The 117,025-nt window shown below is 40.6% G+C and overlaps 1 protein-coding gene across 1 annotated transcript; it reads left to right on the top strand.

Annotated features, from left to right (window-relative positions):
* Positions 1–15,748: 15,748 nt before the first annotated feature.
* SNX9 (sorting nexin 9) lies at positions 15,749–114,610 on the top strand. Its single transcript, XM_068551051.1, has 18 exons — positions 15,749–15,900; positions 53,448–53,534; positions 56,070–56,144; positions 57,718–57,843; positions 73,632–73,797; positions 76,072–76,222; positions 86,487–86,571; positions 88,595–88,720; positions 88,837–88,954; positions 95,831–95,961; positions 99,483–99,586; positions 100,808–100,911; positions 103,346–103,423; positions 106,130–106,206; positions 107,329–107,418; positions 109,277–109,391; positions 111,254–111,345; positions 112,986–114,610. The coding sequence occupies exons 1-18, from the start codon at positions 15,889–15,891 to the stop codon at positions 113,031–113,033; spliced, it is 1,785 nt and encodes a 594-aa protein (XP_068407152.1). The 5' UTR covers positions 15,749–15,888; the 3' UTR covers positions 113,034–114,610.
* The last annotated feature ends 2,415 nt before the right edge of the window (positions 114,611–117,025 follow it).

Raw genomic sequence — 117,025 nt, 5'->3', positions numbered from 1 at the left:
GGCTATTCAAGATGGCTGTTTTCTTGCGCTCTGTCTGTCCTGCCTGAAGCAGTGCCTACTTCACCTACACCTACTCACATGACTGACCTTCTCACATATTTGCCCCAGGCTGCAGCTAATGACTGTTCTAGCTTTAGATCAGAACATCTCCACTATGATAGCTTATCAAAGGGGTGGTGAGGGGCATGCCCCTCTGCTGGTTTCCCTGGTAACTAATGAGCCAACTTGACATCAATTCCCCTTATAACTGATAACTTTCCACCCCCCACCCCCTACCAACTTTCCAGAATCCTTCTCACTGGAATTTACAATACCTCCATTGTGTGGGAATTTCCACGCTAAATTTTTAGTATGAAAATTAGTCTCAGACTGGTTAAATCTCCAGTTGCCTAGAAGAAGAAATACAAACTACTCTCCAGGGATATTTTCTTAGTCAAAAATGCAAGTGACATCCTTAGAAACAAAATCTTAAAGAAATGAACTCACAAACAAAAATTATAAACCACAGGAGGAAATGACTCACCACAGACATGGATATCCTCATGACATAGCAGCTGGAATCCAAAAGAGAGAGAGAGAGCTATAGAGCATCCAAGATGGAAGCCACAGACTTTTTATAATCTAACTGTCGTGGTGGCATCCATCCCTTTGGTCCTCTTCTGTTCAGTAAAAGCAAATCAATAAATTCAGCCCACATTCAAGGGGAGGAGATTACACAGGGGAATGAACACTAGGAGAAGGGGATCACTGGGGGCTATTTTAGAGGTCTAGTGGATTCTCCATGAATATGTGTTCAATGAATGAACAAGGTAGGAAATAGAGAAAGGGGAGTAAAATTGGGAGAAATTTTTGTAAGATGGGTTATGTATTCAGTTTTGGCATATACTATTTTGGTCCCAGTGTGTGATTATGACAGAGGCTATGAGTTTACCAAACCCATTTCCTTTTTCCTTGGGCACACAGCTAGACTGCATTTCCAGCCTTGCTTGCAATTACATGAGGCCAAGTGCTTGAATTTGGCCAATATAAAGTGGGTGTAAATGTTTTCCCTCCTCCCCCTACATGCCAGGCAGATGCAGAGGACCCAGTGGGTATGGTAAAACCAATCAGTTGAAGAGCCTGAGTCCCTGACAGACTATGAAGAGGAGATGCGCCCCAAACTCCCAACTAACCCATATCTTGGTGAGTGGGGAAAGTAAAGTGTGTTAATCCACTGAAATTTGGGGGTTATTTGCCACAATAGATGAGATGATATTGTAAAAATAGAGTAGCTAAGACAATGTGGCATTGAAATAGAGGTAGAAAGTACACCAAGAGAATGGAATAGAGAAGCCAGAAACACACCCATGCATGTAGTGTGATGGAGCTGGCACTGCAGATCAGAGAGGAAATGATCTCCTAGTGTCAATGAATGGTGATTAACCATATTTGAGAAATTGAAAATGAATTCCTGCCACCATGCACAAAAGCAATCCCACAATGACCTAAATGTTAGCACAGCTATTGTTTGTTAGGGATCACAATGATCTGTGTGCTCATCTACTCTTCGAAGTCTTCCTTGCAATTAGATAGACCATATAATTATTTCTGGCCAATGGAACATGAGCAGAAGTAATATGTCACTCCTAACAAGATGGTTGAGTATTTGGTGGGCATCCCCAACAATTGTTCTCCCCATCAATTAGATGGATGATAGTGACCTCAAAGCGACAAGATGGAGAAACCCCAATATGAGAGCAGCCTGGGTCCCTGAGTCACACTTTGAGCAGATATGCCTTGGAGAGCTATCCAATCAGGAACTTTCACACTGGGCTTTGGGTGAGCAATACATAAACTTTTATTGTGGTAAATGCCTAAAATATTGGGGCTTATTTGTTATTACAGTGGAGCATAGGCTACCCTGACAAACACAAATATGAGAGGCAAAACTTTAAAGCTTTTAGGAGAAAGTACAAATTATGACCTCAGAGTAAGGAAGAATTTCTCAAACAAGACACAAAAATCATAAACTGTAAATGAAAAAGCCAGATAATTGGAGCACATTAAAATTAAGAAATTTTATTCAAACACGGGTATAGAGTGAGAAACAAGCCCACCTTGGAACGAGATCTGTAACACATGTGACTAAGAAATGATTCCCAGAATAGAAAGATCTAGTATGAATCAATAAGAAAAAAGCAAATATCCCAGCAGAAAAATGGGCCAAAGATATAAACAGGAATTTCACAGAAGAGAAAATATGAATGGCCCATAAACAAATAAAAAACATGGTTATCCTGATTTGTATGAGGGAAAAATTAAAAACACAGCTATAATACTGTATTATACCTATCACATTGACAAAAATCAAGTAACTGGACAATACTAAGTGTCAGAGGCAATAAGAACTCATACAATCCTTTTCAGAAAAAAAATTGTTATTTCCTGGTAAAACTGAAAATATGCATATTCTGGAACCCAACAGTACCAGGCCTAAGTATATACATGTACAAGAAAGTTCAAAATAGTACTGTTTATTACAGCAAAAACTAGAGACAACCCGTGTCCATTCACAGTAAAGTTAATAAATACATTGCAGTATATTCAATGGAACAGCATATAGTAGTGAAAATGAATAAGATATAGCTATGAATGAATTTTAAAAACATGTTAAAAAAATAAAGTCACATTAGAAAACATATATTTCATTTATTTAAAGTACGAAAACCAAGCAAAACTAAACAATATATTGTTTAGAGATACCTACATAGAGTGAGACTATAAAAAGCACACATATGTTTACAAAATTGAGGAGAGTGGTCACCCCAGAGAGGGAAAGCAGAGGATGTACTTGGGATGAAGCACATAGCTTCAGAGTGCTGGGAACGCTCTGTTCTTAAGCTGCATGGTGTTAGCTTTTAAGCATTTTTTAATTTCCTTTTTTTTATTGTGGCAAAATACACATAACATAGAATTAGCTGTCTTAATCATTTTTAATTGTACAGTTCAGTGCTATTAAACACATTCACATTGTTGTGCAACCACCACTGCCATTCATTTCCATAACTCTTTAGGTTTTTAAAATATTTTAAATTAAAATGCACATACATATTATACTCACTCTTTTGCATACTGACATGGTTCTCATTTTTAAAAGGCAAAAAAATAATCATTGTAGAACTATATTTATTGTTCTGAAACTACATCCATTGTATATTCTAAAGATAAAATGGAATGATGTGGTGGTATATACATACAATAAAATGTTATCCAGCCATAAAAAAGAATGAAATTCTGATACGCACTATAACTTGGGCAGACCTTAAAAATATTACGCTGAGTGAAATAAACCAGACACAAAAGGACAAATATTGTATAATAACTACACTTATATAAAATATCTAGAATAAGCAAATGTATAGAGACAGAAAGTAGATAAGCATTTACAAGGGTCTGAGGGGGAGAAGAAAATGTGGAGAGATTGCTTAATGGGTACAGTTTCTCTTTAAGGTTAGGAAAGGGTTTTGTAAACAGATAGTGGTGATGGTTGCACAGCATTGTGAATGTAATTGATAACACTGAATCAAACAAGTAAAAATAGTTAAAATGGAAATATTATACTATACAGTATTGCTGCTGGGTATTGAATTCTGTTTTAACAGGAGATTTCTTTGCCACTTTAAAAATGGCGCTCCACTGATAGCTGTCTTATTCATGTTGAGACCTTAGGTATGAGCTTTTTTCTTGTTTATTTACCCTCTATAGTCTCTAAAGTCCTTCTTGTTATCTTCGATTTTTAGACCATAGTTTGTGTAGCTCATTACTGTTTCCTGTGTATTTACTTTGCTTAGGGGATGCTGAGTTACTTGAATCTGTGGATTGATGTCTTTCATCAGTTTGGACCATGCTTGTGATTTTCACTTCTAATATCAAATGCTCTCTACATTCTCTCTACTGCCTTTTTAATCACATTCCACTTTTCTTTTAAATCTGTCCTGAATTTTCTGATGTTGTTCACCCTGTGCTTTTGTTGAGATATTTGCTCTTTTTTTTTTAGCTTTATTTTTAAATTAAAATTTTTTTTCCAGCTTTATTGAGGTGTAATTGACAAATAGAAATTATTTACATTTAGGATGTACAACATAATGATTTAATATATGTATACATTGTGAATTAGTGCTGCAATCAAGTTAATTAACACATTCATCACCCCACACAGTTACCATTTGTGTGTGTGTGTTGAGAACACTTAAGATCTACTCTATTTGCAAATTTCAAGTATACAATACAGTATCATTAACTGTAGTCACCATGCTGTACATTAGATCACAACAGAACACATTCATCTTATAACTAAAACATCTCCTCATTCTCCATCCCAACCCCTCCCCAGCCCCTGGCAACCACCATTTTACTCTGTGGTTCTATGAGCTCAACTTTGTTAGATTCCACATGTAAGTGAGATCATACAGTATTTTTTTTCTGTGTCTGGCTTATTTTACATAGTATAATGTCCTCCAAGTTCATCCATGTTGTTGCACATGTCAGGGTTTCCTTCTTTTTTATGGCTGAATAATATTCCTTCATATCACATTTCACATGTCAAAGAACATTTGGGTTATTTTCATATCTTGGTTATTTAGAATAATGCTACAATGAACATGGAAGTGCAGATATCTCTTTGGGATCGTGATTTCATTTCCTCTGAATATATATTCAGAAGTGGGATTGCTGGATCACATGGTAGTTCTAATTTTAATTTTTTGAGGTGCTTCCATACCGTTTCACATAATGGCTGAACCAATTTACAGTCTCATCAATAGTGCACAAGGGTTCCCTTTTCTTTACACCTTCACCAGCAGTTGTTATTTCTTATCTTTTTGATAATAGCCACCCTAAACAGTGTGAGGTGATATCTCATTGCAGTTTTGATTTAAATTTACCCAATGATTAGCAATGCTGAACACCTTTGCATATACCTGTTGGCCACTTGTATGTCTTCTTTGGAAAAATGTCTATTTAGATCCTTTGTCCATGTCCATTTAAAATCAGGTTATTTGGTTTTTTGCTATTGAGTTGCATGAATTCCTTATATATTTTGAATATTAACCCCTTATCAGATATGTACAGTTTGCAAATATTTTCTCCCATTTCATAGGTTGCCTTTTTCATTTTGTTGGTAGATTCCTTGGCTGTACAGAGCTTTTCAGTTTGATATAGTCCCTGTTCTTTACTTTATTTTATTTTATTTTTTTGGCCATGCCGCAAAGCTTGTGGGATTTTAGTTCCCCAACCAGGGACTGAACCCACGCCCCCTGCATTGGAAGTGTGGAGTCTTAACCTCTGGACCGCCAGGGAAGTCCCTCTTTTGAAATTCATAATCATTTTTGAACATTTTCCTTTTGATATTGGACCTGCAAATTATGTAGCCAGGCCTGAGAACAGTGCCCACTGAGAAAGAATTTGGATCCCTGTTTCAGGTGACCCGGTCCTGCTCAGAGCACAGACACCTGATTTCTAGCAGAGTTACTAACCATGTTACAAAATCATTCACTTCCCCTTCATTTAAATGAATTCTATCCACTGAATATTTATCAGGTTGGTTTTACCCAAGTTACCAATAGTTCCTTAATCCTCCCCCAAAACAATTATATTTTCAAAACAACGTGCTAAATTAGTCTCTCATTGTCCCAGTGGGAGACATTTGAGACAGGGGATGATTGCAAAGCACACCAGCCCTGGAGTGAGAGTATTAGGGTTTGAGGTCGGAGCAGTGTGGTTTGACTGACTCCCCTAAATTGTTCTGCTTTTCACAACTTTTCCCCTCTTTTTACTTCTGAAACCACAGCTTCTCTAAAACACAGGCATTTCTCCCAGTGGTTCTCATGGCAATAACATGAGAGTTTTGTTTCTAGGAAGGAGCAGAGGACATATGTCCAGTAAGAGAGAATAGAGAGCCGGGACTATGTTAGGGCCTCAAGAGTGTGGTAGCACTTGTGATATTTCTTGTGGTGTATCCTTGTGGTATTTCAAATTCTAGGGGAGCACAAAATGCATTTTCCATAACTTTGAGTTTATCTACCTCAGCTCTTTGCACATAGCTCTCAATAAATATTTTGTGAATGAAATAAAAAGCAGCTAATAGACCAAACTAGCTCTAAAAAGAGCCACTGCTTCTTGAACACCTAGCGTGTGCCATGCACTGGGCCGGGCCTCTTGTGTGCATTACTCCAGTCAACGACCTGACAATCGCCCCCTGAAAGCCACACCGTTACTTTACAGATGTTGGCATGGACAGGTGGCCGGTAGATAGCGACTATTTATGAGAACCACATGTGTTTCCGAACAATTCTTTATTTAATACTTAAAAAAATTAAGCTTGGAATGTCTCCATTCCTACAAAGTATAACATAAAACTGGTTACTTATTTTGAAACTAATGCAGAGCTTATAAGAATTGTTTTTCTGTGCACTTATTTACTTAAAAGAATATTTTGCATTTTGACATTTCCTGGCTTAACCAGAGATTAATGATCTTAAGAAGCAGAAAATTGCTGAGGTGCCTGTAAAAATTCTGAGAAACTAGGGTAGAGATGCTAGACACAGTAGGGAAGAGATTAAATGTATGCCATGACTAAGTGAAACACAGTGAGGATGAAGAAAGAGGATGCTGAAGAAAGAGAAGAATGACGGGGAAGGCAAAGGACACAGAAGTGCCATAGGAGTAGACAAAGACAGGTACTGGATGTGACTGATAAAACAGCCGTAATCATTGTGGGTCAGCATATTAGAATATTTGTTATAGATCTGAGAACCACAGTAAGAAATTGACACCCAGGAGTGAAGCCCACCAAATGCATAGGTATTGATAACTATTTCACGGAATCTGCTAAGTAAGCCGCAGGGCAGTAACAGTATAAATGAGAAAATTCAGGATCAAGATGAAATAACCTGCTCAAAGTCACACAGCTAGTGAGCAGCAGAAATGAGCTTCAAGCCAAGGACTGTCCAAGTCCAGGGCCATGGGCTCACCATTCAGCACTCAGCAGCGGTGGCCTTTCTGGTCAAAGGCCAGGAGGAGAACAGGACTCCGAGGGACAGAGGCTGTAATTCACAGTACCCGACTCTAAATAAGGGTAGTAGTGGCAAATGTCCTGCACTCGTGTCTCACAACCACTGTCACTAGAGTTGCCTTTCACAAAGAAGGAATATAAGAGTGTGTGTTTGTGTGTGCTAGTGTGTTAGGTGGGACTTTAGCTTTAAAGTAACTAAAGTAACTCTGCATAGCCCGTGATTTGAACAATGACACATGAGCTAGCAAAATGTCCTTTGCCACCCAGCTATTCCTACTCCCACTATTGTCCACTTTGTGCCCAGTCACTGAGCGTAAGTGTGTTTCTGAGGACTCACGCAAGAGTCTGTCCGTAACAGGTCAGAAAATCAAAGCGACATCCTAGGGTAAGGTTTTAGGGAACACCATTGATCCTGGAGGCTAGGAGCTCATTTGGGAAGCCAACTGGTTCGCCAATCTTGCCATTACTACCCTGATTTCATTCTTCTGTCCCAACCTTCCTTCTGGGAATCAGAGCTACCCAAACTGAGCAAACAGTCTTTTATAGATCCCAGAGCAAACAGTCCCTGCTGCGGCCCAACCCTGGCTGCCCGTGCCACCCCTGCCATCTGTGCAGCCTCACCGACCTCCAGCCTCTTCCCGCCATTACCTCCCGCCCTTTCCTGCCTGCTCAGATCTTAGCAATCCGATTCCCACTAAATCTTCAGTTCTGGACACTATGTCCCATTATTATAGCATGGATTGAGTCTTCCGAACAGTGAAGAGAGAGAAGTGACATAGTCAAAATGAAACAAAAATTAAAACCAGCCAATCAGCCAACCAGCCAAAACAAAAACCCCAACATTTTTATTCATACCTTGGGCTACCCTAACACCAAAGGAAAGCCTTCTATCAATGTAGAATAACCTCTCCCACTTCTCTTTATACCCTTGCCTGGCTTGATGTTTCTTCAAAGGACTTGCTAAAGCACCTGACATGTTGTATACTTATTTGTAGTTTATTGTTTTCCCCGACCCTCTGCAGAGTGTAAGTTCTAAGGGAGCAGGGACTTTTATCTCTAACACCTGTAGCAGTGCCCAATGCTGGGTACAAGGTGAAGGCTTAAAACATTTATTGTGATTGGAAAAGCACCTGTTGCACCCCTTTCTGCTGTTTATTTTCAAGGCCACCCCTGAGGTTCACTTGAACCTCATTTAACTCATAAAGTGGGAGAAGATATACCCGTGTGCCGGACCCAGGCTGACTCTGCGGTCCGTACTATTCTCCACTCTTCCCACTCTTCCTCCAACATGCATAGTAGGTCACCATCCTGTTCACATTACTTTTCACAGTTTCATATTCCCACATTAGTTTCACATGATTTGACTGTCGGCTGAAGAAAATTGCACAACCAGAAAGTTGTGAGTTAAGTTTTATTTGGGACCTTACTGAGGACAATAGCCTGGAAGAGAGCCTCTCAGATAGAGCTGAGGAACTGCTCCGAAGAGGTAAGAGAGGCGCTGGGACGGAACCGAGCAGAACCCTGTGCCCCTCCCCCCACGAGTACAAAGGCCCTCCGTGTCCCCTGCCTCTTGTCTGTAGAAAAGCTGAAGCCTCCCAGGCCTCCCTGAGTCACAAAGGAGCAGGCTCAAGCAGCTAATGATTAGGACAATAGAGTCACAGACTCAGGGTCTGATGCACACTCCTGAGCTGTTTTATAGATACTGTAACTGCCACCACAGGAAAAAAACTAACTGCATGATGACCAGACTGCAGCCATGACATAAGCTGTTCCATCTTGAGCAGTACTGAGTCTATGGGTAGCACAATTCCAAGAACTGGCCTTAAGAGGATGGGATTGGGCTTCCCTGGTGGCGCAGTGGTTAAGAATGCGCCTGCCAATGCAGGGGACACGGGTTCAACCCCTGGTCCGGGAAGATCACACATGCCGCAGAGCAACTAAGCGTGTGCACCACAACTACTGAGTCCGTGAGCCACAACTATTGAGCCCACGTGCCACAACTGCTGAAGCCCACATGCCTAGAGCCCGTGCTCTGCAACAAGAGAAGCCACCTCAGTGAGAAGCCCGCGCACCGCAACGAAGAGTAGCCCCCGCTCGCCACAACTAGAGAAAGCCCGCACGCAGCAACGAAGACCCAACTCAGCCAAAAATTAATTAATTAATTAATTATTTTAAAAAAGAGTATGGGATTAACACTATTGCTCATAATAATCTCTTTGTGAGCATCAAAATAATTGTAGCTTGTTCTGCCTGTATTTGTAAGCAAGCAGGCAACTAAAACTGTCAGCAAAGAGATGCTTCAACTCCATTTCTATATCTCACTCTGAGACCTCCACACTCTTTCTCAGCATGAAGCAGTTACAGAAGAGGGACTTTCATCCCTAATCCCAGAGAAATGGAATGATATCTGATGGGGGGGATTTGTAAGCAGCTCTTTGCAGGAAACCGCTCTCAGAAGGAAGCCCCTTTTCTTGTCACTTCAGCAAAGCTATATTGTAACTAGCCTCAAACCAGGCGCCCCCGTGCTCTGCTCATCTCTGGCCCAAGCACACTTTTCAAATCTTATGATCACACAGTACCTTGCCTAACCTGTTGGTCCTTTCCGTAGATCAAAGAAGTAGAAATGAAGAATAAGTAATTAACAGGTGACCAGATCTCTTCCCTAGCTTCCCCTTCAGTAATATCAGGAACAGACTGTGTGAACAAGATAACCTCTAAAGAAACATCCTGAGGAGTCGACAAGCCCGCACGCAGTGGGAGATGGCTAGGAGTTTAATCCCCTGTCTCACTGATTAACTGAGATTACTTCCCCTTTCCCATTTAAAAACTTTCATGGCTCAGCAGAATCTTCAGAGTTGGTTTTTGGGGGACATGAGTCTGCCTTCTCCTCAGATTGTTGGCTTTCTGATTAAAAGCAACTTTCCTTTCTGCCAACATTTGTCCCTCATGTATTGATTTTTGAGTGGCGAGCGGCTGGACCTGAGTTCGGTTACAAGGATATATAGGAGTTTTTGCTGGGAAAAAAAATGTAGTCAAACATCAAAAGATAACTGCCAAAAAGAAAAAAAATTACTGCTAATCACAAATAACAGATGTTAATGATTAACATCTGTTAATCAAGTTAATGATTTTAGTGCTTTTCTATGTATGGGAAGATGCAAGAGTCTGGATTCATTGAAATTATTCCTTAGATATGTGTCTTATCTAGGGCCAGTATCCAGGGCATAGAATGCTTCCTGTTGTTCTCCACCCTGAATTCCCACCAGGGCGCACCGTGGAGGGGTGAGGGCAGCTGCAGTGGCTGAAGGCTTGATGGCGGTAACATTCCTTGTTTAGTGGAAGGGCAGGCAACATTCTTTGTTTACTGGAATGGCAGGCAACATTCCCTTTCCACATGACCTAGCACTTAATTGGGCTCTGAGTTATTGGAACATAAGGACAATCTAATTATGACTTAAGAAAGAAACAAGAAGAATTATAACTAACATTTCTTGAGAGCTTATCCTGCTAAGTCCTATGAGCTCATCAGCTAGTTTAACCCACACAACAAAGCCATGCAGTAGGTACTACTATTACCCCCATTTTACAGTTCAGGAAACTGAGGATGAGAGAAGTTAAGTAATGTACCTAAGGTCACACGGTGTGCAAGTAACAGAATCTAGATCTATTGACACCAAAGTCTGGTGTCCTAAGGAAAAAAGAGAGAAGGGAAGTGGGATGGGGACTGTACTTGTGGTTTGCTGAATCATCATAGTTGTGTCTAAGAAACTTCAAGTTCTTGAAAGATGAATTTTAAAAACGATCCTTTCAATGTGAAAAACAATGAGTTTGGGGCTAGAGAGTTTCTGAGCCTCAACAAGGAAATTAATATTAATTTCTGCAGTTAAAACAAAGTGCTTTAACTTCCTAAGTGTATAGTCATAACATACAACTGTTACTGAACAAACCCATCGCCACCAGCTGTGTCACTAGCACAGGCTTCCTAGGAATACTTATCACTCCCTTTTCCTGGGCATAATAAAAAGAGTGCAAAGCCCAAACAGAGCGGCTCTGTTACTCTGGCTACAGCTCTTTTTTCTTTTGATAGTGCAATCTAGTTATAACTGAAAGCGTCCGCAGATGCAAATCAAATTTCTTAACTAATCAATTGTGTTCTCATCCATAGGAGTAGAGGAAATAACTGAACTTGGCTATAAAGGAAATAACTGAACTTGGCCTGTGCCAGGCTCAACGCCAGGGTTCTGGGATCTGAGGGCCAGGATGTAAGGCACCACCTCTGAGGAAGCTTGTCTAGGGAGGAGGAAGGGAGAGAAGAAAGAAGTATGAATGGGTGATCAAGGTAAGCAGAAGAGGAAACCACCTACATCCCAACTTGGCCCAGGGCTCTTCATGATGATCCTGAGTGAAGTCAGCTTTCTAGTTTGGGAGAAGCCCCTGTTCCACTGGGTGGCTGGGCTCCACGAGATGAGAGGAAAGGATGCCACACCTCCTCTGTCCTTCTAGTGTGGGTGGGTGGCTCCTACCACAGCTCAGGACAGGAGTCCTTGTCCTGTTTTTAGCAGGACTGACTGACTGTCTTGACTGTCACAAAACGCCCTTCAAACCTCTTACCTAAAATATTTTTAATTTGAAAATGACATGTTTTGGAGACCTGTGATAAGAGAATTGGGCTCTTGTCTCCGCTCTGGCTTAATTTGTGGCCATGGGTAAGTCATTTAACCACGATGGTCTCATTTTTACACCCATAAGTGAGAGGATTGCCATTTTATCATTTCATGTACGTGGTAATTACATCCAAGACAAAGCCAAGCAATAACTAGAAAGTACACAGGAGATGTGCACCTCAATGATGTCACACTAAAGAGTATCTAAAGAGTATTATCTTGAATACAATTTAATCTTTATTTATTGCATTTTAAATAATGAATTGGGTACTCAATCTCCAGTAAATACTACTAAATTTAGCATTTTCATTTTCAGTTATAGCAATCAAAATCAACATTACCTCATAAAACATTGTCGTAGAGGAATAACACTTCTGAAGAGTATTTTTCCTTTTTCTTTTTTTTAATGAATTTATTTATTTTATTTATTTTTATTTTTGGCTATGTTGGCTCTTCATTGCTGCACACGGGCTTTCTCTAGTTGTGGCGAGCGGGGGCTGCTCTTCGTTGCGGTGTGCGGGCTTCTCATTGCAGTGGCTTCTCTTGTTGCGGAGCATGGGCTCTAGGTGTGTAGGCTTCAGTAGTTGTAGCGCATGGGCTCAGTAGTTGTGGCATGCGGGCTCTAGAGCGCAGGCTCAGTAGTTGTGGCGCATGGGCTTAGCTGCTCCGCGGCATGTGGGATCTTCCCGGACCAGGGCTCGAACCCGTGTCCCCTGCATTGGCAGGTGGATTCTTAACCACTGTGCCACCAGGGAAGCCCTATTTTTTCAAAAAACACGATATCGAGTAATAAAACTTTCAGAAAACTTGTATCGTGTAATGTTTCACATTAACTTAGGTAATGATAGAGACGGTGGTTTTCAAACATGTTTCGCAGAATTCTGAGTTGCTTGAAAGTAAATGCAGGCAAATGGTATACTGCTTAATTTGTGATTTGCAACCCCTCTCATCCATTCATTTATTCATTCATTTCACAAAGTATTAGTGGGGGCTTACTCTGAGCTTGCTGTGATGCTAGAGGCAGGTGCAAGACAGGGGCACAGGGCCTCCTCTCCTTAACTTACAGTCTGATGGGGGAGGCAGGCAAATGGTCGCTCTAATGAATTACAGACTGAGATGTTTCCAAAGGCAAGGAAACCAGTACCATGAAAACTTATATCAGAAAACTTATATCAACAGAACTTAACTTAGACTTGGGACAGGGAAGATGTCCCTGACAAATTTTAACTGCTGTGACAGTTCTGGGGAGCTCTGAAGGATGAGTGGAAGGCTAGCAAGGCGTGTGGGTGTGGGGGAGGGGGAGTGGATGGTGGGTGGGTGGCAGGTATTTCAGACAAAGAAACAACATCAGCAACATAATCTGAGAGTCCCAGTGCAAAATGAAAATGTGAAGCCCCTTGTTCAAAACTATTAAGAATTTAAAGATGGCACAGGCAGAGCATTAAAGCAAGGACGGGGCCCTGCGAGACGGCACAGGTCACACGCCCCAAAGCCAGTCCTGGTCCTCTCCATGGAAGGGAGTGTGAAGATCAGGAGTCAGGAGGAAGTGAGAGGCCAGTGCGTTGGAGCAGAGCCCCAGGAGGGTGGTATGAGATGGAGCTGGAGATCAGGTTCACTTGAGGATTACGTCAGTGACTACACCTCAGTAACACAGGTAGTGATCTCACCTTTATTTAAATACTTACATTAATTTGCATTGGTCATTCTGAGTTTGATGTCAACCTGGTTACTTCTAAAAATGAAGCCGGGGTTACAGAAATTGTTCAAGTAGGGAAAGCTTGGACTCTGCTCCTGCTTTCTTTCTTTCTTTTTCTTTTCTTTTTTTTCTTTTTTTTTTGCCGCACCACGTGCAGCATGTGGGATCGTAGTTCCCAGCCAGGGATCAAACCCTGGCCCCCTGCATTGGAAGCTCGGAGATTTAACCACTGGACCGCCAGGGATGTCCCTGGTCCTGCTTTCTTGGTGCTGGGTGCCTAGGCTGATTGGTTGTCTAGAACTTGCATGCAGAAAGGCATAGGTTCACAGGAGTGAACCTGACTTTGCACCTTCCTATCAAAATATGCATTGTTGAACTGCTGCAGGGAGCTGTAGCCAGCTTTCAAATTTAAAAGAATAAGGAAAATTCATTACTTACACTATTACCCAAGTTCAAATCCTGGCTTTCCCACATACCACTGTGTACTCTTAGTCAAGATATCTATTTAGTTGTTAAAATATAAACTTGTTTTTTAAGATAAAGTAACACATATACATATTCAAAAATTCTGACATTAGCCTCTGGTGAATCTTTTCAGCAATTTCCTAGGCATATACAATGTATTTTCATATTTTTTACACAAATGGATTGTACTATACCTAATGTTCTTTTTACTTTTATTAATACCTCTTAAAATATTAGCATTTTTATGGACTTCCTAGTATTTCACTTGTATGGATATACCATATTTATTGAAACAGTCAGATTAACAAACATATAGGTTACTTTCTGCTTGGGGTTATTACAGAACAATGCTTTACTGAAAGCACCTTTGCTTACTTAGACAAGTGTGCTGGCAGAATAAATTCCTAGAAGTAGAGCTGCTAGTTCCAAGGTTATGGTCATTTCTAATTTTGTTAAGTATTACCAAATCAGCCAAGTTATTTAAGTGAGCCTTGATTTCTTCATGTCTGTAAATAGTGGCCAACAACGACTTTCTCAAAGGTTTCCTATAAGGATCAAGTGAGATTAAGGCATGTTAAAAGCCTACTACATAGCAAGTAGGTTGTCAATGAGTGTCAGTCTGCAACTTTACTTTTACTTAGAAAGACAACTATTTATGAATATTAGGATGATTATAGCTGTGGCCCTCAGCTCAGCAAACAAAAATTCACAGAAAACACTGTAGTATCATATCCATTTTAAACCCCATTGTTGAACATAACCAGTGAAATCTCTGGAAGTCAGAGTATTTTCGAGAGGACACAATTTGACATTAAATACTGCTTTCCTGGCCTGAAGTTGAATTTTGATAGTTGCCTATTTAAAAATATATATATATATATATTCCTGATGATAAAAACAAGATGTACTGTGCTAATGTATCCATCAAGATATGTCTTCCAGTCATGGCTTTTGTACTTGAGTGAAAATCTTGCTGCTCAATTTAAGTCATTCATTTATTAATAAAGCCCATACATCCAACTCTGAAGAAAAACCTTTTGATAAGAAAATGGAAAATTTTAGACCTCTCGTTTCCATTTCGAGAAACCTGTTGTGTCTCCCCCAAACCTCTGGGGCCCGGAGACGTTTTTAAATTTATCAAGAGCCCAGAAGGAGGTGAATGGGGCGCCTCAGAACGATATCCCCAAGCGTCCGGGCCCAGCAGCCCCAGCCGGGACCACAGCCCGCGGTCAACTCCAGGCTGGAGGCAGATCCTCCTCGGAGGGCCAGTCGGACCAGGAAGCCATTGCTCCGCTCCGTGCCGGCTGTTTATTGAACACTCCACTTAGCCCAGAGCTCGACCGGCCCCACGGCCATCCCGACGCGGGACAAAGATCCCGTCGGTGACTCGTGCCCGCCGGGGGACGCAGAGCTCTGGTCGCACCCCCGTGCATCTCGCACCGAAACTTCAGCCGCGGCGGACGGCTGGAGGCGGTCGGGACTCGGCTCCCCGGGCAGGCGTCCCCTCAAAGCGTGTCCCCAGTCCCCTTCACCGTCCCCACGGGCGGCCAGGCGGGGAGCGGCCGGGGGCCGTGACCCGGCCGCCGACCCTGGCCCCGGCCGCCACTCGCGGACGCGGCCCGGAGCGCTGCAACAAAGGGCGCCCGGAGGCGCGGCCCGGGGCGGAGGCTCCGGGCGGGGGCGGAAAGTGGGAGAGGAGGCCGGGCCGGCCGAGGGCACCGGGCGCGCTTCCGCCGGCCGCGCCGCGCACGCCGCGGTAAATGGGAGGCTCGGCCGGCGGGGGCGGGGGCCGCGCAGCCGGGGAGTTTCAGGAACTGGAGGAGCGGGCGGCGGCTGGAGTCGCCCAGAGCCGAGACTCGGGGCCCAGGCGGAGCCGCCGCCGCCGCCGCCGCCGCCGCCGCGCCGGGGCCCAGCCGTAGCCGCCGCCGCCTTCGCCCTCGTCCGGCCGACTCGGGCCGACAGACGCGGCGCGGGAGAGGAGCCGGCCGTCCCGGGCCAGGGATCCGCCCGCCATGGCCACCAAGGTGAGGGGCGCGCGGCCCAGGCCCGGCCGGCCGCTCGGCCCAGCAGCGGCGCGGGGAGGGTCGGGCCCGGGGGCGCGGGCGGCGGCGCCGCCGGGGAGGCCGAGGGGTCGCGCCGGGGCCCACCCGGCCCCCGCAGGGCTCGGGTTACGCGGAGCGGGCGGGTGGCCGGGGCTCGGGCGCCCGGGGGCTCGGCTGGCGGCGCGGGAGGGTCTCGGGGCGGGACCCCGGCCGCTCGCGGCTCCGTCTGCAAAGTTTGCGCCTGAGCGTGGGCCGCGGCCGCCGGGAGAGAGAGGAGAAGTGCCCGCAGCCCCGGCGCCCGCTCCGAGGAGCCGCCTGACCGCCGGGAGCCCCGACTCTTTCCCGAGTGGAGTCCACTCCTCACCTCCCCGCGCGTCCGGCCGCTGCGGGAGCAGCGTCCCCTCCTTCCGCAGAGGGTGGGACCCCGGCGCCACGGGCCGCTTTCGGGGGCCCGACCCCCGCCGGGGAGGACTGAGAATTTAAAATCCAGGCCTGTGAACGAGGGTTCCCGGGGAGGGAAAACGCCAGTGGAACGCCCCGCTCCTCCACTTCCCTCAGTTTTCCTGTTTTTTTCTTTTGTTTTGCTACCTTTTTGGTTTGAATGTTATTTCCAGCATGAATAAAATGCAAAGAGGGAAATGACTCTGCTTTCTATTACGTGTTTGCTTAAAAGAAGGTCCAGGCCCGAATTACGTGGTGGAACTTTGACTCGCGCTTGGTAATTGGCCAGGAGTGGTGATTTGCTTATTTTACGGTATTGTCGGTGGAATTAGCGGTCACCCTTTGCTACCTGAGTCTGCAGGAGCCTCCATCTCCCGCTCCCTGGGGTGGGGCGTTTTCTTTAGTTCTAGATGTCACCTAGTAATGGGAAAGCCACGCTCCCCTCCACGAGCCAGGGATGGGGTTTGAGTTGACTTTTTTATTTGATTGATTTTTGCAAATAGTTTTAGTAGTGTCCCCTTTATAAACATCAGCACCCTCTACCATATTTACTTTTGAAACCTCGAAGCTTCTCTTGGGTTGGTGAAAACCTTAGATTGTTGTTGTTGGGTTTTTGTTTTTGGTAGAAAGAGAACTTTGAAAACTGAGAAATTTCAAATCCCTTTGAAAGATCAGATTGATATTTCAGTCCGTGAAATTTTGTGTTCTGTATCTGCCTAGGTGTAGTGTTTATTTTTTTAAAAAGTGGAGATTCTTCAGGGAACCTGTTGCCTGCTGTTACTGAAATAATTACCTTCTTGTTAATATATTATTGGCTGCGCTCTTCCTTGGTTTTATTAGGTGTGATAGAACTTTGCTACCTTTTTAGCATATATCATTTTGTGTTGATCTTTTTAAAAACAAAACTTAAGCCAGGCATTTCTAAGGAAATTTGATTTTGAGGTTTGTTGCCAAACATTCCAGAAATTACCAGTTACACGTCCTATTTTATACTCATCTTGCAACCTTAAAAGCTGTTGTGGTCGATACCTATTCAGAGGTGGTCAGCGTTTTGGTATTTTGCACCGTGATCTACCGATGCATGTTAGATATACTGTCTTTTAAGTGGGACCAAGCTTAGCAACTAGTGCTGGTATATTTAATGAAAATTTTATCTGATACTTAAACCTGAACTTAGTTTTTCTATAAAATTAGAAAGGAGAATAGTTCTTGTACTAAATTTGAATTGCGTCTGTCCTCACTAAGCACAAGCCTTAAAGCGTGTGTAAGCACTTCCTACTTTATTGTCTACCCCTCCGAAGGCAAATTCCAGTAATTCTGAGTCTTGGTTTCTTTCACCTTTCCAATGACTATTCCACACAGTACTCCTTTCCATGTTTACATTGTGACAGACCACTTCTGTTTTAAAAAAAAAGGAAGAGCAGAGAAGCACTTATATAGGAACCTTCCTCAGTTCTCTGGTTTTCCTACTTCCTGATGATTCTTACATCAAACCAAAGTCTCATTGTTTAAATTGTTCCCAGAGAGTAAATTTGTCCTTGTTTTGTTACACACCCACCCCCGACTTCCCACCCATGCCCTTACCAACATCTGAGTAGTTTGGGGTTTTTTCTTTCCTTTAATTTAATCGGGTAGGTACTTTTTAGTAAGAGAGGATATACATATAGTAAGTAATAACGTCTAACTTTTTTTAAAATTGAAGACTCATGGCACTCAGGCTCCTGCTACAAGCATTAAGTGATAAGAAATAAATACAGTATCTGGATATTTTATGTAGTGTTGGGTTTCCCTTTGAATTGACCAGAAAATACCTTCAGTTCTCTTCAGATATAATTTTCTTATGTATTGCTCTTACATATTTTCTTAAGATGCAGTTATCTTTGAACTATCATCCTTTTTAAAAAACTGCACTGGTATATTCACAATAGAAAGAAATGACCTTTTAGAAGAAAAATGAATTAGGTAGTTCTTCACTGCCAAAGAAAGTTAATCAGTAACTGCACATTTTAAAGAAATTATCTGTTCTTTGTTTCTAATCATTACTCAGGAGAATGCTGAATTCGCTTTGAGTCCCAGTCTTGTCTCATTTAGTAAATACAACAAAAGCCTAATATGAGTGGGTAGCCTTGACTTCTAATAGGAACTCCAGGTTATATTTTTACACAGTCATATGGTGGACTTAGAAATAAATTATTTATTTATTTATTAAGTCTTGGGAAAGGAATTCTTTTTTTTTTGGCCTGGGTATAGCAAAAGGGACATGAAGAAACTAGTTAACAAAGTTAATCCATAGCTATATAATTTAGGTGTAATTTCCATGTCACAGTTAACCTTTGGTAACTAATTTAAATCCTTTTGTGCTTATGTAGTCACTTTTAGGAGTAATCATTAGAACCAGATCCTAGGAGTCCCTGATGCTTTTTTTTTTTTTTTTAACTTTTCTTTCCATCTCCGATGTCTAAAGTTGTATATTTGTGTTATAGTGCTTGTCTGGTTGAATGAAGTGAGTGTGGAATGTTGAAATTAGCAGTAGGGAAATGAGTGAATTGCTCAGGACTGTTCCATGATATACATTAGCGAGAAGAGTTTAGAAAGCATACTTTGTAGTCTCTCCTGAGCAAAAACCTGTTTTGAAGAGGTTTATTGAAGAAAAGAGTAGAAATATCTTTCTAAAGCATCTTAAAGATTAAGTTGTTTTTGATAGTTTTTTTTTAACAGTATGGAAAATGGTAACCATTCAGTTTTGCTTAACAGTAATATTTTTTTAAAGTGTCTTCATAAATAGAATATCTAGACAGTATTTCTGTAGTCACAGAAAAATTCTATGACAGTAGGAACGTCAACCGATTTCTTATTAAAGAAGGAATAGATGAGAAAGCATATAAAATTTTGCGAAGTTTTCTACTATACCCTGCTTCTGTATTGACCATCTGAAAATGTAATTAGTTTTTTTTATTAACTTTTTTTAAAAAATTAATTAATTTATTTATTTTTGGCTGTGTTGGGTCTTCGTTTCTGTGCGAGGGCTTTCTCTAGTTGCGGCGAGCGGGGCCACTCTTCATCGCGGTGCGTGGGCCTCTCACTGTCGCGGCCTCTCTTATCGCAGAACACAGGCTCCAGACGCGCAGGCTCAGTAGTTGTGGCTCACGGGCTTAGTTGCTCCGCGGCGTGTGGGATCTTCCCAGACCAGGGCTCGAGCCCATGTCCCCTGCATTGGCAGGCAGATTCTCAACCACTGCGCCACCAGGGAAGCCCTGTAATTAGTTTTTTACTCTGATTGCCCACCAAAAACTTTGTAACTTTGCATATGCTGTTCCTCTTTTCTGGAATTCTGTTCTCTGGCCTTTTCCCCTACGTACCTTCTTTTACACATTATGTCTCAGCTCAGAGCATTACTTCCTACAGAAAGCTTTCTGATCTCCCCGACCCCTGTTACAGGGTCACATCGTACGTGCAGACTGCCGTTTTACATGTGTTTCTCTGCCCAGTGGCTGTCTCCTTTAGGGTGCTGTCAGCCCCAGGAGGATGGCCTGTGTGTTTGCTCCTCTGTGTATCTTCTGTGACAGGCACAGACCAGGCTCTTGATAAACTGTTATTCCATGAATGAATGTTGAATTTTCTTGTCTCGATTCCTCCCTCTACAGTTTGAAAGAGCAAAAAGATTTTCCATTGAGATAGGTGGCTGTTAAAACTATTTAGCTCCACCTGTAAGCTTGTTTCTTTTAATTGTGCATTTTAGTAAAAATTTTTTAGAAGTGTGCATGCACAATGGAAAATAGACATCTACAGCTCAGTTATTGGCAATGTTTTTTAAATAAATCAGCTTTACTAATTATTACATGAGAAATTGGTTATGTTTTAAGGTAATTGGAACAAACTTCATACTTCTGAGATTTTAAAAAGAGTTATCTTTAACCCATGAATTGTTAGAAATGTGTTTAATTTCCAAAAGTATAGGGTTTTTCTATTTATCTTTTTGTTAATGATTTCAAACTTAATTTCATCATGATCAGGGAGTCTGATTGTTACTAATAACCGTACCTGAATATTTGTTGAGGCTAACTTTGTACACAGTATATAGTCAGTTTTTATAAATATTCCACCTGTGCATAAAAAGAATATATGTATTCCCTAATCAATGTATGTATATTTTCTGTATATGTCCATACAAACTTATTAACTATGCTGTTCCCATCTGTATCCTTACTAATTCTATTTGATCTGTTGTATCTTAATGTCTTTTGGTCTACTTGACAGAGGTGTTAAAATGGTGGATTTAAAAAATTTCTCTAGGGTTAGGATTAGTATTATCTTCCAGGTGAACTGAACTTTTTATCATGAAATTACCCTCTTTATAGTACATTTTTTCTTAAAGACAGTTTTGTCTAAAAGTTAATGTGGTTTCACTAGCTTTCTTTTGGTAAATATTTTCCTGGTATATAAAAGCCTGTAACTGAATTTTACCTTTTCATCTTGTTTGGCAATCTTTGTGGCTAGAGGGTTTTGTTTGCTTTATTTGTGCTTATTGATGTGTTTGGATTTCTGGCTACCATCTTATAGATTCACTGAGGATTCCCCTCCCCGCTGCCCCTCAACTTTTTAGAAGGTTATTCCTTACAGGCATACCTCGGAGATGTTGTGGGTTGGTTCCAGACTACTGCAGTAAAGCAAGTCGCACGGACTTTTTGCCCCCCAGTGCGTTTGAAAGTGATGTTTACACTATATGGTAGTCTGTTAAGTGTGCAATAGCAGTATGTCTATAAAACAATGTATATACCTTGATTAAATAGTACTTTATTGATAAAAATGTTAAGAGTCACAGTAGTAACACCAAAGTTTGCTGGTCACCATAACACATATAATAATAATGAAAAAGTTTGTAGTATTGGGAGAATTACCAAAAGGTGACAGAGACATGAAGTGAGCAGGTACTGTGGGAAAAATGGTGTGTCAATGGACTTGCTCTGCTCAGGGTTGCCACAGACCTGCAATTTGTAAACATTGCAGTATCTGCAAAGTGCAATAATGCAAAGCAAATAAAAGGAGGTATGCCTGTATGTCACTTTTTTCAACTGGTTGTCGTAAGCGTATATGTTACTATTTGTACGTTAAAGTCCAGAAGTCCTCAGTATCATTACCCTCCTCCTAGATTACAGGGACCTTAAGAAGCTCAGCTCCAGTCATCTCTCCCAACACAGTTACTGCCCAGGATTTTCATTCTGTCTTTTCTACCACAAATTAGACATTATTTTTGTTTTTTATACAGTTAATGTTTACTTAGATTTAATCAACTTTTACCATATCTTTGCTTACTATTCTTTTTTACATTTCAGTTCTTTCTGGGATAATTTTTCTTTTGCCTTAAATGAATTCTTTGGAATTTCCATTAAGGAGAGTTTTTTGTTGGTAAATCTCTTATATATGAAAATGTGTTTTGCCCTGTGCTTGAAAGATAGTTTTCTAGGTATGGAGTTCTGTTATTTCCCCTGTTTCCTACCGTCTTTCAGAGTTACTGCTCACAAGTCAGCCATCTAATATTGTTCCTGAATAGTCTGATTCTTCCCTCTGCCTGTTTTTAAGACCTTCCCTGCGTCTTTAGTATTTTGCAGTTTCACCTTAGTGTGTTCATGTGTGGATTTTATTTATATAGCCTGGGATTTATGGGCAGCTTGGATCTTAGGATGGATGTTTCAGTACTTCTGCACCAGTGCAGTTCCGTAAACTTCCTGTGATAATGGAAATATCCTACATCTGTGCAGTCCCGTGTGGTAGCCACCTGCCATGCATGGCTAAGGAGAACTTGCAGTGTGGTTAGTGTGACTGAGGAACTGTGTTTTTAATTTTAGTTTAAATAGTCACACGTGGCTACTGGCTATCATAGTGGGGAGTGCAGTTGTAGAAAATTCCCAGTGATTGTATTTCATGAATATTGCCTCTTTCCTGTTCTCTCTTTCTGGAACCCTAATTAGCATGAAAAGGTCCAACAGACATCTAACTTTCTAACTTTCAATCTGCCGTGTTTTCTTTGTGCTGCATTCTAGATAATTTCTTTGACTCCTACCTTCAGTTTACTATTCTTTCTTTAGTTGGGCCTAATCTGTTCTTTTATCCATTTAATTTTCAATTGTACTCTATTTTTAGAAATTATGTTATTTGGTTTTGTTTCAAATCTGCTTGATCATTCTTTATATTCTCTAATTGCTCATATTTTTAAGCTTCTCTTAAGCATATTAAACATTGATTGTGTCTGTTAGTTCTAATATCTGAGGTCTAATTCAGCAGTCGTTTCCGCTCATTCTCACTCATGGTGCCTTGTTTTCTTGTGTGTTTTGTGATTTTATTTTCTTCTGTGAGTTGCTCATTTTCCTTGGAACTTCATCTAAGGGTTTTGATCCCTAAATTGAGTTATATTCGTCCACAGAGAATTTGTCTTTGCTTATGCCAGTCTCTTGGGGACACTACATCCTTGGGATCACTGTAACTTTAATTCCTGGCTTAATGTTTTTCCAGCCATACTCTGTAGCATAAATATGGACCTCAGATCTCAAGGGAAATCTCCCTTATTCTACTACTCTGGGTCAAAGATGAGACAGGTTTCCTTGCTGTTCCCTTCTGTACAGTGGGTTCTTTTTTCCTTATGTTGAGGTCCTTTTGGGGTCCAGCTTTGAGCTTAATACAGGAGTGTTCATCTGTCACCTCCTGCCTCCCCCAGGACAGCCTGCAGAGCAGGACCCAAACTCAGGCTCTCCAGGGCATAGAGGAGACTCCTGGGGTGGAATCCTGTCTCAACATTTTCCTCCCAGGGTTTCTGCTCTCATGTCCTCTGACCTCTCTAGATCCTTTCCTTTTGTGCTGACTCAGCAGTGTGTGTTAAAAGGTGTTTGTGTGCTTGGGTGTGTCCTTGCTTTTAATATTTTATTCAGCACTTCAGTGTTTCAGTCTGGTGGTGGTTCATGGTATCAGCCTGCCACGCATGCCGGAACAAAATCCAAGTCAGAGCATCTTTATAACAGACTGTAAAGTGAAGGAATGGAATATCTGCACACAAAGTGTTAATCTGTTTTTTGGAGGGAAAAAGGTGGAGAAGCAAAGTTGTTATGCATTTTAGTTGAAACCAGACCTTAAGCCATCAAAATAACAGGCTGGGCATTTCAGTTTCCAATTGGTATTTTTCTTTTTTCTCCCCCTTTGATTATCAAAAACACGTGATAGATTTAGCCCATCTTATTCATCTTTAGGTGTTGTAAATACAGTGCTTGAGGATGTTATTCAGTATGACTCAATTTTTCTAAGCTATTTTTAGTATCTGAAAACTGAGTCATAGAGTAAGTAGTATTACCTGCAGAGGCAGGATTCAGAAGTCACCTCTTTGTGTCACGGGGGACATATAAGTCAAAGGGACATGGGACTTTAGACATTCGTTAACTAGGCAAAAAATGCACTTTGTTCTGGGAACCGTTACCCATCATCGTTCACCGACCGCTTCATTTGAGCGTCGCATGAGCTCAGTGCCGGGTCTTCTCCTCCACGTTGGGGTGTCAGTCTGAAAGGCCTGTCCTTACCCTGAAGCTCTGTTGTTCTAGCGGAGGGTAGGCCTGCTGCAGGGCGCAGGGGGCTCCTGCTGCAGCTTCTCAAGCCAGCAAGGCTTTCCAAGGAGCTGAGTCTTGAAATGTATATTTTTCTCTTTAATTCATTGAGTGAATTTTAACCCTTATTTGATCACGTCAGTCATTTAAAAAATACTTGCATAGTACATCTTGACAGTCTGCAAGTCCAGACTTTGTCTTGTAGGATCCCAGATAATCAGTTCGGCAGACAGTTTTAGCGGTTCCTGCGTGCTTCTCTTACGCTGGAAGTAAGGCTAAGATTTGGATCCTTGCCTAAGAGAGCAGACATTCAGAAATTAATGAGCTATTTAAAATGTACCAGTTAAATGCCAGTTTTAATGTATTTCTAATGCAAATTCACAGAAGAGGACTTAAAAATGTAAATTTGTGTGTTAACAGTAGTTGTCTATCTCACACTTAGGAACTTCTTTTTCATCTTTAAGCCTGTTTTGTATTCTCAAGATTCTGAGTAAAGAATGTTTACTGCTTTTGTAATAAGGAAGAAAACAAGTTAATTTTTTTAAACTTAAAAACTTATGGTCATTAGCCAGGCCTCTAAAGCAGACTCCCAAATTTATCCATCTTCTGTTAATTTGTTTTGAATTATGCTAAGATGAAAAAAAAGGTTTTAATTAATGCTTATACATAGTAAATGGCACTTTAATAGAAAAATGCTAATACATTCAGTATTACAAATAGAAACTTAAAATTTATTTTTCTTCCCTCAGCACCATATTTTCTTCTTCCAAAGGAGAAAAAGTATGTTTCTTAAACTTTTAAAAATACCTAAAAACTTACTGAATAATAACCAGGACTGAACCTGGAGTTCTTGAAAATTGCTCTTTTTAAACACATTTATGTTTTACCTGCCTCTCTGCGCGCGTTCCCCCAGGAGCTCAGGGGACTCCTTCGTGAGTCAGCAGCAGTTTCATCACTCTTGTACTTTCCCCACCTTCATAAGATTTTAAAGTCAGGAGTTGAATTTAAGATTTTACAGCCTTTTTGTTGATGTGTCAGACTTACTTTGTCTCGTGATTGTCATTACCAATAAGTATATTCAATTTCTTACAACCAAAAAAACCTAGGAAATCGATAGGCTTTAGACTGCTGAGATCTGTAGTTACGTCAGATTGATCCATCTTAATCATTTAAAGCCATGATGATACCGAAAAATATGGAGATTGTTTTTTAAAATTCTAATATTTAAAGCTACTTCTGGTTCTGGTCTTTACTACTATATTTATAGTTTTTTAAAACCCATTCCCCTTTTTGATAAGTAAAAACATCCCATGCTTTTCCTGTAGTTTTTATTTAACAAGTGATAGATGGTTGTTCTCTAAAATTTGAGTACTAAATATTTTCCCCCAAACTCCCCTCTTCTCTGACTCGTTAGGAATCTCTGCTATAAAGAAGATGATGGCAATGGTAATAAGCTTCCATCTAAGAGAGAAATTGGACTCTTACTAAAGTGCATAACTATTTTATGAGTGGTGATCACGTTTCCCGAGTTTAGGCATTGATGGTAGAGCTGAGGTACCCCAGCTGCACCACAGTCCCCCACCTGGAAAGCTCGTTAAATCACAATTGCTGTGCAGTTCCTGAGTCTCTAGTTCAGGAGGTGGGGCCGGAACATGCATTTCTGCCAGTTTCAAGGTGATGCTGAGACTGCTAGTCTAGGGACCGCACTTCGAGAACCAGTGTTGCAGAAGATTGAAAAAGAGAGTAAGAACCTGGGTTCTGTCCTAGGTTCATCTCTGGAATCTGTGGACTGTAAAATGGGTGGGCTCTAACACACCGTGTGCAGTGAATGCTTCAGTCTTGCTTAAAGTATTCTAATCTAACTGAGTTCAAGTGATGAGGAAAAAATTTTTTTTTTTTTAACTTTTTGGGTTTATTTATTTATTTATTTATTTATGGCTGTGTTGGGTCTTCGTTTCTGCGCGAGGGCTTTCTCTAGTTGCGGCAAGCGGGGGCCACTCTTCATCGCGGTGCGCGGGCCTCTCATTATCGCGGCCTCTCTTGTAGCGGAGCACAGGCTCCAGATGCGCAGGCTCAGTAGTTGTGGCTCACAGGCCTAGTTGCTCCGCGGCATGTGGGATCTTCCCAGACCGGGGCTCGAACCCGTGTCCCCTGCATTGGCAGGCAGATTCTCAACCACTGCGCCACCAGGGAAGCTCGATGCGGAAAATTTTTAAAGTTGGTATTCTCAAAAACTGTTAAGCTTCTCATCAACTTGTGGTTTTCAGTGTTGTATTGATTGGTTATTTGTGTTATGTGCAAAATGGCTTAATCTAGTAGAGTCTGATTATTACGGTGGTGAGGTGACTGTGACTCGTTATTACTTTTCCTGTTGCTTTTTGGTTAGCCAGAAAACATGCCGTACAATTTTGAATATCATTATAGTTCACAGTAATCAGTCCAGACTTATGTGCTTTGTATCACATGTTCCTAAAGTGGTTGTATAATGAGAACAATTTTAATTCACTAGGGGGGATTACTATGTAAAAGAATCCTGTTTTTTAATTATTTTGTAATTGAGATAATCTATGATATTTGTGTAAATCCAGTTTTTTATCTTACTTGTGTGGTATGCACCTATACTTAATTGCAATGAATTTAAATTTCACCAGATTAAACTTTCCTGTTTGCCCACTTAGATGCCTCAAAGAAGTTAAAATGACAAGATGTTTTTAAAGCCAGAGAAAACAATGAATATAGTCCCTAAACTAGAAGAACCTACCTTTGAATAATTAAGTTGATCTAGGACTCATATGTATGAAGGCAAGGGTGTGCTTTAGAAAATAGCCTGTATTCATGTAACTTGCCTATGCACTATCAATAAGAATTAATGTATGTCTATATATGAACAGTGCAGAAAAATATTTTGAAATCCTTGTTGGCATTTATACCATTCAGAGTCTTTTTGTTGGTCTATAAATGGCATACACTATTAAGTTATGGAAGGAATACATTTCATTTTCACATTCTGTGGTTAACATCAGAATATTATTATACATAAATATCAAGGGTTATTTATGGGAAATGTTAAGTATGCTACCAAAAATCAAAAGCATGTTTTTTCATTCAACAGTCTCTCTCCAGAACTTATAAATACTGTAAGTGAACAGTGCATGCATTTTTCTACTCTGAAAGAATTTATAGTCTAATGGGGAAACAGGCACTTTCATCTCTTCAGTTCAGAGTTCTCGTTGCCATGGTAGAAGTACATGCTATGTCCAGTGATGGCACAGAATCTAGGGTTGGAAATGAGACCCTTTCGTCTATTTTGCTGCATTTACTGTCATTGGAAACTTAAGAGTAAAACTGAGTTTATGTCAGTAAAGAGGCCACAGTTTGAAAAACTTATGTAAAAATAAGAACTAGTTAATTACTCTGGCAGACATCAGTCATAGTGTAGAAGATCATTTCTCTGCTTGAGATGAGGGAGTAGTGTTACCTAAGTGAGGGCACATTTAGTTTGAGGTCTTTTAAACAGTTGCTTATCGAAGTGACTGCCCTTGCAGGACAGAAAGTACATTTCAAAGAGGCATACATTTCCAGTATGCCTAGTTGTGATCTAAAATTTTATCTGGGACTAGACACTAAGCCACTTTTGGGAACCAGTGAACAACACGTGCCATGCAGATAATGTTTCTATGACGTGGCTCCTTCTAAATCCCTGTGGCCTTGGACACAGCGTCTGGGAATGGTTAAAACGGATCTGCTCCTTTTGATTTCCCCGTTAGCAGTTCAGTTAAAGTATTTGGAGTGTTTCATGTGCCTGACTTGCAACACCTAGAGTTTATTCTAGATTAGAGATTCCCAGCTGGTGAATTTTCAGGGGATCTTTAAATCTAAATGAGCAAACATTGTTACAGACTGTTTGTCTTCCTCACATTTGCAATACTGTTTTTAAAATATATGTAGATTTTGTTAGTAATAAAATACAGATACATTTCAAAATGCTAATGACTTCATAGTACCTCTTTGGCATTAAGTATTTCTCAATACATTGTACTTTTATATGTTTACTGTTGTTTGTGGGGTGACATATGTATGTATGTAATGAATTGATCTTGAGGTTGTTGGCATTCTTCTATGATTGAAGTTAGCTATTACATAAAAGCTATTACATTTCCGTTATTGCTGTTTGATTTGCCTTGAATTTTACATTTGGAAAAGAAATTTTGTCATGTCTTCTATTAGAGATGCAATGAATGAAAAAATTAGGTCTATGTGATTATGAAATTTATGTATTTCAGTGCAATAGTGGTGGAATAGCAGAGAGATTGGGAGTCTGGGTTCAAATCCCAATCAAATCCAACTGTTATCACTTTGGAAAGTTACTTAATGCTTCGTTTTCCTCATCTGTAAAATACAAGTAATAATAGGAACTCAGGTGTGAGTTCCATTGCAGAATCCAGGTAGGGCAAAAAAACAGAATTTCATTTTTCTGTAACAATTTACAACGAATTATGTCCTTATCCTACTGGGAAAGTCAGCTATAACCTGCAGCTCACCGCCTCCTCCTCGTGCCCAGGGTTAGGTATAACTTGAAGGTGGGGATCCTTGCATAATGCCTTGGGCGGAGGGTCGTGTCTTGCCCTCCAGCCACCTCTCCTGCAGTCTGCACCCTCAGGTGGGGAGTTCTGTCCCACTCCCTCGCTGTGCCTGAGGGAACCGGAGCCGTTTTGCTGTTGTCCTGCTCTAGTGGGACACAAAGCTGCAAAACCCAGACACTTTCCATCCTAATGCAGTACAAGCTCTGTCCCCTCCTGTCCATTTGTTGTTTCACTGGGGTTCTGGCACCGGGCTGAGGGCTCTCTCCAGGTCTCGCCATTGCCTCTGGCCTCCGCTCTGCACTTCCCCACTGTCTTTTCCCCCAGCTCAGGTCCTCTGGTCCAGGCTTTGAGAGTGGAGGTGGGGGTGGGAGAAACAGCGGCTGCGCTGTGTCTCCCCATTGCAGTATTTCTCACCAGTGCTTTCTGTCTGGAGCCCAGAGTTCTCTCCATTCTCAGGGCCTTTGGAACTCACAGCCAGGAACCCTTTACAGTGTTCTCTCATGTCATAGCCTCTCCTGGGACAGTGGACACAGTGGGCACTGCTAGTTCGCGTGGGGGAGGTGGGAGAAAAGATAAGGGGGGAAAAACCCCTAAAGATGAAAAAATAGCATTTCAAAAATATTATCTCTACCAGATTATCTCAAGGAGTAAGTAAAAATTTATGTAAAGGGCTTACCAATGTGTCTGACTTTACAACAGGGGATAGTAGCTATGGTTGGATGGTGTTATTCGTATTATTATAAAAATAAACTATAAACTGGGACCTGTTAGACCCCAAGATCTAAGGTCTACCTTAACTGTGTTCAGGGAGTTGTAACAAGTTTCTCTAATTTCAAGTTACTCTTGCGGAGGTGATGAACTTTCTATCTGCTTCTTACTTATCCCAAACTTTGTTAACCTACTTTTCCAAATCTGGGTGTCCGGCAATTTGAGTTTGATTCTTTCTGCCACTGCCTCAGTGTGCCTTGTTTTTTCTGGTAAATTACCTTTCATACATGAAAACAAGATAAAAACAAGGCAGAATGTTAGAGGCGTAGAGGACAAAAGAATGAGATTAAAAAGCACCTTGGCATTGCTGGAAAGTCTATGTTATAAAACCACTACATGTGTTTAGCAGATCTGTTTACTGAGGTCACAGATAGTACATCTCATTGGATCCTCATGTGGTAGATCATTGTGTTATTTTGTTACCTTCAGTAAATTGTTGAGCCCCTGTCATGGGCCAGAAACTGTTGGACCATTAGGAATACGGCATTAAAGAAAATAATTTTAAATCCCTGCACTCAGACAAAAATCCCTGCTCTCATGGGCCTTGCATTCTAGTGGAGGAGATGGCAGTAAACAAGGTCAATAAGGAGAAAAATAAAATAAGGAGAAAAATACAGCTGGGAGAAGAGACCTTGCTGAGGGGTGTGTGCATGTGTGTGCATGTATGTGTGTGCACGTGCATGTGTGTGTGTGCGTGCATGTGTGTGTGTGCATGTGTGTGTGTGTGTGTGTGCGCATGTGCTCGCACACACAGTGTTAGATGGGGTGGCCAAGGAGGCCTGTGAGAAGGTGACCCTCGAGTCCAGACCTGAGGGAAGGTTTGTAAGTTGCATCTCTGAGGAAAGAGCATTGCCCTCAGGGAGAGTGTGCCTGGAGGTAAGTGAGGTCATCGAGGCCAGCTGAGCTGTGGGAGTGGCGAGGACCCTCAGGTCCACACTCACTGAGTGTGCCTGATGAGGAGGGCTTTGACATTTATTCCGAGATGCGAGACCACTGGAGGGTTTCCAACACATCAAGAACGACTGACTTTTTTTCTTTCCTTTCTCTCTCTCTTCCTTCCTTCCTTCCTTTCTTTTCTTTTCTTTTCTTTTTTTTCTTTTTTTTTTTTGAGTTGAGCTTACCTTTATTAAGCCAAAGCTAGCTGCAGGGAGTTAATGCTCTATTCACTTTCATATCAGACTTAAGTCTTATTTGATCCCTTCTTGAAACTTAATTGATTTTATCTAATTAAAATCATGCTAGGAAAATCCTGTGCTCCACTTAAGCCAATCAGTGCACAAAAGGATCAGTAGATTATCCTTTTATATATGTATGTGGAATATCCCAATCCAGTCGTTTGAAAATAATTTTTAAGTAAAATTTAAAGCATCTCTAACATACTGAATTTTCAATTCTATCTTGTCTCCTGGTTATACTGAAAGTAAATACATATACCTATCAGACCATTTGCCCCTTTGAGCTATAAAGCAGTTGGTTTGGCTTTCACCATCCTATTGACTTGACCGGTGTTCACCCAGAGACTAAGTAAAATAGTTCCAGACTGGCAGATTTTAAGCAGGTATAAAAATATTCATAACCAATTACAGCCAACTTCATTCCTTTTCTAACTGGAATCACTGCTTGCTAAAGCAGTTTCTTATGTAAACTTTATGAAGCCTCAGCAATTTTGGGAACAGTAGTGTAAGAAAGCAACTGGTACACTGAGAATTGGGTCAGAATGTTCTCACGGGCTTAGAAGAAACGGCATCGCCCTGGCCTAGGATTTCGAGATTCAGTGAATCTTTATTCTTTTCCTGGTTCCGTTAAGTGCTTCTGTTTTTTGTGATTTTTTTTTTTGGTATGAAATATGAAATTTCATATTATTTGGGCTTAAAAACTCCGTGTCTGGGAGGTTTAAAGATAGTATCTAGATAGCTTGGCATAATTCAATATTTTTTATTTTAACTTTTATTTATAAAAATTCCAAACATAGACAAAAGAAGAATAGTACAGTAAACCCCCTATGTACCCATCACCAGCCTCAGCAATTACCAGCTCCTGGCCAATTTTGTTTCCTCTAACCTTCCTCCCCCATTTTCCCCTTCCAGACATACTGTTTCATGATAAATATTTCAGTATATATCTCCAAAAACAAGATTTTAAAAACATCAATACATAACAATTCCTGTTATCCTACTTAAAAATTCAGAATAAATCTTTAATATCTTGAAATATCCAGTCTGGTGGTATGCAGTGTAAACATTTTCATCAATTAATAGTTTGCTGTATTTATGTGGCTTGGTATGCATTAAGGTAAAGACAGTGCCATCTAGTTTAGTTAGATGCTTAGTTGATGATATTTAAAACTGTTAACAACTGGCGTTTGTATGAATCTGCCAGTGTTGACTTAAAACGAATTTCGCCATAGGTAGTATGACTACAGCTAACGTATCTAAAGGTTTTAGGGTATGTGTGTGTTGCTTTCCTCTTGCCAACTACACGCTTAACCAGAATCCTCAGCAGACAAGGCCCTTCTGAAGCCTGTCTGTACAGTGTGGTTGGTGTGGGCAATAGGAGGATACTTAGAACCAGAGCTGAGAAGAATGGGGTCACATATGCATTTATCAGAGGTGAGAAGGACGTGCCTGGCCTTTAGCCTCCAGATGGTGCCTGTAGTTGGTTAAAAAGTTGATGAAAATCAAGATTGAAAAGGAAATACTAACTGTCTTATTTTAACTTAAAATATGTAAATATACATTTATTTATCAATCCTTTGATAGGAAGCCAAGGTCTTTTTTTTTGAGTATGTACCTCTGACTGTAGTTCAGAGTGATCCATGTTGTATACTATAATGCACTGTCTGTGGTTTCCATTTCTTTTAAAGAGCTTAAACAATTTAAAAACAATTTCAAAGTACTGTGAATACAAAATCTTAGATTCAAAAAAATTGTTGCTTCCCGTTTGTCTCAACTGTTGTCTCAGCTGCGCCTACTTTGACAGTAAGCTTTTGAGCAACTTATTTTTTTATCAAGGCTCCTCAAAACATTCAATTTAGTTTTCTTAGAAATAATTAGTCTTTTTTCACACTCTTGTTTCATTGGCTTATGTAATAATTCAGTTGCTTAGCTACAACAGTTAAGTACAGCTGCAACTAGTGGGATCTGAACTGCCCCTGTATATTAGGGAGTAGCTTGCTCAGTGCAAGAGCTCATTCAGCATGCCACATGTTTTATCCGGAGCACAGAGTGTGTCAGTAAACCTGGCAAATGGGTTGTGTGGAATACAGGCTGCATGATACTCTCCTGTTAATAAGTCAGATTGTTGGTATTTGTGGCTGGTTACCTGGGATTGCTTAGGTTAGAGTATGGTTCTCATGGACCCATCTGGCTTTGAGGAGAATTGATGGTGGGTGATGAATTCAGTATTTGTTCCTTACCATTTTAACTTGGTCAGCTGCCTTTAGTAAATCAGTATCCTAGTGCCATATCATGATTTAAACAATTATCAGAAGTACTTTTGTAACATTTTCAGTGAATATGGATATTAGACAATGATCTAAAAGATAACAAAATGTAGTTTACTGAAGTAATGTACCATTTTCTACTTTACAAAAGAAAATGGTATCATAACTCTTTAAATTTAGAGGATCTTACAAGAATGGGGAACTTAAAAGTTTCTTTGTTAATCTTTCCTTCTACCCTAGAAGTAGGGAAGATGTAATCCTTCGAAACCAATATATTCTGCTGGTGGTGATGGGACATGATCTTTCTCTGCATTTCAATTTAGCCGATGTTCAGTGCTTATTATAATTTGCAACTAAAGTAACTAGGTTTACCATAGAGCATGTAAAAGAAGTAAAGACAAACGTAGCTTCTGTTCTTGAGGCCCTCGTGGTTTTAGTATTTTAAAAAACAACTGTACATACTCAATGGGAAAATAAAAGATATTGGCCAAATCATTTAAGGCTCAGAATACTCTCTCCCTGGCTTTCTCGGATTTGTGCCTCCCTGCCGACACCTCCTTCCCTGTCCACAGGTGAGTTCTCTGCCCGCTGTGCTTCTGTCCTGCTTGTGCGTCCTCTTTATCACACTGCGTGCTGTTGTAACTGTGGCTCTTTCTCACTCGCCTTTGAGGGCAGTGGCTCTTCCTTGCTTGTTTTCATATCCTCCCGGAGTGATCGGTAGTGGATATTCAGTAGATGATTTTTTGAGCAAGAGCTGGGAGCCTGCAGCGTGTACTGGAAAGGACAGTCCTGGGCTGCAGTCCCAGCTCTGCTATTTTCTGGCTCTGTGACCGTAAGCAAATCAACCATTCTGGGCTATGGTTCCTCATCTGTAATTATGCCAGAGCCTGTCTTATCCCTTGCAGGGGTATTAAACTTTTTATGACTTGCAGGATAGTCCCAATGTGAAGAATTGTCCTCCCCTTGCCCCACTGCTAACTGCACCACTGTTGAGAAACACTGGCTTCGGCTCATCAGGCCTAGATCGGTCCCTACAGCTAGACATAGGGTTACCTTACCTGACTCACAAGAGGGAGAGATGAAAACCTGATCAAAATGGGGGTTTTTAACCCCCCAGTGAAGAGGGAAGAGGAAGGCGTGAATGTTGTGAGCACTCCACAGTGCTGATTCCAGCGATGTCTTACTGGGTGAGAGGAGAGAGTTGACTGGCACGGGTTTGGTGTTGCAGAGTGGGAGACAGGGGTAGCTTTTTAGGGTGGAGTTAGATTATGGAGGATGGTGAACGCCAGGGAAATGGATCTGAACTTGATCCTGGGGAACAGGAAATCATTGGGACTTCCTGATATGTGATGTGACGCCAGTTTTATCGAGAGAGCCTCCGGCAGCGTGAGCAGGATTGACTGGCTGAGAGGAAAGATCGGGCCAGGAAGATCAGTTAAGGGGCGGATCCGACCTGCCGCAGGGTGACTGACATCACAGAAGGTGCAGGGCAGAGTGCTGGGTTAAAACTCCAGTTCTTCCATTTGTCGGGCATTCTGCCTCAAGACAGGTTACTTGATGTATATAATTGGTGTGAGCTGCCGTTTCTCCTGCAAAACTGAGTGATGCCACCATGGAGGGTTGCTTTGAAAATTAAGGAAGGACGTCTGTGAAGTGCCTCCTGCCTCGAAACAGTTAGTCCCACTTCACCTTTCTCATCTGCCCGGTTTTCTCTTTTTGTAGTGTTTTTTTTTTTTTTTAAAGGAATTCCTTTATTTTTATTTTTTAAAATTTGTCTATTTATTTATTTTTGGCTGTGTTGGGTCTTCGTTGCTGCGTGCGGGCTTTCTCTAGTTGCGGCGAGCGGGGGCCACTCTTCATCACGGTGCGCGGGCCTCTCACTATCGCGGCCTCTCTTGTTGCGGAGCACAGGCTCCAGACGCGCAGGCTCAGTAGTTGTGGCTCACGGGCCTTGTTGCTCCGCAGCATGTGGGATCCTCCCAGACCAGGGCTCGAACCCGTGTCCCCTGCATTGGCAGGCAGATTCTCAACCACTGCGCCACCAGGGAAGCCCTGTGGTGTTTTTGAGGTTGCAGGAAGGACCACCTAGAAAGAGAAAAGAGGATGCTAGCAAAAACCTGGTTGGAGGTACATTTCCTGTGTCCTAGAAGGTGTCTGGGTAGAAGGTTTCTGGCTTCTCCATTTTCGCATGTGATGACTCCCTCGTTGTGCATTTTTCCCATCTCTTGGTCGCTGCTTAGTCTAAATCTCTTCATTTGACTAAGTGTGATTCATTCCTCCGTTTTTCGGTGTGATAAACACTGTCAGCTCTTCAAATACATTGTATCTCCCTAACTTAATTCTCCTTGGCAGTCTTGCTTTGCTGTATCTTTAGCTTTACACTTGTGATCCGATGAAAACCAGCTGTAGTTCTGTGGTGAGTTGTGTATTAGCTGTATGAATTTAGAAGAGAAATTGCCCTGAAGAGGAACCACTGATGAAAATAAATCATAGTTAAGAGTACTGGCCTTGGGGCTTCCCTGGTGGCGCAGTGGTTGAGAATCTGCCTGCCCATGCAGGGGACACGGGTTCGAGCCCTGGTCTGGGAAGATCCCACATGCCGCGGAGCAACTAGGCCCGTGAGCCACAACTACTGAGCCTGCGCGTCTGGAGCCTGTGTTCCGCAACAAGAGAGGCCGCGATAGTGAGAGGCCCGCGCACCGCGATGAAGAGTGGCCCCTGCTTGCCGCAACTGGAGAAAGCCCTTGCACAGAAACGAAGACCCAACACAGCCAAAAATAAAAAAATAAATAATAATAAAAAAAAAAAAGAGTACTGGCCTTCATCCAAGTGTCAGTTAAAAGCAGACACCCATGTTCCTCCTGTAACCCAGTTGTATGTGTATTTATGTAGATGACTTTAAGGGGAAACATCATTTTGAGGAGTTTAATTTTAAAGATATGTACATTTCACTTAAGTATAGTAGTGTCCTTTAAATAGATTAATGTAAGATACTTAATTTAAATTCTTTAAATAGGCCCAAAGGGACTTGCAGGTTATCCTGTCATTTTTCATGTGTGAAAGGTGAGACCTAGAACTAGAAAATAAGTATCCGGTGTCTTCTGTCTTATCCAATAATACATGGTTAGGATGGAGACTCTGAGTCATTAAGAAAAGACTTTTCTTAATGAATTATACTTTCAGGGTAATCTTTGAAACCAGGAAAATGTATCATACTTATAAAAGAAGGACCATGAGGCATACATTCTTCAGTAGTTTTCTAACTTAAAAAATTTTTTTTTAAATTTTATCCATTTTGGTTATTGAACTTTTAGGACAGAGATGGCAAGCAGAAGCTGCTAGGAGGGCATTGCTGAGAGGGACTGAGGCCCTGTACAGACTGTGCTGATAGATTAGTCATTTGTACCAAGGGCCCAGGGAGAAGGAGGGAAGCCTACATAATATACTACACGGCTTCTGCTCTGGTTTTAGTAGTGCTTAATTCCTGTAACTCTTTTTCAGTATATTTTATTCATAGGTTATATAAATTATGTACTCTTTTTTTTTTTTCTCCTGAATGCTAGTTTATTTACGTAGACACAGCAGAGAAGCCCTGCTAAAAACAAAGCGTTAAGTTTTAAAACTTTTTGTAAATGTACCCTTGTATTATTTGACCTCTGATTTGTATTTTTACCTTTGGCTTTGCACGGTGCTTCCTTGGGGCCTTTGCTCTTGCTGCTCCTCCCGCCGTACCTGGCCTTGCGTCCTCCCGCGGTCCCTGTTCTTCACCAGCTGGCACCCTCATTCATAGGTCTCAGGTCACATGATGCCTCCTCAAGGTGACCTCCCCCAGCAACCTCATTTAAAGTAACCTCCACCAGCCCGTTACTCTATCACATCACCTGACTAAGCTCTTTACCAGCACCTGCCACCACCTGCAAGTACCTTGTGTGTTGAGTGGCTGTCTCCTCCTCCTAAAACAAACACTTCTGAGGGAAGGTAGGTGCCTTTAGGCTTTTCACCACTGTGTCCACCTAGGACGGAGCCCGGTGGTAGTAACTGCCTGTTACATATCTGTTGACAAAATGAATGCGTACCTGCCCCCTAGCTTCGGTCTGGTATCCGGCCGTCAGCTTTAGGGACCACAGAGCATCCCAGGAGAGTGCAGACTCTAAACATGGCCTCTGATGGCTTTAAGCAGAAAAACCTAGGATGCTAGAGGGAAATTCTTCCCCAAAGTCATGGTAGAGATTTAGGAAAAGTATAATTAAGAAATGTTCAGGATAAGCATTGGCATTTTGCAAAACAGCGTTTAGTTTATAAACTTAAGAGATGTATGATTGCCTGTTAAATGGTTTTTGGTTCTTTAGCTGGGGCAGTAAACCTAGACTAAATGAAGTTTTTCATCCCAAGAAAACTATGATTTCTATAATTTCAAAACTGAAATAGTGAGATGAAATTTATTTGGAAATGGCAATGAATTCATTACCTTGAACATCAGACACCTAGTAGGTAGTAGACACCATACTCTGTGGTAAATGGATTAATAATTCATTCATTTAACAAATATGCATTTGAGTGATTGCTGTGTCAGGCACTGCACTGAACACGATAGAGAAGGAACTTACAGTTTAGTAGAGAATGCACCACAGGTAAACAAGCAAAAATAACACCGTGTAAATACAGTGATGGGGAAGTACGACGTAGGCCCAAAGGCAGGCTGTAGGAGAGATCCACGGCAGACGTCGGAGGTCACAGAATGTTTCCCACATGTGAAATCTAAGTGAATAAAGGGGCATGAAACATGAATAGGATTTATCAGGTGAAGAAAGAGGGAAGGTATGTACAGGTCTGGGATTCATCAGTGTGAAGATGGCAAGTGGAAGTTGTCAGGGTGAATATCATGCAGGAAGAGTGTGTCCAGTAAGAAGAGCACAGGATCCTGGGGAACATAAACTTTTATAGGGTGGCCTGTCTCCAAAAAGAAGCCTGAGAAAGGAGAGAAGGCAGAAAACCAGAAGAGGTCACGTGTGGCGAAACAAAGGGAAGAGTGTTTCGAGAAGAAGTGGATGGCGGTGTCCTTTGCAGCCAGGAGGTGGAGTGAGCTGAGGGCCGTGTAGGTCCACTGGGTTGGCCCCCACAGGAGGGTTGCTAGTGGCCTCGGCAGAGCCATTCCAGCAGGGTAACGCGGGCGAAGCTCAGCTACTGTGGGGTGAAGAGTGAGTAGCGGATGAGGTCGACACAGTGAATGCGGACAGCACTTCTTAACATTTAAATTTCTTTTGAATGGATAAAGAAGATGTGGTACATACATACAATGGAATACTACTCAGCCATGAAAAAGAAAGAAAGAATGCCAATTATAGCAACATGGATGGTTGGGATAGAGATGATCATACTAAGTGAAGTCAGTCAAAAAGAGAAAGACAAAGACCATATGCTATCACTTATATGTGGAATCTAAAATAAGACACAAATGAACTTATCTACAAAACAGAAACAGACTCACAGACAGAGAGAACAGACTTGCGGTTGCCAAGGGGGTGGAGGGGTAGGAGGGATGGATTGGGAGTTTGGGGTTAGCAGATGCAAACTATTACATACAGGATGGATAAACAACAAGGTCCTACTGTATAGCACAGGGAACTATATCCAGTATCCTGTGATAAGCCATAATGGAAAAGAATATTAAAATATTATATATATGTATAACTAAATCATGTATAACTGAATTTTGCTGTACAGCAGAAATTAACATTGTAAATCAACTATACTTCAATAAAAAATAAAATAAATTGAAGTAATAAAAAAATTCAAATTTCTTAGAGATGTTAAGAGAAGGCATTGGTCAAAGGAATATTTGGGGTTGAGGTAGGAATTTTTTCTTTTTAAAGATGTGATGGACATGAGTGGTTTAAATGCTAATGGGAAGGAAAGAGCAGAGAAGTTTAAAATCATGGAGTAGTTAGAAAGTATGTGGCTGAGAGCCTCCCAGTATACAGTGTAGGGTATGGTTATCTTTGTAGTTTGCTGAGGGAGTTTTCTCCTGGCCTCTCCTTTCTTTCTCTTTTTTTTGTTTTGTTTTTGTTTTGGCCACACTGCAGCTTGTGGGATCTTAGTTCCCGGACCAGGGATTGGACCCACGCCCTCAGCAGTGAGAGCTTGGAGTCCTAACCACTGGACCGCTAGGGAAGTTTCTATTTTATTTTTTGAAGTTAGAGCCAAGGTCATGTGCTTACATGTAACTCCCAAAAGCGCCCTAAAGCAAAAAATTTAAAGTGGTTTTACAATGTGAAGCTCATCACGTCTGCTCTGTGTGCTTGGTGTCTATATTTAAAGTATTTTACTTTGTTTAAGGCTTCTGGCAGACCACTTTTGAGATCATATATTTGTTTCTTTGACTTTTCAACCCGTGTTACGCTAGCTATTGGTGGCTGTGAATGTGTTTGAGTGTACCATCAGCCACAGAAGGCTAATTCCGTAGAAGGAAGCCGGTGCAGTTAGCGTACCATTATTATCATTTTTTCCACAATTGTACTATTTATTTGTATGGACTTTTAAAAATTATGGTAAAATATATATAACATAAACTTACTATTTTACAGGCAATCATAAATCTCTTGAATTTATAAACTAAACTCTATTTTGCAAAATGCTAATGTTATCCCAAATATTTCTTAATTATACTCTTGGAGATTGTCCTACCTGCTCCTTCTGGCGGTTCTTCCTTGGGCAGTTTATTTGCTGCATGTGCTGATCAGTTCTCAGTTGGAGACTCTGAGGGAGGGTCCCTCTGCAGACCCCCAGAACAGTCTCTCTGCAGCTCTTTCCTCTCCCACACTCTTATCTTGTGAGCGCTCACCTCTCGGGCCTCCCCTCACTCCCATCTTTGCGTCCTCAGTGCCGAGGTTGACAGCCTTTGCCTGCGTTTCCCTCCCCTGAGCTTTCGGGAGGCTGTGGCAGTTCTTGGGCTCGCCTGGTTCCCCCATCTCTCAGGGATCTCTGTCCTGTGCTGCCTCTTGTCCGTTGCCTGAAAACTGTTGTTTCATAGATTTTGGTCAGTGTTTGAGGTATTTGAAGTTGGAGAGGATATCCAATACCTGGTGTACCATTTTTTTCTGGCATTGAAGTTTTGCCCACTATTTATTATGAAATTTTTGTCTACTTCCTGAAGTATATATATTTTGTTAACTGGTTCCAGAAAAAGGCCAATTTATCTTCAGAAAAAAAGGGCCCCAGTATCCTTCTTTCGTCTTCACTGCTCACCCTTTCCTGTCTCTCGTGTGGGGTAGTTTCGTAGTGACATCTACCTGCCTGCTTCTTCCACGCACATCCAGAGTCAACTGTGCAGGCGTTCAGACATCCTGAATCTTGGTTCTACTATTAGGCCTGTATTTGATGCAGTCACCCTGCCAGCTGGTGGTTCAGGCCTGGTGGAAAGTCTGCGTCCACTTCCTTCTGCTGCCCCGTCCTGTATCCTAATGTGAGCTAGAGCCCCAGCAATAGTACTGCCATCTGTTCTCACCTTTCATTCCTTTACTTTTAAGTCTTCTATCTCCTTATACTTAAAGTGCGTTTCTCATAGATAACATATAAGCAGGGTCTTGTTTTATACCAAGTTGACAATCTCTCTTTTAATTGGAGTGTTTAGACTGCATTTAATATAATTGTTGATTTGATTTCATGCAAGTGTACCCTCTTGCTGTTTGTTTTTTATTTATTTGCCCCATCTATTCTTTGTTCCTTTTTTTTTCTTTTCCTGCCTTCTTTTAGATTATTTAATAGTATTCCTTTTTGTCGTCACCATTGGCTTACACATACATGTTTATTTCTTTCCTCCCTCCCTCCCTTCCTTCCTTCCTATGAGTGCCCTGAGGTTCATCGAATAAACTGGTATCTTAACACATTCTGACTTCAAATAACATTACAGCACTTTGCATATAAGAACTCTGTAACAGTATATTTCTATGTCTCTTTCCTGTCCTTTGTGCTGTTTTTCTGTTGAACATTTTATTTCTCAATATTATAAACCCCACAATACACTGTTGTTATTCTTGTTTCAAAAGTCAGTTATCCTTTTAAAGTCAGTTATCTTTTAGGGAAATTAAACGAGAATTTTTTTTTATATGGCCCACGTACTTTCATTTCTGATGCTCTTCTTTCTTTTGTGTAGATTCAGGTTTTTATCTAGTATAATTTTCCTTCTGGTTAAAGAGCTTCCTTTAACATTTCTTGTAGTGTCCGTTTGCTGGTGACAAATTCTCTCAGCTTCTGTTTGTCTGAAAATGTCTTTATATCACCTTTAGTTTTGAAGGATGTTTTTGATGGATGTAGAATTCTAGGTTGATATTTTTGCTGTTTTTCACCACTTTAAAGGTGGATTTTGACTGTATTGTTTCTGATGAGAAGTCTGCAGTCATTCTTTGTTCATGTAGCCAGCTCCCGCCCCCCACCTTTGGATGCTTTTAACATATTTCTCTTTATCGCTGATGTTCTGCAATTTCATTAGATCTCTTTGCGTCGTTTTTTTGTTGTGTTTTGTGGGATTCAGCTTCTTGGATCTGTGGGTTGTGTTCTCATGAAATGGAAAACATTCTGCCATTTTACTTCTTTCTTCTGTTCTGCCTGCCCACCCCTCTGGCATTGCAGTTGCATGTATGTTAGACTGCTTGCTGTTGTCTCACAGGTCACTGCCCAGGTTTTTATCCTCTTTTCTTTCTGCTAATAGTTTCAACTGCTATATCTTCAAGTTCACTGGTCATTTCTTATGGAGTATCTAATCATCTGTTAAGCCCATCCAGTAAATTTCTTTCATTTGAGAAATTATAGTTTACAATTCTGGTCATTCCATTTGGTTCTTTTTTATAACATGCATTTTTCTCCTTACTATGATCATGTGTTCCTTTAAGTCCCTGAATATATTTATCATAGTTATTCTAAAGTGTCTGCTGATTTTCTGATGTCTGTCATTTCTTGGTTTGTTTCTATTGACTGATATTTTTGTCCTGCATTACATTTTTCTGTTTATTGGCTTGTCTATTAATTTTTTGTTGATACTAGACATTGTGTTGGCATGTTGCTGAGTGTCTGGATTTTGCTGTCTCCCTTTAAAGGGTGTTAAAGTGTGTTTTGGTAGGCAATTAAGTTACTTATGAATCAGGTCGATTCTTTCAAGGCTTACTTTTAAGTTTTGTTAGGGTGGGTCCAGAGTAGCCTTATCCTGAGGTACATTTTGCCCTACCCCAGCCTGAATGGGGTCTCTACCTTGAATGCTTTGGGTGTATTCAGTGGAATTTCCCCACTCTGGCTAGTCAGAGCTCTAGTGTCTTGCAGTTCTGCCTGACCTCTGAGAATTTTTTCAGCCTGCAGCTCCCCTGGAGTTGTTCTTTGCTCAGCCTTAAAGCAGTTTGTCCAACTGTGTGCAGTTCAATATTTATCAGCAGACTCAAGGAGACCTTTGTGCAGGTTTCTAGAGCTTTTTCTCTGAGTAGCTCCTTTCTGGTAGTTTGTCCTCAGGTTTCAGCTGCCTTAGCCTCCTGGAATTCTGGTCTCTGTCTCTTCAACTTAGCAGGACCTATGCTTTCTGCTTGGAGCTCCCTGCTTCTCCCAGCATTTGTGTCAGAAAGTGCCACCAAGCAGAAAGCTGGAGCCATCATGGGGCTCATCTCATGTTTCCCTTCTCTCAGCATTCCCTCTCCTGTGCGGCCCTTTTGCCCAGTATCTGGAGCCTGTTATTTTGTGTATTTTTCCCAGTTTCCTAGAGGTTTTTGTCTGTATGTGGTAACGGAGCAAGTCTAATACCAGTTACTCCATTGTGGCTTTTGCTCTTTGATTTTAATTAGTTGTTTTCTTTGTTGTTTTGGCTGTGCTGTGAGGCTTGTGGGATCTTAGCTCCCTGACCAGGGCTCGAGCCTGGGCCCTTGGCAGTGAAAGCACGGAGTCCTAACCACTGGACTGCCAGGGAGTTCCCTTGATTAGTTGTTTTCACTACTAGATTTTGATGTATCACTTATTCATTTTATGTTCTAGTTTTTCTCTTCTCTTTTTATTTTAGTTGGTCTGTACTATAGCCTTTTTAACCCCTCCTTTTAATAGTTTTATCCTAAAAGGCCCTCGGTTGGTTCAGGTTACACGGGGAAAATGATGAAGTTCTAGGGCACAAGTTTATTTTTTTGCCATTTTGCGTATGTTCAGTGTTTCACAGTTTACCCACAGGGTCTCCAAATAGCAATAAAGACTGCGCTATAGCTTGGATCCCCCTTCCTGTGCTTTCCCCAGCACACGAGTGAGCTTTCTGAGACTCTGTATTGTTTGAAAAATATGGATTTAGGGGAAATTTCAGTCCATGTAAGGAATTTGAAGCACTGAGTATAATAGAATATTTTGATAGATTCCTTTGTGAGGACTTATTTCTCTTTTATGAGATAATGTATTTTTTTCTAAATGGAATTGTTGGAATGTTCAGTACAAAGTAATCAGTGTAGTAAAGGGCTAAGTAGTACTTGCTGGTGATCACTAGCATAAGAAAAAGGAGACTAATAGCTAAAGCAGGAATTTGTTTTATGGGACAGTTTAATCTTCCAACCTAATGAGGAAAATAAGTAAGGTACTTTGTGCCATTTTGGAAACTATGCTGAGTTTGTATTAAAGGGCTGGATGAAAATGTTAAAAATCTTTAACATATGGTCTCTGGCTATTGATTTTTGTTTGTGGCCTTAAAGTGCTAAAAATGAAGTTTTGTCATTCTTTGTTTTTCAAGTCATGGTGTGTTTCAGGTACCCTTTTTTAAGTGAGCAGAGTACATTTGGGACAAGTTCATTCACAATTTCTCAGAAAAAAAATCCCCTTGGGATTTTAGATGAAACAGCATTATATTTATAGACAGACATCTTTATGGTGTTTCACCTTTGTTCTCAGGAACACGGTGTGATTTATTGATAAGATTGTCTTTACTAAGGTTCTTCATGCTTTTGGTTATCGCTTCTGCTTTGTATTTTTTTGTTGTGGTTGCTCTTGGGAATAACCCCCAATTATTTATATATTTTTATATATATGTTTTTTAAAATCAAGTTATTATTTATAGAGAAACTATTGATTTTTGCCACTTTATTTTAATATTGGTCTCCTGATTAAATTTCATTATTCTAATATTTTTTCAAATGCTCGGGGTTGAGGGGTTCCCTGTGGACCACCATCGGCATTGCTGGATCGCCCCTACCTTCATACACGTATTACACACGAGGTGGAGGGTATGTGTTTCTGGTTGACCCCCCTCAGGTGGGTCTGGTTCTCATATAATCTGGTGCAGTAACAGACTCTAGAACCACCTTTTGTGGGAAAAAGTAACCCGACACTCAGCTCTTTCCTTTGAGCTTTCAGGCCAGTTTCAGAATCCTTGGTGGGCTGGAAAGAAGACACAGTTAGGCAACAATTTTTAGCACATGCAGAATGTATATATGATGTTCAAAAAAGCCAAAGGTCATGATAGCTAACATTAATTGAGCCCTTTGTGTCACAAGGCACATGCTGTTGGCCTTATCATATATTCTTGAGGAATCTGAGACAGAGACTTTAAGGAATTGAGCCAAGTTTACAAGGCTGGTGAAACGGTACAGTGGGGAGTTGAACCTGCGTGGTCTGGCTCCAGAGCCAGCTCATAATCACTGTGTTGCCAATAATTACATTTCATCCCCCTTTTGGGGGAGAAATGAAAAACATTGTCAACACACAGTGTTGGGGGGCAGGGGTGGCAGGGACAGACACAGTTCCTGGGAATGTTTATGTTTCCTACCTGTTGTCTCTGAGGTTTGGGATTTGGGGTACTGTTTGCTGTTAAACTTTTATCTTTTTTTTTACAATGCACATGTCATTTTATAATCAGGAAAAACAGTAAAGCTATTTTAATTTGGAGTGGGGGTGAGGTTATTTTCTTAACCAGCTAAGTAGGTTTTCCTGTGCTTTGCCCTGGAGGTTGAGTAGTAGATTAGTAACCTTGCAGCTGTGATAAAGAACAAGGTAGGGGACTTATGCACTGCCCTGGTGGCGCAGTGGTTAAGAATCCGCCTGCCAATGCAGGGGACACGGGTTCAAGCCCTGGTCTGGGAAGATCCCACATGCCGCGGAGCAACTAAGCCCATGCGCCACAACTACTGAGCCTGTGCTCTACAGCCCGTAAGCCACAACTACTGAGCCCTCGTGCCACGACTACTGAAGCCCACGTGCCTGGATCCCGTGCTCCACAACAAGAGAAGTCACCACAATGAGAAGCCCACGCACCGCAACAGAGAGTAGCCCCCGCTCACTGCAACTAGAGAAAGCCCGTGTGCAGCAACGAAGGCCCAACGCAGCCAAAAATAAATTAAAAAAAAAAAAAAAGAACAAGGTAGATGTGCTGATATGAAGAATACTAAGATTGAATAAAACATGAAATGTAGAGACGTACGTGTACTATGGTTCTGAGGGGTTCTGTGTGTATGTGTGTGTGTGCAAATGCACGTGTCAAATGCAGAACATTTTGAAGGATACTTTCAAATCTATTAGCAGTTGTGCCCTTTGGGGAGAAGAGGAACATTTTCTAACTTTTCCTTTTTTAACTTCATTATATTTTTTTGTTGTTGTAAAAGTGCCTGTGTGTGTGTGTGTGTGTGTGTGTGTGTATCTATATATATAGTGAAATAACAGTACTCAGAATGAGAACTCCAGAAATGTGTAGATTTTATTACAGATTCGGATTGCCTTTTTTTGAGTTAAACTCTGGAGCATTTTGTGTTCTGTTGTAACTGGGGAAACATTCTCAAATAGACTGTGGTATTTTCAACAAGATTCTGAGCTTCCTGGGTAAAGATACAAGACAGTGCTTTTAATTTTTAATTTTTTTTGGCTAAACAATAAGTTCATGTTAAGAAAACACACACTTAAAAAGGTATTGATACGAAAGGGATAACGCTGAAAATTCCTCTCCTGTTCCTCCCTTACCTCAGCCAGCTGTCTTCTCAGAGGCAGTGTTATCAATTTCTTCTATATCCTTACAGAGATATCCTATACATACACAAGCAGGTGCATTTTCTTCCTTTTTTTTTTTTTAACACAATGGTTATACCTTGCTTTATTTTCTCACTTAATATATATACATTAGAGAGGATTCCACATGTGAAAAATAAGCAAACCCTTCTTCTTTTTTGTTGGAGTACATGGTATTCCATTCCATAGAGGTGCCCTACTTGACTGACCAGTCCCTACCTTTCAGGCTGGGCCTGGTCCTTTGCTCTTGTAAACAGTGCTGCAGTGAATAACCTTTTGCAAATGGGTGAGTATTTCTAGAGGAAGAATTCCTGGAGGTGGAGTCTCTGAGTGAGAGAGTTTGCATGTTTGTGATTTGATAGGCGTTACCAGGCTGCCTCTCACTGCCATGAGCACTACGTAAGAATTCCTGTTTCTCTGCACCTGCACCCTCACGCCCACAGTGTTGTGATCAGAGTTTTGTTTTTGTTTTTTTGCCAATCGATAGATGGAAAATATTTGTTTTATAAGTGAGGTTTTACATTTTTAAGAGCCTTTTATTTCTTACTGATTTGTAGTTACCCTTCATAGAGTAGGAGAACCAACCTTTAGTCTGTGATAAAAACTGTAAATATTTTTCCTGGTTTGTCATTTGTTTCTTATCTTTCTTTGTTTCTTATCTTTCATAATGGCTTTTGCCAGGCAAGGCAGGTATGTGTTATTTTGGGAGAAGAGAAGTTTCTCCATCTCTCTCTTTTAAGGACTTCAGGATTTTGTTCTGTACTTAAAGTCCTCCTCCACTGCAAGATTATTTTAAAAACTCACTTAAGATTTCCTTTGGTTCTTTTTATAGTTTTCTTAAAAGCCTTTTTATTATGGAGAAAGTCAAACATACTCAAAAGTAGGGTAGTATAAATGAAGCCTCTGTACCCATCACCCAGCTTTGGCAACTGTTGACTCGCCTTGTTTTGTCTAGACCCCATCAGCTTCCTTTGCTCTTGCATTACGTTTGAAGAAATGCCAGATACTTTATATCACTTCATCTGTAAATATTTTAATGGGTATCTCTAAAGATGGGAAGTCCTTTAAAGATATAACCACAATACTATTTTGATACTTGAAAATTGACTACTTTAAAATATCTCAGAGCCCTTAAGTGTTCAAATTTTCAACTGTCTCAAATATTATCATCTTTTTTGCATTTTGTTGGACTTAGAATCCAAATAAGATGGGGAGGGACAAACTAGGAATTTAGGATTAACAGATACACAACACCATATATAAAATAAACAACAGGACCCACTGTATAACATAAGGAACTATATTTAATATCTTGTAAGAACCTATAATGGAAAATAATATGAAAAAGAATCTATATATATATATATATATATATAACTGAATCACTTTGCTGTACACCTGAAACATTGTAAATCAACGGTATTTCAATTTTAAAAAAATGAAAAAACAAGTACGACGAAGAGAAATAGATTTAAAAAAAAAAAGAATCCAAATGAAGTATATATAGCAGTCATAATCAATTTTCTAAGCCTCTCAGTTTATAAGTTCCCTCACTTCCCTCCTCCTTGCCCCCATACCTGGGCTTGTTTTTGTCTTTGAGATTTGTTTGTTAGAGAAAATGGGTTCTGTGATTTCCTACGTCTGGATTTTCTTACTGCATCCTCATTGCAGAGTGTAATATATTCCTTTGTATGTCTTGTAAATTGGTACTAGGATCTAGAGGGTCAATAAGATTCAAATTCTTTTTTCAAGTATGTGACTGGCATCGTATTCCATCAGAAGGCAAGTAATGTCTGGTTGTCTTTTGGATGCACTGTGCTTAGATGCATTAAATTATTAAGGATTGAAAAACGATGTTCTAATTCTATTATTCCTTTTTCATTTATTTCATTTATTAACTATCCTTCAGCATCATCCTTGCTTTTGCATATTGCACTAAATAATAACCTTGTACACACGTGCACAGGTGCAGCTAGAGAATGGATTCGCAAAATGCGACTTCTGGATCTAAGGATAAATGTATCGTGAAAACTGTATTGAAGTAGAATTTCTCACTTATAAGATGAGCAGAAATGCAAAAGTTGGGTAATTGATTCTGTTTGTGAAACTGCGGAGAACCATTACATTCATGTATATTGCCGGCAGAGGTTTAAATGGTACAATCCCCAGTGGAGGGAAATCTGGCTACATCTACCAAATTAATTTGTCTTCCTTTATGTGTGGAATTGAGCATTTTTTTCACACATAAATGGTGTAAGGGCCATTTATATTTTTCTATGAACTGTGTATTCCTCTGCCCATTTTTTCTGATGGGTTGCTGATCTTTTTCTTGAGTTCTAGATGCTTTTTAAGATTAAAACGTTGTGATACGAATTGCAAAGATTCTTTTGTAGTTCATGTTTTATATATTAGTGATTTTTGGTAATAGTGATGTTATGTGTGATACGCCAGTTTGATGCCACCACATCAAATAACTAATGCTTTCTTCTGATTGTTCTTATATAAAACACATAAAGAAGCTTTGATCTGGGTGAGTTTGGGTAGAAGGTTTCTTAAAATCAGCCCAACCTCCAGCTGTTTGGTTACAACATGGCCTCAGTTCAGAGGATTCCCTTGGTCCAAGTATTCCCAGAATCGTTGTGCATGAGTGGAATAGAGGCTGGGAGGAGTAACATGGAAGTGGATGGTACAATTTGATTGGTTTATTGTAAGTATTCAGGATTTCTTCCCCCTTGCGATTGTATAATTGCCCTTTGTTACACACAGATTTAAGATTATTCTAAATGTTTCTTGGAAACATATTCCTACACTCAATGAATTTCTATTTACATTTCTCTTTGCCTTGGAAGTTTCTCAAGCTACTTGTCTGGTTGACCAGTTAGAACATTCCTCTAAGTGCATCATATTTCAGGATGACAGATATAAACCCATTTTAGGAAAAACATTTTTAAAAGAACATATCAATTTTACTGGTAGTTTATTCTTGAAATTTTTACATAAGAAAATTAATTTTCAGCCATTCTCGATGGGTGCTACCAGTTCTTTTTAGAAAATTCTTCTACTGGGAAAAGATCTTTTACTAGAACAACTGTTAAAATAAAACCTTCGCAGAACTCAATCATCTTCACTCTAATCCTGAATAGATTATCAAGCACATTTCTTGTAAACATTTAAGGAAACAAACCAAGTTTATTTCCTCACGTGGAAATTTTAAGAGCAACATGCCCAAAACATAATTAATTGATCCATGTCTCCTTGGAAAGAGTTGTTTTATCATGTGCAGCTGTCTTGGACCTCAGCCATGCCATATTTTAACAATTTTACTGATGGCACAGGTGAAACTATGGAAAGCATGTTTATCAGGCTTTCTAATGACTCAGCAGAAAAGGATAAGGGACAATTGGATGATGGTTCAGGAATTCAGAAAACTCTTAATAGGTTGGAGCAATGGGCTGAATCTAACAAGATGAAATTTTACGGGGATAATTTAAGATTCTTTATTTGATTCAAAATAACAAGTGAACAAGCACAGGCCAGGATTTAGCAACAGCTGTTGAAATCACAGATTGATAGAAACTGAAAAGCATTTATGCCTTAACCACTTACAAAAAAGACAAATACATCTACGTATATCAGTGGTATAATAATGCTCTCAGGGTCTGTTAGAGTGAGTTCTGTTTCTTCTGATGATCTTGTGGATTAGGTAGAGACAAGATATAGGAAGTCATTAAATATGTAAATTTTATAAAAAGTCAAGAGTGTGTTTAAGTAAAACAAGCTTGCCATTTAAAAAGATTAATTTTATAGAAATATCACCTACATGCAAAACTTCAGTTCTCAAGGGTGTCAGATTAATAAGATCCTTCAGTCCCTGAATTTCTGAATGTTTACATATTTTACTCATTTTTTTGAGTATCTCTTTTTTGTTTTTTTTTTTAAATTAATTAATTTATTTATTTATTTTTGGCTGTGTTGGGTCTTCGTTTCTGTGCGAGGGCTTTCTCTAATTGTGGCAAGTGGGGGCCACTCTTCATCGTGGTGCACGGGCCTCTCACTATCGCGGCCTCTCTTGTCGCGGAGCACAGGCTCCAGACGCGCAGGCTCAGTAGTTGTGGCTCACGGGCCCAGTTGCTCCGCAGTATGTGGGATCTTCCCAGACCAGGGCTCAAACCCGTGTCCCCTGCATTGGCAGGCAGATTCTCAACCACTGCGCCACCAGGGAAGCCCTTGTCTCTGTTTTAAAGATGGGAGAGCTGCATCGCTGAAGGTTTACTGTTTTTTCCCAAGATTTAATTGTGATTTATGTGAAAGAAGCAGATGTGTAAGAATGGGAGCTTGTCTTCTGTGTTCTAATCCCCATATGAAATTTTTTTGCTGCCAGTCTTTTTGTTATTTGGAACTGTTTAATTCTCTATTATTGTACATTTTAGGTTTTGTTTTGCAAAATAGGAAATACAGCAATGAACTTATGTACAGTGTTTTTTTATTTAGGATGTTTTCTTAAAAAATTCTTTGGTTTGGGATTATTGGTTTGTGTCAACTTGGACTCTCTAGATTGCAAGTGACAGTCTGAACTCATAAGCACAAAAGGAGATGCACTCGTTCCTGTGAGTGAACCGTCCACAAGGGGAGAAATGGCTTTGGGCTTGTCCTTCAGGTGCTCTCATCAAGGACACTGTTTCTCTTCCTCATTCCACTCTGCATTCCCCCCACTTCATTCTTCAGACTTGTAGCCGCTGGCGACATTTTCAGAGAAAAAGACCCACTCTCCCAGCATCCCTGTTGCATTGTGATTTTCCCTGTTTGGGTTATATGGTCACCAGTCATTTGGAGCCAGGCAGGAAGCTTCCAAAAGGAAGGGATGTGGAGCAGACAAAGTAACAGATATTTACAGCATGGGTCAGAAAGAATGAGGTATGTTCAGGATGATGGGTTCTGCACACATCAGACAGGTGTGTGTGGCACACTTAGAATTCTGGAACGCTTAGCGCCTGGAACACTTAGTTTGAAGCTGTGAATCCACTAATGTTTATCTTACTATATCTAGATAAAAGAACTTATATATAGGATTGCTATCTGCCAGCCATTCGCTTCCTCTATAATACTTGTTGAAATTGCTGCTGAAGAGATGAATTGTGGTTGACAGTACGTATTCAGTATACAGTATGAAGTTACCTACTGTGTGGAAATTTAGCTCTTGAATATACTTAGAGTCATTTTTTAATGTACAGCTAACATTGGAAAAGGCGGTGTAGAAAAATGACTTTTTCTTTCAAAGACCACATCAAAAAATAGTTGGGCAGATTGGCAGTTGAGGTCGAGGTCAGCATCTTTATCTGTGTGGGTCCTGTAGTGGCGGTGAAGGCGGGAAGGTGAGGAGACCTGGAAGCCAAGGAGGGACAGGGGAGAGAAGGAGTGGATAATAGGAGGGGGCCGGAGGTTTCCAGTCTGGCCTCCACTTTGTAAGGAGAGTTACTCTTCTGGGCTGAATGGCCTTTTTTTTCCCTTCCTGTTGACATTTATGCTCATTTGGGGACGTGCTTTTTAAATCTTTTTGTTTTCCAAAGTTAGTCTCAGTTATAATTCTTAAGAAGCATCTCTAGGTTAAAAAAAAAAAAGTCCTAAACCAATGTATTAAATAAACCTATAGTGTTTATAGACATTTTCCACTGGTAAATGTTCAGTAATGCTTAAATGTGTAAGGGAGTTTCCATTTTTTTATTTTTGGCTTGTTTCACATTCTGTTTCACCAAGTTGTAACTTTAGTAAACAGGAGGCTTTGGTTTTCTCTATCTGCGGGTTAGTTGGATTTAACCGGATCAAAAAAGTTGTTAACCAGGATTCCTAAGGAACAGGAACAAAAAGCAGGTTCCTCATCTGGCTCTCGTCAGCTTGCCAGGTCCCGCCCCTCTCCGGGAAGCTCCCCGTCCTGGGGGGTGAGTCCTGGCCTGGGGACCCCCCTCTCCCCCCTCAGGCGTTTATCTCCTGTCTGCCCTCATTGCACGAGGGATTGAGGTTGGTGTGGCATGTTTTTAAAAAATAGTCCCCAACGTGGCAAGCAGAATTCTGTCTACTTTTGCAGCTGTGTGAAGCACATACCTCGGCTCGGTGCCGTTGTCCTTTGTAGTGACCTAAGGAAAACTGGAATGCTTCCAGATTTCTCACTGTCCCTGAGCCTGGCTTTCAGTCCCCCTTCCCAGCCTCCCAGCCTATAGCAGTAAAGGATCTAATGCTATTTCTTGACTGACAGACTGTACACTACCATTTGTTTCTTTCCAACATTTTATTATGAAAAATTTCAAGCATGTAGAAAAGTTGAACTCATTTTCCATTGAGCACCGTAAATCCACTATCTATTGTAGATTCTATAAATAACATTTTACTTACTGTACCTGCTTTATCACATATTCCTCCATCAGTTCATCTTATTATTTTTGATGTATTTCAAAATAAATTAGTATTGGGGATTTTTTTCCCCCTAATCTTTTATCACCGGAGGTGAATCCTTGATTCCTGTTATAAGGATTTCAGGCTCATTAAGCAGGTGTGGAGAAAGAGCCCTGGCCAGCAAAAGGGCCAGCACAGTTCTTGCCATATGGTCAGTGTGCAGCAAGTATTTGTTAAAGGAATGCAGTTCCATTAGGCTAATTTGTCTAGCCCTGTAGGCAGACTTCATTTTGCCTCATAGGACAATTAACTTTTAAAACAAACCGTGTTAACTAGGTTCATGTGGCCTCCAATTTATAAGGTGGACTTGCTTCTATAAGATAGTCCATGAAAGGCAATTATTTAGAATTTGAAATGGATTAAATATATGTAATATATTTATTATATATTATAAAAGTATATATAAAGTATTTGTATTTTTGCAACAGTGGTTGTCTCTCTTGGAATACGTGCATGGCAGTTATTCCAAGGAACCCACATCTCTGGGTTGGTGCCTCAAGGATCCGCTTGAGGAAGACCCTGAAAGAGCAGCCCCACCTCACATCAACCAGAACAGCTTCCCTTTAGTCTGTTTTCTATGAAATTCAGATTCCATTGCAAGGAGAAGTTTGAAAATCACAGCTGCTCAGGTTACCTGACCGCTATACCAGAGCCCTAGGTAAGTCGTCGTATAGTAGGAAGTATTCTAGTAGAAGAGTATGAATATATCTTGCTGCCCACATCTTAAATTTCTGCGTTTAGTTGGCTAGGGATGCTGCACTATCAAAATTTATCCTAGATAAAGAACATTGAGAGTTTTCATAGCAAGGGATTAATCTGAAGATTATGAATCTGACGTGGGTACATATTTGTGTGTCTGTGGAGATCCCTCAGGCCCTGAGATTGAGTGTTCCCAGAAGGAACAGTATCTGTATTTCTACTTCTTACCTCCTAAAAGGAAGGCCATGCTCTTTTCCCCTTGATGAAATGGGTTTATTTTCAGTACTCTGGGGGCCGATGTCTAAATGCAGGGTGGGCAGCTACCAGAAACCTTCCCTGTTTCCAAAGCACAGCAGGGCTCTCACCGTTGGTTTCTTTCTTCCTCACAAATAGGGCTGATGAATCATTCTGGTACTATGTCTTCCTTTCTTGCAAAACAACTGCAGTCACGTCATGATGTGTTGTTCACACCAGCACACTTACAAAGTGAACGGTATAGGCGGTTCTTTTCTGACTGTTACGTTAACATTTGTAACTTCCTCTTTTCTTCTCTACTTCCAATAGGCTCGGGTTATGTATGATTTTGCTGCTGAACCTGGAAATAATGAACTGACAGTTAATGAAGGAGAAATCATCACAATTACAAATCCGGTAAGAGAACTGTTAGGTTTAAATCGGTCCCTTAAGGGCTTATTTTTAAGATTTTATTTTTTTAACAGGTCGATCATTCAGACCCACATGAATTTCTTTCCTGTTGCTTGTGAAGTATTGATATTGAAGTAATAATCTATTATATAAACACTGAGAACAATTAAGACCCCCTAAAAATAGCTGGATGGGGCTCCATCAGGCAGAACTGGAGTGACATCCGGGACAGATCCCAGCTGGACACAGGTATAGAGATCAGAAAGTGACCAGTGTTGTTCAGCAGCCTCAGCTACCATTTATTCATGGCCTGTGAGCCAAGTGTTTGGCTAAGTACTATGCATATATTTTTTGATGTATTTTCTCTGTGAACTGTGTGAGGTAGGTATTTTTAATCTCTTTTTCCAAATGAGGGTAATGAGCCTTAGAGAGGTTAAGTAACTTGCCCAAGACACTTCTGCTTGTAAGTGGCAAAACCGGGATTCAAAACCACATCCGCTGGCCTCCAAGCCCTGCTTTTTCTTCTCTGCTGGGGACACTGCAAGTAAACAAGTGTCCCAGGAGCACAGGTATATATACGCCAGTAGGAGACTGGCTGAGAAAACAGGCTCTGAGAGCCAAACCAGACAGGACCTGAAGCCAGGCTACAGCCTTGGATTTCATTTGGGAAGCAGTGGATTCATTTAAGGGTTTCGCTTGGTTTTATTGTTGATATTGTTGTAGGGAGGTGACATGATGAGACCTGCACTTCAAGGAAACTAATCTAGCAGAGGTGTATTGAATGAATTGGTGTGGCTGGAGCCTAGGATCATGACCTTGGGTAGTAGCAATAGGAGTAGAAAGAAGATGGATGCAGGAGGCTCTGGAGAGTCAGACCAGGAGGACTTGGTGCCTGATTAGATACTATTGGTGAGAAATAGTCAAGGATCCCTGAGGTTTTTGGCCTTCACACCTAAGAGAATGGTGCAAATGGATTTATTAAAGTACGTAAGTCAGGAAGAAGAGCTTATTTTTTAAATGTTGAGTTTAAAGACTAATAAATAATCAACCCTGCCCTATAGCTTTGCATCAGTTTAGAAATAGAATTGCAGAGCTAGAGCTGAGGGCTGGAGATTGGCCGGCTCCCTGGACATCTTTGAGGAAGCATGTGAAGGAAGGTACCAGGAAGGCCAAGGAGACTCTGGAAGAGGAAGGAAGGGATGCACCTGTTCCACCAGGTGGGAGGGAGTGGGGACTACGGCAGCACAGAGACCAAGGAAGGAGAACAAGGAATGACTAGGAGGATTGCAGTTTCTTAATGTTGATAGTGTTTTTTTAGACCTATTTTGTATGTTTTAGATTAAAAAAAAAAAAATTACTGGTTAGAAAAAGTATATGTAGTTTTATATAATATGCCAGGTGTATATAAGTAAATAGGTTCTATTTTTAATCATAGAAGAGATTAAAGATTCTTTTATCTACTATTGATTTTTTTTTTTTTTTAATGAAGAAGCATTCTTCATTTCTTGGTAAAATAGTATTTAAGTTGCTGTTGTGGTCAAGAAGGGGATGAAGTTGTGGCTTAAAGTGACTTTTAAAAAGAATATGTTATCTAGATTCAGGTAGGTATTAACTAATTAGGGTATGATTTATGAATTTAAGATAACCCTTACTATTTTAAGGGGAAAAAGTAGGACTTTGCTGAGGTAACGTTGAAAAATGGGAATCCTGTTATAGAGTATGTTATTATTGATATTTAGTTTATTAATGTTACTTATCCAGGAGAGCTAAGGGAGTATGGACCAGTTAGTTTTCCTAAACAACAGGCAATCCCAAAGCTTAGTGGCTTAAACAAATAATCGATTGTTGTTGCTCAGGAATCCACAAGTCAGCTGGGTGGTTCTCCTTACCTGGGCTCGCCCGTGGGTCTGCAGTCACCCAGTGCAGGGCTGGGGCAGAACACTCCAACATGGCCTCATCTGTCTGGCATTTCTCCTGCTGGGGGTTAGCTGGCTTTGGGTGGGGCAATGGGGAGATTGGGCCTTGTCTCTGTCATCATCTGGCAACTCAGATTTATCCTCATAGTAGCTCTTTTGGAAAAAAAGAGCTAGCTGAAGTGTACAGAGCTTCTAGAGGCCAGCTCTGAACTCACCCCATATTATCTCCACCTCATTCTGTTGGCCAAAGAGGTCACAAAGGACAGGCCAGATTCTAGAAGTAGCGGGTGTGCATTCTACCTCTTGACAGTCAGAGCTGCAAACCATTTTTGTGACCTACCACAGACCAGTAAATAGAAAGGAATTACAAACTGATGGTATTCTATTAATAGACTGTTTTTCAATCTTTGATCGGTTGTTCAAGTTTGATTTTTCTTTTTAGATTATATCATTTTCTGATGTAAAGAGAAGGCTTAAGAATTAAAAAATTTGAACAACGTTAGCTCTGTAGGAATGAAAAGGTTAATGTTAATTACTTTTTTATGTATAACAATTCCCAGAGCAAAATATCTGCAGGAAATTCCAACTATAATCTTTTTTTTTTTTTTTTTTTAACCTTTTTGAGGACGTTGGCGGAGGATGGCTGGAAGGAAGAAACAGCAAAGGAGAACGAGGGCTTGTTCCCACAGACTACGTTGAGGTAAGAACTTACTGTCATTTATTAATTAAACCTGGTCGTTGCCATATCATTTTATGAATTATCAACTTAAAGGACAGGACTGGAAGATAATGAAAAAATTCCATTGTAAAATTAATACATGCTGATTATATAAAATGTAGAAAATACATTGAAGTAGAACCAAGAAGAAATATTACCTATAGACTTAACGCTCCAAAGAGTGACTCCAAATATTTAGATTAAGTTCCTTCCAAGGATAGCAACTTTTAATTATTCTGAATAAAAGTCTCTATTTTTCCCTTTGCTAATATTGTGTAGTAGCTGCTACCTACAATACTGTTTACTGTAGAATTGATTCACGAAGTTTAAATAGCAGACTGTTTGAAGTAGCTTTCTTCCCCCTGTGCTAATTTAGGACATCTCTCTCAGTTCCTTCTCCCATTCCCAAGGACGGAGGGTCTTGGATGGGCTGCTGTGAGCTATTGCCCGGTTTAAGCTCTGTTGTGATAGATGCCAAGGGTAGTGCACAGCCCCTGAATGAGCCCTCCCTGCCTGGGACACACCCACTCAGCTGACAAACCCTCTCTGAGTCAGCCTCCTGGCACCCCCTGCTGGTTGTCCATAGGTCACTGAGCTGAGTCCTGGGTACCTGGTGAGCTTGCCTCTCATCCTGGGTGATAGAAAGAAACTAAGGTTGTCTGGTGCCCTGTGAGTAAAGTTGGAGTGAGATCAAGAACAAAGTTGCCTTGGGTTCCCCTCCAGTAGAGAGAAATAGTGCCCTGGGAGGCTGTATGCTGGGCACCGCCTGCAGAATGGGAAGGCTGTCTGTTGCTCCTGACTGAGAGTTGGCGGGGGGGGGAGTTTTGAACACTCTGGAGAATCTGATGAAATCTCAGAAATATGCACATGCAGACACCCCACCTTTTCCAGACCGTTTCAGAGGGTTCCCAGGCCCCTGAACCCAGTCCGCGTGTCTCATGTTTATGTCGTGTTTGACCTCTGTGCACTGTGCATTCAGGATCCTAAAAATGAACAGGAATGAGGGAAATGGGAGAATTTAAGTTGATACTGGCATTAGTTGCATTTCTAGAATTCTGCATACTGACAGAAAGGAATTGTTATGACATCTTCTTGGGCTTGCTTACCCTTTTTTTTTTTTTTAAACATGCAAGCACTTCAACATGAAATTTCTTTTTATTTTATTTTATTTATTTATTTATGGCTGTGTTGGGTCCTCGCCTCTGTGCGAGGGCCCTCTCCAGTTGCGGCAAGTGGGGGCCACCCTTCATCGTGGGGCGCGGGCCTCCCACCATCGCGGCCTCTCTTGTTGCGGAGCATAGGCTCCGGACGCGCAGGCCCAGCAATTGTGGCCCATGGGCCTAGCTGCTCCGCGGCACGCGGGATCCTCCCAGACCAGGGCCTGCACTGGCAGGCAGACTCTCAACCACTGCGCCACCAGGGAAGCCCTTGCTTACCCTTTAAGAATGGAAATCCCTTTTCCATATTAGATGACAGTTCTTGCTTGCCCTCAGGGGCTCTAACTCTGAAGTAACTCTAATCTATGAAGATAACTGTGGTTCTTCCTAATGTTCAGATTTTGCCCAGTGATGGAAAAGATCAGTTTTCTTGTGGAAATTCAGTGGCTGACCAAGCCTTCCTCGATTCCCTCTCAGCAAGTACAGCTCAAGCCAATTCATCAGCTGCCAGCAGTAACAACCAGGTAAATCTTTATTCCATCATCCTGCTGGATGCGACTGGCTTTACTGAGAGCAAAGCACGTTTGTGAAAGCTTGTGCTGCGTTATAGCTGTTGCCATTCCCTGAAAGCGTAAACAAAATAGCTGTTAGATATTTGTGTGGCATTTCTTGCTGGGTTTTAACAAAGACTGTTTTTAGAGTTGATGATTAACTAGAAGGCGGGGTGTTCATTGAGAGTTGCTTGTAAAAGTCTGGCATGGTATGAATACAGACCCCATAAATTGCGAATATCCTCTCACTTGAGGGCGGGGAAGGAAAAGGGTCCTCTGCTGAGGCGCAGCGGTCAGGGTCAAAGCTCTGGCTGGAACAGGATGTGATTTCTGTGACCTTGGCACATTACTTGTGCTCTCAGCTCGAGCCCCCTCCTCTTGCAGATGCAGTGCATGTAAAAGTGGCTGTAGATCCAGCAGTTGGTACCGTTATGGTACTGCTTCTAGAAAACTTAGAAGAGTGGGATAATTTCAGAAAACTATGCTGCAAGTTCACAGTAATTTTAAGGAATTTGACCAGTTTAGGTGACTCTGCCTGGTTCAGTTATTGCTAAATGATTATCCAGAGCCAGTGTCAGTAAGAAAATTGAGAAGATGGATATGGAAATGTTATTGCTTCCTGCATCTTTAGAAATGAATGGACTTTAGGCTTTGTTACTTCTTGACATTTTTAACTACATAAAAGGCTTTAAATTAGGTAAAGCCTAATAATCACATCACTTATAATTATTTGCTTACATTATATTTATATCTTAACCTTTTAAGAGAGTTTTTCAAAGTACTGTTACCATATGTTAACTGCAGATTTTATGCATTTTTAAATAGCTTTTGTGGACATCCTAAGTTACACATTGTCTGGCTCAGATATTTAAAATTCAGAGGTGAGGTTATCACCAGAGTTGAGCATTCTCCTCTATTTTGTTAATCTGTAATACCTAAGAATATTGGCCAGTTAAAGTTTACTCAAGATAAAGTGTGAAGAAATAGCAGTTAACCCTTACTTGACGTTTCACCAGGGATTCTTAGCCTGGGAGCTGTTAACGTTTGGGGCCTGATGCTTCCTCACTGTGGTGACTAGCAGCGTCTCCGGCCTGCCCTCACCGCTCTCCCCGCCTCCCCCTCACCCCCGCCGCAACCCCGGTTCCAGTCACCAAAATTGTCTCCAATTGTTGCCAAATGGGCAAAGTTAACCCAGCTGAGAGTCACTGAGTTTTACAAACACATCAGTGAAAGGGTTTGCATTAAGTAAAAATGACATTTCAATAAAGGGGAATTATAATGAGGTGATCATAGAATAAGTGAAGAAAACAAAAGATGGGAATATTCATCTTATTTTAATTTGGGGACCTGTTTCACATATCTCAAGATAGACTGAAATACTTTAGCTCATAAACACAAATTCAAAATCAGGCTCAAATTTTATGTTATGAGGAAGACTCCTCAGTATTTAAATGTAACAATATAAACTGATCAGCATAAGTCTAATTTTTTTCTTCCAGGTTATTTTGAAGAAAATATAACCGACTTTTTTTAAAAGTTAGGTTTTACTAATCCAATCTGACATTAAACCTAATCAGATCCTTTGAAAGCAAAGAAAAAAATGAACCGAAACAAGGAGTAACGGAAGTACAGAAAGCATGACCATAATGAATGAATTTAAGCATTTGAATAAAAATATTTCCAACAGCCGTCTATGCTCTCAGTTATCCGGGATGTGAGAACAACTTAAATGGGCCAAAACTGTGGTACGTTTCATAAATACCATTATTAATTGGCAGCTTTTAAAAATGTGGCCGTCAGGTTTGCCCGTTATTTCATTTTCTGAATGTCAGTAAGAAAATACTATTTTTGTTCCAGGTATATGCCTCTTGGGCCTTTCTAGTTAGTCTGGCATTGTGTTAGTTCCCGGAGGACAGTTTTATTTGGAGATAAGTGTGTCAGAGGAGCCAGGCCTCTCCCCTCTGCCGTCAGGCAGGCAGGGCCCCCCTTCAGCTCGGTACGCTGTGCACACTCTCTAATCAGCATCCCTTGAGTCTCCTCAGCACCACTTGTTTTCAGTTTGGCCTTCTTCCTGCACAGGCAGGTTAAAGCCTCGCATCCAGCTACTGGTTATCCAACTTTCTGACTGTTGTATCTTTTAAATCATATCGTTTTAGAGAGATCTCTCTAAAAGGTTACATCCGTCTGCAGATGTTCTTGAATAACTTATTTTGAGCCTGTTATTTTTTAATTTGTCTGAGTCTTCCTTGACTTTGTATTTTTAAGCTATACTGCATTTCAGAGTAATTAGTTCATATATTTATAACTTAATATGTAAAATAGCACTTCCTTTTGTTTTTCTTAAAACTCCTAATTTCAGGTTGCTTGGGGTACCTTCTGGTTCTAGCTTCTTACTGAGCAATCACAGAGGTAAGTGCAGTGACTGGTGTAGAGGTAGATAATGTTGATGCATCTTCCCAACCCCCATTATGATCTTTTCCTTTCCTTTCTAGTATGTAAGGGAACCCTTTACCTGTAAAACACAGTCCAGCCACTTGGCTGAGGTATAGACTAGGACTGTAAATGTCAAAGGAATATAATGCATTATTCTTTAAATGTGTTGGAACAATTTAATTTGAAAAATGATAGAGCTGTTTGTTTTTTTAAGTACTTGGAAAAAATATAGGTAACATTTTTTTTTCATTAGCTTTGGAATATAGAAGGTCTTTCTAAGCACAGCACAATTTCTAGCAGCCATTAAGGAAAGAATTGATATATTTAAGTCAAAAAGTAAGGGGCTTCCCTGGTGGCGCAGTGGTTACGAATCCGCCTGCCAGTGCAGGGGACACGGATTCGGGCCCTGGTCTGGGAAGATCCCACATGCCGCAGAGCAGCTAAGCCTGTGCGCCACAACTACTGAGCCTCTGCTCTAGAGCCCGCGAGCCACAACCACTGAGCCCGTGAGCCACAACTACACTGAAGCCCGTGTGCCCTAGAGCCCGTGCTCCACAACGAGACAAGCCACCGCAATGAGAAGCCTGCGCACCGCAACGAAGAGTAGCCCCCGCTTGCCGCAACTAGAGAAAGCCCGTGCGCAGCAACGAAGACCCAACGCAGCCAAAAATAAAAAAATAAAAATTTTTAACAAAAGTAATATTCAACTAGGAAAAAAATTTCTAACATGCCAGAGATATCAGCTAATTCTGTTAATATACAAAGAACTCTTGTAAATCTGTAGGAAAAAGGTGAACAACTCAGAAGAAATGGGCAAAGGATATGAACAGATTCTTCATTGGAAAAGAAATACGAAGAGCCAATAAACATAGGAAAATGCTCATTTTGAAATTCTTCTATCAAATTAGCAGAGAACTAAAATGTTTTAACTCCTAGTGTGAGGAAAGGTGTGTTCAAATAGGCATTCTGGTATGAAGCTGGTAAAGGATGAATTGATGAAGCTTTTTGGAGGACAGTTTGATAATATATATTAATATTTGAGGTGCATCTACTCTTTGACCCAGCACTTCTGAGTTGATCTTACAGCTCTACTCTCAGAACACAGCCATCTGGGCAGGAGAAGAGGTTTCCTGCAGCACTGTTGTAACAGCAGAGCCTAGAATGTGTGTGTCATCAGTAGGGGCTGGTCAGATAGAGTACAGGACAGCCTCACCATGGGAAGCAGGGCTGTTTTTAGAAGAATGAGGGTAGCTTCAGATATACAGATATGGATGAATGGGCTTTTAAAAAGGCATATCACTATGTGTAATGTTATCTTTACTGTGTTTAAATATATACACACCACAGATGCAAATTGTGTAGAAAAATTATTGAAGGATATCCAAGAAATGAATCAGGTTCTTGTTTTCTTTTTCTATTACAGATTTTAAGTTGGATGAGGACAGCTATTGCAATACCTTTAGAAAAGAAGAATGGTTTTTAGTGGTTAATACTGGTTTCATTATTAGTCATTTATCTGATATTTTACAGTTTCAGGAGCATTTCCTGTTAGTAGCTGTGCCACTAGAATGAATTAATAACCCACTGGTGGAAACGAATCTCAGACATTATTACCAAACATGTGTTAATAGTTGTCCTCATTTGGGTTTTCTACCAGCTATTAGTGTTTAAATTATATCATTGATTATAAAAAAGGTTCTCAGTATAGATCTTTTTAAAAACTCTTAGATTACTGCCTCTTTGCAGAACTTACTTTTGAGAAATTAATGGGAAGTTTTTGTTTGTACCTTTAAAAGAACAATGGGGCTTAAACATTAATTGAAAGTTGTATAAACCTAGATGTTTTATCTGAAGGTTTTTGACTTGAGGGATTTATTTTTCTATCTTTTTTAAACTAGAAAGGTGTACATACTTGGAATAAACTGCTTTTCCTTTTGTTAAAATTCTTGTTGCTTTTTATCACACTGTATCCCAGTTGCCCTTGGATGTATCTCTGTTCCTCTGTTTCGCGGTTTCTCATCCCGTCCTTCCCCCTCTCCACGTGGGTTGGTGCGGTGGGAAGCCTGGTGTAACGTTTGGTGTTAGAGCTGGGTTGACGGTCTGGCGCTCCACTTCGTAAGAGTCGTGGCTGCTTCCTGAACTATCGGAGGACCAGGCCACTGGTATAATTGGTGTCAGACTCACGGAAGACATTTAAATAGAAATATTTTCCTTCTTTTTTCACCTCTCCAAGGGACAGTCTCAATCCACTTACCCTTTTTTGTTCCAACCTGTCTCCTTCTTCTGCCCTCTCTAACCGTGCAGGAGATTCCCTTAGCAATCTCTCTCCAGTGTTGAATTTTCTCTTCAGTTCGCTCAGTGTCCAGCTTCTTGTTCAGCATCGCTATCTGCCTGTCTCCTCTGTATCTCAGACTCTGCATGAACAGAATCGCTCATTATTTCCCCACAAGTCTAGGTTCTCTTCCTGACTTTCCCATTTCTGTTTCTCTGAAATGTTGCTTTTTTTCTATGCTCTCTTTTTCATTCCACTTTAAAACCCTGAGTGCCTTTGTGAGCCATAGTTATTGATAGGGGTGTCCTGCATCCTTTAGATGTGTAAGGGCGGGAAAACGCTCGGTTTTAATCCCAGACCTTGCCTAGATTTTATTCCCAGGTCTCATACTTGCTGTGTGACTCACGGTGAGTTTCTTAGCTTCCGTGTGCCTCAGTTTCCTCATCGGTAAGTCCTCACAGAATTGTTGGAAAGAGCAAATGGAAAAAAGTTCTAAAGTGTTTAGAACAATACGTGGTACTTAGTAGGGGTTTAATTATTTTTAACAGTTTGGATATTAAACAAATGCTCAAAGTTAAGTGGGTATTTAGGGACATAACATCTTTTTTATTATGTAGAGATTTTCAGTGTGATGGTATTTGTTATGAAGGAACTTTTATTAAGGAATGAGGAAGGAAATAGTAATTTTATGTTGGAACTACATTTTGCTTTTGCATTTCTCAAAAAAAAGTCCATTTTTAGGCCACTTTGTAGTCCATTTAAAAATAAATCAGCAAAAGAAACCTTCACAAAGGCTTATTATTTCATTATCTCAAATAAGGTCTGTAATGCTGTGGACTTCTCATAATTGCTTACTGAGACTTTCTCTTTACAAAACCCCTGTTGCAAAGGTTCTCTCCATTTCCCCACCCCCTCTCCCAGCCACACAGGAATCCCTTTTACTCAGTTACAGGGCTTTGTAAGGAGGGTCGTGCACATCTGTTTGCAGGATTTCTTCAAAACTGCATTAGGCTGGCGATGTTAACCTTCCATGCTTTCCTGATCCCAGACCCTTGCCTTACATAAGACAGCTTTGTGCATCTGGGACCCATTCAAAAATACACACTGGCGAAATTTATTTTTTAGGATGTTTTGTTGCTGTTTTGCTTTATCTAACAGGAAACAAATGACAAAAGCAAAGGGTTTGTTTTGTTTTGTTTTTACCTTATAACTGCCCTGGTGAAGGGCCAGTCAGCATTGTTATACGCCCAACCCGTCATCAGAGGAATGTCTATAAAAGCCCATTTCGCGTGGACCTTTATTAGACAGATCTACCAAATTGTCTTCTGCTCCTTATAGCATCATCCTGTTTGGCACATAAAGCTACCTACTTTAAAACTTTGTGCCAAAAAAATAAGTAAATTCTCTAAGCTAGTACAAGTATTTTCCATTTTTTAAGGCAAATCTTATTCTTTTAATTTTCTCTGTTTAAAAAATAAATACCTGGAATTGACATCTGTGGGTTCAGAATGTGAGTTAATAAAGGATCTGTTAAGTCATTTAAGCTTTTTGGGGAGTAATTTCCAGTCAGTAGTATTGATGTGACTGGCTACAAATGGATTTAATCTGTTTTTGTGATCTAGGCTTATTTTTAAAAGAATGTACAAGTTTTATACTTCTGTAAGTGGTTTTTTGAAATCAGTAGAGGCTCATCTGTAGAATTAGATGATGTGCTTTTAGCAAAAGATCTATAAAGAACAAAATAGGAAATTTTACAAATTCTATCTGTATTTTGAGCTGAAATAATTAGGATAAGACAATTTTATACCTTCTGTAGGCCTTTTTGAGAACGAGAAACCTTTGTCAGGAACTGATTGCAATGTTCTTGGTTTATAGAGGAATCATATTATTTGCTTTTTAGTCCCACTTCCTAACACAATTGACACATGGTTATTAAACATTTGATGAATGAGAAATGTCAGATAAAGACATTTATGCCTCAGTCATGCAGGTAAGTTGCAAAAAACAAACAAAAACATAATAACCTCAGCTTTCACAAAACCAGTAACTTTCCATTCATTTTTGTCGTATACCCCTGGCCAGAGTCTTACTCTGGAAGTTCCTTCCCTCCTTCTTTCCTTCCAAGCGTATATATTAGGGTGTGGCAGTGTAATCAGCCATAGCAACATAACCGATAGGGTGTAGATGTATGTGACTGAGGATTTCCTTGTGTGGTAATAAGGTGGGCCCTCGAATGCTTCCAGAGCCTTTCCCCCGAGATGATAATACACACGGTAGTGAGCCCATGATAAGCGACTCTTCTTACCTGGTAGACTTGTCAAACCGAATGGTCCGTGTTGACCTGTATTGAACTTTGGGCATCCTCTGTAAGGAACCAGGTGGGCAGTGGGAGCTTTGCCTACTCATCAGTACCTTTTGAACATTTATATATTCTTTGTACTCTTGTTTGCTGGTTTGGTAGAACGCCAAACAGAAAGCTACCTTGATGAAATATAAGTTATCTTTTTCATTAATTCTCAGACCTAGATCACCCTTGAAGTCTGAACTAGTTCAAGTGGGCACAGAGAGAAATAAAGGCATCTGTTGCCCATCTCTCCATCTGCCCCCAGCCTCTCCCAGTGTTGTCTCATGATGTGTGCAGTGAAAGTTCTTCTTAGACCATGTCTTGAAGAACTGGGAAACCAGAAGAACTTATTTCCCCTGAAACCAGCAGAACATACTGGGAAACCAGTGAATCAAGTCGATCTAACTGTTGTTTCCAAACAGGCCCTTGCCCAGGTCTTACTGCATTGTCTTTGATGCTGATTGTCAGAAGAGTTTGATTCTTACTCATTCTGGTGGCCCAAGGATGTCATATAAGAAGCAAAGTAACAACAAAGTAGCAAAATATAACAAAACCAGACCTATTATTTTTGTGGTCAGCAGTTGCAGACTAGTGTTTTGTTTTGTTTTTCTTTAAAAGAAAGTTACTTAGAAACAGTTTAATTCTTTCAGTTTAAGCTTTTTAGAGTGGGACCAGAGCAATGCTCAGTCTAGGGATTTTTTTTTTTTTTTTAGTCTAGGGACATTTTTGCCTCTCTGTTGAGGCAAAAGCCTTTTCAGTGCTGTACCTGCTGTCACCCCCATGAATCATGAGGTTTTCCATTCTGGCTGGTGAGAACCACCCTACTAAGGGGTTGATACTTAACCTTTCATATGGCAGCTCCCTCACGTGCATACGCTGATCAGTACTCAGCCTAAGGCCTGGGGTCCCGTCCCGCCCCCCACTCATCTCCGGAGGTCTCTGTGCAGCTTTTTCCTTCTCAGTACTCTGCCCCAGACTCCCAGCTCTGTCTTCTTAATTCACAGAGACCAGTGGTCTTTGCATGGGTTCCCCGTCCCTGATCCATGGCCTGGAAAGTCTCTCTAGGCAGAGGTCAGGTCCTTTATTGCCTGATGTCTAATGATTTGAAGACAGTTTCATATATTTTGTCTTTTTTAGTTTTAAGTGGAAGCGTAAACTGGATCCCAGTTACTCCGTCTTGATTGTCTTCTTTGTGTATTACTAGTTGATTTCCAAAACCAAGTTTATTTACATCTACAAATGGTACAACTTTCTTCACAAGAAAGTTGTACATGAAAAGTGCATTCTCATAACACTATATAAATGTTAATAGTAATGACTTCCCTACTAGATAGTTGTGGAGCTGGGATTCGAAGCCTGGACATTGGGCTCCAAGGTTGTCCTCCTAATAGCGATGCTGATTTGGCCATTGCCTGGCTCCACAGGGTGTATCAGTTATCTGTTCTCATGTTGACACACACCAAGCCAGTCAGCTCAGGAGCACACAGAGTTCACGGCCTCGCGGGCTGTTTTGTGCTCTTAGCCGGTCTTGGTAGGTTCTCCGTGCCTCTGTGGTTCCAGGAAGCTTTGCTCATCTCACATGTCTGGTGGCTTTGAAAGCCCTCGTTCAACATTCTAACATTTTTTAAAGTTTGGCTATGTTTTTCCTCTGGAGTTTTTTTTCATTGGCTGTATGACTTGCATGATATTTGTTCCATTCCTTCTGTGCTGCTTATAATTATTTTTAGTGCTTCAGTGATACTGTGTTATGACAGCAAGAGTCTTTAGAATATATACTAATGCATTGAAGACAAACCACTACTATACAGTAGGGGCTTTGCTTTTTGCATGTAATCTTGGTGCATGAGTGGCATGCTGGAATTTTCTGGTGAACTTAGCCCTGCTATGCATTTGCTGTTGTTAGCTTTGGTATACTCTTCTTTTCCCCTTTGTTTACCGAGCACCTTTTTTTATTTAAAGGTGGATATTTTGGCTCAGATTGGTTGTATTGAAAGTCTCAGCCAATCACCACCTTCTTCATCTTCTCCTTCTCCTTCTTCTTCCATAAATAAGGTAAAATTCAAACTTGAATGAAAGAGGAAATAAACATTTAAAAACCCTAGAAGTAATCCTTTTTTTCCCAAGTGAGGTGATTGTTTCAGCTAAAGTATCTTACTGAAGCTCTTCTTGGGGGCATGGCAACATAGAATGTGGGACATATAGGAGTTGGAAGGGCAATTGGGATTTATACTTTGGAGACCTTTTAGCTGAGACTTTTGATGAGACTCGATTAATGGATTTATTCCATGGACAGCAAGGTCTAATGAAGGATTTTTAATCACGGAGTTGACAGAGTCTGGATGGCTTTGGTACCGTAAAGGGTGGGGAAAGAAGAGAATGATGACATTGCTCAGTAGAAAGAGAGGAGGGAGGGCTGGGAGAAAAGGATAGGAGAGGTCCCTCAGAGTTTGAAACCTTAGCGGAGGAACATAGTGCATTATCGTGCGACCAAATGTCTGCAGGTGAGGGACAAAAGGGGTTCTTGGAATTGACGGCAAAGAAGTCAGAGGCCAAAGGATCATTAAGCCAAATCATTGTGTAGCTCAGTTTGTTGCAGTAGGTGTTAGGCTTTGAAGAAAAGCAAGATCTCAGCATTTAGCACACAGAAAATGTGCCAAGACCCCCAAGAATTATGAGTTGCTTTGGAACTTTATGGCAAAACAGTTCTGTCTTCTTCCTCTTTCTCTTATGTATCTGAAGGAAACAGATCTTTGGCTAAAATAGAAAGTATCCTAAGTGCCTATAATCACTTATTTAATTCAAAGTTTCTCTATTAATGTGATCTGGCATTGAAGCCATTTGGAAATATAACTGATCTTTTCCTCTAAAGCATAAACTAATGGGGATTTACTCAAAGATTACCAGTCTTCATTCTTTTCTTTATACTCTAGATGAGCCCCCATGTAGTAAGATAACCACTACCGAATGCGTACCATGTGCCAGATATTGTGTTAGGTGCTTTATATGCATTATATCATTGAATCCCTACAGAAATATTATGAGGAAGTTTATGATGTTATATCCATTCTATAAGAGTGGAAACTAAGAGAGATGAAGAACATTGCCCAAGTTCATACAGCTAGTAAGTGGTAAAGCTGGGATTCAAACCCAGATAGACAGCCTCTAGAGCTTTAGCTCTTAACTGCTGCACCCATGAGAAATTTACATCAGTCAAATTTCTACAGTTTCATAAGGGATTTAAAATTCAACCAGTGGGCCAGTGGTCTTATCCTTGCCCCCTTTTACCCCATATTATGTATTTGCAAGATGCACAGCTTTGCTAACGATTATCTCAGGAATACCCTTCGCTCCCCACCCCACCGTGGCCACTCAGACTCCATTCTCTGTCTTTCTGCTCTACAGGCTCCGTTCAGCAGATACATTTAGATTGTCTCATGATGTAAAGACAATGTAAATGTATTTCTTTGTTTTGTCTTATGAGGCTAGGATAGCTTTTAAATTTAGAGTGCCAGATGTAGAGAATGGACTTGAGGACACGGTGGGGGGAGGGTAAGCTGGGACGAAGTGAGAGAGTAGCATTGACATATATACGCTACCAAATGTAAAATGGATGGCTAGTGGGAAGCAGCCGCATAGCGCAGGGAGATCAGCTTGGTGCTTTGTGACCACCTAGAGGGTTGGGATAGGGAAAGTGGGAGGGAAACGCAAGAGGGAGGGGATCTGGGGACATGGGTATGCATACGGCTGATTCGCTTTGTTATACAGCACAAACTTAACGCAACGTTGTAAAGCAATTACACTCCAATAAAGATGTAAAAAAAAAAATTTAGAGTGCTAAATCAGCAAATGTGTTGACTACATTGCTTCTGGCATCAGGGAGCATTTAATTTAGTTAGAGTGGGAGTTAGGGGGCGAGTCAGACATAATCAGCCAGTTCCAGTGCAAGACAGGTGAAAATACATTCATAATAGAGATCCAGACAAACATGTGAGTGTTTGTGAGTGTTTTAATTTAGCAAGTAATTTACTAAACACTTAATACGTGTAGGCCCCATGTTCATAGGCAACAAGAAATCACTGGTGACCCTGATGGGCACAGACCTTCTCTTGTCCCTTGCGTGCATCCTCATGGAGTTCAGAAGACAATGTTTGTATGTGCAAGTTTTGTTTGTTGGATTTTCCAACCTTTGCTAGAACTTAAAGCATAGGAAAGTTAAGTGAACTTCATAGCGAATAATCATATACTCGCCTTCTAGATTTTACCATTAACATTTTACTGTTCTTTATCACACATATGTCCATCCCTCTGTCCATCTGTACCTGTCAGTATCTTCCAGCTTTTCTACAGTGTACTGATACGCTTTTATAACTGGGAAGGCATTGTTATTTTAAGAGCATGGTAGTGCTGAAAATCACTTATTCTGTGGTCGTCCACAGCCAGTTATTTTCCTAGAAGAGACTCAAGTCGGTATACATGAGGAAAATCTGATTTCCCTCTTTGTGAAATAATACTAATGTTATGAAGGTTAGATGAATATCTAGAGAATAATAGATATAATAATCTATTATTATTAGAATAATATCTACTTCATACAAATGACCAAGAAGATCACAGTTAGCCACTTTAAGTAAAATAAAAAATTTGAGTGTTTGCCACTTTATGTAAGGCACTTTGAGAATCTTTTAGGGGAGGTGTTTGCCCGTGACTTGCTAGTGGGAATGACTAACTGATATGCCAATGACTCTAACGGAAGACTAACTTTGGGAGAAAGTGGAAGGATGTGACTGAATGTCAGCCAGCAGGCGGAGGCCAGCGCCCTCCGTGGGGTGGGACTGGGCCAGAATCTAGGAAGGTGAGGTAGAAGGCTTTGCATGCAGATGGAGAGCAGGGCCTGAGCAAAGGCAAGGACACAGGAAAGTCTGGGAAACTGCGGGCTGAAGCACAGAGTGAGGGTTAGTGGCAAGTAGTGAGGACAAGGAATGTCATGGAAGGAAAAGTTAGGATCTTAATTGATGGACTAAGGAGTTTGGAATCTATTCTGTGGTCAGTGAGGTCTAATGAACGGTTTTTAATTAAAGTGTTTGATAGAATCGGGAGGGGTTTGGTGCCCTGAAAGGAGGGGAAAGAAGAGGATGAAAACATTGAAGGAAAGCTGGAAGAAAGTAGAGAAGAGGTATGGACTATTGTGTGACCAGATGCCTGCAGTTAAGGGACAGAAGGGTTATTGGGAGTTGAAAGCAAAGGAGCCAGAGACCGAAGTACAGGAAGGGTGGGTTCAGAGAGAAGCAGACCATGAAGGCTTTGTGAGCTGGTTGTTAGTTATTGATATTAAGGAGGGACCCCGGAGGTCACCTGAGAGAGAGAGAGTGAGTAAAAAGTCAATGATAGAAGCTGGAGAGATTGCCAGTTGGTCAGGTTTTGAAAGATTTATCAGTAGGAGTCAAGTTGAAACAAGATAGAAGGAATGTTCCAGGAAAAAAAACAGAGAAAAGCAAAGTTATTAGATTTGCCAACAAGGATTTCATAACCCAGGTAGAGAGCCCTGGTGGCGCAGTGGTTGAGAATCTGCCTGCCAATGCAGGGGACACGGGTTCGAGCCCTGGTCTGGGAAGATCCCACATGCCGCGGAGCGACTAGGCCCGTGAGCCACAATTGCTGAGCCTGTGCGTCTGGAGCCTGTGCTCCGCAACAAGAGAGGCCGCGATAGTGAGAGACCCACGCACCGCGATGAAGAGTGGCCCCCGCTTGCCGCAACTAGAGAAAGCCCTCGCACAGAAACGAAGACCCAACACAGCCATCCATAAATAAATAAATAAATAAATAAATATTTAAAATAAATAAATAAAGCAGATAATTTTAAAAAAAGATTGTACACGTAACCAAATAAGATAGCAATTATTGTAAAGAATAATATATATATTATTAACAATAATATTATTGTAAGCAATAATATATATATTAATAGTAATATATATATTATATGTTTGTATAAACAAAGTAGTTTTTAAAAGAACTATCATGTTATGTGTTTCTGTCGTAATAAGTTTTAATTTTTTAAGGATACTTGGCGATGAGTTTCATATCCCATTTCTTCCTCAGTATTGATGAAAACCTTCGACAGTTTGCTAACACGATCTTACTGTCATGGCAGTGCTGAACTTTCACTCATCCTGTTGTTCTAGTTATAACCCTTCTGTTCCTTTTCCTCAGTAGTTTATAGAAATGCTAGACAGTGAATGCCTGTACTTACTGTCATCTTACTATCCAAAATTTCTGTACCTTTTGAAGTTTTTAATTCTAAAAACAAAACCTCATAGTTTAGTTTGGAGAGCACAGAGTATATGTTGCTGAATAAAACACCCCTGCTTAAAGAAAACTATGGAAGGAAGGGCTTCTCTTAAATGAAGTGTGATTGTCAGGCCCTGAGCACGGCAGCCTTCATTTCCAGTCTGCACTAGAGTGGCTTGAGAGCAGCTCCGCGTCGGCCGTATGTTCGAGAAATTCACAGTCATAAGGATGAATGTCTTTCTGCTATTAATATTTGACTTCAGGCAGAATCACTAGTAACTTCATTTTTTTTTTCTTGAAGGTATAGAGATGTTAGAATGAAATCATAGTTCCTCTTGTAAAACATACACTGTTTTTGATGCTTCTGGTCGGTGGCAGGCAGTTATCCACCCTGTATGTCAATTGATGGAGAGGGAAAAAAAGACCAACCATGATAGCATTCTAAAACATTAGAGAGGTGTATGAGGCCGTTTGGGTAATTTTCTTACAAATCTCAATCTCTCTCTCTCTCTCTCTCTCTAACTAACCCCCAAATTTTTATGTGAGAAGGAAGACTTGAGTAAAGAGAAAAATTTGCTATTCCATGTTCGTGAATAAATAGATTAAGTATTGAAATTTTTTTAAAGGCACTATTTGTTTTCCCTGAGTTTATCTGTAAATTTAAGGTGATTCAAATGAAAATCAGCACATTTTTTAAACTTGACATGCTAATGCTAAAACTAAAGATTGTTTTAGTTTTAAAACATGAAGCTGATGCTAAAAATGTGTAAAAATAAACCGATAAAAGATGTTATGGTAAAGTACTAACGGTATTCTCTCTAGTGGACTCCAAAGTAGCTTGGTACTAGTATGAATAGATTACTAGGATAGAATAGAGTCCAGAAATAGGCCCAAGTCCAGTATACGATAAAGGTGAATTTCAGATCAGTGGAGGAAAATAGATTATTCATTAAGTGGTATTAGGACAACAGAATGACTACAGGAAAAAATTAAGCTGGATTCCTATATTTTTTCATATACTGAAGTAAATTCCATACAGGTTGAAGATTTAAAATTTAAAAATTAAGGAAACAAAAAACAAAAAACTGGTTGCCTCAGGGCTGGGTGGGCCAGGGGTGAGAGGTGGGTTATAGGTACTCTTATTGCAGTACTCCTTGATATTGGGTGCCATGTATTGCCCACTCCAAAATTCTGTTTATAATATTAATAATTAAACTATAAAATTATGCTAAGGAATAATGGGAGAAAATATTTTTAAAATAGTTTTGGCGTATGGTAGCCCCATTTTATGCAAGACACCACCCCTTGGCGTGTAGTAGGAGTATAGGAATGTGACTGTACAATCTCCTTGGAAAGCAGTTTGACAGAATCTATCCACTCTAAGTGCACACTTGTGCACTTTCCCAGCAATTTTTCTTCTGGGAATTTCACATACATCTATTGGACATGTGAGGAAAGATGTACAAGGATGTGCATTGCAGCATTATTTACAGTAGCAAAATACTGCAAACAAGATAAATGAGCATCAGCATATGCTGTTTAGATGCTGGGAAATAAATACAGTGGAATTCTATGGAGTCATGTAAAAGAATGATGTCATCCATGTGCTGCTGTACCTAGGAGAATGTTTTAAGCTATTAAATGGAAAAACAAAAGAAAAGTGCAGAGCAGAAAGTATAATTTGGGCTCACATAATATGTTTAAAAGCAAAAAGGCTCTCTCTGCATGGCATGTTTAAGTATATACAAGGAATTTGTTAGGAGTCATTATCTCTGAGAGAATGACTGGCATTTTAAGGTGGTAGGAATATTTTTTAAATTTCATATCTTTTTATACTATTTGAATTTTTTCTTACTGGGAACATATTACCTTTTCAAATAAAAATTAAAGCAGTTAAAAATACAACTGATTACTATCAAGCAGTGAAAGTGAATAAAACATATTCTTACCAGCAAGTATAATCTCAAAAACATAATGTTAAGTGAAAGAAAAAGACAGCTTGCAAAGAGATACATACAGTACAGTGTTGTTCAGGTTAGTTTGAAAAATGTAAAGCATTTGTTATTTATGAATACGTTACATATTCCATTACATACGCAGTGGAAGTATAAGAACGTGCACAGGAATGAGAACAGGTTCAGAAAAGTAGTTGCTTGGGGGAAGGAAAAAGAAAGGGAGTTTCTTTGTTATTGGTTGTAAAGTTCCTAAGCAAATATGGCAAACTGTTAACAGTAAAATTCGGTTGATCCTGTCTTTTGTGCTTTCCTACATGTTTCTAAAATTTTATTATTTAAATTTTAAATTGTTTTAAATTTCTATCCGTTTTTTCAGCACCCCAATTCAATTGTTATGTGATTCCTACTGAATTGAGTAATGCTTTCTAGAAGTCACGAATACGCTCTCCTTTTTTACCCCTAACATCAGGTCAGCAGTGGCAATGACCCCTGGTCAGCCTGGAATGCTTCCAAATCTGGAAACTGGGAAAGCTCGGATGGCTGGGGAGCCAAGCCCGAGGGGACTGCAGCCCAAAGAAACACCTCCAACAACTGGGACACTGCCTTTGGTCATCCCCAGGCCTACCAGGGACCAGGTGAGGAAGAGGGCTCTGCTGATGATGGAGCCCATCCACCCTTAAAGGGCGTCGGAGTTAAAATAGATTTAATCAAAGGAACTGTTCTCAGGTGCTCTTATTCACTAATAGCAAACTTATTTTTCTGGGTCAAAATGTAGGTCGTTTTTAATTATGGTCTTTAGTCCACTCTCAGTTACCTGTCAAGGAGTCACAAATGCAAATGCTTGCAGGGGCCAGGTTCATAAAGCAGAACAACAGCGCGACCCTGTGGGGCGGGGCTGCAGAAGACGGAGGTGGGCAGCTGTGCTCTAGCCGGCGGGTTGATGCCATTGCAGGAGAACTGAGCTAGTGTTCCTGGACCACCACAGTTCCAGAGAGACTAGAAATCTCGATTTTCGTCTCATCTTGCCACTTTAAAATCTTAGCTACTAACACACATTTGGGCCAAAAAAATGTGCACGCAGATTGAATATGGTTCACCGCCACATTCAGTGGTTTATGGTCACATGGTTTATGACCTCTAACGTAGCGGTTCAGTCTTTTCCTTAACTACCTGTTTGACTCCCAGGTTCTTAATGGAAATACTGAGGCAAAAGAGGCATTTCTAAAAGGAGAAACAATTGAGGAATTAAGAAAGGCGATTTATGTCTGTTCTGAAATTAAGAGATCCACCCGTTATTTTTTAATGATCCCTGTATGAGCAGATTTTGCCAAGAACTGAATGTGCTAAACAGCAGGAGACTTGCATGCAGGAGCCATAAAGGGCACAGGTGCTGGTTTCCAGCTCCCACTCATAGACGGGAGGTGGGCCGCTGCAGGACCAGGAGTCGCGGGCTGGGTAGAAACGTTGAGACTAGACTGCTGACATCTGCTTCTGTAGTAACTTGGCGTGGCTCCAGGACTCTTGGCCCAGATCCTTCTAGTACCTTCTATTCTCTTCTTTTTTTCGTTTTGGCATTTGTCTCTGGGCTTCTCGTGGCGGCACTCTAAGGGTGGAGATCCCAGGGCAATTTCCTGCCTAATGCTAAAGGGACTCCTCAGGCCATCAGAGGTGGAGACAGAGGCACAGAACAGTGGAAGAGGAAGGGAGGGAGGGAGGAAAGCCGGCAGCACCTCATCTGACACAGAGATTATTGTTAGAATGTTAGGCTCCTGATGCTGGTCAGTTACTACTTCTCTCTCGTTTCTTTCTCTTTCTCCTCCACCCCCTTGTCCTTCTCTCACCTTTATTATTATTAGTGTTAAACAATTCCTTTTTAAAACTCTGGGAAAACCATAATTCAAAAAGAGTCATGTACCAAAATGTTCATTGCAGCTCTATTTACAGTAGCCAGGACAGGGAAGCAACCTAAGTGTCCCATCGACAGGTGAATGGATAAAGAAGATGTGGCACATATATACAATGGAATATTACTCAGCCATAAAAAGAAACGAAACTGAGTTATTTGTAGTGAGGTGGATGGACCTAGAGTCTGTCATACACAGTGAAGTAAGTCAGAAAGAGAAAAACAAATACCGTATGCTAACACATATATATGGAATCTAAGAAAAAAAAAAAAAGGGTCATGAAGAACCTAAGGGCAAGACAGGAATAAAGGCACAGACCTACTAGAGAATGGACTTGAGGATATGGGGAGGGGGAAGGGTAAGCTGTGACAAAGTGAGAGAGTGGCACGGACATACATACACTACCAAACGTAAAATAGATAGCTAGTGGGAAGCAGCCGCATAGCACAGGAAGATCAGCTAGGTGCTTTATGACCACCTAGAGAGGTGGGATAGGAAGGGTGGGAGGGAGGGAGACGCAAGAGGGAAGAGATATGGGAACATATGTATATGTATAACTGATTCACTTTGTTATAAAGCAGAAACTAACACACCATTGTAAAGCAATTATACTCCAATAAAGATGTTAAAAAAAAAAAAAAAAAAACTCTATCACCTTTTTGTCCTCCCCAGTCTTTTGGCTTAAAGGGTATTTGATCTGCTTATTTGCAAGTTTATAAAGCTAGATTTATCAACGTATAGGCCTCTAGAAGGCCTTCCCTATATACCACAGAGTGTTTTTATAGTTGGCATTTATCTGAAGTTACTTGGACTAACAGCCCTCTTGAAGTTGTTTCTAACTTGTCTTTTGTGCTAAAAGGCCGAATCTTCAAGCCCCAAAACTGTCTGACTACAGAGCCTATACTCCTCACATCTTTATTATAATCCTGACCCCCCCCAGAAGATGAAGTCCTCCCATCTTTCTTCTGTCTTTCTCTACTGACGACCCTCTGTGCCCACCTCCAGCAACTGGCGACGACGATGACTGGGATGAAGACTGGGATGAGCCCAAGGCGTCGTCTCCCTACTTCAAGGATTCAGAGTCCGCGGAAGCAGGCGGGGCCCCGCGAGGAGGCAGCCGCGCCGGCGCCTCCTCCATGAAGCTGCCGCTTAACAAGTAGGTGTAAGGGGGTTGGGGCAGCGTGCGCTCTCTGTGGAAACGGGTACAAGATACAGAGAGGCTTTTTCTCTTTTCAGTGGTCTACAAAGTTTTGGGTGCAGTTTGATCATGCTTATTTTTTATTTGGCTCTTAGCTTGGAAGCTTCCTTTTTAAAAATTTTTTTTCATTTTAAAGTGAAATATATGTTCCATTTAATGATCTGCTAAATACTGCTTATTACCTTTATTAACTCATGACATATTAAGGTTTTTATTGCTGATGTCACAGGAAAGCTAAAAATCATCATGATAGCTTCCTTTTAAACATTTTACTGTTTATTGATCTTTTACCATGTGCCAGGCTTTGTGCAAAGCATTTTGTGTGTATTCTCTCATGCGACCCTCATATCCCTTTTGTGGTACATATAATCTCTGTTTTCTCTGGGAAAATGAAGCCCAGAGAGGTTAAGTAACTGCCCAAGTTCACACAGGTGGTAAGTGACCTAGTCGGGACTCCAATCCAGTCCCTCAGCTTCCTGAGCACACTCTCAACTACTATGTTTAATGTGTTTAAGACTTTGTTTTCACTTAGATTATTCTTATATTTTTTTAAAAAATGTTTGAACGGTCCTTGTAGAAACTGCTTAGCAGGAAAGCGTGTGGGAAAGGGTGAATATGGACACAGCCCTATGGAATTCCCTAGTAGAGAGTTCTGGATGAGTCTGTAGTTTACACCAGTGTAGCTTGAAGGAGATGTAGTTTTGTGACTTCCATATGATTTATCTTCAAGTACTCTTCTTACAGCAGTTATATTTAAAATAGTTTTTCTAAAATTACTCATACTTTTTCTCGGTGTTCCAAGTTCATGATTCCAAGCAGATATCAAGGAATGTTAATCTATGTCTGGAAAAAAATTGTAAACATGTTTGATATATATCTAGATACCAAGTTTCTAGGTCTCGTTGTACATGTGTATAAGTTTAATGAGCCCTGCAAGTTCTCCTTTGTATTTAAATACCGTCTGGTAATTAAATGAGTTATCTTTTAGCTCACACTTTTCCTGCATTTCTGTCCACTTTCTCCCATTGTGTATTTTCATACTCAGTTGCATGCATAATACAATCAGTCATTATTGACTGTATCCTATTTCTTAGAGTGAGGTTTGAAGTTCTCAATATGGTCTGTAGTGACGTACCTTACCCTCAGTTGTTCTTTAAACCTAAATACGAAGTATGTTTTGTTTTGTTTTTTTTCACACACACACACTGTATTTTATTTTTACAAGAGATAAATAGACTGACACCAAGCATTGTACATGGATGACCACAACAAAAGCAACAATGATTGCAATTACCAAACATGAAACACACTCATACTATGTCATAATATTGACATTCAGTCCAGTAATCCTCCACTGCAACAGCTCCTTTACTTTGCAGTGAAAATTGATTTGTATATTCTTTGCCTCTGAGTCCTTGTGGGATTTTTTTTTTTTTAATTCAGACAGAAAGTCACAAAAATTATACTCATCCTCATCAGTTCACTCAGTCCCATGTAATTAATTTTTTTTTTTCATCTTGATCTTTTGTTAGCACTTTTATGAGTTCATCAGTTTTTCATTAGAGTTCTGAAAATGCTTATTCATTCAGTTCAGCAGTACAGTCAGTTACCAGAAACCTGTACTTGTCAGAGTCTTTTCCATGAATTTCCTGAAGATGAAACCCTTTTATAGGAACATATTTGCAAAAGCATCAGAGTACACCCAGAACTGTCTGTAAATGACAAAAGACTTAAAAATGACCACGGTTAAAGATTTGATGAAAGTTCATAATAATGCAGTTGACAAGAAAATTAGTTATTTCTGAGATATACATTTTAAAGTAATAACTAGGATTATTACTTATAACATTATACCAGAACATATAAGATTTTTAGAAATTTCATGTAATGTCTGAAACATTTATATTAACATATTTCCATACATATTTCCATACAAATACAAATATAAGATTTTTAGAAATTTCATGTAATGTCTGAAACATTTATATTAACATATTTCCATGCAAATAACCCAATGAAAGTTTAGTATTAGTTGTTTTGTTTGTTTTTTTATACTGCAGGTTCTTATTAGGCATCAATTTTATACACATCAGTGTATACATGTCAATCCCAATCGCCCAATTCAGCACACCACCATCCCCACCCCACTGCAGTTTTCCCCCCTTGGTGTCCATATGTCCATTCTCTACATCTGTGTCTCAACTTCTGCCCTGCAAACTGGCTCATCTCTACCATTTTTCTAGGTTCCACATACATGCATTAATATACGATATTTGTTTTTCTCTTTCTGACTTACTTCACTCTGTATGACAGTCTCTAGATCCATCCACGTCTCAACAAATGACTCAATTTCGTTCCTTTTTATGGCTGAGTAATATTCCATTGTATATATGTACCACAACTTCTTTATCCATTCGTCTGTTGATGGGCATTTAGGTTGCTTCCATGACCTGGCTATTGTAAATAGTGCTGCAATGAACATTCGGGTGCATGTGTCTTTTTGAATTACGGTTTTCTCTGGGTATATGCCCAGTAGTGGGATTGCTGGGTCATATGGTAATTCTATTTTTAGTTTTTTAAGGAACTTCCATATTGTTCTCCATAGTGGCTGTATCAATTTACATTCCCACCAACAGTGCAAGAGGTTTCCCTTTTCTCCACACCCTCTCCAGCATTTGTTGTTTGTAGATTTTCTGATGATGCCCATTCTAACAGGAGTGAGGTGATACCTCATTGTAGTTTTGATTTGCATTTCTCTAATAATTAGTGATGTTGAGCATCTTTTCATGTGCTTCGTGGCCATCTGTATGTCTTCTTTGGAGAAATGTCTATTTAGGTCTTCTGCCCATTTTTGGATTGGGGTGTTTGTTTCTTTAATATTGAGCTGAATGAGCTGTTTATATATTTTGGAGATTAATCCTTTGTCCGTTGATTCATTTGCAAATATTTTCTCCCATTCTGAGGGTTGTCTTTTCGTCTTGTTTATGGTTTCCTTTGCTGTGCAAAAGCTTTGAAGTTTCATTAGGTCCCACTTGTTTATTTTTGTTTTTATTTCTATTACTCTAGGAGGTGGATCAAAAAAGATCTTGCTGTGATTTATGTCAAAGAGTGTTCTTCCTATGTTTTCCTCTAAGAGTTTTATAGTGTCCAGTCTTATATTTAGGTCTCTAATCCATTTTGAGTTTATTTTTGTGTATGGTGTTAGGCAGTTTTCTAATTTCATTCTTTTACATGTAGCTGTCCAGTTTTCCCAGCACCACTTATTGAAGAGACTGTCTTTTCTCCATTGTATATCTTTGCCTCCTTTGTCATAGATTAGTTGACCATAGGTGCGTGGGTTAATCTCTGGGCTTTCTATCTTGTTCCATTGATCTATGAATTGATCTATGAATTCTGTTTTTGTGCCAGTACCATATTGTCTTGAATACTGTAGCTTTGTAGTATAGTCTGAAGTCAGGGAGTCTGATTCCTCCAGCTCCATTTTTTTGCCTCAAGACTGCTTTGGCTATTCGGGGTCTTTTGTGTCTCCATACAAATTTTAAGATGATTTGTTCTAGCTCTGTAAAAAATGCCATTGGTAATTTGATAGGGATTGCATTGAATCTGTAGATTGCTTTGGGTAGTATACTCATTTTCACAATGTTGATTCTTCCAATCCAAGAACATGGTATATCTCTCCATCTGTTGGTATCATCTTTAATTTCTTTCATCAGTGTCTTATAGTTTTCTGCATACAGGTCTTTTGTCTCCCTAGGTAGGTTTATTCCTAGGTATTTTATTCTTTTTGTTGCAATGGTAAATGGGAGTGTTTCCATAATTTCTCTTTCAGATTTTTCATCATTAGTGTATAGGAATGCAAGAGATTTCTGTGCATTAATTTTGTATCCTGCAACTTTACCATATTCATTAATTAGCTCTAGCAGTTTTCTGGTGGCAGTTTTAGGATTCTCTATGTATAGTATCATGTCATCTGCAAACAGTGACAGTTTTACTTCTTCTTTTCCAATTTGTATTCCTTTTATTTCTTTTTCTTCTCTGATTGCCGTGGCTAGGACTTCCAGAACTATGTTGAATAATAGTGGTGAGAGTGGACATCCTTGTCTCGTTCCTGATCTTAGAGGAAATGCTTTCAGTTTTTCACCATTGAGAATGATGTTTGCTGTGGGTTTGTCATATGTGGCCTTTATTATGTTGAGGTAGGTTCCCTCTATGCCCACTTTCTGGAGAGTTTTTATCAGAAATGGGTGTTGAATTTTGTCAAAAGCTTTTTCTGTATCTATTGAGATGATCATATGGTTTTTATTCTTCAATTTGTTAATATGGTGTATCACATTGATTGATTTGCGTATATTGAAGAATCCTTGCATCCCTGGGATAAATCCCACTTGATCGTGGTGTATGATCCTTTTAATGTGTTGTTAGATTCTGTTTGCTAGTATTTTGTTGAGGATTTTTGCATCTATATTCATCAGTGATATTGGTCTGTAATTTTCTTTTTTTGTAGTGTCTTTGTCTGGTTTTGATATCAGGGTGATGGTGGCCTCATAGAATGAGTTTGGGAGTGTTCCTTCCTCTGCAATCTTTTGGAAGAGTTTGAGAAGGATGGGTGTTAGCTCTTCTCTAAATGTTTGATAGAATTCACCTGTGAAGCCATCTGGTCCTGGACTTTTGTTTGTTGGAAGATTTTTAATCACAGTTTCAATTTCATTACTTGTGATTGGTCTGTTCATATTTTCTATTTCTTCCTGGTTCAGCCTTGGAAGGTTATACCTTTCTAAGAATTTGTCCATTTCTTCCAGGTTGTCCATTTTATTGGCATAAAGTTGCTTGTAGTAGTCTCTTAGGATGCTTTGTATTTCTGCGGTGTCTGTTGTAACTTCTCTTTTTTCATTTCTGATTTTATTGATTTGAGTCCTCTCCCTCTTTTTCTTGATGAGTCTGGCTAATGGCTTATCAATTTCGTTTATCTTCTCAAAGAACCAACTTTTAGTTTTATTGATCTTTGCTATTGTTTTCTTTGTTTGTATTTCATTTATTTCTGCTCTGACCTTTATGATTTCTTTCCTTCTGCTAACTTTGGGTTTTGTTTGTTCTTCTTTCTCTAGTTTCTTTAGGTGTAAGGTTAGATTGTTTACTTGAGATTTTTCTTGTTTCTTTAGGTAGGCTTGTATAGCTATAAACTTCCCTCTTAGAACTGCTTTTGCTGCATCCCATAGGTTTTGGGTCGTCGTGTTTTCATTGTCATTTGTCTCTAGGTATTTTTTTATTTCCTCTTTGATTTCTTCAGTGATCTCTTGGTTATTTAGTAACGTATTGTTTAGCCTCCATGTGCTTGTCTTTTTTACGTTTTTTTCCCTGTAATTCATTTCTAATCTCATAGCGTTGTGGTCAGAAAAGATGCTTGATATGATTTCAATTTTCTTAAATTTACTGAGGCTTGATTTGTGACCCAAGATGTGATCTATCCTGGAGAATGTTCCGTGCGCACTTGAGAAGAACGTGTAATCTGCTGTTTTTGGATGGAATGTCCTATATATATCAATTAAATCTATCTGGTCTATTGTGTCATTTAAAGCTTCTGTTTCCTTATTTATTTTCATTTTGGATGATCTGTCCATTGGTGTAAGTGAGGTGTTAAAGTCCCGCACTATTATTGTGTTACTGTCGATTTCCTCTTTTATAGCTGTTAGCAGTTGCCTTATGTATTGAGGTGCTCCTATGTTGGGTGCATATATATTTATAATTGTTATATCTTCTTCTTGGATTGATCCCTGGATCATTATGTAGTGTCCTTCCTTGTCTCTTGTAACATTCTTTATTTTAAAGTCTATTTTATCTGATATGAGTATAGCTACTCCAGCTTTCTTTTGATTTCCATTTGCATGGAATATCTTTTTCCATCCCCTCACTTTCAGTCTGTATGTGTCCCTAGGTCCAAAGTGGGTCTCTTGTAGACAGCATATAGATGGGTCTTGTTTTTGTATCCATTCAGCAAGCCTGTGTCTTTTGGTTTGGGGCATTTAATCCATTCACGTTTCAGGTAATTATCGATATGTATGTTCCTATGACCATTTTCTTAATTGTTTTGGGTTTGTTTTTGTAGGTCCTTTTCTTCTCTTGTATTTCCCACTTAGAGAAGTTCCTTTAGCATTTGTTGTAGAGCTGGTTTGGTGGTGCTGAATTCTCTTAGCTTTTGCTTGTCTCTAAAGCTTTTGATTTCTCCATCAAATCTAAATGAGATCCTTGCCGGGTAGAGTAATCTTGGTTGTAGTTTCTTCCCTTTCATCACTTTAAGTATATCATGCCACTCCCTTCTGGCTTGCAGAGTTTCTGCTGAGAAATCAGCTGTTAACCTTATGGGAGTTCCCTTGTATGTTATTTGTCGTTTTTCCCTTGCTGCTTTCAATAATTTTTCTTTGTCTTTAATTTTTGCCACTTTGATTACTATGTGTCTCGGCGTGTTTCTCCTTGGGTTTATTCTGTATGGGACTCTCTGCGCTTCCTGGACTTGGGTGGCTATTTCCTTTCCCATGTTAGGGAAGTTTTTGACTATAACCTCTTCAAATATTTTCTCTGGTCCTTTCTCTCTCTCTTCTCCTTCTGGGACCCCTATAATGCGAATGTTGTTGCGTTTAATGTTGTCCCAGAGGTCTCTTAGGCTGTCTTCATTTCTTTTCATTCTTTTTTCTTTAGTCTGTTCCGCAGCAGTGAATTCCACCATTCTGTCTTCCAGGTCACTTATCCGTTCTTCTGCCTCAGTTATTCTGCTATTGATTCCTTCTAGTGTAGTTTTCATTTCAGTTATTGTATTGGTCATCTCTGTTTGTTTGTTCTTTAATTCTTCTAGGTCTTTGTTAATCATTTCTTGCATCTTCTCAATCTTTGCCTCCATTCTTATTCCGAGGTCCTGGATCATCTTCACTATCATTATTCTGAATTCTTTTTCTGGAAGGTTGCCTATCTCCACTTCATTTAGTTGTTTTTCTGGGGTTTTTTCTTGTTCCTTCATCTGGTACATAGCCCTCTGCCTTTTCATCTTCTCTATCTTTCTGTAACTGTGGTTTTTGGTCCACAGGCTGCAGGATTGTAGTTTTTCTTGCTTCTGCTGTCTGCCCTCTGGTGGTTGAGGCTATCTAAGAGGCTCGATGGGAGGCTCTGGTGGTGGGTAGAGCTGACTGTTGCTGTGGCAGTCAGAGCTCAGTAAAACCTTAATCCACTTGACTGTTGATGGGTGGGGCTGGGTTCCCTCCCTGTTGCTGTGGTGGTCAGAGCTCAGTAAAACCTTAATCCACTTGACTGTTGATGGGTGGGGCTGGGTTCCCTCCCTGTTGGTTGTTTTGCCTGAGGCAACCCAACACTGGAGCCTACCCGTGCTCTTTGGTGGGGTTAATGGCAGACTCTGGGAGGGCTCACGCCAAGGAGAACTTCCCAGAACCTCTGCTGCCAGTGTCCTTATCCCCACAGTGAAACAGAGCCACCACCCGCCTCTGCAGGAGACCCCCCCAACACCAGCAGGTAGGTCTGGTTCAGTCTCCCCCAGGGTCACTGCTCCTTCCCCTGGGTCCCGGTGCACACATTACTTTGTGTGTGTCCTCCAAGAGTGGGGTCTCTGTTTCCCCCAGTCCTGTCAAAGTCCTGCAATCAATTCCCACTAGGCTTCAAAGTCTGATTCTCTAGGAATTCCTCCTCCCGTTGCCGGACCCCCAGGTTGGGAAGCCTGACGTGGGGCTCAGAACCTTCACTCCAGTGGGTGGACTTCTGTGGTATAAGTGTTCGCCAGTCTGTGAGCCACCCACCCAGCAGTTATGGGATTTGATTTTACTCTGATTGCGCCCCTCCTACCGTCTCACTGTGGCTTCTCCTCTGTCCTTGGATGTGGGGTATCCTCCTTGTTGAATTCCAGGGTCATCCTGTCAGTGATTGTCCAGCAGCCAGTTGTGATTCTGGTGCTCTCGCAAGAGGGAGTGAGAGCACGTCCTTCTACTCCGCCATCTTGGTTAATCCTCCGAAGTATGTTTAAAACCCATTTTAATATAATGTATCCCTCAGCCCCATTTTGAAAATGAGGAAGCAGAACCTGTGAGAGAAATATGACTAGCTGAATTTTTGAGTTTTCGTAGCTAGTTCGTGAGGTTCTGGCTCGTGCCAGGCCTCTGACTCCACTTTCCCGTGGTTTCCACTGCTCCGTGCTTGCCCTCTGGCTTGCTATACGATCGTGGGGAAGTTGGATGACCTGTTTCAAACTGAACTTTCTTCATCTCTAAAGTGAAGGATTGGCTTTAATTAAGAATTCTTTCTGCTCTAAAATTTCAGTCTAGGTTGAAACCAAATTGAAAGAGTCCTAATATGCACCTGCACCTTTGAGGAATCCCTCGCTTTCTGTGGTGCTGGGAGCCGTTTAAACCCTACATATTTTTATTTAACTAGACTAATGTATAAATGACTTACTTATAACAGTTGTAAACATTTTTTTAATATTAACACTTTTCAGCGGTTAATCCATTTTATATGACAGCTATATTCCAGTCATGGAGCATAAACCTTATGCTAGAAACAGAGATCAGACATTTAAGTATACTTGAGCATTACAAGAATACATCTTGATAATACTGAAAGAATTAGTCAATTGCACTGCTGTTCAGTAAGTATTAAATGCGTGCATAGTCAGCTCTAGGGTTTTGCTGTGGTCACTAAGATACCAAAAGAAGCATGACTTGTGCTCTCTGCACTCAGAAGCTTACAGTCTAGTCAAGGAATTGTTGCTATGTGTAATACCCCAATTTCTCCATCAGCGTTTTCTAGCAAAAGTGTAGGTTCTTTAATGAAAGTGTTCCAGGTTAGCCCATTAATTCATTAAGCATTTAGTATATTCCCATAATTCCTCTAGGTCCTGGAAATACAAATGCTTTCTCTAAGGTACTTCTAGTCTGCTGTGATGTGCAAATGGATGATGGCAATTGCAGCACAATAAGCTGAAAAGCAAAAATATGCTCAGAACATTGAAGCAGCACAGAGAAAGCTCCACCTGAGGCTGTAGGGAATACTTCCAAAGAGCTGATGGCGTCATTAGAAATCATTTTAATTTCTGAGTATGTACTAAGGTCTTTAGATTTATATAGATAACTCTTTATTTAAATCTTTTCATTTAGTTCCCTTACCACCTTAAAGCTAAGTCGTATTGGTCCCATTCTTCACATAAGGAGACACGCTCTAAAAGTCACATAGCTATGAAGTGTTGGACTTGAAATTCAAACCCAAGGCCATCAAGCTCCTAGACACCTCTTTTACTATGTTGTATGAGCTGTGTTTTAAAGCAGGTCCAGGGAAAAGAGAATGGAGGGAGGTCAGTCCAGAATGAAGGAAAAGATGTGAGCCCCTGAGAGCATCACATTGGCCTTTAACTTGGTACAGGAATGAAATCATAAGTAAGACAGCTGGTTTTTGTAGAAATAAGATTTCTTTTCCTATTTTAGGTATTTTGCTTTCTGAGGATTTTTTCCCCGTTTATTAAAAAAAAAAAAAATTCTAAAACCCAGATTAATCTTGTCTTCTACTTTAGAAGTAGCCCTTTGGATGGCCATGCATTTATTCCAGCTTTTCTTCAGTTTTAGAACTTCGCTTCGGATGTAGATTTGATTTCTGGAAATAGCCAAGTTTATTATATTTAGAGTGTCTTTACTAAGGAGACTGTTTTTTTGTGTGTGTCTCATAAACTGGTTCTGAAGGCAGTTCCCAAAGAAAATGCCACAAGTACTTATGAACAGTGTCGGTTTCTTTGGGATAATTGTGGCCTCCCGAGGGAGAATGTTGAAAGGCAGCTTTAATTTGAATATAAAAGTGCCAGCGTGTGGCCTTCACCCCATGTGGTCATCTCAAATTGATGTGCTCAGTACTTTCTACCTCTGTACCTGGGGGACATTTTCTAGTCTGCCCTTCACTCTGTGTGGTGATAGAGTGTCTCAGATCAAGCAAATAGAGTGCCTATAAATATCACACCTTCTGGAGTCAAACTGTCCTCTTACCAGATAAAGCTTAATTAAATGACTAATTGGCCATTGAACAATCTGATTACATCAGGTTTCATTTACCACAGTTTCCTAGTTGTAGTACATCTGAAAGACAGAACAAGTTCAAACTGTCGTATTAAGTAAATGTGGATGAGAGCTGTAGAATTCTTATAAGGAAAAGCATAAGACTCACAAGCATTTATCCTCATGATTAGATTTCCTGGATTTGCAAAACCTGGAATGGAACAGTATTTGTTGGCCAAGCAACTAGCAAAACCCAAAGAGAAAATTCCTATCATTGTAAGTTTGTTCATTTTTTTTTTTTTTTTTGCTTTGTTTCTGATTAAGCTCTTTTATAATACCTTAAAGCTAAGAGGGTTATTAGTCATTTGGAAAGTATTTTTAAACACGTTTAATGCTCGAAGTAAGTAACTGACAGTGTGTATTAGTATTTTAAGAGTACTAAAAATAATTGGCATGAATTAATGCCCATTATTATATTGTTTAGATATTCTTTACTTTTATCTTTCAGAATGTTAGTAATTGAACAAACAACATCCGTAGTACATACGTATTTTTAATAATTTTTCTAAAGTATCTTGAAGTATCTTTTACATGCTCTTTTTCTACTAGCCATACATATTTAGCTAAAAAATCCAATTCAAATATTTAGGTTTCTACCTTGGCAAAGTACATGCATGTTATCAGAATAAGTTGCCTTTTCCACTATGTTGGTAATAGTTTTCTTTCAATAAACCAGCTGTCGAGTCGTGATAAGGAACTAGTACATAAAAGCTGGGAGTTAATGGCACCATTAAGTTTATCTGTCTTTGAATAGCTTATTGCATAACATGACACAGGCTCTGTGGTTTCACCTAAATGTTGATTGCTGATAGATTTTCTATCTAAATGTTATCTAGCTGTATATTTCCAGATGAAATTCTGGCAAAGAGAACTATAGCTATCTTCTGACCCTGTTGATTTAATCCTGTACTGTAAGTTGGGGGCAGGGCAGGAGGGCAAGCCGCCTTGAATATAATCACCTTGGACTCAAGGAGGAAAGGTCTGGTCTTATTCTATAATCTTTGGGTCCTGGGAAACTCGATAAAATGGCAAGAATGATATTGAATTTTTTATATTACTTGTTCCTACTTCTTTGAAAAGCTTGAAATCCTAGAAAACTCCAGAGAGAAGGGTTGTGACCCAGAGCCCTTTTATCCTTCTTCCCTCAAAGCACACTTGGGATAATTATCTTCTGAGTGGTTAGGTTAGAGATTATTTTAGTTTTTTTCTTTAACTCCACAGAATTAAGAGCCCATGGCCCTGCCCCTCAGGTTCTCACAGGGGACTTTGTCATCAGCAGGAGAGTCCTGGAACAGAGCTAAAAGACCCCCGTGTTTGAGTTGTCCCGCACGTTTTAGGTGAAACTGGGCCCATAGGCAGGCTTGCCTGTGTGGGCTTCCTATGTGGAAAAGGAAGCTGAGGAAAGCCATTGAGCCTTCAGAAAACCAAGAGAAAGTAGAGACCTGGTCCTTTGCTTTTAAGGTGCAGTACCCTACCCACTAATAAAATGTGACCCTGTGGATATTGGGCCCTAGTTGATCAGAGTCTCCTCTCTTGGTCCCAGTCACTAAGGGAAGTTCCCAAGAGGCCCCCTTTAAAGATTCCTGCTCTGCAGCTTTAAGAGAGTTTTCTGGATCTGGGCTCCCTCTTGGAGAATCATAATAACTTGTTGTCAGAGATCTTTAGTCCCTTATTAAAATTCTCTGGACCCCAGTTACCGTCCTGACCTAATAGCCTCTGAACTTTCATACCTCACCTCACTTTTTTCTCCTTTCACCTTTAAAAAGAATTAGAACTATATAAAGAATTAGGGTATACAGAAAATGAGAGTAAGTGTGGAGGAAGTTTGATGGCAATTTGGCATTGCTGAGACATCCAAGTGTGTAATTTTATATTTCACAGAACTCTTAGTCTGCAATAGATTTGAAATTTTTAAAAACTAGCCCCTCATTACATAGAACTAAGACAGCTGGACTAGAGAGAGAGTGTGTTCCATCTCCCTAGAGGAAAGGCAGATCGGCATCTCTCCATGGCCTGCGATGCCCACGTGGGAGCAGAAGGGCTTCTCCCATTAAGTGTGTTCTTTAAATATAACCTTAGTAGGAACAGAGAGCATTTATGTAAATAACTGCCCAAAGAAGAGCAAAAATGACCCTCCTAAGGACTTCTAGTCCTAAAAAGAATCATTTGATGATTTATATCGATTATACTTACTATTTTTCCATGTAACAAAATTAACTCTCCCTGCAATGTTGTGTAGGTTGGAGATTATGGCCCAATGTGGGTTTATCCTACCTCTACATTTGACTGTGTTGTAGCAGATCCCAGGAAAGGCTCCAAAATGTACGGTCTGAAGAGCTACATTGAATATCAGTTAACACCTACTGTAAGTATCCAAGTTATCAAAGCAGCATCATGCTTGCATCACTAGTAACAATTTGCTTTTTTCTTCATTTCCTGTAGTTGGCATTGGTAACGTTTTTCTCTTTCCTTATTTTGTAGAACACTAATCGATCTGTAAACCACAGGTATAAGCACTTTGACTGGTTATATGAGCGTCTACTGGTAAAGTTTGGGTCAGCCATTCCAATCCCTTCTCTTCCAGATAAGCAAGTCACAGGTGAGTGTGTGCGACACTGAACTCAGGACAAGTAAAAAGACTCCAGTTAGAGCGTCCTAATGTAAATCAGAAATGGCATTTTCCATCCTCTAGTGGAACAAGATGTAGGGGTTTGGAAACAGCAGCTAAAGATAGCCATGTACATATACATATATTGTACATGTATTTGGAAGTTACCTGAACACCTAACAAGAATATGTCATAAAATTTTCTGTTAGAGTTCCTGTATACGTATGTATCTTGAATTCTGGCAAAGTCACTGTGTCTTTACTGCTACACCCTTTCCAATCATTGTGTCTTTATTGCTAACCCCTTCCTATAAAGAAATATATGCATTTTTTAAAATGTGAAAAATGACCCTTGAAAAAAATAGAAATAATCCAAATAGTCTAAAATGGAAATTAAAATGTATGACCCAAATGATGTAAACACGTTACATAGTCCAGCTGTGTCATTTTCATTACAGGTCTGTAAACATCAGATGTAGAAGCCATAGAGCTTCTAAGTATTAGTGCAGGAAGCTACCAAGTTTTCTACTCCATTATTCTGGTGACTATTGATATTTAAATATTTTTATTTATCATTGATTATTACCCTCTCCCTTTCCTTATTTATTTAAACGCCATGTTCCCCCCACTCCCCCACCCCAAGTAATCTTGTAGTGAATAATGCACTGTGCTACCAGAGCCCCTCGTAATTGTGCACTTGGAGGGTATTTGTTCCTGTGTCTGTTCCGAGAACTGATTTTTTCAATCTCTAGCCTGATCTAGAAACTGGAATGTTAGTACTCAGGAGGCGTGCATTTGTCGTGGAATAAAAGTTTGTAAAGAAGCTGAGCTTTACATAGAGATTAGAAAGTTTCCGTATGCAGCTGGAAAACGTTTAGAAGAATGAAACTATACGTATAGAAAGGAAAGGGTTGAAGATGAGAGTAAGACTTAGAAGGTCGGAGCTAGAACAGCCTCTGAGAGAAGTGCAGGGGGCACGGACACACTCACCGGCCCATGAGGAGACTCGAGGGGCTCGCGGAGGAGGAAGAGCGCGTCCCCGGAGGCCGGGGACCCTGGGGACCGGAGAGGGTTTAGTCCTCACTCAGCAGGAGGTGAAATACATAGTTTAGAGAGGGACTGAGCATCTCACCAGCCGGATGGCAGCGCCCGCTCAGACGGTCCAGCACGTGGTGAAGTCTGTCCCCACGTGCCAGGCGTCACTTGCGCCCGGGCACGTCACACACGTGCTCTCTCAACTCAGAGACACGCGCCAGCCCCCATTCAGTTCTGCTAAGAAGGGATGTGAATGTGATTCCAGAGCTCGCCGTGCTCACGTGATGAGATGCGGACTAACTCATCCTCAGCCAGGATTAGTAACCTTAGGATGAGAGAGTTATTCTCCTTAAAACTTTATTTTGTGCTTTGCTTTGTTTTATGTTTGTGTTTCTCTGAAACTTTTTGAGGAGATGGGAACTTTGTTTTTAAAGAACTTGTTTTGATTTTGATTTTGGGGAGAGAACGTTTCAAAACTTTCAAATTGTCGGAGCAGAACGGAGAGTGGGGACTGCGTAGCCAGGTTGGCAGACACGTCCTCGCCCTCAGCCGGGCTGACTCCCAGGCAGCCCCTCTTGGAGCCGGGGCAGCTGAGGGGCGGCCCTGTCGGGGTGGCCAGGTTGGCGTAGATGGCTGCTTCCTGCCACTCACGTGTCACCCCACCCCTGGTTCCGTGCCCAGTTCAGACACTCACTCTCCCTCCTTTCTGTCATCCTTATTGTTAAGTCACAGCTTTCTTTTTAAAAATTTAGACTTCTTTCTGTGAAAACTTAAGTTCTGCCTTTCTCCACATTTTCAAATTTCAGACTGTCTCCTGAATTTTAAGCTCTCCTTGATCAACTTGATTAGCATAATATGTTCCTCATGGTGTTTAAATAAATGGATTAATGAGCTGTCTTAGAGTCGTGGAGTTTTCTCCTATTTTTTAGGTTTTAATACGTTGTTTATTCGGAATCAAATAACCCATGACTGTCTTAAAGCATCATAGAGTCACGGTTCTCCCATAGTAAGGTTTGTATTTTTTTTTTAAAGAAAGGTCAGGCCTGAAGGCAGGAGGGTGTCACAGAAAAGCACGGAAGCAACAGCTCCTCAGTCTGAAGGAAGCTGAGCTTTGGCTCACTGGCTGGGACGTGTGCCGAGGAAACTGCAAAGCCCAGGAGCCACTGTATTTCCCCCTTCTCTTATTTGCCTCCTGCCTGAGATGCCCACAGGATCATTATTATATAGGTTCCTGTCTCATTTAAAGCCTGGGGAAAAGAAAAAGGAATGCCAAATAGATGATGTCATGACATTTCTGTGGACTTGATAATCCATCCATGAAAAGCTTACAGCTAAGATTTTTTATTTGTTTATAGATTTTGTTCTTTGTGGAATAATAATGAATGAATCTGGTTTTATTTCTGGCTGCCAAACTGATATATTCCCATACTTAGTGAAAACGTAAGTAAGTGTCCTAGAAAATGGGGAAATGGAAATCCCTCTTCTCCTTTTTAAATTTATTTTTATTTATTTACTTATTTATTTTACTAATTTTTTTTTGGCTGCGTTGGATCTTCGTTGCAGCGCGCGGGCTTTCTCTAGTTGCAGTGAGCAGGGGCTACTCTTCGTTGCGGTGCGCGGGCTTCTCATTGCGGTGGCTTCTCTTGTTGCAGAGCACGGGCTCTAGGCACACAGGCTTCAGTAGTTGTGGCTCGCGGGCTTAGTTGCTCCGCGGCATGTGGGATCTTCCCAGACCAGGGCTCAAACCCGTGTCCCCTGCACTGGCAGGTGGATTCTTAACCACTGCACCACCAGGGAAAAATCTCCTCCTCTCCCTTTTTTTAATTCTCTGGAACCTGATAGGAAATTCCTAACAAGCACAAGGTAACATCTGAAGTCACAGTTTATAAATAAACCAGCTGTGTCAGAAAAAAATTCAGGAGGAATAAGAGTCAGTAATTAATTAATTCCAACCAATGAGTAGGTTATAAACTCTTGGTATAATTTACTTGCTCATAATGGGGAATTCAGTATAGCCCTTAGGTCCGTGCTGACTTACAGGGTCTTTTCTGTCCATGAGGTGGGCCATCTTCTGCACAGCTTACGCTTCTGTAGTGCTTAATCTCTACCCTTAGTAAGTGTAGAATTTGAAGTGTTTTAGTATACAGGAGGGTCTAGACCCATCAAGCTGTCCAATGGCCACTTTTTAGGAGTTTTTGACTTATGTGGATTTATAATACTCTTCTCATTAAAGGAAACTTGTACTTATTTGTACTTGCAGTTTCTTAGGGAAAGTCCAGGCTGCTTTTTTTTGTTACTTATATATAGTAAATTCACTCCTTTTGGTGTACAGTTCTAAGAGTTTTAACAGGTGCCACCACAGTCCTATCACTACATTCAAGATACAGAAAGTTTCATCACCTCCCCCAAATTTCCTTGTGCTGTTCCTTTATATTCAACCCCTCCCCCTAGTCCTAACCCATGGCAACACTGATCTGCTCTTTGTCTCTATAATTTTGCCTTGTCTAGAATATCATTATAAATGGAAGCATATAGTGTGTATGTCGTCGGGCTTTTGGGTCTTTTGAGTCTGGCTTCTTTCACTTAGCATAATGCATTTGAAATTCATCTCTCGTTGTGAGTATCAATAGTTTGTTTCTTTTCATTGCTGAGTAGTATTTCACTGTATTGGCTATACCATAGTCTGCTTATCTACTCACTCTTTGAAGGATGTTTGGGTTTCCAGTTTTGGCCATTTATAAGTCTGCTATAAACATTTACATACAAGTTTTTGTATAAATATAAGTTTTCATTTCTCTTGGATAAATTCCTAGGAGTGGAATGACTGGGTCATATGGTAGGTATATATTATTTAATGTTTAAGAAATTGCCAGGCTGCTTTCCAGAGTGGCTGTACAACTTTGGAATCCCTACCAGCAATGGATGGGATTGTCAGGGGCTCCACATCCTTACTTGCACTTTTGATAGTGTCTGTTTTTCTTTATTTTAGTAAGTATAATAGTCTAATGTAGTGATGTTGTCTCCTCATGGTTTCAATTTGCATTTCCCTAATGACTGGTGGTGTAGAGCATCTTTTCATTTGCTTATTTCCTTTCCATAAATTTTCTCTAGTAAAGTATCTTTTCAAATCTTTTGCCCATTTTTTTATTAGGTTGTTTTCTTATCATTGAATTTTGAAACAAGATTCTTTATATATTCTGGAAACATGTCCTCTGACAAATAATGTGATTTGCGAATAATTTGTCCCAGGTGTGGCCTTTCTTTTAACAGTGTCTTTTGCATAACAACACCTTTTAATTTTAATGAAGTCCAGTGTGTCAGTTGTTTCTTTTATGGATTGTGCTTTAAGTATCATGATTAAGACCTCTTTGCCTAACCCAAGTTTACAATGATATTTTCTTCTAAAAGTTTTATAGTTTTAGGTCTATGATACATTTTGAGTTAGGGTTTTTCTAAGATGTGAGGTGGTAGAGGTATATGTTATAATACATCTGGTTATCTAGTGGTTCTTGCACTATCTGTTGAAGAGCGTATCCTTTCTTTATTGAGTTTACTTTGCATTTTGTCAAAAAATCAGTTGAACACATTTGTGTGGGTTTATTTCTGGACTCTATTCTGTTCCATTGATATATGTGTCCGTCCTTTTGCCAGTACCACACAGTCTTGATTAGTGTAGCTTTATAGTACAGTAAGTCTTGAAATCAGGTAGTGTAAATCCTCCAACTTGGTTCTATTTCAAAATCGTTTTTGGCTATTCTTTTTCTTTTGCCTTTCCATGTAAATTTAAGAGTCAGCATGATTATTTCTAGTCAGATATCTATAAATAATCATGCTGGGATTTTTATTGGAGTTGCATTGATTCTATAGACCAATTTTGGGAGAATTGAAAACAATGTGTAATCTTCTAATCCAAGAACATACATGTATCATATTTGATTTTCATATAGGGTTTTGTAGTTTTCGGCATACAGATTCTGCACGTGTTTTCCTAGATTAATATGTAAGAATTTCATGGGGAGGGTTCTACTGTAAATGGAATAGAATGGAATAGAGGGAGAGGGGTGCAGCCCCAGGCCAGAAGGCCACAGATTTCCACTGTTCTGGCCTGAAGTTCAGCAGCTTGGGAGCATAAACACTTCTCACATGGCTGTTTGCCTTTGGTTGATTTCCAGAGCCCTTATTTTTGTGGATTTTGTCCAGCTTTATAGTTGCTTCTGGGGACTAGGTTTAGCAGTTAGCTAAATTAGTTTTTGTTTTGTTGTTTCAAAAAAATTATTATTTTTTTTTTGTTGTTTAAAAGCAAGGCATGCTTGTGATGACTCTGTAACAGACTAATTTGGGTGGTTGAAGCTGTTCCCGGGTTCCACTCTGTTGAGTAATCTGGGATATCTAGGTTTGGTTTTTTTTCCTTTTTTTTTGGGCAGGGGAGTGTGTGTGGGATTTGTTTTCATTTAGTCGTTTTTTTAATTCATTAACCATTGGACAGCCCTTAAGGGGAGGAGGACAGATTGATTCCACCACATTCCACTTCCTAGATCTAGTTTAGAAAATGTGTTCCCCACCTGGTGCTCTTAGGAAGGAGTGTAGTAAACGCCTCATTTAATAATATACTCCTTTTTTTTTTTTTCTTCAACATCTTTATTGGAGTATAATTGCTTTACAATGGTGTGTTAGTTTCTGCTGTATAACAAAGTGAATCAGCTATACATATACATATATCCCCATATCTCCTCCCTCTTGCGTCTCCCTCCCACCCTCGCTATCCCAGCCCTCTAGGTGGTCACAAAGCACCGAGCTGATCTCCCTGTGCTGTGTGGCTGCTTTCCACTAGCTATCTATTTTACATTTGGTAGTGAATATACTCCTTTTTGAAAGTTGCCTTTTCTCTCTACCCTTGAGTAGGTCCAGTATTTGATGAAACTCATGAAAGTGGGTGGAACCTGTCTTGCCCCTCCTCTGCACTCAGCTGTAGCCAGAATTTCCACCTACAGAAGCCTTTTAACTGATAGTGATTTTGTTAGTTAGGCTTATAAAAATTCTCATTGTTCACTTGATGTTTGGTATGTCAGGTTTGTTAAGCCGATTTTCCACTTTTAGAACAGAAATATCACCCATTAAGCTCTGTTTTTACGATGGTCATTAAGTTCTGGGATCACTTTCATTATTGCATTCATGGAAAAATTGCTTTTTCTGTTTTTCATTTAAGTAGTTTAAAAAACAAAACAGGAAAAAAAAAACTACAGTTCTGAGTTACTTTTCAGAAATACTAAATTTAAATTTGTATATCTGAGATTATGTTGCATTTAGACACATTTTTTTTTTCACACACACACACACACACACTGTATTTTATTTTTACAAGGGATAAATAGACTGACACCAAGCATTGTACATGGATGACCACAACAAAAGCAACAATGATTGCAATTACCAAACATGAAACACACTCATACTATGTTAGACACATTTTTATAAATATAGAAATTTCACATACTTTGCAAGAATTGCTTATTAATTTCCATTTTTATCACCCCTTTCTCGCCTATAAGGCTTCATATGGCCACATAGGCACTGGCTTGTTAGTTTATAAGAAAGAGAAAAGTTTTCATATTGAGGTAAAATTTTCTTTCAGATTTGTTGAGTACCTTTCCTGTGGGTCTTTGAGCATCCACTCTGTTGTGTGTTTTTAGGTTAGTGAAAAACTACCATGATTTATCTTTTACTGAATAACTCTCTACAAGTAGCCAGTAGCTACATAAACAGTCTTTCAGTTGGGGTAACAGCGGTTCATCTTTGACAGAGTTGCACGTCACTCTCGGCATGTCTCTTGCAGGTCGCTTTGAAGAAGAGTTTATCAAGATGCGCATGGAGAGACTTCAGGCGTGGATGACCAGGATGTGTCGTCACCCAGTAATCTCAGAAAGTGAGGTTTTCCAGCAATTTCTGAATTTCCGAGATGAAAAGGTAGGGCATTTTGTTGTGATAATCTTAGAGGATATTGAGAATTATCCCATTCACACCAATGTTTTGTCCAAAAGGAGTTAAGTTGTGTTGCTTAGTTGGTTGTTTCTAAATAACAGGAAACCAGTCACAGCACGTGAGAGAAGCGCTGGCCAAAATGGTTTCCCATAACCCGGGAGTGGATTGGCCCAGTGAAGGCAGGGCTGAAGGATATGATAGAATAAGGGACACTCTCCTAGATGCTTTTAAAAATAGGATAGACCCCAAACTGTGTAGGATATTATCAGCGTGAAGTCAGGGAAGTAGTGCGAATGATTTCTTATGATCACATTTTGACCTTACGGTGTAAATAGTGTGGTGAAGGGAAAGGTAGATTCGGAATTGAACCGGCTTTCTCAGAGCCACGTTGTTTTTCCAATCCAGGTCTGCCCCTGCCCCTGCCCCTGCCCCACGGGCAGTCATTCTGCCAGCAGTTATCTGTTCTTTTTTGCAAATCAACAAGAAATTGGCTGCTTGTCACCTCACTGTTGTTATCTGCTTTGGAAATAGCCGCGTGTCACCTTAGTCTTCCACTGTATGTGATGATTTGTTTGGTCATGCCTGGTGTAATTTATAGGTTAGAGATCATTCCACTTAAACATTTGTAGTCTTTTTGCATTTCGTGGTGAATGATACATGTGAAAAGCTAATAGAGTTACAAGAACGACGGGGAACCCTGTCCAAGTCGGTGCCTTACTGCTTACCCGTAGCACTTTAACAAGGGCTTGTTCGATTGATTTGTCAAGGATTCTATTTAGGAAGCACTTCTAAAGGTTGTGTTTTATGCAGAATGTTATTCTTAAAAATAATAACTCTAGACCTTTTTTGGTGTTTTTGATATAAGAGAAGAAAGAAAGAACTTGGGGCCAGGGCACTCAGTTTTAGTCTTGGGTTTGCTTCTAACTACCTCTGTGACCTTGACCAAAGCATTTAATTTCTTTGGGCCACAATTTCCTCATCTGCTAAATGACAGTATAAAACTAGAAAGTTATTAAAAATTGTGATTCTCTGGGCAACAGTAGCTCACATAGATGGTTGGACATAGAAAATCCCAAAGAATCTACAGGAAAATGTAGATCCACATAAAAAACTATGGAACACTGTTGAGAGAAATAAAAGAAGACCTAAGTAAGTGTTCCAATACTGTGTTTCATGGATTGAAGAACTGAAAAGATGTCATATGTAGAAAATTAAAGCTCCAAGAATAGCCAAGATACTCTTAAAAATGGATGAAGTGGGAAGAGGACCTTTTTGGATATTAAGACTCATTATAAAGCTAAAATAATTTTAAAAGCAGACCAGTAGAACCGAATAGAGTGGACACTTGATTTATGACAAAGATGGTGCTGAGTACAGTGGGGGAAGAGAAAAGAGCTAGTATTTCCGAAGCCCCTGTCATGTCCCTTCCCAATCACTGCCCCTTCCGTCCCCTACAAGGGTAACCATGATCCACTCCTTTATGGTTATCATTTCCTCGCTTTATAGAGTGTCAACGTCTGAGTCCCTACACCATGGTTTTGCTAGTTTTGTGAACTAGCTAAGAACCCTACCCTAAGCATTCTTTCGTGTCTGGCCTCTTTTGCTCAGCCTGTTCAGTCAGTGGTGCTCAGTCAATTGGATGGCATCACTGGGAAGAATGAAATGCGGTCACTACCTCACAAGAATCTGTTGATTTTGTTAGGTTTGATATTGGTATTGTGGTTATGTTTTTAAAACATGGCCTTATCTGTTAAAGATATATAATGAAGTATTTACAGGTGAAATGATATTATATCTGAGATTTCCATTAAAATAAACAAGAAAAAAAAGTAGGATGGGGGAGACTAGATAAAACAAGATTGGTAAAAAGTTGATAATTTTTGAAGCTGAATCTATAGGGGTTTATTAAAGTACTTTTCTTTCTACTTTTTTTCTGGAACGTTTCCATTGTATTAAGTTAAAAAAAAAATTAATTCCAGATGGTTCACAAGTCTAAATGTGAAAGACAACACAATAGAGCTTCTAGAAGGTAACGTAGGAGAAAATCTTCATACCCCTAGCGTGGGGAAGGATTTCTGAAATAAGGCACAAAACTGACTAACCGTACAAGAAGAGATTGACAAATTAGACTACATTAAGATTAGGAACTTCTGTTTATCACAATAAGTCATTAAAAAAGAAAAACAAGTCAAAGATATGAACATGTATAACGAACAAAGGGCTGGATTTTAGAAGATGGGCAAACCCATACAAACTGATAAGGAAGGTAAAACAGTAGAAAAATAGGGGATTTGGTAACATACCTCACAAAAGAATCTGAATCACCAATAAATGTATAGAAAAGTACCTAATCTCATGAGTAATAAGAAATGCAAATTAAAACCACAGTGAATACACTTGCCAGAAGGCTAAAATTAGAAAGACTGACTATACCAATTGTCTTCTTGGTGAGATGAGGAGTTTCTGGGACTCACGCACACTGCTGGTGGGTGTGAAAGCTGATGAGACCAGTTTGGAAAACAGTTTGGCATTATCTATTTAAACTTGAACAATTTTCCACTCCTGGGTAAATGCCTACAGAAACGCATGCACATATGTGCCAGGAGACATGTACACAGCAGCTTAATCTGTAACTTGGCCAGGACTGGGGGTGGCTACCAGTAGTAGAATGGGGTGAATAAATTGGGGAACAGTCATTCGATGGAATATTATACAGCAGTGAAATGAATGAACTACAGTGTAACAACAGTGTGAATGTAGCTTCTCAGCATAGGTTGAGCAAAAGAGGCCAGACACAAAAGAATGCTTAGGGTAGGGTCTTAGCTCGTTAATAAAACTAGCAAAACCATGGTGTAGGGACTCAGATGGTGACACTCTATAAAGCGAGGAAATGATAACCATAAAGGAGTGGATCATGGTTACCCTTGTAGGGGACAGAAGGGGCAGTGATTGGGAAGGGACATGACAGGGGCTTCGGAAATGCTAGCTCTTTTCTCTTTCTTGGCTTTGGTGGCAGTTACACAGGAATTCACTTTGTGAGAATTCGTTGCACTGCGTTATTTCTGCTTTGGGTACTTTCGTGTGTGTGTGTGTGTGTGTGTGTATAACTTGCAATAATTTTTTAATAGTTTATAATATTGGTTCCTGTCTTATATTTTAGAAAAGCTTTAATCTTTTTAAGAAAACAACCTAAAAACTTGAGGCACTTTGTCACATTCGTGGGTGTGTTTATATGGGTGGGGCTTGGGAAAGGAAAGGTGCTGGGTCACCTCACTCTGGAAGGACTTGGGTTCATAAGGACCGTTCTGTGCAGTGACACTGTTTACATATGAGATGACGTTGGAGATGTATAGGTGCCTGGCGCGTTTGCAGAGGGAGGTCGTGTGGGCGCTGCTTCCTGAAAGTTAGAAGGATAAAGATGACAGTGAGCCAATTCTAGGAGGGAAGTTTGAAAGACCAGTTTGGCTCTGCTCTCCACTTTAACATTATAATGTTCCTATTTACAGGAATGGAAAACTGGGAAAAGGAAGGCTGAGAAAGATGAGCTGGTGGGAGTTATGATATTTTCCACCATGGAACCAGAGGCACCTGACCTGGACTTAGTAGAAATGTAAGAGATGCTGCCAAACTTCCCTTCTCCCCAAACTGAGTCCGCCTCCGTTGCTTACAGGTCTCGGCCAGTCGTCAGACTGGAGTGTGTAAAATGAGTGGGGCTTGTAGTCAGATGACGGGAGAGCATCGTTTGTACATGAAACACTGTCTCTCTAACCATAACATCAGTTAAAGTCTGCTTCCTTTTCACCTTGAAGTCAGTGATTTCACAGTTGACATTGTGGTTAGTAGTTGTTTCCAATAAAGGATGATGAGACAGGGCGGCACCCACAGAATGGTCCACGAGACAGAAATCTCTGTGAACATCACCTTGAAGGGGGCAATCCCAGACCTGATTTTCCTGTTTTTTTCATATCCTGTTTTTAATCTTGTCATCTTCTTTTTAACATAGGCTTGGTTGAAAATCAGGAGTAGTTCCTTTGCTGCATAAAGACTAATAAGAAATCTTAGGCTTTTTTTTTTTAATTTTAAGAAGCTTTTTTCTTCACATAAAATCATTGCTTATGTGTTACCAAACATATATATAGTCTTATAATTACCCAGAGAGAAAAATCAATGTGAATATGTTGACCTAGGTCTGTGGTCTTCCAAACCTTCCTCTGTTCATTTGTATCTGAAGGAAAAATTGTTTGTTTAAACGAAAGTGACCTCACACTGTGCATTCTCTTTTATAATCTGCTTTTTTCATTTAAAAGTATATTGTGATGATTTTTTCAAGTTGGTGAAAACTTTTTACATCCTTAAGTAGCTGGTATGTTCAGTATCGCTTAGATGCTATGCGTCTCGGGTATTTTCTCTGATTCATTAAAGTACTTGTTGGAATGAATGAACAACTACCATTAGCAACCTGTACTACGTTTTTATAGATTCAGTGGTACCTGCAGTGATTGAATTTCACTAAGAAAGATATTCAAGAAATGAAGATTTTATTTACTTTAGAATAATTTTAGTTAAAATTCGCAAGGAGTTGAGAGGGAAAGGAAGCAGAGTTAAAATATAAATGGCAGATTTTGAAGTAGTTCTTTAAAAACCCGAATCCAGCCTGTTTTGAAGACTAATTTAGTTAAAGCGCAGTTGTTATAAAGCAAGAAACAAGTACCTGTGGTCACGTTTGGTGTGAACTGCCCTGACCACACGGACTTTTCTCCTCACACCTCATACTGTTTGGATGTTCGATAGTGAAGTCAAGGACCCACCTCCTCATGCTTTTGCCCCACAGAGAACAGAAGTGTGATGCTGTCGGTAAATTCACCAAAGCCATGGATGATGGTGTGAAGGAGCTGCTGACCGTGGGGCAGGAGCACTGGAAGCGGTGCACAGGCCGTAAGTGCCATCCTTGGCCGCTGCTGGCTTTTGTAGGCAGCGGTGCAGCCTGCGCTGTGGCCTTTTGTCACCCTGGGGAACCGAACCACCTCAAACAGAAATGTGCTTAGTGAACCAAAGTAATGTCATCCCCACAACTCTTGGAGGAACCTCACTTCTCAACCCTCGTTAAACGACAGAAAATTGGCTCAAACAAAGCCAGTTCAAGAACTTCTGTGAAAAACACCGTGTTCACTTAAATATTTCCAGTTATTTGGGGTTTGTCGTCTGTGGAAGATTAATCTTTTCTGCATGTTTAGAAAGTGCCTGTGGTTATTTTTAATCTCATGATTTTATTTTTTAATATTCATCCGTTTGGTAAGATGGATGAATATTAGTAAGTTGTATACTTGACCAAAGCTCTAATTTTTAGGCAAAACCAGTGGTAGGTGATAGCGGAACATGTGTCCATGGGTCAGACTCGCACACTGGTGAGAAGAAAGTGGCGCTGTCACCCTTGTGTTCTGCCTGCTGTTCTACATCCTCAGGAACTTGCTGTCCTCCCTCCCTTCCCTTTGTTTGCAGACCGTCATTCTGCTGAACTGTTTTCCTGTATTCCCCAAACCCACGCCACTCTGGTGTCAGATGGGCCGGGAGAGAAGCACACACAGTCCAGTGTCCAGCTGTGGGGATCAGGCCTTGGCTACTGTCAGGGTGAGGGTGGCTGAGTTGAGTACTTTCAACAGAAACCTGCCACCTGACAAAGCCTAAAATATTTCCTATCTGGCCCTTTGGAGGATAAAGCCAGGCCTTACACTGAATGGCCCTCCACCATTCACATGACATTTTATATCAACAGAACCATTTGTCGTGTACCAGCTGTTCCTGCTTGAGGGGCAGACACCAGGAGTAATAACAGTTGCTCCTTTCCCAAGGCAAAGAAATACTAAAAATAGAACTGAGCCTGAAAACATAAGGTATACAAATGCAACATCAGAAAACAAAATCCGTTTCAAGCCTTTGGTCACAGGGAATAACTCATGGACAAAAAGGGGAGTGGCACTTCTCGAAAATGTAAATGAAGTAATTTAATTTTTTAAATAATTAATTTTAACTGTAAACTCAGCTGTTTCCCTTTTTTTAAGAAAAGTTTAAGTGAGTGCAAATATTACAATAAGATTTTTTAAGGAGATCACAAAGAATCTGGGATTATGGCTTCTTTTAAAGAATCAAATCCCTTATGTCTAACATCTGGTCAGCTCCATGTCCTGTAAAATCCATGGGCCAAATTTATGAAATAGTGGTAACTCTAGGCTGCTCTCTTTTGTGGGGAAAGGGGGTTGAAGTATTTTGTTTAGAATTTGATTCGGGCATAATTTCTTTCTTCTCACAGAAGAATTTTTTTAAATTCCTAATCTGTGAAGTGAGAGATCTAGCACACACTCCACATGGTGAAGCACATGACAGGTATTTTTAACCCCTGGTATAGAGGCAAAAACTGAGTTACAAAAGGGTGAACAATTTATTAAAATTAAGCTAATATAGTTTGAATTCGTGTTTCCTGATAATTACAGCTTATAGACCATATGTCAAGTTTCTCTGGCCTAGATTGTTTTAAAGAAACATTTGAAGCATTTTTCTTTATTAATATAACACTATCTTCAAATGAAAGTAATGGTTTCTTTTGAAAGGCAGCAGATGTGTTTCAGGGGACTTATGTATAGATGCAAAAAAGGTAGCCTAAGATACAAGACTCTTCTCTCGAAAGTTCTCCAAAGTGATCCCAGAAGCCTAGAATTTTAGCACTAGAAGGAGCCTTAGAGATGATTTAGTTAATCTTATTATTATACAGATGAGAAAACTAAAATCCCTCCTCCCTGATCCTGTGAGGTGCCACTGCCATTTTTCTGCACACCCCATTGCTTTCAGTTTTGTTTTTGTTTTGCAAGTAATCATTCATATGTACATAGCAGAGTGGGAAAAGCAATGGATTAGGAATCACAAGTGCCAGATACACCATTTAGCCATGTGACCCTTATTTTCCTAACCCACGAAATGAAGATGGGGCACCTGCGTTGGTAGAGGGGGTTGTTGTGACAATCAGGTTGGGGTGGTGTACGTGGAAGGGCTCTAACCTAGACGTCATCTTCTAAGTGAGCTCCTGGTGCACTTTGAGTTCATTCAGTGAATGAGAATGTGGGTGGTGGTGGTGTTCATAATAATAGTGTCCGCCATTAATTGAACAATTGATTAATGTAAAACTAAAAACACTAATTGAAGAAACAATCATTAATTTTTAAAAACAATCATTTTACATCAATATTTTATTAAGAATATAGACTACTTTGAATCGTTTCAAATTTCTTTTATTGTAATAGTACTTTTAGAAAATAATTGGATCCATTTCATTTTGCTCAGAGGACTAGTTAATGATTTATTACTTTTGCTCTTTCAGCATTACCCAAGGAATATCAGAAGATAGGCAAGGCCTTGCAGAGCTTAGCAACAGTCTTCAGCTCTAGTGGTTATCAAGGTACATCTTTATTTATTTATTCTTTGGGCCTTGAGTGTCTTCTCTACACAGACCGGCCTCCTCAGGCTCTTGTAAACAAACAGTAACTGCAGTTAAGCACCCTCGTCAGTGAAGTTTAATCTGCTCCACTGAGGACTTTTGCAGCCTCACCTTACTACTTTTGAGAAAAGTGGTGGGTTGTTATAATTTGTTTTTTCTTGCTAGCTTCTTTGCCTTTCTTGGGCTCAGATAGCTCTTGTGTTTTAGTAAAACAGGCCGCTATGGTATGTGACACTCTGCCCTTGCTTCGTCTCTCTGCCAAACTCTGAAGTCAAGTCTGACTGTCAAAAGCCAGATCTTATCAAGGTCATTTGGAGGAAAAATTTTTACTGAGTAACAAGTTCATGTTGCTTTATGTCTCTCCATAACTCATAATTGCTTTCAACTTATCCCATATCGTATGTCTTACTTGTGGTATTTTGAGTTCATTGTGCATTTCCATTGACAACACTTATAAGAAGAAGTTAGCTGTTTTCTTTTATATTTTGGTTTATGTTTTCTTAATTTGGCCTATGGAACAGATAGGAAGTAAAAGTATTTGCCAGGTGAGTGGCACCTATTCAATTTGAGGGCATCCTATCACTTACAGAAATGATAGACTTAGTATTTTCACCGTAGTGTTTATCCTGATACCCAGGGAAGGCATGTCTTTGGAGGTCAGTGTCTGAGTATTTTTAGGAAGAAGAAATTAGTCTCTAACCAAAATGTAAGATCTGGGGCTCCCATATATGAATATTTCTTGTTGGCCTGGCTGAATTTTGTCTTATAATCAGAACTTTTAGTCTGGGCGGGAGTTTAGAGGATTCGTTAGTCTGGCCCCTCATTTTTGAGATGAGGAACCCCAGGCCTGGAAAGATAAGCATCTTGTGGCCAACAGGCACATGAAAAGGTGTTCAACATCACTAATTAGAGAAATGCAAATCAAAACTACAATGAGGTATCACCTCACACCAGTCAGAATGGCCATCATCAAAAAGTCTGCAAATAATAAATGCTGGAGAGGGTGTGGAGAAAAGGGAACCCTCTTGCACTGTTGGTGGGAATGTAAATTGGTGCAGCCACCATGGAGAACCGTATGGAGGTTCCTTAAAAAACTAGAAATAGAGTTACCATATGATCCAGCAATCCCACTCCTGGGCATATATGCAGAAAAGACGAAAATTCTAGTTCAAAAAGATACATGCGCCCCAGTGTTCATAGCAGCAGTGTTTATAGCAGCACTGTTCACAATAGCCAGGTCATGGGAGCACCCTAAGTGTCCATCAACAGATGAATGGATAAAGAAGATGTGGTACATATATACAATGAGATGAATGCATAAAGAAGATGTGGTACATATATACAATGGAATATTACTCAGCCATAAAAAAGAATGAAATAATGCCATTTGCAGCAACATGGATGGGCCTAGAGATTATCGTACTAAGTAAGTCAGACAGACAAAGACAAATATCCTGTGATGTCACTTATATGTGGAATCTAAAAAAGCAATACAAACGAACTTATTCACAAAACGGAAACGGACTCACACACATAGAAATCAAACTTACGGTTACCAAAGAGGAGAGGTGAGGGGATAAATTAGGACTTTGGGATTAACAGATACACGCTTGGCTCTGTTCACTGGAAAGGCTTAGAAACAATTATCCAGTCCAGTAACAAGAAGCACCCCTAGCACCACCCGCATGGCGGTTTCTAAACATTATGTTCCCCTGAAATAAACGAGAGTTCCTAGCAGAAGAACTCAGATGTCAATTTGAAGAGCCTTCCACTGTCCAATGAAGAGAAAATTTGAGCATTAGTGAAAATAATAACTGCTGTGGAATGTAGCATATCAAATATGTTTAAATTCAGACTTCGCAATGATAATTTTTTAAAATGTTATTCTCAGTTACATTTGGAGGATAGGAGCGAATCAACTTATTATTCTGAAAACTGTAGAGAGTAAAAAGCATTTAACCTGCTCTTCCTATTCCTATACCTCAAGGTAACCAAAAAGTTGATAAAGGGAAGTTTCTCTTTGTAGAAGTATTTCAGCTAATAAAGAAGGAGTGATAGAAGTAGAATAGCACCAGTTTGCAAACCTGTACTAAAATAAAAGAGCTAGACAATACAGGGAGCAGAGGATTGTGTTATCATCGCCGAGACTCAGTCAGCAAAACCCAGACTGTGGTACCAAGGTACATGACCTGGTTTATACACCTCCCAAAAAGAAATTTGCAAGAAAAAAGGATGGCGGAGAAAGAACTTATGTAGGGAACACATCAGCTCTACGCCATGTGGGCTGTCTTTGCATCTTGATTCAAGCAGCCACCTTGGTTGGAGATACCAAGCAGCTACACACTGCCTGGACAGTTTATACCAGGAACAATTTTCTTTTCTTAGGTGTGAGGTTGGTATTGTCCTTATTTTTTAAAGAGTCCTTATCTTTTAGGTAAAATGTATGGATGAAGTGTTAAATGACCAGTGAAAGGGAGAGGTAGGGAGGAGGCTAAAAGATTGGCCATGAGCGGTTAATTGGGACGTCGGGTGATGGGTAAATGGGGGCTCGTTATACTATTCTGTAGATTTTAAAAGTTGGAAGTTTTCCATAATAAATTTTTAAAATAAAATAAATGAAAAGGAAATATAAATTATAACCACTCATATAACTGTAATGATTTTCAGGTGAAACAGATCTCAATGACGCAATAACAGAAGCAGGAAAGACTTACGAAGAAATTGCCAGTCTTGTGGCAGAACAGGTATTAACATAACCACACAATTCCAGTTAAGACTTTATGCTACCTCATCCACATATTTAATTTAAAACCTGTTTGAAGACAAAGTTTCCAAATGGCTCTTCTCTTCTATCCCTGTGTATCTTTGTTAATTATATTGGGTAGTAGTATTTCTTAGGCTAGGCTCAAGTGGTGGGTAAATTCATCATCAGGAAACCTAAATACCTTCCAGTGTCGATGGTTTGAATCCATTCTCAGCCATGAGGGGATTAAAACGTACAGGAAAGCTTTGCTCAAGTCCCTGTTTGGACTCTTGCTCAGCCTATCTGAGCCTTGGTTTCCTGGTCTGGTAAATGGCGATGGTAGCACCTACCTGCAAAGGATCTCAGGATCCAACAGCTAATAAAGAGAGAAAGCCCCTGGTGCGGTTCCTGGCATGGAGCAGGTTTTTGTTAGAGCCACGTGGCTTTTACTGGAGCCTTTAGTAGCCTGATTCCAATTATGTTCATAGTAACAGATAACAAGTTTCCTTAAGGGGAATAACCATCTAAGTTGTTTCAAATCCCTAAATTTAAAAACCTTTTTTTCAGATGATGACTTGAAATACGTGTTTCTATGCACGTACATTCATGTGGTCATTAACTACTCTCCTGATACTTGTAAAAACAAAAAAAAAGATACATTTTTAGAATTGTGCATACCATAACTATTAAAAATTATAATCTAGAAAAATAGAAAAATTTAAAGTTGCCACTTTTAATGGTTACCACATTTTTCATAATTTTTTTTATTCTCTGCTAAAATTTAGACATTAAACTATATAAGGTCTTATTTGCTTGTATGTAAACGTACCGTATTAACTTTTTTTTTTTCTCACACTGTTTTATTTTGGGCCGCCTCAAAATAGCTAATTTACCAACCAACCTAAAAATTTTCTGTTTTATCATTTTCTTCACAACCTATGATGAGAGTATAGTTCTTGGGGATTATTTTCTTACAGGAAAACTAGGCTGAATGCTTGACACTCAGTAACTTAATGTAGTGCCTGGTGGATTTGGCTGATACAGTCCTCAGATATAACAGTTTTCTCTTCCCTGATTGTATGAATTCCTCCGCCAATAATAACCAGTCTGTGTCTTGTTACAGCCAAAGAAAGATCTCCATTTCCTGATGGAATGTAATCATGAATATAAAGGTTTCCTTGGCTGCTTCCCTGACATTATTGGCGCTCACAAGGTAACTTGATCATAGATGTTCACAGACGACATCACAGGTGAATCAGAACCCAGGCGCACCGCCACCTGCGTGAGCCTGACCCTTCAGTGCCCCCCAGTCGGGAGCTGGTCTCTGAACCCAGCTGGAACGGCTTGGAGTGTTTATCAATAGTGAGGTCCTAACACGTTTAGATACATGGATAGTTTTTTAGTTTCTTTTATTCTGTAAAAAGATTATTTTGAGAGAACCTAAAGTATGATAAATACTCCTTTATGGATATACTTAGGTCAGGTATCAAGCATAATCATCGTGGTGTTTGGTATTCAAGTCAGTGTCAGGAATGGTACTTTCCGTCATCAGTGAGACCCTGTGTGCTGTGTGGGCAGGTCCTCAGAGGTCCTTTCCTGTCCAGATGAAGTAAGTTGTTCTGTCCCCGAGCCTGACAAAGGGTCTCCCAATTAAAATCAAAATGGTCAATATCAATTTTATATGTTTATATTAATAAAAAGGAAACTATATAATTCCCATCATAAAAGTTTTTTTAAGCTAAATAAAAGATTGGTTTGGGGTGTCCTCAGATTTTGATTCTTGTTAATTTTTTCTCTCTTTCAAAATCTGTGTACTACTTCATTACCGTGGGTATTTTATCAACGGTAGTACTCTAGAGTATTGTGATATACTTGGGTTTATTAAGAGAATCTCTACAAAGGCCCGGTCTGTGATCCTAACAGTCCTGGCAAGTGGGCATTTTAGCATTTGGCTTTATAACTGAAGTATCATGAAGGGGTAGCATAGGTAAGTAAGCTTTGTGCAACTTCAAATAGCTTAGTATAGAACTCAGAACATCTTTATCCACTCATTCATCAGCGGACACTTAGGTTGTTCCCATATCTTGGCTATTGTGAGTAATGCTGCCATGACCATGGGAGTGCAAGATATCTCTTTGAGATAGTGATTTTGTTTTCTTTGGATATATACCCAGAAGTGGAGTTGCTGGGAAAGTAGATCTTAAAAGTTCTCATCACAAGAAAAAAAATAGTTTGTGACTCAGGGAGGAGATGGATGTTACCATACTTACCATAGTAATCATTTTGCATTATAAATATGTATCAAATTCATTATGCTGTGCACCTTAAACTAATACAATGTTATCTGTCAATTATACTGCAGTAAAACTGGCGGCGGGGGGAGGGGGGGATAAAATAAATAAAATGAAAATGAAAATCTCAGGAAAAATCTGAGAACAGTTAGCATGTGGTAGGAGTTTGTGCCTGCCACCCGAGTTCTAGGCGGGGAGCCTGATTAATGCTCTGCAGACAGTGCCAGTGAGCAGCGCGATGAGACTGGCGTGGGAAACGTTCGGCAATTTTTACACCTGTTTCTAAGTATTAATTCAAAATTAATTCAGCGCCTCTTACAGAAATCACAGTAAAGCTTATGATCAGCGCACTTAGGCACCAGCTTATGAAATACTCTACTTTGTAACAGAGACACAGTGCCCCGGCGCATATGCTAGACTCACCTGGATCAGATGACTTCCTGAACCTAGTGCCTGTTTTCCCAACATGTACTACTCGTATCATGGCAATGGCTTATACGTATTACAGAAAGAGAGCGCTGTTTAGTTTTCTGCTCTGTGGTAGCATAAAATTGTAGCTTTCAGCTAAGTTATATGTGGCAAGAATAGCAACATTTTTGTTTCCAAGTGACTTACAGGAAGTTACATATAGATGCTTACCTTATGTTCTTATTTTGTGGGGACATTTTCCTATTCAGTAGCAAGTCAATTATAGAATATGTTAGCTTTGTTATATTTTAAACTAATAATTGATCTTTTTAGATTTGTTTTATTGATACCACTGCATTTTGTATTTCACAGGGAGCGATAGAAAAAGTGAAAGAAAGTGATAAACTTGTTGCAACTAGTAAGATCACCCCACAGGACAAACAGAACATGGTGAAACGTGTTGGGACAATGTCTTATGCTTTGCAAGGTAAGAAGGAAAGGTCTGTGGCTAACTAGTGGAGGTTTTTTTCTCAGCAAATTTTCTATCTTCTTTGCTGGAGAGAAACTCAAATGTGAACAGCAGTTAAATTAATAAGAACTGATTCAAAATATCTTCATAAGCCTGTTGTTTGCAGGATCCCAGTGTTAATGAAAAGCTGTAATATTTATTTACTTTTTCACGCATTTACGTGACATAACTACGAATGACAGCTTGATTAAACCTGTACATTTTTATTATTTCTTGGAGACCTTGAAGATTCCTTTCATAACCTTTAATATCAGCCCCTATCCAGATTAGATTCCAGCGTTCAGCTTTCAGCAGCATGTAACTTCCAGGCCCCAAGACCATAGACTGTGAAGGGAGTTTGAACATAGCATTTTTGGCATAGTTTGACTGTTAATAAAGAGAAAACATTAATGTTTTGAGTGTTTTCCAGCAGATAGGAGCAATGAAAGGATTTTTCCTCTTTTGGTGGATGGATAGAACATACATGGGCAAAGGAGGAAGGGGAAGGATGTTCCAGTATGAACAAAAGCACACAAAATAATGGTACCAGATTAGGTCATTGGCCTTTGGGAATAAAACACACTTGGAGAGTATTAGGGGAAAAATTCTGGTGATTGTGGAGGGCCTCGAAAGCCAGGCAGAAGAGTCTAGACTTGCTGTGGACATTAAGAAGACATTAAAAGGTTTTGATGGAAAAACGAAACAAACAAAAAAGCACTGCTCAAGGGAGAGGGTTTGCTAGTGACCGGGGCCAGGGGAGGGCGGGTGCAAATTGGGGACTGATGTTAGTCGGACAGCCCGACCGGAGACCTGGCTCCTGCCGTCTGAGATTTTGAGAACCTGAAGAAGATGAAGTGCTAGGGGAGAGAATGAGGGGTATTTGCGGGCTTTTCTAAAGGACATCCTTCGGGACTAGGGAAGGTGTGGGAGAAGGGAAGAATGTGTGAAAGGCATCCAGAAGTAAACAGGGAAGCCTGACTGAAGCTTTGGGCTTTGAAGGGTTTTAAACAGGGAAGTTGGTTTTGAACTTGTGTTTGGGGTTATCCAAATAGATAAGCGAGAAGCTTTGTACAACTTCAGATAACAACATAAAACTCAGAACAGTGAGCTTTTTGTAGGAATTTATGCAGGCAGTTGGCTTTGTAGGTGTGGAGTATAAGGGAAAAGGCGGGGTGCGAGGGGGGGAGGCGATGAGGAGCCCTGATAAGGAGGCGTCTCCAGAGTTGGTGATGGGGTGAGGGTGCTGAGAGGCAAAGTAAGAGACGGGATTCATTTGCTGAATCGGTGCATTCAGCAAACAGGAAGGATGGACGTGTGACCCTCTGCCTGGAAAGAGCCTGAGTTCTGGCAGCCCTGGTGCTCAGCGGCACCAGGCTCCACTCTGAAGAGGGCCTTGCTCACGTGTAACTCCTCTGCCCAGCTTTTCAGAGTCCCTCAGACCTGCCTGGGCAGTCTCTGTGCAGGAGGGGACGTGGCAGCCAGCGGGCGCCTCGCTAGGTCCACTGTAAACAGACTTGACGTTCTGAACTGCAGTCATCTGTAGACGGTGAGACCAAGTCGGTGTCCTGCTCAAACAGTCGTCGCCATTTGGGTGATCATCCGTATTGGGCTTCCTAGGATTTAACATGCCAGTCAGCAGTAATCGTCCATCTGCTGGAAAGCGTTGTTTGCCATTAACTGTTCAAATTGTTTTTCTAGGCTCTTTCTAGCATTTTGTCAGGAACTGGCACGGGCCAACCAGATTAAATCCGGTTGATGATTAATCATAACCGAGCAGAGACACCAGTTGTGGTCGTTTGAAGTCCGGGGGGCACTGACTGATGTCTTGGTTTTGGTTGTAGCTGAGATGAATCACTTCCACAGTAACCGGATCTACGACTACAACAGCGTCATCCGCCTGTACCTGGAGCAGCAGGTGCAGTTCTACGAGACGGTGAGTGGGCGCTGCTGCCGGGCCTCCATGCGCACGGGGAGGGCAGGGTTCCTGCTCACGTACGCTGACCCTGTGAAGTTAATCTGCGTGTATTTTTTTTTTAATTTATTTATTTATTTTTGGCTGCATTGGGTCTTTGTTGCTGTACGTGGGCTTTCTCTAGTTGTGACGAGTGGGGGCCACTCTTCATTGCGGTGCGCGGGCTTCTCATTGCAGTGGCTTCTCTTGTTGCGGAGCACGGGCTCTAGGCACGCGGGCTTCAGTAGTTGTAGCACGTGGGCTCAGTAGTTGTGGCTCGCGGGCTCAGTAGTTGTGGCGCCCGGGCTTAGTTGCTCCACAGCATGTGGGATCTTCCTGGACCAGGGCTTGAACCCATGTCCCCTGCATTGGCAGGCGGATATTTAACCACTGCGCCACCAGGGAAGTCCCTGCTTGTATTTTTTAACCCTAACTAATAAACCAAAGGAGGCTAAATATTGAGCAGGGTTTTTTCCAGTCTCTTTTAATCAAATCCGCCTTTTCCTTTGAATAACACTGGGTTAAAAGGGGGTTTGTATTTTTAAGAAGAAGAGTATTAGATGCTGGTTTTGAGGCCCCAAGAAGCCCTTATTGTGTGGTCCCTTTCCCTCCCTCTGTGCGCAGGGAACACTGTGAATGCGATGAGGTCACCCTGCCGTCCCTGCCGGCTCTCAGCTGGGGAAGGAGCCTGGCACCATGCAGGGCAGCACAGACTGGCTTTGTTTGTGAGTGAGGTTTTTGCAGAGGAATTTCAGAAAGAAAACGAAAACGAGAGGGAGGGCGAAACCTTAGATATTTTCACTCAGGAACCAGTAATGAAAATGTTAACTTTTGTACCTCTGCATAGCAATTTTGTTATTTACCAGAGTGTACAGAAAACAAAGATCTAGCATGTATTGAATAAATGGAAACTCAGACATCCGAAGACAAGTTCTGTAACTTACACAATGACCATGTATTGGCTGCCATGTTTCTTACTAAGTTTTCCACTGTTGCCATGGTGTCATCTCATGTATGTTCAGGGATAATGATAGGCCAGCCCCAGGCCCACATCCACGCACGCGTCATCTTATCTTGGGTGGACACTGCCGCACGTGTCTCTCCAACAGTCATTCTTGGAAGGGAGCTGTGGCTGACGTGCTCTGTGCGTATTGTCCATTGCGTGTCGGAAACAGTTGGTTTCAGAGACGGGCTGAAGGTGCATCCTGTCTCCACACTGTGTAGCAGCAGCGGGGCCTCGTGGGGAGCCGCTCGTCCTCCGAGTCTCAGGAGTTCACAGGTGTCCGCGAGGGCAGGGGCGTCTGGGCCAGCGCGGAGACCGGATCCCCCGGATGCCTGGCGGACAGGCGGGTGGTCTAGGAACGGCGCTGCACAGCGTGGCAGCAGCTGCACTGTGGGAAGGAAGGAGCGGGGCTTCCTGCAAGCCGGGCACCACCGCGACCGTGGTTCAGGAAGGTCTCTCCACTGCCCGGAGGCTGGGTTGGTGCGGGAGAGACTAGGAGCGTCGACCCGTTCAAGGATTTGAAACTTCTGCCATGTTTAACTCAGAAGACATGGAAATAATAGAGTGCCATGAAGTCACGGTGGGAGAGATGTCTCACAGTTGTTCTGTTTTTCACCAGATTGCGGAAAAGCTGAGGCAGGCCCTCGGTCGCTTCCCGGTGATGTAGGACAGAACGAACGTGAAGAAACGCCGAAGTGCTTCGTTCTGACTTGGGGCAACGCAATTTAATTATTTCCCTCCATCATCCAAAAAGAAAGAAAGAAAGAAAGAAAACCAAAAAGAAATAGAGTTGGAAAAAAACTGCATTTCCTTTATTAAGCGCCTAAATGCATCAGTTCTTTAGGGATAGTCTTTTGTTCATTTCCACATCCATTATTTAAACCAGTGGAAGGAAATTGTCTATTTTTGGAAAGTACTTAAAGTTGTCAGAATTTTGAATGGAAAATGAGGGGTTTCCCCCACTGATATTTTACATGAAAATGTAATGTATGAGTCACCCACGATCTTCCAGTTCTTACCCAATGTCAGATAATTACTAATTGCTTTCTTAAAAATATGAAATATGCCAGAGTAAAAAATATATATGTTTGTATATTTTTATAACTCTTTTCAGCCCTTTGGGATTCCTGTCTATTTAGGAAGATCTACATGCCTTTCGCTGAAATATTTATGACTCAAGTGCTTACATTTCCTGGAGAGAGAAAGCATAGAGGGGCTCCCGGGGCTGCGGCCCCTCATGTGCCCGTGACACACGTGTCCCTTCAGAGGACAAAGCTTGGCCCGAACCCCGGGATCAGAGCCCTTGCGCCCACTACCCTGAAGTGCCGTCTGCTGGGAGGAGCGCCTCCCTCCTCGGCTTCTCCCCGAGCCCCGGTAGGGCTGGAAGAATTCACCGAGAAAGCTGGGGATGCGCTCTGCCTCTGCTCCCGGGGAAGGAGCGGCCGCGCTGACCCTGAGCCCGGAAGGGCCGGCCCTGTAGGCAGACGCTCCTCCCGAGCTTTCCACTCGTTTTTAAGTCTCGAGGTGTTCAGTGAGACCTCATGAGAAATGCCGGGGAAAGCGTGATTTGCCACTTGATCTGATTTAGACTAGCGGGCCAGTGGGAATTATCTGAAAAGATAAAGCACAGGTTAGCAAACCTCTCCCGGCCCCCGAAATGGAAGGAGTTTAGGGGCTGAGGAGGGTGGCAGCCCGCATAATGTGCGGTCATCCCGAGCTTTTACGTTTGAGAAAAAGCGCAGAGCGATGTTATTCCCGACTGTACCCTAAACTTCAGACAGAATTTTCCTGATCACTAGTACTTCCCTTAATGGCATAAAGCCAAACAGGATCTTTGCAAACCGTCAGCTTTAAATCTGGACACGCGCGGACATGGTCTCACTCCCGCAGATGTCGGCGTCCTGCACAGCTGCCTTACTGCATCCTCTCCCCCTGCTTTCACTCTTCTGACCTGATAGTTACATGATAGAAAATGGAAATTTCGGGCCAGCACAAATAAAGTGAAACCAAAAAATAAATAGCAGAGGAAATCAAATGAACATGAATATGAGAACTTCTTGTTCTTCAATATCACGGGTTTTTTGTTAATGTTTTATAAGAAATTTTCCCTACTTGATTTTCCTTTTATAAAATCTCATAGAACAGTGTTTATGTTACAGCCATTTAATATATGTACAAATTGTAAAGAATATGTATAAATGTTTTACACAAATGTAAGAGCATGTAGAAGCCAACATATAAATAAATTGTTAAAAAACTGTACAGTAAATTCTCAAGCACTTTTTCAAAACACTTTTTGGTGTTTTCGTGTGTTTTTTTTTGTTTTTTTTTTTTGATAATTGTTTCTTGTTGCCGGCTGCTGAAAAGAGTGCAGGTAATGAGTTTTGCCCCAAAACTTATTTCTCTTGAGAATTAATAATGCTAGTTCCTTAAATCAGAGTTATCAACCCGGGAAGCATGTCACAGTCACCTGGAGAGCACTAAGAACAAATACTGCTGCCCAGTGTGTTAGGGTTCTCTAGAGACACAGCACCTACGGGGTGTGTGTACTCATTCTTTACATGAGGTTTACTTCTCTTGATACTCCATATCTTAATTCTGTGGTGTAAATTCCATCACCTTGTCCTTCAGGGGTGTCCAGGGAGGGGCTGTGGCTCTGCAGCTGTCCACTGGGGGGGCGGTGTCCGCACATCGGGCCGAACCCAGGCCCCGTCTTCTCTTCCCTGGCCGCTCATCGCGGGGAGCTCCCCGTGAGGCCATAGGTGCGGGCTGGGAGGAGGAGGCAGTGTCGTGGGAGTGGGGACCGCGGCATTTGGCCACTTCCTCGTGTAACTTGAGCCTTCAGGGCCTTTAGCTATCACAGAAGAGCTTTAATTATAGAATAATTTATAATTTTTATAAATCTTGACAATGTAAAACTAGTAGATAAATGTCTGGAGAGAAGAGGTAAAGGCATGGTGGAGGAAAAGGTCAGTCCAGTTGTCGATCGTGTGACACTGGTTGCCCATCCCCAGAAGCACCAGGTCCAGGTCGTCAACCCCCTGTAAGGTTTGCACGTGTTGAGGTCACCAAGAAACACACAACTCACACAGGCTCTGGATGGAATGTAAAGAAGAGACAGTAAGACCAGCCTCAGTAATGAGCGTTGGTCCCCATGACCAGTGGGAGATGGTCTGTACCCACCCCTCGCCTGCAGCAGGTGACGGACTCCAACGCTCCTCACTGGGAACAGATGGGGCAGTGGGACCGGCCAGGCGATTAAGCAGAACAAAGGAGTACACGCCAAGCCCGGAACAGGCTAAGACACTCCTGAATAAAGATGTGGGCTTGCCCAGGCCGTGAGGGCTCTTCATCTCCGTGTATGGAGATGTTCCAGGCTCACGCTTTCGTGGCCATGCAGGAGTGGAAAGACTGTGCCCGGGAGACTGCCTTTCCCCACACTCCTGGTCCACATCCTCAGTGGAGGGACTCAAGAGATCCTGTCTTAAAGGTTGGGAATCCAAACTATGAATGTCCGTTACTTAAAGCAGTAAAAGCACTCAAGTAACTATGTTTATGGTTGAGTAATTGCTGAGTGGAACTAATGACAATAATGAGGAAGGAAGGTACTTTTTTCCTATGTGTGTTTCTTACTTTTTTTCAGCCTGTTTGATTTAAAATCCTTTTCTCCAAGAAAGTAAGAAGAATTTGAGTTCCTTTCTCAAGGTTCTCTTGCTCTCCAGCTGTCTTTGCCAGCTATGCCAAGAATGCAGAGTCCTCACTGCTTTTTACCCAGGCTGATTGTCACCACTGTTTGCAGCAAACAGCCTTGGTGGATGAGGTAAAGGTCTTCTAGGAAGAAGAGCAGGTGTTCCCTCTGCTTGCTATAAAATGCGGGTTTCCCAAGCTCCAGGTTCCTTTCCACGAGAAGGCATCCCTCGGGCGCCCCCTAGTTGCCCCTGATGGACTTGCAAGGCAGGGAGGGGAGAACCAGCCAGTGAGCTGAAGCTCCCCCGCCGGCTATGCCGCTGGAAATTGAGTTACCCATTGTCTCTGACTCGGGTTTCATTCTCCTGCGGGCATCCATGAAACAGCAACAGACTAACTAATTTGCTTGTAAATAGAACAAAATTAAATCCCAGACCCAGCAGTTACTTCTGTAAGAAAACTTTTTTTTAAATTTATTGAAGTATAGTTGATTTACAATGTTGTGTTAATTTCTGCTGTACGGCAAAGTGATTCAGTTATACATATATACATTCTTTTTCATATTCTTTTCCATTATGGTTTATCACAGGATATTGAATATAGTTCCCTGTGCTGTACAGTAGGACCTTGTTGTTTATATATTTTATATACAGTAGTTGGCATCTGCTAACCCCAAACTCCCAGTCCATCCCTCCCCCACCCCACCTCCCCCTTGGCAACCACAAGTCTGTTCTCTATGTGAGTCTGTTTCTGTTTTGTAGATAAATTCATTTGTGTCATATTTTAGATTCCACATATAAATGATATCATATGGTATTTGTCTTTCTGACTTACTTCACTTAGTATGATCATCTCTAGGTCCATCCATGTTGCTGCAAATGGCATTATTTCATTCTTTTTTTATGGCTGAGTAATATTCCATTGTATATATATACCACATCTTCTTTATCCGTTCATCTGTCGATGGACATT

The sequence above is a fragment of the Eschrichtius robustus genome, chromosome 9 (assembly GCF_028021215.1).
Source record: "Eschrichtius robustus isolate mEscRob2 chromosome 9, mEscRob2.pri, whole genome shotgun sequence".
Taxonomy (NCBI): Eukaryota; Metazoa; Chordata; class Mammalia; order Artiodactyla; family Eschrichtiidae; genus Eschrichtius; species Eschrichtius robustus.
The sequence above is the reverse complement of the archived record's forward strand: the minus strand, read 5'-3'. Positions and strand labels throughout refer to the sequence as shown.

Excerpts from the sequence above, each read along its gene's own strand:
- SNX9 (XM_068551051.1), top strand. Across the intron at positions 86,572-88,594 it reads AAGAGAAAATTCCTATCATT|GTTGGAGATTATGGCCCAAT; the intron begins GTAAGTTTGTTC and ends AATGTTGTGTAG. Across the intron at positions 103,424-106,129 it reads CAGCTCTAGTGGTTATCAAG|GTGAAACAGATCTCAATGAC; the intron begins GTACATCTTTAT and ends AATGATTTTCAG.